At 35.1% G+C, this 144,179-nt stretch overlaps 1 pseudogene; it reads right to left on the reverse strand.

Annotated features, from left to right (window-relative positions):
• Nucleotides 1-47,489: 47,489 nt before the first annotated feature.
• LOC112128821 (ubiquitin-ribosomal protein eS31 fusion protein-like) lies at nucleotides 47,490-94,412 on the reverse strand (annotated as a pseudogene).
• Nucleotides 94,413-144,179: the final 49,767 nt, after the last annotated feature.

Below are 144,179 nucleotides of genomic sequence, written 5' to 3' on the forward strand. Positions count from 1 at the left end.
AGGAACATATGTGGAATATTCACCATTTCCAATTGAAAGTTAAAATTTGAAAGAACACATATTTATGAGAAGTGAACAGATGGCTGTGGAAAAGTTAAAAATAGGATTTTAAAATTCTCATTGCCAAAGACATTAGATCTTGCAGTACTCAGAATAATGCAGTCAACAAAACATTCTTATATGAGCAAAATAATTTTAAACTGAATTATCAGAGACAGGAATTCTCAAACAAAACACAGACTAGATTTTGTAAAAGAAAGAGGTATGTCATGTAAAGACTTATTGTGGAAAGAATGCACTCAAAGTGCTTATAGAGATATAGAGATGTTGATATATAGAACTGTAGTGACTATATACCAAAATTATGCAAATGAACTAAGGATCTGGTATTTTTACAAAAATAGATATTTTCTCATTATTATCACTGGAAATTCAATGGGATAGTACTTATAATTGGAATATGGCTGTTAAACAATTCTAGTCAAAGGGGTTGGATGTAAGTATATAGGTGCAAAATAGTCCACAAACCAGGCAGAGACAATTTTGCTCATCAAATACCCCATTTGTATTTCAAGTCTTGCAATTAGGCAGGGGTATGTGCCTGGTTCTGGGCTATGGACCATGGGCAGAGTGATGTGTAGCACTTCTGAGACAGAGCATAGAAGAGATCCACATGATTTTCTAGCTGGCACACAGTGAATTGTGACATTCCAGGTAATACAGTTTCTATCAGCATAGGTCCTTGGAAACTAGGTAGAACAGAAGACTCTTACCACTACCAAAGCCTAGATGAATATATATCATGAGCAGTATGTTGTTGCTTTTAAGCAATTTAGATATTATGGCTAATTTATTGCTGTAGCATAACTACCCAATCAAGATAAATACCTAAGTGAACTTAGTGATGATTATTAGGATGACAGTAAACACCATCTAGCTAAATTGTGTCAGTGAAAGAACATATACACGTGAAATGAAAAAATCTAATCCATGCTTTGCCTGGAAATTTTATCAAAGTAAAACAGAAAGAATTGATCTTTTTAGTACATCTCTTGCTGAAAAGTCAAAAGTTTATAGATCTAATCTGGTTTATTCCTGAAAAATTACTAAAAGATACTAAAAGGTAGCTTATAAAAAATTACTAAATGATATAAAGAGATCATGATTAACAATAGACAAATAGGATATTAATCTTCACCGTCAGATATGTGGACTTCAGTGTCGCCAGTGGAGGGTGTGCAGGTTCTTGGCATCATGAACAAAAATTGGACAAAATGCGCAAGCAAAGCAAGGAAGGGATGAAGAGATTTATTGAAAATGAAAGTACATTCCACATTGTGGGAGCAGGCCTGAGCATAGGGGCTCAAGGGCCCAGTTACAGAATTTTGGGGAGTTTAAATACCCTCTTGGAGATTCCATTGGTTACTTGGGGTATGCCCTATGTAAATGAAGAGGATGAAGTAAAGTTACAAGGTCATTTACTTGGCGTATGCCCTGTGGAGAGGATATTTCTTGACATAGCTAAATTATTTATGGACCTTAAGTTCCTTGCCTCCAGACCCTATTTTCCTGCCCATTCCCCACTGAGAGATGTCATTCCCATAAATCTTTATGGGAGGCAGAGGGGCCGGTAGTCTTTTTTCTGTAACTGCTTCATGCTGGCTTCGGGCGTAGTCCCTTCCTATTAGGGATCACGAAACTCTCACCCTGCTCTGTCTGGCGGAGGCAGGTTAGCTTCTTGATGGCCAGGGGTGGTGTCTTCATCTGGAACTGGCTGGAATCTTTGTTGCATGATCATCTGAATCTTGATGGTCTCTAGGCAAGAGGAAATAAATTTGGTTAAAAGATATAATGGGAACTTCAGTGGGTAGATACCTATGCTGTCAGGAATGTTCGTTATGGAGATTTGCAGGAGAAAAAACAAAAGCTGTTCTGTTCTAAGATCTATGTGTTTCCTTAAAGTCTTAGCACAAAGGACTCCATTTTGGTTTGGTTTGGTCTGTTGGGACCTAGTACATGAGCTTAGTCCAAAACAATGGCCTCCCAGAATTTTGTTAAAAAAAATTCCCCTTTTTTGGTCAGGTTCTCATTACGGTGAGAGTGTGACCAAAACTTAGGGCCTTAGCACCACTCAGTTATCATCATTTTGGGTTTCCAGTTTTAGTACATCATTTATAGGTTATGGTGTCCTTATGGTTGCACATTTCTTTCAGCTCATTATTCCAGTTGAAGAGACACCATATGACATTCTAGAGATGGTTGTATGCAAGCATTTAAAACCTTTGAGAGAATACAGCACACCAGGGAGACTATTATTATGACTATTGGAAGGATAATACCAAGAGTTTGGAGTATGCCTCTTACACGAGGTCCCCATAAGCCAAACCTCCTAAAGTCAAATAGATCAAAGAATAAATTAGATAAAGAGTCTACTCACTTAAGTAAGCAGTCTCATTGTTGATCCCCTCTCACTGAATTTCTATAATCTTCATTTGATGAATTTTTCCATAGGCCACAAGTGCCAGCAGCTGCACAGATACTTCTTTGTTCAGTCAATTCTATCATAACTTTCTCAAGAGAATTTAAAATCTGTTGTGTAACTAGCCTTTACAGCAGAATTTTCTACAGAGCCTATCATGGGGGATACATTTCTATTCATTGCTTCTTTACTCTAAACCATGGAAAAAGGACTTAACAAATGATGCCCTTCTAAAAGAGTGAAGGCCTCCTGGCAATGTTTTCTTTAACCCATGGTGTGGGTTAAGAGGAGTGAACCAACGTTTTGTTTTTCACTGATTATGAGTCAATGTATGTACCATTAAAGTTTCTTACCTACATTGGACCTTCGTCTTTTGTCTATCAAAGTGTAAGCTTATCCATGTATGAGGCTGGCTGCAAAGTTCTTCACAAATAAAAGTACACCCCATAAGTGCACATAACAGACCTCTTTTCCACTTCTCTTTGTCCTAGAGGCCTAAGCAAGAGAAAATATTCAAAGATAAGAGTTTCATGATAATAGAAATCTTAATCTGTGAACTTGGGAGAAGATATTCACATCAAGGATGCCATCTTCTTCTTGGGAAAATTTTCCCTAGTTAGTTTTACCCTAAGGGTTCCAATGGGTGTACAGTTCCAAGAGTGTGGAGGAACTCTTCTCACTTGTGAGATTATGAACCCAAAGTTCAAGGTCCTGAAGTTTTGTTGTAGTGTGGATGGCAAAAACAGTCTTTCTCTGATGTTCTCACAAGATTCAAAACATAAAAAGCTTATTTATCTGTTGAAAATACACTGTAGCATAATAATCTACTGTTATAACATCAGCCCTCTTGCATGGGAAAGCTTTTATACAACCAGAATACATGCATTGAAAATAACAATTGAATGAAATCCCTTTACAAAATGTTTAAATGGCCCTCCAGGTGACCAAATGTACCTGAAGCTTTAATTGTTTTCCCAGGACTATGGGATTAAACATTGGTTATAAACTATATTAGTAATTTGTAAGTCATCACACCAATGTATTCAATTTGGATTATTTTATATTTTCCATGATGAGTCATGAAACGCAAAACTTTTAATAATAAAACCTTTAAGTCTCAGGAAAGAAAAAATGGCCATCCTGGTTCTCCATGAGTCCATGTTTAATCAACATTACACTTATATCCTCTTGAATACCACTTGTTTTTTCAAATTAGGTGCATAGCACTGATAACTGATGAGTTATTTGACAAAGTATTTTCCTGGTATTTAATGAATTTTTGTTCTACTTGTGTTAGTAGCTTTATACAAGCAAAGTCAGTTATTTCTGGTGTTTACAATAACAACATAATAACCGTAATTATAATTGGTAGCATATACTTAAACATTCAAATTTTAAAAAATCCCATATGATTTTGGAACATATATTAGTATTATTCACAAAAATATAACCTAAAGATTGAACATCATTTTGGCAATCCCACATACCTAAATATGTCAAATAATTCTGTTTACCCCTTTTCTGGATGGTTTCAGGGACACTCTGATTTACCCAAAAAGCCAGGCATTAGGAAAGACAATTTTTAAACTAAAGTTTGATTTTGGAAATCCAGATTACCATAAATTATTTATTTTGTCAAAATAATGAGTAAGAAATTTTAAAGAAGCAAAAACATTCTATAACCTTTTACAAAACACACACACACACACACACACACACACACACACACACACACACACACATTCTACTGTTCTTCCACACCTTACATGTAAAATTATTTCTAGTAGCCTTAATTGCATGTTATAATGGCGGCTCTTAGCAATTTTAATTTTAACGTAAAACCTGGTACGTTATGTTCTGATAAGATTTGACTGTTTCTAGCATAGCTAGGATTGTGGGCATCTCCATATGTCCCCAGGCCTTACCTAGCTGGAAAGTAAGCAAGTTAAATAATTTTCAAAAGCCAAAGAAGCAGTTTATGACCTTAAAACACTAGAAAACCTAATATTTGAACACAATTTAGACCACAGGTTTATATTTTGAAGACAATTGTATTGTGCCAATAACCTTTAAAACTGTTTATTTCCCAAAGATTACTAAAGTCGTGTGAACTAAAAGGCATTACACTTTTTACTTTTCTGACAAAATATTTCATTTAAGCTTTCATTATTATTAAATTAATTAATTTAAAACTTTACAAAAGAGATAAGCATTGACTTTTACTTTTCATTTAATCAGTTTGCATAGAGAGAAAGAAGACAAAGACTGACTAGTAAGAAATTCTTACCCTTTTGCCAGCATGCCAGGTTTCTGTGTTCTCTCTCCCTGAGCAGCCCTAATGACCCTGCTTGACTCTATGCAAACAAACACATTGTCATAAATTAGGAATATTCACAAATAGTTTATAAATTCTGGAGAAATTAGGCAGAGACAGAAATATGACACAAATTCTCTTTACGAGAGTATACTCAACACACTTAAAGTATCACAAAGCCTAAAATCCAAAAAGTTAGTTTAAGGATAGAAAGCTGATGTACTTCATTAATTCCTCCTGGCCCAACAAAGGTAGCTTAGGAATTCTAGATAAATGGGATGAATGCTTACTTGTCAGAAATGCATAGGATACAAAATAACTATTCACAGAACCAAATAAAAGCCTTCCACTAGGAACTAGAAAATATCATGATTTTATATATACACATACACAAGCAAAGCCAGAAGAGAATAAACAACAAACATATGAAAACTTGAAGCAAGCATGAAAAAACAAATAAACAGAAAGCTAACCCTAAATTTCCCTGCTCAATTTACCCTGGAGGCTACAGTGTTACCTAGGACCCAAAAAACCCACATAATGAATATTTTGTTCCTGTTACACAATTAATAGCCTTAAGTTCACCAATATCACCATGCATCCTGTGCAACCAAGAAATTCACTTCAGGCAAATGATCAATAAGAACTCTAGCACTGTCCATGCAAAACAGTAAACATAGTGTGCAGCAATGCAAGCATGTATATGAAATTTTGCTCCACACTAAATCCAGCTTCATTCTTAATCATATTAAAAAAAAAAAGAATTGCCAAACTGCTGATGCATTTCTTTACAATACTTTTTTTATTTTACTTTAATCAAGAGTAAGGGCTTTAACTATGAAAATGTTAATTAGCCAAATGTCTCCAATTCTCATTCAGGTTTTAAAGAATATCTTATTATTTAAACTCTTTCCACATATTTCTTCCCTACTTAATGATTCCTTACCACATTGTTTCATAAATAACCTTTTCAAACTTGTAATTTGAAATAACTATTAGATAACTCCACAATTAGATAAAATTATTCTTTTTTTCACTAATATCATAACCCTTTCTGGCGTATTTTGTATACAGAATTATGTGTTAACTAGAATTTTTATTCTTAGAAACATAAAACTGTAGTGAAACCCTAAAAAGCAAGAAATGCTCAACTATCAGATACAGGCATTTATAGATAAGAACAATTCCACAATTTTAGAAAAATATTTCCCCATATCACAACCCTTTCTTAACTGGAAATGACCCAGTTATTAAATGAGCATCAAAAATAACTTTAAGATTTTAATTTACACAAAAAGTTTACTGATAACATTTATACTCATTTCTTTCACTTTTAATAAGGGAGACATGCGACATCAATTAACATATATAAAATGAACGTTGGTTTAGTCTGAAAAGGCAGGACAGCTTGAAGTCGGGAGGAAGGTTGGGGCTTCCAGGTCACAGGTAGGTGTGAGACAGTTGCATTCTTTTGATTTACTAATTAGCCTTTCCGAAGGTAATAATTAGATATCCATTCATCTCAGTGAGCAGAGGAGCAACTTTGAATAGAATGGGAGGCAGGTTTGTCCCCAGCATTCCCGGCTTGAATTTTCCCTTCACCTTAGTGATTTTCGGGGGCCAAAAATATTTTCATTTCATAAATTCTATAGTTTCATTATTTGCCAAAAGAAAGCATGCGAACCAAGATTATTTTGTCTTGGCTGGGTTTGTAGTTTTCTAACCTTCCATGCCAAACACTGACATCTCAAAATATTTAGCAAAGACAAACATAAAATCCAGACAAAATGTATGTTGACAATGCTGAAAACATTTCTATTTTTATTCCACCAACAATTTTAAAGCTAGCTTGTTTAGTAAAGTTTTGCTTAAGTCACGTGAACTTGAAAATTGCTTAGACTTATTTACTTAATTTATGAGTGTTCTTTAATTTATAAGCCAGTTTGGTAGATACAACATATAACAATAAGTGTACATACAAATAAATGCATCTGGAAATGTATACACACACAAACAAAGATCCAATCACTTGGAACCTTAGCCATGAGACAGCAATACAAGCTTGTCGGTTTTACTTTTTTTGCCCCAGTAGATAATCCAATGAAGGCCGTGAAACAAAATTTCGGGTAAAGCAGTCTCCATGGCAGTTTGATTTTTAAAGACCAAACCTCCCCAGACTCCAATAAGCACTGGGGCCAAACAGCACCAAAGGAGAGTGTCACATGTTAACTGGGCTCCCTGCTGAGAACCGCAGCACAAAAGCCTGGATACGTGCAATGCCATTCCACTTTCCCATTAGTCCGTAAATTCCACATTCCAAACAATGTTGGGGCCAAACAGTATTGCAATTCCAAGAGAAAATTCTAAGGAGGGCCTAATACAAGACCTCAGAACTTGTGCCAAGAGTGTCCTCTTTGGAGAGGTTGAGGTCTGGTGGATCCCCCAGAGCGTTGTTAAATACAGTTTGAGTTCTAAGTTTCTCTTCAAAGAATCAGTATGTCAGTATGTTCAGTTCTTTGTTTCCCATTTTAAAGTTTAACTTCCTTGTTCTCCTCAGTAAACAGCCTTGCCGCCAATTCTTTCTTTCTTTTATTTTGAGATGGAGTCTTGTACTGTCGCCCAGGCTGGAGTGCAGTGGCGCGATCTCAGCTCACTGCAAACTCTGCCTCCTGGGTTCACACCATTCTCCTGCCTCAGCCTCCCGAGTAGCAGGGACTATAGGCACCCGCCACCAAGTCCGGTTAATTTTTTGTATTTTTAGTAGAGACGGGGTTTCACCGTGTTAGCCAGGATGGTCTCGATCTACTGACCTCGTAATCTTCCTGCCTCAGCCTCCCAAAGTGCTGGGATTACAGGTGTGAGCCACCGCGCCTGGCGCCCCACCAGTTCTAGTTAGTAATTCACATCTCTTCCCCTGGTCATATATGCTCTGTCCTGAGTCACTCATGGTCACCTGCTCTGTCCTGAGTCACCCGGTCACCTGCTCTGACCTAAGTCACCTTTAGTCACCTGTTCCATAACCATCTTTCCTGCAGAAACAGGTCACCCCACCTCTCTGGCTCGTACCCCTGCTCTCTTTAAAATAGCCAATCGGAATTAGCTTAGACGGTGCGGTCCAACTCTAGCCAATAGGGGAACAACACAGCAGTAGGGGCTACCCACGTCAGGGTAAGAACCCGTTCCCCTCCCTTTTTCAGGTGTGCTCTCAGCATCGCTCCATCTGTGAGATGCACCATTCTATAGAAGTAAAATTGCCTTGCTGAGAAAATTCATGTTCGAGTGCTATTTCTTTTGCAGCACCAAAAATTTATTTCTAACAGTGTCCTCCTGTGGGGACCAATCTTAGAGTGTCAGATGTCTCTGACCTTAGGTGGGCACCAGTGCCATATGTTGGTTTCCCTCCAGTGCCTACTATGAGCTTTATAAGAATAGCCATGAACTCTAATGAGAAGAGCTGGAAGCCAGGTGGGCTTTTTTGTCCTTAGCCACTTGAATATAATAAGGGAAGAATTTAGCATAAGAAAAGAAGTTTTAAGTTACCTGAAACATGTGTAGTTTGCTCTGAGCTGCCCTGCGGGTAGGGATCAAGGATCATGCAGAAAAGATTTTTTAAAAAGTCCTTCCCCTTTCTGGGCGGGGCAATTATTCCCATTCATTCCTAGACCTTCATGCAATACCTGGGAGTGACCCCAGCCAATTGTCCTCAATTTCCAATGAGCTACCAGGAAACAGAGTCTGAAAGACTGAAAAAAAGAGACGGAAAAAAATGAAAAAGGCCCACGTCCCGTAAGCAAACCAGGCAGTGGCAGTCAGGCTTCTCCACGTGGAAACCCCTTAGTTTCACTGGCCATGCCCAGAAACCTGCAGTTGTCTCCATGTTTAGCCACTGCCCACCAAAGGTCCCGAGTTGGAAAGGAAAAGAGAGAGAGAGAGAGTGATTCCCTGTATGGAGCAGAAAGGAAAAAGAGAAAATGGAAAAATCAATTGCAAACTTTGGGCTTAGCTCTTCCTTCTGGCTGGCTCACCAAAATATGTCACCGGTGGAGGGTGTCCAGGTTCTTGTCATCTTGGACAAAGAATTGGACAAAACGCACAAACAAAGCTGGGAAGGAATGAAGAGATTTATTGAAAATGAAAGTACATTTCACAATGTGGGAGAGGGCTCAAGTGTAGAGGCTTAAGGGCCCCGCTACAGAAATTTTGGGAGTTTAAATACCCTCTAGAAGATTCCATTGGTTACTTGGGGTATGCCCTATGTAAGTGAAGAGGATGAAGTAAAGTTATGAACTCATTTATTTGGCATATGCCCTTTGGAGAGGATATTTCCTGTCATAGCCGAAGTGTCAATCGACCTTCAGTTCCCTGCCGCCAGACCCTATTTTCCTGTCTCAGTCAGGAAATATGTTAAGCACTTTGCAGAAAAAAAATAGGCATCACACCATAGATTGAAATAATAATAGAGAAACAGACTGAAGATAAGCAATTGTTTGTATAAGCCAGTCAAAAATAGAAAAATGTCAATAGATCTATTAAAATAAAAAGACAGATAAAAATTACGTTAACCATGTAGACTGCTATTTTATCTGTTTTTTTTTTTTTTTTTTTTTTTTTGAGACGGAGTCTCGCTCTGTCCCCCAGGCTGGAGTGCAGTGGCGCGATCTCGGCTCACTGTAAGCTCCGCCTCCCGAGTTCACGCCATTCTCCTGCCTCAGCTTCCTGAGTAGCTGGGACTACAGACGACCGCCAACGCGCCCGGCGAATTTTTTGTATTTTTTAGTAGAAAAGGGGTTTTATCCCCCCACCCCACAACAGTCCCCAGAGTGTGATGTTCCCTTTCCTGTTGTGGGGTGGGGGAGGGGGGAGGGATAGCATTAGGAGATATACCTAATGCTAAATGGCGAGTTAATGGGTGCAGCACACCAGCCATGGCACATGTACACATATGTAACTAACCTGCACGTTGTGCACATGTACCCTAAAACTTAAAGTATAATAATAATAATAATAATAAAAGAAGAAAATGAAAAGGAGAAAGTCAAAAAATAAAGTAAAAAGCAATTTCTAGGAAAGTGAGGCTAGATCTTTAAATTACTGGTAGTCTCTCTGTGTGTATATTTTTGGGGGAAGAACTAATAGTAGTTCCATCTTTTTTATTTCCACAAACTTCTGCAAGAAAATGTTGATAGGTTGATAGACTGCAACATTAAAGGAAAAAATAAGACGTAATCCATTTTTCTTATATATAAATAAAACTTCCTTTGACTTAGCAATAAAAATGAGATGGAACTAAAATAAAAAAAAAAAGAAACGGGGTTTTATCTGTTAAGATTTTAAAAAGAGGAACAGGCCGGGTGCGGTGGTTCATACCTGTAATTGCAGCACTTTGGGAGGCTGAGGCAGATGGATTACCTCGGCAGGTGGCATAATCTTGGCTCACTGCAACCTCTACCTCCCTGGTTCAAGCGATTCTCCTGCCTTGGCCTCCCAAGTAGCTGGGAATACAGGTCCCTTGCTCCCAGGCCCAGATAATTTTTTTATTTTTAGTATAGATGGGATTTCACTATGTTGGCCAGGCTGGTCTCAAACTCCTGATGTGTATATATGTATAATATAGAAGATTTTATATATATATATATATAAAATATATAGGTTATATATAAAATATATAATATACGTTATATATATGTTATATATTATATATATAACATATATAGAGAGGTACAATTAAAAGAAAACGACTTTAATGAATAGATAAATTCAAGTGATTCAAGTGGATTCTGAGCTCTTTGACAAATACTATTGAGAAGATAACAAATAGATATTTATTGCTTCATTGTTCTACAGTTGGCCCCTTCAACATTTTTGTTATGATTTTGAAGGAGCATGGAAAAGCATGTTTATATAATTTGATAATGATACATCTCAAAAATCATGCTAATGAACTGAAATACTGAATTCTTCATATAAATAAATTTTGAATGGCTGCAGTGAAATTAAGTAAGGATAAATCCAAGTTTTTGGTTTTTTCAGGTAACTCAAAATTCAAACTGTATAATAGAAGCATATTGAGCATATATATGGGATATTTAATTCTACTCTGCTTGACATAAGCTGCAGCTGAAGAAGGTGTCATTTACCCAGCAAATATTTGTTAACTGCCTACTATGCACCAGGAACTTTGTCTACTAAAAATCTGTCAAAAAAAATAATAACAAGAAATCTTAAGTCTACAGAAGGAAGAAATCTATACGAAATTTCAAATATTTCAGTAGCTGTCATTCAGAAGAGAGATTATACTATTCTGTTTACTGCTACAAGAGCCAGTGGATGAAGGCACAAAAAGCATTTGATATAAAGGTATACTTTCTATTTATTAAAACTGCTCATCAACAGAGTGGATACTTGGTGAGGTTTCGGCCCCACCTCCTCATCAAAGAGATCAGATTCTTATCTGGTGTGGATGTTGATTTGGTGTGGATACTGATCTAGTGTGGAAGATGCTGCTTGAGATTTTGACAAGATGATATTTATTATTCCTTCCTAGATTCTATAGTTTCATTATTCTTAACAGGCATGTACTGAAATGTATAGCATGAATGTTTTCACTGCTTTAAAAATATTGGCTCAAGTCTAGTAGAAAATTGGAGACACAGTGTAACTTAGATGAATATAGCAAGTTTAAGGAACTTGGGTTTCAATTTTTTTTAAAAAGGAGTGAGAAATAAAGCAAGCAGTTGCATAAGAGTATTAAAATTGGCATAGCATTATACAACACTGAAGTGTCATTGTCATGTTTTGTTTTTGCTTTAAGATGTGCATTTAAAGAATGACACATATTAGACTAGGCTCAAGGTACAAGATTTTCAATTTATACATTTTCTCAGGAAAATACTGTATGTCTGCCTGTGAGTCTGTGGGGGTATGAATAAGTTGCTTTAGTTAAGAAAGAAATCTGCCATACGAATTGAGTTAGATGTATGATTTTGATTCCCTGCAGGATAGAAAAGTTTATATCATTAGTAATAAAAACCCATCAACACCCAGCATGTTGCTGAGGCTGTGGTTGGAAATGCTAAGTGATACTGACACACAAATACTTTTGGGGTCATTTGCAGAAAGATTGTAGTCAGAACTAGATAGTTTTAGACTTACTAAACAGAAAAAGAATTAAGCAAAACAAAATAGTTCAGTTTACATGCGTTTACAGAGGTATAGTCCCATTTGAAGGTCATATATAGTCACAGAATTAACACTAACCCTACCCTTGCACCCCCTGCCCTGTCATCCCACACACAAACAGTACAGAAGAGACATAATGTATGTTAGCTGTTTATTCTTCTAGAAGTTTAGCCAATTGAGTCCATAGAGATTTTGGCTTAAAGGGTTATGTGAACCTTGCTTCTCTAATTCTTATCTCTCAAAGTGACCTAATCTGGAAAACTAGTGTAAAAAAAGCAATATTGGAAGAGAGAGCATAGAAAATTTGAGCAATAATTCCACTTTAATTAGGAAAGTTTATATTTGAAACAGAAAATCCAATGGGAGAATGCAATTCAGTCTATAGCAGTTTATTTTATTTTTAAGACCATACATTAAAGTTGTAACTCCTTTACAAAACATACCGATAGTGACTTAATTAATTTAATCCTAGATCTTTTAAAGGTAAGATTCTTAGAACAACATTTTGGATATTTTAACATAATTTGTTAACATCTTATCTCTATACTTTCCTTCCCAATTTTCCAGATCCCAAACTGCCTGTATCTCTCCTTGTTATGCCTCATTCATAAAAAGATTAGGGGAGCTAAATGGAGCACATTTTTGAAATCACTAACTGCCAACACCAATAAATAGTACTTATTACCAAAAAAATGCAGAATAACAACTTCCTTACTTGTGTTCATTTATTTGGAGACAAGAATAGCAAGTACTTGCCAAGCAACTTAATGTCTTTAAAGTTTGGAATTGAGGATTTATGACTGTACTTCTTAAGTTTCAAGCCGTAAATACTATTTATTTTGAAAATCAAAAACTTTACAAATAAAAGGAATAAAGAAAAGCTCTAAATAGCTTAGCAGTAAATTCATCAGCTTAGCTTCTCATCCCAAAGAGACTTAGACTCCCACACAATAATAATGGGAGACTTTAACACCACACTGTCAACATTAGACAGATCAACGAGACAGAAAGTTAACAAGGATATCCAGGAATTGAACTCAGCTCTGCACCAAGCAGACCTAATAGACATCTACAGAACTCTCCACCCCAAATCAACAGAATATACATTCTTCTCAGCACCACATCACACTTATTCCAAAATTGACTACATAGTTGGACGTAAAGCACTCCTCAGCAAATGTAAAAGAACAGAAATTATAGCAAACTGTCTCTCAGACCACAGTGCAATCAAACTAGAACTCAGGATTAAGAAACTCAAAACTGCTCAACTACATGGAAACTGAAGAACCTCCTCCTGAATGACTACTGGGTACTTCACAAAATGAAGGCAGAAATAAAGATGTTCTTTGAAACCAGTGAGAACAAAGACACAACATACCAGAATCTCTGGGACACATTTAAAGCAGTGTGTAGAGGGAAATTTATAGCACTAAATGCCCACAAGAGAAAGCAGAAAAGATCTAAAATTGACACCCTAACATCACAATTAAAAGAACTAGAGAAGCAAGAGCAAACACATTCAAAAGCTAGCAGAAGGCAAGGAATAACTAAGATCAGAGCAGAACTGAAGGAAATAGAGACACAAAAACCCTTCAAAAAAATGAATGAATCCAGGAGCTAGTTTTTGAAAAGATCAACAAAATTGATAACCACTAGCAAGACTAATAAAGAAGAAAAGAGAGAAGAATCAAATAGATGCAATAAAAAATGATAAAGGGGATAGATATCACCACCGATCCCACAGAAATACAAACTACCATCAGAGAATACTATAAACACCTCTACACAAATGAACTAGAAGATCTAGAAGAAATGGATAAATTCCTCGACACATACACCCTCCCAAGAGTAAACCAGGAAGAAGTTGAATCCCTGAATACACCAATAACAGGCTCTGAAATTGAGGCAATAATTAATAGCCTATCAATCAAAGTCCAGGACCAGACGGCTTCACAGCCGAAATCTACCCGAGGTACAAGGAGGAGCTGGTACCATGCCTTCTGAAACTATTCCAATCAATAGAAAAAGAGGGAATCCTCCCTAACTCATTTTATGAGGCCAGAATCATCCTGATCTGAGTCTCTTCCACTCTAAGCTAAGCCAGTAGCACCACAGTTGCCACATTCTAAATGAAGAGAATAAAGAAAAAGACAAGCTAAAATGACTATATGAGATATATGCATATATTCCGATTTCTGTCTTCTGTTTCTTCTGTTGTCTAAAGAAGTGTTTTTTTCTCAGTCATAAATGTGCATAGGAATCACCTGGGGATTCTGTTAAAAGATAGATTCTGATTCAGTAAGTCTAGGTGGGGGCCTGGAAACTGCGTTTCTAATTAATTCCCATGTTATGCGGATGTTGCTGGGCCCAGGCTATACTTTTAATTATAAGAATCTGCAGTCTCAATTTCTTTACTTTTCTCTTGATGTCTTTCTAATATCATAGTTTAAGTTGTTTTCATTTGAGACTCTCACAATTGGACAGTTTATCTTGCTAATTCCACATTAGATAGATTTAGATAGATTTATTTATCTTATTGTAAAAAGTGATCAAAAATTAAAATTTTTGATGCTCTAATTATAGTATTGATTGAGTGTGGCAGAGAGTATGATAGAAGATGATGGTTATTGTGAGTAAAACCTGTAAGTGGGTGGATCATAAAGATTGAAGGAAGTTCTGCAGTAGACTGTGAAAGTGAGGGATGCTGATGAGTTTCAGCTCTTTTCCTCTTTTGGGTATCAGTTCAATATAAATAGCTCTGGATTATGTTTGTTGAGCAATTACTCTTCCTCATATTCTAGAATAACACTTTTAAGAATATTTGCTTTTAAATATTTTTATTAACATAAAAGTTTATGATACTCATTGTACAGTTAAAAAAAGATCATTAACCCCATTTAAAAGATGAGTATTAAATGAGTCTGTAAAAGGTTAAATACTTTGCAACTCAATTTTTGAGCTTGTCCTTATTCTAATAATAAAACCAGATAAAAGGGAGCAGAAAAACATAAGGCCAATGTCTTTCATAAACCTAGATACAAACATGATCAACAAAACATTAGCAAATCAAATCCAGTAGTGTATAGAAGAAATAATACACTGGAATGGAGTGAAATTTATTCCAGGTATGCAAGACTGGTATAACATGTGAAAATCAATAAATATAGTCAACCATATCAATGGGATAAAGAAGAAAATTGCATAATTATATCAACTGATTAAGAAAAAGCATTTGACACAAACAAATGCTATTAATATAAAAACTAGCAGCAAACCAGGAATAGAGGGAAACTTTCTGAACTTGATAAAGACATCTACAAACAAAGCGTACAGCTCACACCTTACTTGATGGTGAAAGACTGAATGCCTTCTCTCTAATATTGTTAAAACTACAAGGATGGCCATGCTCACTATTCTTATTCATCACAGTACCGAAAGTTCTAGCATGTACAATAAGCCAAGGAAATGAAATAAAATTATACAGATTGGAAAGAAAAAAAAAAACTGTTCCTATTTGCAGATGACATGATTTTCTACGTTGAAACTCTCAAGGAATATACTCTTCTGAAACACTTAAAAAGACCAACACTGTTTTTCTAACTCTGATTTTATGCCATTAATATTGCAAAGGCCTTTCTCTGGCTTAATTTCAGTTACTTTTCATTTGAGAATGCCAAAGTTGGTTCTTCCTCACCAAGTAATTTTTTTCCCCCAAATTAGTAGTTCTGTGGGTTTTTCCCCTTATTTTCTCTGTTTTAGGCGTATAGAATCCCATCTGCTTAACTCAGGGATTGTTGAGATTTCATGGGGATTTGGGGAGTAGGAGGCATCTTGGCATGGAGATCATTATTACTTTTTGATCCGCCTCCGGTAAGCATTTTGACAATTCCTCCTACACCTTTTACTAAAAGTTTTCTCCTCAGGCTAATTGACTGTTAAAGGAAGATAAGTAAGGCTTTTAAACATCCACATCTTCTCAGTATACATGATTTATGTCACCCTCTTAAAAAACAGAATTTAAGCAGCAGTTGTCCTGTTTTTTTCCTCTGTCACATCTGAAAGTGGGTTTGTAGAGTGGATTGGGAAACAGATGGAATTTTTTACTTGAGTTCTTTGAGACTCAGTAGTAAACTGCTAAAGCTGAAGATATGGAAATAGAAGGAGGGCTAGTTTTATATGTAACTAATGTATACTTTGATTTTATTTGAAAACATATTATTTTTTATTTTAAAACTGAGTATTAACAGCATAAATATTATTTTTCTGTAAATTTTATTTGTGGATTAAGAGCTTGGTAGATTAGGAGTCTACAGGCATAACATCTAATCTCTGAAACAGCTTTTGAGGCATCTTCAACACAACAATTTTAAGGTCATAAATTACACCCTTTAGATTTCCTTGCTGAATAAATAAATGAATAATGGTAAGTTCATCTAATTAGATTTCTTCCAAATTTGCTCTGGAAATAGCTAGTCATTATTTAGAAATGAAGCAGAATCTGTAGAGTAGAATGTGTTATGTCTGTATTGTTTTACACAGTTCTGTCCCATGGTGGTTGTTACAAGATGAACCAAGAAGGGAATGAGTGGCTCCCAGAAGGAAAAGCATTGTGCGCTCATGGTTATCTGAGCCAGTTGTTTGAAAACAAACATTTTATGAATATAAATAATTTAGTTAGTTCCAGGGAACACCCATTATCATGTAAAGTCTCTCAAAGATGTTCTTTCTGTTAAGTTACACTGATTACTGTTACTGTTTAAGCATCAGTGGTCTTTTACAATGACATTCAAATGCTTTTCCTAATTTCTCAAAATGCTGGTTATAGTCTTCATCATCCCAAGAGCTGATTTTCTCAAACACAGACCTGACTATGTTATCCCCTTTAAAAATGACTCATTATGTTTCAGCATCAGTGACTGTGCCATGGATTACATTTGCACTTTGGATTGCTCACTTATTCGGCAACATATGAACTGTGTATCAAACCAGGGCAATTGTACCTATTCCAGAAATGGCAATTTCACTTAAGGACTGGGTAAACTTTTTAAATAAAATACTGATTTATTATAGAATAGCATAGAATGCCACATGAATTTTACAATAAAACATGAAACATCAAAGCCATATCATGCTTATAAAATCAATCATCTTTGGATTTTGAGTTCAAACACCTTATCATACCATATAATTATCTTCACAACTGGACACCAGCTAACATGATATCCTGTAACTCCTTGGTACTTACATTCTTATGAGATATCTCTTATGGACTACTAGTAGCATTTCCCAAACAGTCATAATTTTCATGCATCTCTAACTTCTCTCATGTTGTCCTCTCTGCCTAGAATATCATTTCCCAACCTTTCTGAATTCTGAATTGCTATACACTCTTAAAGTTTACAAATTCATCCAAACCACATACATGTATTATTTCTTCCTCTGTATCTAAAATATTTAATATATCTGAGTATATTTTATATTGTATTAGGCTTATTTATGTATTTACTTTTTACTAGTTATGAAATGCTGGAAGTAAAATGATGTGTCCTATTCATGTTTTGTCCCTCCAGTGTTAAAAAATATGGCCACGAATCAAATACTTTGACAATTCTCCCCCCAAAGAGTGAGCTTAGATCCCCTTCCCTCGAGTGTGCGATGTGCTTTATGAGCATCTTCTAACAAATAGAAAGTTCTGAAAATGACAGATGTAAATTCCAATAATCAGTCATAATACAAATTTTAGTACCTGGACGTGGTTTGCTGTGTTGCCATGACAGAAATGTAAACTCTGGAGCCACTTTGGAATTAGACAATGGACAAAAACTAGTAGATCTTTGCAAATAAAATAAAATTAATAAAGGCGTTAAGAACCTTAAGGAAACTCTATATAAAAGACTGATGGAAATTTAGAAGGCTATGCATGAGGGCTGAAAATAAAGTTATCAAAATCTTATGGGATCATGGAAGTAAGGGATTCTTTGATGTAGTAGCAAAAAGTTTAGCAACAATGATGCATGCAAAAAGTTAAGAAGTAGAAATTATACCTAGTTAACTGAGATCTATAGCCATGGTGCTTTCCAGACCAAATGGTGAATATGCCACTTGGTTTCTTCTTGATGCTTGTATTAAAATGTGAGGAAAAAAACAATAAAGTAAGTGTCCTTAAACACAAAGGAGCAATGACTTAATTGCTTTGAAAATTCTCAACCTTTACAGATGGCAAACATTGCCAGGACAACATGCTACAAGGATGAAATCAAATTTGGGACTCTAAAATCTTTGCCACCACCTCATAAAGATCTATGGTGGTGTCTCAGAGCACCATCCAGTAGGAAAAAAATAAAAATAAAACTTTTCTAAAGATTTTAAGGGTGTTTCTCATAATTCTCCTAAATAAAATAGTAGAGTTACTGAGAAGTTTGAGGAAACTACCTCCTAACAAAAGTCTAAAGTACCAAAGGGCATATATTAAAGAGATTTGTTGGTGTTACTTTTAGCACATAGACGGTTAACAGGAAAGCCAGATTAAAAACAATTATATTAATGGAGACAATGCCAGCTTGAACCGAAATGGGCAATCTAAATGACGGTATTTTTGCTAATGTAATTTTCACCCTCAAAGTTCTTGCTTGCTTTGGATAAGCTACTAGCACATTGTAAAGACATTCCCATTACTATATGAAGTTCACGTTTTGAGGAATCGAGACTGCCTAAAAATAGCCACTGAGGAACTGAAGCCTCCAGCCACCAACTATGTGATTGAGCCAATCTGGTAATAGATCATCTAGTCCAGGTAAGCTTCAGTGTTATTACTGAAACTCCAGCTAGCATTTTGACTTCATGAAAGACTCAAACCAGAACCACCCAGTTATCAGTTATCAGCAAATATCAGTTGCTTTGATATTTATGACTTTGAGAAACAGTGCTATAAAAAAATTGTTATTTTATGCCATTAAGTTTAAGTTAATTTGTTACACAGCAAGAGATAACAAATACAATTCCTCTTGTCATCTACTATGCTGTTCGGTACATTGTTATCACTTACTAAATATCTGTTGGCAGAAAAAAGTTGAAGAGACAGTAGGTGGAAGGCAGAAATGAAACTATGTGTAAAGAAATTACATTTTAACTACTTCAAAATTTTATTGATGAAAACGCATCAATTCTATTTTAAAATTCATTTGGTTTGAAATGTAAAAATGTTTGAATTTACGTGGCATGTTAAGACAAAGGTGATGGGCACTAACATTTATCGACTATTTCTACATATCACGTAGACACTCTACTATGACCTTATCAAATTCTGTTATTTAATATTAACAAAAATTCTGAAAGTTTGATATCCCCAATTTACATATAAGAAAACAGCTTTAATGATATAAAATAACTTGCCAACATTTACTTATCCAGTATATGGCAGAGTCAGAATCTCATTCCACATCTATCTGATTCTAATGTTTCTGTGCATGGGGCTCACCATCACACATGTTCTAAGCCACAGTTCAGTAGGCTTAGAACTCAGTATTATGAATATCCCCATCAGAAACAGCATAGTAAGTCATTGTCCCTGATGTTAAAACTAGACATTTCTAACTTTCCCTATCTTCAAACTTCAGATGGCTTTTCAACTTTGCTTTTTTCTTTTTTCTTCTTTCTTTTTTTTTACAAAATATAAATTAATTATCTCTAGAATATTTTATACTTCAGTAATATATTCTGTGTACAAATAATAAGTGGAAAAGGAAAAATCAGATCATTTATTGACTAGAATTTGAAGATTCTTTATTGAAAATAACACTCACTGTTTGATATGGTTTGGCAGTGTCCCCACCCAAATCTCATCTTGAGTTGTAGCTCCCATAATTCCCATATGTTGTGAGAGAGACCTGGTGGGAGATAATTGAATCATGGAGGTGGGTCTTTCCCATGCTAGTCTCATGATAGTGAATAAGTCTCATGAGATCTGATGGTTTTATAAAGGGGAGTTTCTCTGCACAAACTCTCTTCTCTCATCTGTTGCCATGTGAGATGTACCTTTTGCCTTCTGCCATGATTATGAGGCCTCCTCAGCCACGTGGAACTGTGAGTCCATTAAACCTCTTTCTTTTGTAAATTGCTCAGTCTCAGGTATGTCTTTGTCAGCAGTATGAAAACAGACTAATACACTGTTATTTATGATGTTAGTACTGAGAATAAGCGTGTTGAGTTTGTTGTATTGCACATAGGAAGCAATCTGAGAATAATTCAAAGTAGCACGGAAGACAGAGGAAATCAGAATAAATAGGCTATCTATCACTGTGGGTATGCTGGACAGTTTATGAAGATCATAAAATACTTATATTCAAACTGAAAAATAAAAGATCATTCTGAAACCAAGAAGGCATTAAAAACAAAAGTCAGGATAGGGCAGTTAGCAGATTTGTTAACTACAAAAGAACATCATGTTGAAGAGATATGAGGTAAAAGGGATGTGGTAACCAAGATCCTTTCAACAGGTTAATTAGGTGCCAAGATTAACTCAGCACTACCTATGATTTGCAAAAGGCAGACTGTAACTACAGGCTTCACTTAGGATCTCGTGGCAGCATTCCAGTAAAGAAGACTGAGAACCCAAATTAGGGAGTTTTTGTTGAGAAACCAAAGAAATGGTGAATCTCACCAATATTGGGAAGGTAACAATAGAGAACCTGTATAAATAAATTCAGAAACAAAAAATAACATCAAAATATATAGCTTAAGTAGATCACTAAATCAGACCACTCATAACAATATTTGGCAAGTGGAATGAGAAATCGTTTTAGCAATAATATTAGTATTATATAAAACAGACTGTCATCAAAATTCAAAAAATCTCAGTGTCTTTTTAAAGAAGCTTATTTTTACAGATCTACAGTGTAATATGAATGTTCCTAGTCTGGCATCTCTCCAGAGCTGCTGTGCTTTATGTGGTGTCTCAGGAATCCAGGTTTCTTTGCTATCTAGTCTACATTGAGACTCAGTAGTCTGTGTATTTTGTCATGTGACTACTCCGTATGGTAAGGCCTTGAGGTCCTTTCCTTCCAGCTGCATGGGTGGGTAAAAAGTGACATTAGGGTTTCTGTGAGAAAATTTAGGGTCAGGTCCCCATATGGCATAAATCACTTTCACTCCTCTTGCACTGGCCAATCAGGAGACAAGAAAATAGGAAGTGAATTAGAAAATTCCAACTTCATAACTACATGCATAGGAACTGGGAAATGTAGTTATGCCCAGGAAGAAGAGGAAACAAGATATTGATGAATATGAGCAGTCTTTGTTAGAGATACCAAATATAAAAGTTTAAGAGAGATACAGATAAGAGCAGACGTCTATAATTCAGAGACTGCAAACAGATTAGCCACATTAAAACAATTCTTCTTTGTCATAGATTATATTTGCAAATATTTGTACTTGTAGGTCTCCTTAGAACTTAATGAATATAACCAGGCATGGTGGCTCACGCCTGTAATCCCAGCATTTTGGGAGGCTGAGGTAGGCTGATCACCTGAGGTCAGGAGTTTGAGACCAGCCTGGCCAATATGGTGAAACCCCATTTCTATTAAAAATACAAAAATTAGCCAGGCATGGTGGTGGGCACCTGTAATCCCAGCTACTTGGGAGTCTGAGCCAGGAGGATCACTCCAATCTGGGAGGCAGAGGGTGCAGTGAGCCAAGATGGAGCCATTGCACTCCAGCCTGGGCGACCAAGTGAGACTCCGTCTCAAAAAAAAAAAAAAAAAAAGGAACTTAATGAACATGTTATGGACTGAAGTTAATATAGAGAACCACTCAATTTGTGACCACACGTCGTTAACAATGATTGTTCTGGTCCAATTGCTAATCCAGTGTTAATCCATTTCTTACTTTGCCCTGATATTATTCACTAACTTAAATATTGGCGTTTTTTTGGATTTATTATTTTCTTCTTACTTGATTAGAGTTTCTCCTATGTTTAGTCCTTCATTGTATAGCACAAAATTAGTATTAGATGAAATTATTTTTTCTATATTCCTATATACTTGCAGAGTCTCTAAACAATTATGGAGTTTCTCTCTAGCATTTACAATTTTGTACTTTAAATGTCAGCCTCAGGAACTTTGTACACATTTGCTCATTCACTGAAAAGCATAATCATTTTACTTTTTGAACCTGTATTAAAGTCACAGTTGTGGGGTTTTGGTGGGTATGTGTTTTTTATGTAGTTTTTATAAATATATTTCCTAAGTTTGAAAAGTTGTCTTAGGTCATCCAATTGAATTCTGATGATGTGATTACTAATTATGTGATTCTGGCCAGTGAAATTGTGAAAGCATGTTGATGATGCTGAAACAGGAAAAATAATCACTTCTATTCCTAAAGCCCTGAGATTGTTACTTTGTCCTTCTCCTGACTGTTATGACTCCATGATTTGCACTTGAGCTGTTCTCACTGTGGAGAGATTTCTAGATTCCCTTAAGTCTAATAAAGTCCAATTAAGGACTGCTAGTTCTTGAGCTGCATACCCTAAGGACACATGTTAATGATGAGTTTCAAATGGTGTCCTATTACAGGCTTATAAAGTGCCAGCCACCTTAGCACTTCATTTTAAAAATGAGTGATAATTGGTAAGACTTTAGTTTTTCTATTTAAAAGGTAAGGAAGTACAGATTCAGGGAACTTCAGGGACTTTATCAAGGTTATGGAGACAAGCCATACTTAAAACTTCTTAGATTCTGAACAGATTAAATCATTGAAAAAAGAGCTAGAACCCATTTCAGCATGGCCCAACTTATTTGGAGAGATATATATATATATATGTATATATATATTCTTACTTGATTAGACAAATATCTCATACATACACATATATACATATGTATGTATACATACACATATATACATATATATGTGTATGTATGAGATATTTGGATTTGGATTTAGGGAAGAGTATACTTCAAGTTTTAGCTTCATTAATAAAGACTGAGAATTGTCCAGATTTTTATGGAATGAAAGTCACAAAAATACAGACAGAAATTAACTTTATGTAATGGAAGAGTGTATCAAAATTTGGGGCCTGGTGCTATGATTTGTAGTGATCATACTTGTTTTTTAAGAATCTTAAATTGTAAGGTTCTCCAGGAGAAAGAGTAAAACTATGTGGTCACCATCATCCCATTCTTGGAAATGAAACTTGCAGCTTGTACATCTGACACCTCACGCCCTTCTACCACACCCTGCCTCTAAGGGTCTTTTTTCATGTGTGCAGTAATACATGAATGTGCTCAACGTTACAACAGCCAACCTCTTCTATGTCCCAAGTGACTAAATCCTCCTTTAGCACAATTCTTGTTTAAGCATAGGAGGAAAATGTCCTGGTGATTACTTTTTTCTTATACAGTCTAAAGCTGCTTATCACTTATATAGGCATCATAAGTTTATATAGAAAAACATGGAAATGTTACAGGAAGATTTTCAGACTCAAAATACTCAGGGATAGAAAGGGGCCTTAAAATATATCCCACAAAATGACTAACATATGTACATAGTTTTTATGTAAAATAGAGTTAGCTAGATGCCTATTTTTTGAAAAAGAGAAACTTCTAAAAAACACAATATATTCAAATAAAAACATCATAAGGAATAGTGTAATTTTTATGTGGAAAAGTTGGAAGGAGTGTATGTCTGATGATAATATGCTAATTAGAAGAGGAACTCTCCAAATAAACTAACCCATGGATAGTGTAGAAACATTGACATAATGAGAAATGAAACAGTACGGCAGAGATTAGACAAAGCTATTAACTCCTAAACACACACACACACACACACACACACACACCCCACATGCATGCATACACACACAGTAATGGAGCTTAGTCAAGAATCATCAATGTGAAAGTACCTACTGGTGATCTCATAAGTATATTATTTATGCACAAATTTTACTTTTTTCCCTAGGATGGTAAGTATGTGTTATCTGCATCCCACAATTCACACAGTATCAAATCCAGCTGTGTTTAGGAGTAAAATAGACACTTAGGCACTTCCTGATGTACCCTTCCTGGTAGACCAAGTTCCTTCAGCTTTTTTTGAAGTTTCAGAACAGTAATGGTAGACCCTCAGAATCACTTATGCCACATCAAGATAAATAATAGATGATGTAAGTTAAAAGCTTAAAGAATGAATTTGCCCTACTATACAATTTTAGGGACATCTTAAGATGGTTTGGAACTCTTAATTATTTCTGTGATAATTCAACTTTTCCAACTGGTATTTTCCATATACAACTGGAGTAGATATATTTTAACAAAAGCTAAATGGGTAAGACATTAAATAAATTTGTGGTTTATTTTTATATATTTTTTCACACCAAAATTTCAGTTTGTCTTAAATGTATAGTTTGTTGAGGTTTTTTCTTTTTATTCAACCCTTTTAGGCAATATTTCCTAATACAGTAATATTTTTAAAGATATTTCTTTTGCTATCTTTATGTTACTTTATGTAAGACAGATTATTTGTTAAAATAGAAAATTTGAATTATTAGAATTTCACCCTGGAAAGTATTTTGTGAGATATTAATAATTTAAACTATAAAATTCTGTTTTTAGAACAAGTATTCCTTATGGTTCGTTTACATGGTACTAGAAGAAAAAGTATCCTCTGCTAGACAAAATATATATGACTTATTCCAATTTAGAAGCTTTAGGACCTTCTACAATTTATTGACCACAGTGAATTCGTAGTGATCAGTGTACAGAGGACATCAATACTAAAATTAAGCAATTTATCTGTTAATAAAAGTTAAGGAAAAAATGACACTTAGGATGGCTCTAAGGTAGCATGAGTACTGCTTGAATCTTTGAAAATTAAGCAATACTGAGAAAGTAAATACAGTTAGGGGATTAAATGAGAAATTTTAAAATATAAAAAAAACAGGGGTGTGAAAAAATTTTCTTTGCCTTACTCTATTGTTGGCTCTTAAACTTTGGTTCCTGTTTTATGCTGTGCAGTTTACCATAACAGTCAGTGAACAGGATTCATATATTTTAAATTTTTCTGTTTGTATTCAACAGAACTGGGAAGTGCTTCAGGAAGTGGATGCATATGATTTTATCTTGGTGAATGCTATTGTACTAACATAATATCTAGTATGGCAAAGCATGTTTATCAAGACGTACTGCAATGCCCATAATTAAATTCATGCCAGAGAGAAGCAGATTTGTTTATCCTGAAATTTATTTGCTCGTGTCAAATTTCTCTACATCTTTTCCAGTTTGGTCCTAGATGGCTACATATTTTTTTTCTTTGCTACAGTGAAGTCAGTTTCAATAGTTGACATGAAGTAAACAGAGTTTGAATATTTAGTAATTATGAGAATTCCCACAAGATCGTTCTCCACTTACTTCACCTCTTCGTCTTGGGTTTTTGTTTGTTGCCTAAATTCTTTGCATGGCATTTTTTCCAATTGACAATGTCAGAACAGAATCATTCCTTGCTCTCTCTTATTCTCCTGAGTGTGAGTCACAATATAACAGAACTAGTAATACATTACCTTGTATTAAACAATTAAAAAAAACAAAACTCTATTAAGTCTCCATCCTTCTGTGCCCCACTCCCTCCCTTCCTCACCAAAGATCTATTACAGCAATTGTAAGGAACAGTTTGTCTCCTTGAAAGCAGAGGACAAACACGGATACTAGCTGCCATGTTCCTTTTAGCTTACAACTGGATAGGTATGAAGTAATAAAGATGAACAAAAGCAATGAACATGTGTGTACAGCCTAATATAAAAATAACATTTTACCAAATTATAAAAGTTCCTTTTTTCTGAATAGGTCAATTTGTTTTTATATGAATTTTTATACATATTTGTAGTTACATCAGCCTTTAGAGGTAACAAAAGATAATATTATTTGCACTCCTTTGCTCACAGGAGGAAACAAAGGCACCAACTGATAAGGAATTCCCTCAGGATTATGCACCATGATAGTCACAAAAGAGACGTTTAAACCACTGGACTTCCAGCCTGGTTGGCTGGACACTAAGCCACTTTGCTTCCTAATATATATTTTTTCTCAACCAGGAAAACAAACAATGTCTTCAGTGAGCTGGTACTTTAAGAAGGTAATAAAGCTCTAAAGAGGCTAAACTTCCATAGAGGCACAGAACAGAATATCTAATTTAACCTTTTGTTGGCATATTTCCAAAGGCAGAGAAATGCTTTATAAACTAAAATAACTGTGCATACAAAGAAATGACTTTAATTTGTCTCACTCACTGCAGATAGAAATATAATCTGCTCCTATTTCCCTATCTGCATTTTCTCCTTAGTTACAAACTCAGCTTTAAAATCATATCATAGTTAAATATTAAAATATATCAAGACTATATGAGATACTTATATTTGACTATCAATGAAATGGTCATCATTTAAGTGTTGGAATTAATGCACATGAATCTCTTCTAAGAAAAGCGTGAGGATCTATTTAGAGCTATTTAATATAAAATTGTACACCTGGAGGCAAACTTAGAGATCTACTTCAAATAGTTAATTTTACAGATGAAAATAACAAGGTCCTGAAAGGTGAAGTGAGTTTCCCAAGGTTATATCACATCCTCATATCTATCTATCTATCATAAAAATAATTAATAATAAAAATTAGTTGTCTTTCCTCTGTATTATAAAGTTAAGTTTGAACATAAGATAATAATATATTTTTAATTCTATGGGCTTCTGAGAAGACCTGATAGACAGTGGTGTGATAATTTCCCATTTAATACTATGTTTTGGAGGAAATTTCTTTTAGAAAATGTTTTCATTTATTAGTAGCAGGAAAATCAGGGCTTTTAATCTCTTTTTCTTTGTAAGGATGAGTGTATATATGTGTGTCTATATATATATAGCACATATTTTAGAATCTTAGAGATTATAGGTATATTGCTTTAAAGGAAAAAAAATTTAATTAAGTATTGAGGAATTAATTAATTATTCATAAAGTATTGAGAAATAAATAAATTATTGTACTCCAGGTATAATAAAGAAGAGAAGAAATATGAACATGAAACAGTAACATAGGCAAATCTTATAAAAACACCAGTTCAGTCATTGTATTTAAAACAAAAGGTTGTCATTTGCATAGATATAACTAACAGACGATCAAGTTGAAGATGTTTAAAGACAGATAAGGAAAGGTCTTTTTTGAGAAGCAGTAGATTCGACACTATAGCTAGCAGTGTCTTTGAAACTACAGTTTTAGTGTCTTTAAGCAGAGGAGAGAGGTAGATTTTTTAAAAAATTGTTCTGGCAACAGATAGAGGCAGATAGGGGAAAGTCCGGAAAAGAGAAATATTGACACCAGGTAGTCTAAAATGTAAATTGTAATGATTCAAGCAAGAAATGATGAGAATCTGAACAAAGATTGTAGTGGTGGGAATAGAGGGAAGAAATATGAAATAACATATGTTTTAGTGGGTGAATATATAAGAATTTTTGATGCTGGAATATGGTCTGTGAAGAACATAAGAGGCATCAGGAATGAAACTGAGATGTCTAGCTGAATGGATACTAATATTGAGATAATACAGGAGAGATACATTGGAATGAATATATATGTACACATATTATATATATAGACATATTATACATATGTATATAATGAGTAAAATACGTGATATATTAAGTTTTAGTTGCAAGTGGTTTATTGAATTAGAAGTATTCAAATAGTGGCTGGTTTGGAACTCAGGAGAGAGAACAAAAGAATAGAAAAATATTTCAGGATCACGAGTTATTTGTTGGTAGAAGCAACTCTTATGAAATTATTTATGTGTGAATAAAGAAATGCAAGAGGGGCAAGGACAAAACTTCAGAGAATATTAAAATGTGTTAATACATGTTGAAAGTGGCATCAAAAAATGAGACAAAAACAGTATTTTCAGGTAGACGGGAGGTAAACTAAACAAACATGATTTCCTGGGAATTCATGGCATGAGAGTTTTAAAAAGTTAAAATAGTAAACAAGAACAATGTGTTAACAAGAATCAAATAGATGGATGATTAAATAGCATTAAATCTGGCAATTTGGAGAACATTATAAATTTAATAAAAGCATTTCTAGAGGAATGAAGGATGGAAAACAGTTACTATCTTAGTCTGTTTTCTGTTGCTATAAAAACTACTCGAGACTGGTTAATTTATAAAGAAAATAAATTTATATCTTATAGTTCTAGAAGCTGAAAAGTCCAGTATCAAGGGGCTGGTATCTAGTGAAGGCCTTTTGCTGTGACATCCCATGGCAAAAGAGAGCATGCCAGTTCAGGCCTCTTTTCCTCTCCTTTCAGGGCCATGCAGTTTGAAGGCAGATAGCCTACCTTTTATACCTTTATATCCCAGGCTAGATTTTGTACATTGTTATGTATATACCATACAAGAAATACCATGCTTCTTGTGCATCATGATAGAGATCATCACATGGGATAGAAGAAAAGTGTCACAGCTCAAGTCTTTCTCTTCTTTTAAAACCACAGAACAGAGGCCTCAGAAATAACGCCACACATCTACAACTATCTGATCTTTGACAAACCTGACAAAAACAAGAAATGGGGAAAGGATTCCCTGTTTAATAAATGGTGCTGGAAAAACTGGCTAGCCATATGTAGAAAGCTGAAACTGGATCCCTTCCTTACACCTTATACAAAAATTAATTCAAGATGGATTAAAAACTTAAATGTTAGACCTAAAACCATAAAAACCCTAGAAGAAAACCTAGGCAATACCATTCAGGACATAGGCATGGGCAAGGACTTCATGACTAAAACACCAAAAGTAATGGCAACAAAAGCCAAAATTGACAAATGGGATCTAATTAAACTAAAGAGCTTCTGCACAGCAAAAGAAACCACCATCAGAGTGAACAGGCAACTTACAGAATGGGAGAAAATTTTTGCAATCTACTCATCTGACAAAGGGCTAATATCCAGAATCTACAAAGAACTCAAACAAATTTACAAGAAAAAAACAAACAACCCCATCAACAAGTGGGCGAAGGACATGAACAGACACTTCTCAAAAGAAGACATTTATGCAGCCAAAAGGCACATGAAAAAAAATGCTCATCATCACTGGCCATCAGAGAAATGCAAATCAAAACCACAATGAGATACCATCTCACACCAGTTAGAATAGCGATCATTAAAAAGTCAGAAAACAACAGGTGCTAGAGAAGTTGTGGAGAAATAGGAACACTTTTACACTGTTGGTGGGACTGTAAACTAGTTCAACCACTGTGGAAGTCAGTGTGGCGATTCCTCAGGGATCTAGAATTAGAAATACCATTTGACCCAGCCATCCCATTACTGGGTATATACCCAAAGGACTATAAATCATGCTGCTATAAAGACATATGCACACGTATGTTTATTGCGGCATTATTCACAATAGCAAAGACTTGGAACCAATCCAAATGTCCAACAATGATAGACTGGATTAAGAAAATGTGGCACATATATACCATGGAACACTATGTAGCCTTGAAAAATGATGAGTTCATGTCCTTTGCAGGGACATGGATGAAGCTGGAAACCATCATTCTCAGTAAACTATCGCAAGGACAAAAAACCAAACACCGCGTGTTCTCACTCATAGGTAGGAATTGAACAATGAGAACACATGGACACAGGAAGGGGAACATCACACACTGGGGCCTGTTGTGGGGTGGGGGGGAGGGGGGAGGGATAGCATTAGGAGATATACCTAATGTAAATGATGAGTTAATGGGTGCAGCACACCAACATGGCACGTGTACACATATGTAACAAACCTGCACGTTGTGAGCATGTACCCTAAAACTTAAAGTATAAAAAATAAAAAAAAATAAAAAAACTACCAGTCTTATTATGGGGGCCTCATGCTGATGACCTTATCTAACCCTAATTACTTCTCAAAGCCCCCACCTCCAAATTCCATCAATATATGAATTTGGGCATTAAATTTCCAAAACATGAAATCTGGGAGACACCTTGAAACTATAGCAGTTATTTTAAAAATGTATTTCCACAAATTATTTTTATATACAGAGTTGGCTATACCAAGTTAAAATTAGCTGACAACATTGTTGATAGGATGTAAACCTGAATAGTATGTCAAAAATAGAGTACAGCATTAAAGTTATCAAAAAAAGTCAGCAAAGAGTTATCTTTAGGGAGAAGGTGATAATTGTTTCTAATGGTCTGTAAATGAAGTGACATTTCTTTAGAAAGAACATAAAAGCAGTCTTTTCAATTCACTCAGTCATTTTGCTTCATTTGTATTTTTTGAGTTCTGTGTGTTTCTTGTGCACTCTAAGAAAAGTAAAGATCTAGATTTATGTGAATGAGACGGAGAGACTTGGGTAGTTTATCCTGAATGAACTTTGGCACAGGAGCACAAGTCAGACAGCTGGCCCAATAGACAGTTAATGCTGCACACTTGAGGTAGAATCAATGTTTTTCTGTCGTATTTTCCTTTGCACCTGTGCCTAGGTTTTCCACTTCAAGAAGGCCTTTAGCAAATTTGAATCTGTATTTGTATACATCCAGTTTATGAGGGAATGTACTGAAGAGTCTACAGTAGATGGCATATAAAATCACAAGGCTGAATAAAACTGAAGTCTGTAGTTACTAGCTTTTCTCCTTTTCCAATTTCCTCTTCTTACATCTTCATTCATACACCAGGTTTTCGCTGGGCAACTGGTATATACGTAGCACTGTACAAAATCTAGTTAGAGGCAGGCTGCTGGCCTTCAAACTGCATGCAATCTAGGTGGGATAATGAGGCACCCTCAGGCTAAATCAGACAAGACAGAATATGATTTTGTGCAAATGGGTGTGGCAGGTGATGAATATTATGACGAAATATAGGTTAGTCTCACTTACTCTACTTATGATTTCTTGAACTAAGGAGATTGACCAAACCACAATGAGCCATATTATTTTCAATTTATGAACCTTTGTCACAGTAGGACATTGACAACAAAGCATTCCATATTCTTAAGAGTGCGAATTTGTTGGAAGACTACATCATATCGTTGAGGACACTAGATAATGATTAAGGAATACGGACTCTAGTCCGAGTTCTGTTAAAACTCAGAAAAGCCAGGTGATTCCTTAATGTATTAAGGATTTAGTTTTCTTTTCATTAAAAGTTTATGACTCAATCATATGTAAGAATCTCTCCAACTCAAAGCTTACTCAAATTACAAAAGCTAGGCCAGAAGTTATTATTTTCTAAAGGAAATAGTATTAGACTAGGTTAATTAGTTGTTGTTGCTGTTGTTAATGAAATTTCCTGGAGTGTAACATAAAATAAAATTCTCACATTATAAATATTCAGTTTGGTGAGTTTTTGCAAATGTTTACATACATGTAGCCAGCACTGAGTCAAGCTATAAAACATTTCCAGCACTCCAGAAAGCTTCTTTTCCCTCCTTACAATAAAAATTTCCTGCCTACCTTACACCCTGCTTCAGACATCATGAATCTGATGTATATCTAATCATTATCTAAAAATAAAAAGTTAAAAAATAAATGAACCTACCATTATGTCCAAAAACAATAAAATACTACGGAAGTTTTTCTACCCTAAGCCAGAATTCCATCTCCCAGCAATGCTTGACCTCTAGTGTATTTGTTTTGTTCTCAACCTTGTAACAACACTTTCCAGCAACTATTTTATAGTCTCATTCCATGTGTTCATAGCCCAGTCCACAGCCAAGCATTCCCAGGAGACCTATTCACATGAATTTCTGTGGTTCCAACACTGTAACTTCCTTCTTACCCAGAAAGAAAGCCTGAGCTACTGTGATGCTCACTTGAGTCTCCTTTCAGGGATCAGAGTGTTCCTCGCCTTGCAATCCCATGTCTGAAAACAATGGGCTCATTTATATATATTTTTCAGCTTTATGTTTGTTTACTGTAAAAGTAGCAGTCTAATACCAGTTATCAATTACAGGTTGCAGCAGAAAATTCTGAGTTAGCTTTTAAAGCATTTGCTAGCACCATTGAATGCCATTAGCTTGAATACATCACCTGAAACTCAGTTTCCTAATTTATAAAATGACGCAAAATTCTCCATATTAAATCCATTATATTATCTAAATGAGCTACCTTTTCTACCACATATTACCCTTTCAACATACATCTGTGAGAGCAACATTTGATAGAAGATGTATCAACTATGTTTAGGATTTAATTGTGCAATTGTAAAACTGAGGTTAAACTAGAGTATACGTGAGTCATAATACATCCATATTTTCAAAATGTGTCATGAACTTGTCTAATGCATAGATTTATTCTCTTAATAGCAATAATGTTTTACAAAGTTATGTTGTCATTGAGGAAACTTAAAACATCACCACATATTATAATATTATGCTTTAACAAAAAGAACGATGAAGTCCTACATTATCCTGACACATCTGACAGAAGCTGCAGTTTGATATGAATCATCCCACCAACATAAAAGAAGTACGATAAACAAAAATTAACACACTTGTTCTTCTGTGAAATTAATACAAATTTGAAAGAAAATTATTAGTTTGCTCTGACAGTCTAAATACATATTTCTCCAGTCAAAAAAAAAAATTGAGGCTTAACCAATGCTTTCCTCAAATCAAATTTATTTCAAATATAATTATTCAACTAGAATTATTTGGGATCATTAAATTCCCACTTCAAAGTTACAAGATCACAAAGAAAAAAATAAAAAAACAACTCAGAGACAAAAAAATCTAACTTAAAGATTGCCAGGTAGTGAAACTTTATATTTTATTTTCGCAGAGATAGGGTCTTGCTCTGTCACTCAGACTGTAGTGTAGTGGTATGATTATAGCTCACTGTAGCCTTGAACTCAAGTTCTTAAGATCTCCCAGCCTCAGCCTCCTGAGTAGCTGGGACTACAGGCACTAACCACTAGTTAGCTAATTTTTTGGGCTAGCTAATTTTTTTTTTTTTTTTTTTTTTTTTAGAGACAAGGTTTCCCTTTGTTGCCCAGGCTGGTCTCAAACTCCTGGCCTCAAGCAGTCCTCCCACCTCAGCCCTCTCAAAGTGCTGGAATTACAGGCATGAGCCACCATGCCCAGTGTAAAACTTTATATATTGAATCTTACTGTGATGAAAATGCTTCCTTCTTAGTTGACTGAGGTATAAGTTATCTTGATTTTGTGATATCTGGTGGGTGTGCTGTTCTAAGCAATGTGGTAGATACAAGAGGTATAATAATTAGTACCTGTCCTTAGCTATTTATAATTTTATTAATGACATCAAAAAGGATTTGCTTACTTTAAAATCTGCATATTAGATGGCAGATATCTTAGGTAAATAACACGCTTAATGTCAAGTATGTAGTAGAGGCAACAGGTATTATATCTTCAACATTCATATCTACACCTGTTAACTGTGACTCTCATTCCTCTTCAACTCAGTCGTTTAGCAGCAGATTCAAATTGGTAGCATAACAACAATAAAAACTCTCTAACCTGCAAAATTTTGAATTTGCAATGTTGTCTTTCGAATTTTTTAAATCACAACTTTACTCTCTACCTAACTGGTCTACCTCTTCCTGGCTACATGCATTTCTGTATTGTTGCTGCATGTCACAGTCAGTAAATATGTCTATCCAAAGGCCAATTTTCTAGTTACTGGTGAGGGGCCAGAAATAGATTATTTTTATTCTATCTGAGTTAACTATTATTTAAAAAAATAGACTTGCAAACTATGGCTAAGCTGCAATATAGGCCCTCAGAACCTAGGCTGCTCAAATAGGGGTCACCAGCACATTAAATATCAAATTAGAAGCCAATGGCACATAGCACTGAGGCTTAAAGGCAAATAACTTTATCATAGTTGCATTATAGTGTTTTTAATGTCTAAGACCTATAGACTTCAACTATTTTAGAAGACAGCCTTAAGACAAAGGGGAAAAAAACTTACTTTTAAGCAGTATTAGCTGAGAAGCCTTAGACAACAAAAACAAGATTGTTTCATAATCTTCTTACCAGTTTAATCAAGTGTCTTAATCATTTAGTTATTCAACAAAAATTATTTGTCCTGTCACTATGTAAAACACACAGAATTTGAAAGCTACAAAGCCCCAAGTCAATTTGGTGTTGTTCATTGCATAGTTGAAAAATCACAGACAGATTTAGAAGGGACTTACTCCTCTAGAATCAAAATAGACATGTCAAACCTCATTCCTGGATAATATTTTTTAAAATCTGCCTATACATCAGCTTCTTCATCTCTATGTGGTGATAATAATTTTATCTACCTCATAATACTGCAAAGATAAAATGAGAACATGTATACTAAGTTATTATGAGAGTCCCATATATACTAAATTATTATGAGAGAGTACTATATAAAGTATGTAATGTATTTTGGCTATTGTTATTGTCACTATCATTATTCTAGTAAAATATTGCAATAATACTAATAATTTAGTAGATAAAAGGAGTTATAAACAAATGTATTCCTAAGTCAGATAACTTTCATAGAGAACATAGCACTTGAACTGAGACTTAAAGGATATATAGAAGCTTTTCAGATAGATGAATAGAGAGGAAACAAGAACAGGCCAGAAGAGCAGTTAGGAACTTGTCACAACATTTGTAGGGAAATGATGATGCATGTCTAAAATAAGAGAGAAGGAGATAAACTAGAGATATATTTATAATGGCGAATACTGACACAGGTAAGGTTGATAAGATGTTGCAGGAAATAAACAGGAAGAACCTCCAAGACTCTTGGTTTTTGGCTTATGTAATATGGATAATTTTTTATTGAAATTGGTCATATAAGTAAGGAAGTTACAGATTAAAAATTTGGAAGGTGACTAATATAGTCTGGATCATATTGAATTTACATGTCTGCAGGCTGTTTTGTTTGACATATCTAATTGAATGCTTATGAGGTCAGGCAGGTAGCGTAAATGAAGGAAAAGCCATGGTCTGACTGTGCCAAATTGAACAATACGTTTTCCTCTAAAGGGCACAAATATGACTCAGCTCTAATGGATGGTTGCCATGCTAGAATATGGGGCCATTTTTGCTATATCTTCCCATTGGTTTTCAAGAAAATTTATAATCTAAGTTTAAAGGTAGAATTCCCAGACTAAATATAGTATATTTTTAATTGGATCTACAACACCCCCCACCCACATAAAATGCCAGTACTTCACATTCATCCCTAACGTTTCTAGATTGTGACTTCTCATGTAGATCCACCCATTCATCCATCCATCCATCCATCCATCCATTGATTATTCAGAACATACTAATTAAATGCCTCCTCATCTCCAAAAACTGTTGTGGGTGATAGGTAGATATGGATGAGTAATTGAGGATATGTGGAGTTAACATTGTGGAAGTTGAAAATATTGCCTAAGAAAATTGCATAAAGAAAGAAATAAATGATTTGAGTAGGTACCTGGGGAAACACCAATGGGAAAACTAAGTAGTGCTCATAAAAAGCATAGAAAGAGAATCAGGAGGAATTTGCAGGATAGAAAATGATAAAATAATTTTCAGAAAGATATAGTGGTGAATACAAGCAAACTATAAAAAGATGAGAATAATTGGAATAAAAAAGTATAGTTGGTTTGATAATAAGTGTGTCAATGGAGCCCTTAGAGAAAACAGCTTCGGAGAAGTAACCCAGACGGAAGCCATATTTTAGGAATTGGAGAATGAATGGAAGGTGGAGAAGTAGACATGATGAACATAGGTTATTTTTCCTAAGGCTTGACTATGAAGGAAAGGAGAGAAATAGTGTAGGTAGTGTATGTAGTTGAAAATGTAGGGTTAAAGGAAGAATACTTTCTCAAGATTTGTAAAACTTGAGCATATTTTTATACAGAGTCAGTGACAAGCATGGGATAATGATACACAAATTGAGGGCGAGGGGTGGCGGGAACTTATAAACTAGGGCTGCAGAAGAGGACCTACTTTCTAGCAGCAAAGAGAGTGTTTTCCCTTAATCTTTTGTTATAATCACCAAATTTTAGCTCACTAGGTGACTTACACCATTCTTACTCTTACTTATTTATCTGGGACTACTCAATTTCACTCAAGAAAGTTGAAAACTTATATACGTGAAAAAAAAAACGAGTATCTGAAGAGATTTGAATTGTCTATTTGGTACCACTTAAATGTGTAATTTGGATGCACATTTTCACCTTTGACTGCAACGTCTTTACTCTACCAATCTGTTGTTTTTCTTTGCATCTCCAACATTCTCAGAATAGGTTGTTCCTGATTTCAGGTAGGTTGCTCAACCTCTGTTTCTTTATAAAATATCCACAATCATAGCTATCTTCTAGAGACTTATACATGATTTCTTGTTTTTTTGTTTGTTTCTTTGTTTTGTTTTGTTTTTTGAAATGAGATATCACATGTAAAGTACAACAGTTAATAACTAGACCCAGAAACTAAATATTATTATTTTATCTGAAGTTGATCATAATTGAGGAGTACTAACTTTTAATAATCAAATTTACAATAAACTGTGTCATAAACCAGATGTTGATTTATGAGCTATTATCTGACTGAGAGAGATAAGTACAGAACCACCAGGTCATGTTCAGCCAGACTTATCTCTCAGTAAACCAATAATTCACAAAACAGTGTCTGCTTTAGAACTCAATTTATTTTAGGTTTAATTATTAGAAGTTAGTACTCTTCAATTATAATCAATGTCAGATAAAATGATAATATTGAGTTCCTGGGTCTAGTTATTAACAGTTGTACTTTATATGTACTTTATATGTAATATTTCATTTCAAAAACAAAGACAGAACAAAATAGGAAATCACAGTTAAATCACCAGGAGATAGATATGCTTATGGATATTTCATAGATAAGGAAACAGAAGTTAAGCAACCTACCCCCAGTCATAAGCTAATCAGAGATCTACTGGAAGACACAAACAGGTTTACACATTTTTATCTAAGTTAATTTTTTAAATTATACCTTAAGTTCTGAGATACACGTGCAGAATGTTCAGGTTTGTTATATAGGTACACATGTGCCATGGTGGTTTGCTGCACCCATCAACTCATCATCTAATTAGGTATTTCTCCTAATGCTATCCCTCCCCTAGCCCTGCAACCCCTGACGGGCCCCAGTGTGTGATGTTCCCCTCCCTGTGTTAATGTGTTCTCATTGTTCAACTCCCACTTATGAGTGAGAGCATGTAGTGTTTGGTTTTCTGTTCCTGTGTTAGTTTGCTGAGAATGATTGTTTCCAGGTTCATCCATTCCCTGCAAAGGACATGAACTCATCCTTTTTTATGGCTGTGTAGTATTTCATGGTGTATATGTGCCACATTTTCTTTATCCAGTCTACCATTGATGGGCATTTGGGTTGGTTCCAAGTCTTTGCTATTCTCAATAGTGCTGCAATAAAAATATGTGTCCATATGTCTTTATAGTAGAATGATTTCTAATCTTTGGGCATATTTCCAGTAATGAGATTGCTGGGTCAAATGGTATTTCTGGTTTAGATCCTTGAGGAATCACCACACTGTGTGCCACAATAGTTGAACTCATTTACACTCCCACCAACAGTGTAATAGCGTTCCTATTTCTCCATATCCTCTCCAGCACCTGTTGTTTCCTGACTTTTTAATGATTGCCGTTCTAACTGGTGTGAAATGCTATCTCATTGTGGTTTTGATTTGCATTCCTGTAATGACCAGTGAGGACTTCATCTGTTTGTGGGCTCCATAAATGTCTTCTTTTCAGAAGTGTCTGTTCATATCCTTTGCCCATTTTTTGATGGGGTTTTTTGTTTTTTCTTGTAAATTTGTTTACGTTCCTTGTAGATTCTGGATATTAGCCCTTGTCAGATGGATAGATTACAAAAATTTCTCCCATTCTGTAGGTTGCCTGTTCACTCTGGTGGTAGTTTCTTTTGCTGTGCAGAAGTTCTTTAGTTTAATTAGATCCCATTTGTCTATTTTCGCTTTTATTGCCATTGCTTTTGGTGTTTTAGTCATGAAGACTTTGCCCATGCCTATGTCCTGAATGGTATTGCCTATGTTTTCTTCTAGGGTTTTTATGGTTTTAAGTCTTAATGTTTAAGTCTTTAATCCATCATGAGTTAATATTTGTATAAGGTGTAAGGAAGGGGTCCAGTTTCAGTTTTCTGCATATGGCTAGCCAGTTTTCCCAATACCATTTATTAAATGGGGAATCCTTTCCCCATTGCTTGTTTTTGTCAGGTTTGTCAAAGATCAGATAGTTGTAGATGTGTGGCATTATTTCTGAGGCCTTTGTTCCGTTCCGTTGGTCTATATATCTGTTTTTGTACCAGTATGATGCTGTTTTTGTTACTGTAGCCTTGTAGTGTAATTTGAAATAGAGACACCACCATCCAGACAATTAAAGAAGCAAGGAGAGAAGAACCAAATAAACACAATAAAAACTGATAAAGAGGATATCACCACTGATCCCACATAAATATAAACTACCATCAGAGTATACTATAAACACCTCTACACAAATAAACTAGAAAATCTAGAAGAAATGGATAAATTCCTGGACAATACACCCTCCCAAGACTAAACCAGGAAGAAATCAAATCCCTGAATAGACCAATAACAAGTTCTGAAATTGAGTCAGTAATTAATAGCCTGCTAACCAAAAAAAAAGCCCAGGACCAAACAGATTCACACCCGATTCTACCAGAGGTACAAAGAGGAGATGGTACCATTCCTTCTGAAACTATTCCAAAAAATAGAAAGAGAGGGACTCCTCCTTAACTTATTTTATGAGGCCAGCATCATCCTGATACAAAAACCTGGCAGAGACACACCAAAAGAGAAAATTTCAGGCCAGTATCCCTGAAGGACATCAATACGAAAATCCTCAGTGAAATACTGGCAAACCGAATCCAGCAGCACATCAAAAAGCTTATCTACCATGATCAAGTTGGCTTCATCCCTGGGATACAAGACTGTTTCAATATACGCAAATAAATAAACATAATCCATCACATAAACAGCGTAAAAGTTATATTCCATTTTTATATTCCAAACTTACAAAAATTACTAGTGCACATGACAAAAATTACATGATTATCTCAATAGATGCAGAAAAAGCCTTCAATAAAATTCAACACCCCTTCATGCTAAAAACTCTCAATAAACTAGATATTGATGGAACATATCTCAAAATAATAAGAGCTATTTATGACAAACCCACAGCCAATATCATATTGAATGGGCAAAATCTGGAAGCATTCCATTTGAAAACCGGCACAAGACAAGGATGCCCTCTCTCACCTCTCCTATTGGACATAGTATTGGAAGTTCTGGCCAGGGCAGTCAGGCAAGGGAAAGAAGTAAAGCGTGTTCAAATAGGAAGAGAGGAAGTCAAAATGTCTCTGTTTGCAGATGACATGATTGTACATTTAGAAAACCCCATCATCTCAGCCCAAAATCTCCTTAAGCTGATAAGCCACTTCAGCAAAGTCTCAGGATACAAAATCAATGTGCAAAAATCACAAGCATTTCTATATACCAATAATAGACAAACAGAGAGCCAAATCATGAGTGAACTCCCATTCACAATTGCTACAAACAGAATAAAATATACCTAGGAATACAACCTACAAGGGATGTGAAGGACCTCTTCAAGAAGAACTACAAACCACTGCTCAAGGAAATAAGAGAGGACACAAACAGACCAAAAAACATTCCATGCTCATGGATAGGAAGAATCAATATTGTGAAAATGGTGATACCACCCAAAGTAATTTATAGATTCAAAGCTATCCCCATCAAGCTACCATTGACTTTCTTCACAGAATTAGAAAAAAAAAACTACTTTAAATTTCATATGAAAGCAAAAAAGAACCCGTATAGCCAAGACAATCCTAAGCATAAAGAACAAAGCTGGAGGCATCATGCTACCTGATTTCAAACTATATTATCTAAGTTTTTAACCATCAAATTAGAAGTGCAGTTCAGAGTCTGTATGTGGTGACAGTGCAAAGAAGAGATCAATTGTCTGGTGTCTGAGAAGCTAGCTGTAGTTTCTCAGTCTGTCATCCATCTATCTATCCATTCATTCATTTGTCCATAGAAAAAAACATTTTTGTATGATTTTCTCTGCTTGACTCTAAGTTACAACGTGATTGAGCAAAGGCACTTCTAGGATCTGTCTGCAATACGTTGCATTGACAGCACAGCCAAAAACCCCATTTCCCCAGAATTGGGAACTCTCCTAGGGTAAGAATCATATCTTACTTGTATTTCTGTATACATTCCCTTGTACAGAGTAGGCCCTAAGTAAAAAATTTATATATATATATGATCTGGTTCCTTTCTTCCTCTCCAACTTTTTCTTGCCGCTCTGACTTTTAATCACTAATCTTCAGCTCCGTGGATTTCCATTCTGTTTCTGGGACTTGCCAAGCCTTATCCTAGTACGTTAGCAATTTTTCTTCCCCTTAGTTCCAATATTCTTTCTCTAGAAATGTTTAGTTTGCTAACTCTTGTTCGTCACTTCTTAGCTACAACATGAAACCCTCAGAAAGGCCTTTCTTTTCCCTATCTAAAAGGAGACACTCTTCTACTTTCTAAGACATCACTCTGCTTATTCCTTTATAGATTCCTGTAAAATTACAGTCTCACCCTGTAGAGCTCTCCTAGCTATCAATGCATTTCCAGAATCTGCCTATCATTGTTTAATTCTAGAGTTTTACAGTACATGTTTTGTTCTGTTTTGTTTAATTCCATCCTGAGTTTATGGTCGCTATCTGCAGAAAGGTTGCTATGCTGGAAGGTTATTACAAAAATGTTTTGATATTTAAAAATTCTGAACAAATTCTGTATCACTAGAACAGTACATGTTTCTTTAGGTATTTTCTTAAAAATAGAGGGCTAAAAGTATACATTTTCAATAATTATAATCTTCATATTTAAAATATTGAAGTCTATTTTCTACTATTAATATTTCCTTTGTAATACTCTGCTCCTAAGCTGCTGCCTTTCTTTTTTTTTGTACAAACTGTTATTTGTGGGTCACTTGAACTAACAAAAACCTTAAATATGGCTAAGAAACTTACAGCATGGCCAGGTGCAAGGGCTCACCCCTGTAACCCCAGCACTTTGGGAAGCTAAGGCAGGAGGAACGCTTCAGCCTAGGAGTTCGAGACCAGCCTGGTCAATATAGTGAGACCCTGTCTCTGTAATTTTTTTTCAGGTAGGTAGACATGGTGGCATGTGCCTATAGTCCCAGCTACTCAGGAGGCTGAGGTGGGAGCATCGCTTGAGCAAGGGAGGTCAAGGCTACAGTGGCTGAGACACCACTACTACACTCCAGCCTAGGTGACAGATACTGTCTCATTAAAAAATAAAATTAAAAAAGAACAAAGAAAAAGAAAAAAAATTACAGGGAAAGTCTTAAGCATTAAGAGTATCTGAGTCAGTGACTAAAAGACTGCACAGACTGTGATAGCAACACAGATCCTATATTTCCAGAAAACATTTGAGTTAAAAACTCACTGATATATTCTGAATCAAGAAAATCATCCTGTCTATAACCCATTTTTCTTTTCCTTAATTACATTTTTATATTCCAAACTTACAAAAATGATTAGTGCACATTATGAGCAAATTACTTTCCAACTTCATTTTAATTAACGATGCTATTTTTGGAGATACCAGAGCAGTGACACACATAACTCAAATAGCTTTGATATTTATATTTTTGTTACTCTCTTTTTATGTTAAAATGACTATTTTATTCTCTTAGAATTTATCAAAATCATGACTCTCCTGAGCTCCAAGTTAGTATGCTAAGCTTTATTTTAGAGCAAATTTTTGTAATTGAGAACATTAGGGGTTTATAACGGCTAAGTCAGCAGACCTTTAACTATAGTTATAATAAAGGGCATCTCAAGCAGAGATCATGCTCCCAGAAAAACCTCCACAGTAACATCTTCAAGCTAAAGAGGAACAAGAGCCCCTGATTGGCACTTTGTTACTTGAATGATCCCCCACTGATGAGGCAGAAAGGACATTAAGGATGATTTTAGCACAATCTGAAATCTCGCTGATGCCAAACTTAAAGCAGTGAAAGCCGTAATGCCATTTCTAAAATATGCTCTGGAATCATGAAAGCTTTGCTTTCCAGGACACCCAGGACATATTCTTCTTCCTACTTATTACTTGTAAAAGACTCTCTTTATCATTATGTCTCCTGTCTTCCACTGCTCAAGAAAAATAGGGAATCATCTTCATTTATATGCAGCACATCCTTTCTACCATTGATGCCACAATATAAATGAGTTTTATTAAAAATTAAAAATATTGGTTTTACCTTCCATCAGAATAAAAAGTGAAGTCTCATTCCCATTTTCAGTCTTGTTTTCTCACTCCCGTTTTTCTTGTATTGTACTTCAGGACACTGCTATTAACAGATAGGCCACATTCTCAGAGACTTTAAATTGTGTCAGCCTTTCCTGAACTCTCAGTCATGAGACAATAACAGAAGGCAAAGGACTTTTCAAAAAAATAGGTGAGGAGATGCTATGCTCCACTGGGAATAAACCTTTTTCTTGATCTTGTGTCAGAATGATGCTGAGAAAAATATATGTGGTGTCTTATCATTACAGCACATGGCTCTTAAAAGTCAAAAAGGCTTTTATACATTGAGGAAAGTTACAGGCCTAGAGAATTACTCCACTGTATCCAACTCTGTTTAACATATAAAATAACCAGGCATATCCTGCATGGCGTTCCCATGGATGTTTGTCGGCTACAAGGCATGATTGTTTCTCTTTGTAATGCTAACTTTCAGGCTTTTGTTAGTATTTTTGGAAAGTAGAGAAGCATGTATTCTTAGTTGCCAAAATTGGCTCCACAGAGCAGCATGCTTTGGAATGTGAAGGTTAAATTCCTTTCAAAGAGACTTGTTGGAGCTGCTCTTCTCACTCCTATTAACTAGTGGAACTGTCTGACCTTTATAAGTGCAAGTCAATATTCACACTGTCAGAGGAGTATCAGTGGGAGTAATCTTTTCAGTCCTAGAGAGAAACAGTTTGCCACAGGCAGATCATGACTAGAGAAGGGGAGTGGTGAACAGTGACATAAAACACTTTTAAGTGAATTCAAACAATGTCTTTGACACAGCTTGGAATTTTATCCAATTTTAGTTATAACAGTGCCTACTGGTCCCTCTAAACTGCAAAGATGTCATTTTGATATAATAAAGAGATAGAATTTAAAATGAAGCCTGTTAAGTTGACTCATTCCTTTTTTTTCTACCCGGGTTTTCCCCCAAATATATGCATTTCTGAAGGGCACTCAGAAATGAACATTATTATTTTTAATGGTTGCCAGTAATTCTCTTCTCCCTCCATGAAAAATCTGATACTGTGATGAAATTTTAATAATCTTGGGAGAGGGAATTCTAATTTTTTGCCTTTTGCACCACAAGTTGCCATAGGGTTTAAGTCCAAAATAATTCTTTCAAGTAAGTTATTTTCCAAGGTGATGTTCACAAAAGAAAGATAAGGAAGGGGACACTATAATGTTGGTTTACATTCTGATTGGCTTTCTCTTGAATAATAAAACATTATAATTGCATTTGTGATTACCTATAGTATAGGTCTTATTTTAATTAAAAAATCTATTAGTAGGCTTATTTTGAAGATTGAGTGAACTGTTTGGTTACTATTTCTATCAATAGGTAGACTATATTTTTAAAACAAAAGAAATCTTGAGTGTTACTTAACATGTGTTTTTGGTAGTGGTATTAGTGCAGTAAGTTTGAAACTAGTTTGATCATGTATAATAGAATTGAGCAAATGATTTAATATGTTGATATTGTTGGGAATTAGGTTTCTCACCATGAAAAAACAAAGACTTGAAAAACTTAAAGGAGCTCTCTTTGGACAAATTTAGGACACACTAAGTGTCAAAATAAACAATAATAGAAATACATTAAAAAAATGGCATCATTATTCACAATAGCCAATTTATGGATACAACTTAGTGTTCATTGATGCATGAATTGATAAAGAAATGTGTGTGTGTGTGTGTGTGTGTGTGTGTGTGTGTATTATTCAGCCTTATAAAACAAGGAAAGTCTGCCCTTTGCGGCAGGTAGACGAAATTGAAGGACATATGCTTTGAGAAATAAGCCAGACACAGAAAGACAAATATTGCATGAGATCACCTTTATGTGGAATCTAAAATAATCAAACAGAGTGAAACAGAGAGTAGAATGGTTGTGGCCAGAGTCTGAGAGGTGTCGGGGAAATGGGGAGATATTGGCCAAAGTGGGAAGATGTTGATCAAAGAGTACAAAATTTAAACTGTAAGTTCTAGAGATCTAACATATAACATAATAACTATAACTTATAATAATATATTTTAGACCTGAAGTTTGCTTAAGGAGTAGATCTTAAGTGTTTCCACTATACATGAAAAAAGTAACCATATTAGGTAATGCATATACTATTTAGCTTGATTGTGAAAATCATTTTATACGAGGTACACTTATATAAAAATACCATGTTGCACATGTTAAATCTGCACATCTCTTATTTGTGAATCATACATCAATAAAGCTGGAAAAATATATTTATCTCAGTCCATTTGGGATGCTATTACAAACTACCTTGGACTGGGTGATTTATAAATATCAGAAATTTATTGCTCATAGTTTGGAAGTTGGGAAGTCTAAGATTAAGGTGCCAGCAGATTCAGTATCTGGTGAGAGCTCTGCCTAAAATATGGTGCCTGTTGCTAGCCTCATATGGCAGAATGGGCAAACAGGCTGTCTTCCTTCAAGACTCTTTGGTGAGGGCATTGATCCCATTTATGTAGTCAGAGCCCTCATGATCAAATCACTTCCTAAAGACTCTACCTCTGAATACAACCACATTGAGTATTAGGTTACAAGGTATGAATTTTGGGGGAACACAAAAATTCAGACCATATCAATATTGAATTAAAGATCAATCAATGAAGGCATACCAATAATTATTTAAAAAAAATAAAAATAAAGATTTGGAGACAAGCATATTTTTTATAAAAGTACATAAGGCTTGCCAGGCATGGTGGCTCATGCCCGTTATCCCAGCACTTTGGGAAGCTGAGGCAGGAGGATTGCTTGAACCCAGGAGTTCAAGACCAGCCTGGGCAACATAGTGAGACCCCATGTCTACAAAAAATTAAAAATTGGCTGGGAATGGCTTTTTGGTGCAATCGTGTAGTCCTAACCACTCAGGAGGTTGAAGTAGGAGGATTGTTTGAGCCTAGGCATTTGAGGTTGCCATGAGCCATCTGGGTGACAGAGTAAACCTCACATCTACAAAAAATTAAAAACTAGTTTTTGGTAAACTCCTGCAGTCCCAGCTACTCAGGAGGTTAAAGTAGGAAGATCGCTTGAGCCCAGGCATTTGAGGTTGCAATGAGTCATAATCACACCACTGCACTCCAGTCTGGGTGACAGAGTAAGACCATGTCTTAAAAAAAAAAAAAAAAAAAAGGCCAAATAAACTATTAAATATAGAAGAAATTAAAGCGATAGCAAATCACCATTTCATAATCACCATAGCAATAATAGACTCAGAAAAAAGTTTTCAGTAGATGAAAAAACAGTGAATAAAATATATTTGAAAAACAAGATATGCATGTAGGCTCAATGCACTATTTAACAAATTACTTATTAACTACAAAGGGAAAAAGTGATTTTTAGATAAATTTGGTGAAGAATATTTTAAGTGAGTTAACTTAATATTACCTGTAATATTAAACATTGATGTCACGTGCTTTGCAATGTGATGAACTAATCGCCCAAGTACCATTTGCACCTGAAATTCTTAACCAGAATTTAGAATTTAAGAAATAATAAGACAATTTAAATTAGAACAAATTCTGCAAACAAACAAACATACAAACTAGAATGGACTCTTTTATAATATCAGTATCTGTAATATTTATAAAAGAGAAAAGTTTGTGGGCAGTTTATAGTTTAAAGAAAACTAAAGAATATATGAGAACTAAATAAAATGCACAAACTCTATTTAGATTCTATATTTTTTAAAAGTTCATAACATATATCATTGGCTTAATTGATAGCGGGTAGAATTTAATATAGGCTGTATGTTAGATAATGTCATTGTATCAATGTTAAATATCCTTGGTAGGGCAATTTTATAGTGGTTATGTAAGAGAATGTTCTTCTTCTTAGATGATTAATGTTTCATGCTGAATTAATTAGGGTGAAGTGTCACAATATTTGCAACTAATCCTAAAATGGTTTATTAATAGAATAGAAAAGAGAGGGAAAAAAATGTGATAATATATTAACAACTGACATATATAGTCAAAGGATATATGTGGTTCCCCTTTTGATATAAAATTTGTGAAAAATTCAAACGTTCAGTAATTTGTTTACTATGTTCTCTATTCCCTATGAAAGAATAAAATAATTTTATCAACTTTATCATATAATCTGTGGATTACTTGCATTAAGATAGTTAACAACAAATTCCCAATAATGCAACCATTTACATAGACAATTAAAATAATCATAGAAATTTAGAGGTGCAAGGGTTTTGAGAGTTAGAAGACATAGAATCATAAATTCTCACTCTTTACATTAGTCTTTTGATCATTCTTTGTCTTTCCTGCATTGTAAATCTCTATCCATTTCTTTTCAATCAGGATTCAATAAGCTCTAGTTTCCCTTAACATAAAAATAAAAAATAAACTCCTTTCTTCAACTTAAAGCCTGTCTGCTTATCCTACTCTCCTCTGTCCAACTAAACCTCTGTTCACTCTCCTCAGCTGATTCTTCTTCTACACATGGCACCTACCACTCCAGGGAATCAACTCTTGTCAAGGACACTGATGTCCCCATTGTTGATCCTATAGGTACCTTCCAGTCCTCTTCCTTTTCTTGTGTACCCCCTAAGGCTTATTTAATAAGGTTAACCACTTCTTTCTTCAGGAGGGGGGAGAAAAGAGAGGGAACAAATAAAACAACTTCACTTAGTTTTCACAATTCTCTCATTATTTTCTTTCTGCTTATTTTAGATATTTTCTTATCAGTGTTCTTATCAGATTCTATTGCTTCCTGGTTCTTCAAATGGTTGGGTTTGTCAGATGTCTGTCCTAGCTGTCTTTTCTTCTCCTAGGGTCCATGGGAACTTTTACGTGACTTATATTTTCAAAAATCATCTATATGCAGGTGCCCACAAAATCTTGTCAAAATAAATATCTGTACTAATTATTCCAGTTTACTATAATGCACCTTCTTTTGATACCTTGCAGAGATTCGAAATTAAACACGTCTGGCATTTTATACTTTCATTAATGTTTCCTATGTTAATGGAAATATTTTAATTAAAAATATTTATAAAGCGCCTAGTATAGTTCAGCTATTTTCCAAGGAACTAGGAGTACATCAGTCAACAAGGAGATAGATTTTGTGTTTTTTTAAGTTCACACTTTTTATTAACTCATACACAATTACTTGTCTTCTGGTTTGCTGAAGCAGTAAGTCAGACCACATTTGCCACAATAATGTCTATTAAAGTGACTGGCCATGAAAACTTCAGTACTGCATTCATCTGAAGGGCATTGAAGGTGATTAATTTTGCCATTCTTATCTACCTTATACTATTTCAGGACAGCCAGCCTAACCTTTCTCTTATGCTTATTCTACTTGGAAGTGGTACAAGGCTTCTTCCTTTTCTTGGCACCACCAAGAAGTCTCAGCACAAGATGAAGAGCAGACTTATTTTTAATGTCCTAGTCAAAGTGCCCCCATCTTCCAGTTGCTTACCAGTAAAGATCAGTCTTGGCTGATCAGGAGGAATTCCTTCCTCATGCTAGATCTTGGCCTTTACATTTTCTATTGTATTGGAGGGTTCAACCTTACAGGTCCTCCCTGTAAGGATTTTTATGAAAATTTTACATTTTTGGTGGTAGTTGCACTGTAGATGGCAAATCAAAAAAGGAAGAACAAAAGAGATAGATTCTTAACATGACAGATCTCACATGAAGTCACACAAGCCAGAAACCTGAATCGCATGCTTAACATATTCCTCTTCTTTACCACCCCATTAAATCAGCATATACCCTGAATTCACTTTTTATTTGCTCATTTCTCTCCAAGAATAAAACATTCCTATTCTTTTTTGTCCATAATATTAGGTAATCACCAGAAAAACTTTTAAACTCATGCCAATAAATTTGAATCCATGCCAATTGATCAATTACAACTTCATATTAGTAACTATGATTCTGAAAGCCAGTCAATTAGCAGCAGCCAATTACCAATAGCCATGCTCCACACACGCTCACTTTTGGAAGTCTGCCAATTCCTGAGCATTTAATATTATTTCCTTTGTTTCACTTTGCTTCTGTATAAAATCAGCAATTTGTTTGGTTCAGAGATACTATATCCCTACATGCACAGCTCTCCCTTGAATAGCAGGAAGTAATTCAGTTTTTAAAGAAATATCTTTATATTAAATATTGGCTTTTTCTTTACACATTTCTATTCTCATTATTATTACTTTAAAGCATATCCACCTGAGTTATTGCAACAGTCCCTTCATTGGTCTACGGGCGCTATCATTTTCTCTTTAATCCATTCTTCAAATCTCAAACAATTCACAATATGAGATGAGTATTACCCTGATAATAAAATCAGACAGAAGCATCATAAGAAAATAAAATTACAAACCAATATGCCTTATGAATGTACCTATAGAAGTCCTCAACAAAATATAAGCAAACTGAATCCAACAACATTTAAAAAGATTAGACACCATGACCAAATGCGGTATAACCCAGGAATGATGCACTGGTTTAACATATGAAAATCAGTCAATGTACTTCATATTAATGAAATAAAGGGAAAAAATGGTCATCTCAATTGATGCACAAAAGGCATTTGACAAAATCCAATACTCATTCGTGATTAAAAACCCATGATAATACTAGAAATAGAATACAGTTTCCTCAGTCTTATAAAGGCATTTATAAGTTAACATCATGTTTAATATGAAAGAACAAATACTTTCCCCCTAAGATCAGAAATGAGAAAAGGATCCCTACTCTTGACACTTACATTTAACATTGTATTGGGGTTCTAGTGAGGACAGTCAAGAAGAAATAAACAGAATGAAAATTATGAAGAAAAAGTAAAACTATTACTATTTTTGTGTCATGAATGGCATGATTTGTATGGTTGTCCCTCTGTATCCCTGGGGGACTGGTTCTAAGAACACTGTGGATACCAAAATTGGCACATGCTTAAGTGCATTATATAAAATAACATAGTAATTGCATATGATCTACATTCTCCCTCATACTTTAAATCATCTCTAGATTACTTATAATATCGAATAGTATGCAAATATTATGTAAAATAGTTATGCTATATTTTAATTGGTATTTTTATTGTATCTTTTTCTCAGCAATAATTCAATTTTTGATTGTTTTTAGTTGAATCCATGAAAGTGGAAGCTCTGAATACAGAGGGATGACTGTGTATGGAAAATCCAGGGTAATCCACAAAAACAAACATCTTTTAGAACCAATAAATCAGCTTGTCAAGGCTCCAAGATATAAAATCAATAGAGAAAGTCCATTGTATTTCTATACACTGGCAATGAGAAGTCTAGAAATAATATTAATAAAACAATTCCATTTACAATAACACCCAAATAATAACAAGGAATATATTTAACAACAGAAGTGTAATACCTGTACAATCAAAACTATAAAATATTATTGAAAGAAGTTAATGAAGACCTAAGTAAATGGGAATATATCATAAGGTCATAAATTGGGAGATTTATTATCATTCAGATAGCAATATACCACAGATTGACTTACAAATTTTTTGCAGTCCTTATAAAACCTCAATTATTTGCTATTACAGAAATTGACATTCTAATACTATAGCCAAATCCATCTTGAAAAAGAACAAAGTTGGAGGACTCACATTTTCTGATTTCAAAACTTACTACAAAGCTATGGTGATCAAAACAGTGTGGTACAAACATAAGGATAGACATATAGAACAATAAAATCTAATTGAGATCCCCCCAAAAAAACCCATGCATTATGGTCAATTGATCTTTAAAAAGGGTTCTATGACAACTTAATGGGGGAAATCATGGGCTCTTCAACAAATGATACCGGAACAATTGGATATCCACACGCCAAATAATGAAGTTATACCTGTTTACCTCATTCTGTATACAAAACTAAATTCAAATGAATAAATGGTCTACATTTAAGACTTAAAACTATAAAACTCTTAGAAGAAAACATAGGGTAAAATCTTTGTGACCTTTGATATAGTTTTTTACAGGTGATAACAAAAGAATAAGTGATAAAAAATATGAATGCATTGGGCTTTATAAAAATTAAAAAGTTGTGTTCGTCAAAGGACACAATCAAGAAAGTGAAAACACATGACAGTTATATCCAGAATACATAAATAAATCTTACGTTTCAACAATAAAAGCACAAATTAACCCAATTAAAACATACAAAAGGACTTGACATTTTTCCATAGAGAATATAGAAGTATCCAACAAACCCACAAAAGATGTTCAACTCCATTTATCACATGGGAAATTCATGTCAAAACCACGATGAGAAGCCACTTCCTACCCATTAGAATGGGTAAAATTTCAGAAAAGATAGACCACAGCAAAGAATATCATGCCTGCAGAGGAAATAGTATCCCTCATACACTGTTGGTGGGCACAGAAAATGGTATAGTCACTTTGAAAAATGTTTGGAAGTTCCTCAAAATGTTAAACCTAGAGTTACCATATAAGCCAGCAAATACACTCATAGTTATGTACCCAAGTGAAATGAAAACACGTATCTGTACAAAATCTTGTCCAAGAATGTTCATCATGGCATTATTCAAAATAGCCAAAAAACGGAAACAACACAAATGGTCCATCAGCTGATGAATGGATAAACAAATGTGTATAGTCATACAATGGAGTAGTATTCAGTTATAAAATCGAATGAAGTACTGATACATGCTACAACATGGGTGAGCTTTGAAAACATTATTCTAAATTAAATAATCCTGTAATAAATAAAAACTAACTCAGAGTAACATATCTAAAATGAAAACTAACCTTATTAATCTTATCTTGTTTAACACTTTTCAACAGCCTCCCCTTATCAGCTTCTGATAACCCCTACTACAACAATCCAGACTATTCTCACTAAGTGGTTTAATGAGGGACTCTCAGCAGTTGGTCACTGCTTGCCCTGTCCCAAACTGAATCAGTCCACGAAATGTTTGTCTCTCTGTCTCTTTAACTTACTTCTTCCCTTCTCATTTGTCTAACAAATCCACTGATCTTTCTGTACCTTTATTCAATGAGTTACCTTAGAGTCTTTTTCCTACTCTTAGAAGCACACTTACCTGACACAAGGCAAAAAAGGGTAAAAATTAATAGTATAAGTTACTGAATGTTTGCTGAGGAATTCTCTATATAAACTCATTTCCAAATCGCTCTTAATGCCAAGAGAACACATAAACAATACAAGTAGTCAGGCTCACGTGGATAGCAAGAACAACCTGAAATTGTATATTGTCACACAATAACTCCCTGTCTCAAGTCAGCCTGGTCCTAGAGAAAGAAAGAAATGTATGGGATGGCCACAGCTTAGAATAAAAGGAATCAAGAGTACAGTAATGAAGCTCCACATAAGATTACGAAGGCCCTGCTCTTAGTAATGCCAGTGTTTAGCTTCCAATCCTTGTTCAGACTCAGACTGAATTATGACATCTTGAGCATCGTATCCAAACTCCTTGGGATCTGGACATACTATTTTTATCTAATCTTAAATATTACTTCTACTTTTGTAATCCAAGAAAATATAGGTACTTTTCATTTTACTCTAGGATATCCTGTGCTTCTTGGCTCCTTTATATGTGCTAGCTCTGCTCTTTCTGTCTAGCTGACCCTTTAATTGATATTACTTGCTCACATTTTTCATTTTTTATTCAGTCTGACATCTTACATCCTGCCTTAAAACATGACCAAATTGTTTTTGTCCTAAAATAAATATATATTGAATGCTGGTCTTTCTCTAAACCATTTTCCTACGTTTATTCATGCAAAACATCGCATTATTGCCAGCAAGACAGTTGACTAGATATTCTAGCAAAAAATTTCTCCCACTGTAGACATCCTAAAAAATGCTAAGGAAAATATAACCACAAATTTTGTGTTCTCAAGAAAATGAGATAATTCTACAGGTGGTGAGAGTGATGAAATAGAATACAATTTTGTTGTGAGGATCCTGAAACCACAGGTGTCTTGAGGCTGTTTACAGATCTTCTTAACCTTGAATCTTGGGAAAACAAAATCTTTCCTGAGATTTCACATGTACAGGTCTTTCTTTCTCCACTGGCAATTGAAATTTAGTATTTATATTACTGATATGTTCCAGGAATGTTAAAACATTTACTTAAAAGTTGTTATTGCCTAGTGCTGCCTGGAAGACACAAATGCAAATATTATCTTAAGGAATTCAACCTCAATTCAGAACCCGTAAGATTCCCCCATGTAAAACCTACCATAGTTCAACTCACTATAGAAAATTTCCAAAAGGAGAAATAGACAAGTCACCACAATTAAGAATTAACACAAACAGGCCAGGCGCAGTGGCTCACGCCTGTAATCTCAGCATTTTGGGAGGCCAAGGCAGGCAGATCATGAGGTCAGGAGTTTGAGACCAGCCTGACCAACACAGTGAAACCCCGTCTCTACTAAAAATACAAAAATTAGCTAGGTGTGGTGGCACGTTCCTGTAATCCCAGCTACTCGGGAGGCTGAGGCAGGAGAATCATTTGAACCCGGCAGGCAGAGCTTGCGGTGAGCTGAGATCTTGCCATTGCACTCTAGCCTGGGCGACAGAATGAGACTCCGTCTCAAAAAAAAAAAAAAAAAAAAGAATTAACGGAAATAAGAAGTAGCAAAATGAAATCTTTATCCAAAAACTTCAAATTTAAAAATTGGGAAAGAGAATATAAGCTAAGCATGTTCTAAAGATCTAACTAAATAAAATACTTGAAGAGATAAATTAAGATGCTTTGAAAACATATCTAATATGCAGAATTATTAAAGCAGATTCATGTAATTTCTGACTAAGCAAATCTGCAAAAAAAGTTGGTTTATATTAAATTATTTATTGAATGATTGCTAGTAATTGAGTGATATTATAAACAAATAAATATCAGTAATTAGAGGGCTAAACAGATAAATTAAAGTATATCCACAAAATAGATTACTATGCATCTAAACCTTGTGCTATGCATCAGGAAGCTTCTTATGTACTGATTGGACACTATAGTCATATATTATTAAGTGGAAGAGTAGTGTCTATTGTATGCTACCATTTGTGATAAACGAAAGGGTGAGGACACCTATTTTAATTGCCTTATAGGTATAAAAAGGTCTCTGGTATACAGTATTAACAAAAAGTTATTATCAATAGTGGGCAATGGGAATTGGATGAATGAAGTTCAGAAGAGAGTTTTCATAATATATTTTTGTACGGTTCAAGGTCATGTCATGAAAGATGTCAATCACGGTTTAACTGAAGATATACTTTTAACTAAGAGATTTTGGCCAAGTATCAGTAAAGTTGAATAAATTAACAAGGAATGTTGAGGAATCTGGAGATTAGTAACAGTGGAAAGCCATTATCATCCCTGCTATTGATGGAAAAAGGGAGAACATAATTTTGTAGGGACTCAGTGAGAGCTGCTGGAAGAAAGGATGACCTGATCAGATCTGTGATTGTAGTGGGGCAGCAACTGAATCCCAAAGCCAAAGTAGAGAGAAAAAGGGAAACAACATTCACATCTCTCTTCCCTTTAGCCCTCCAATTGTCTGGTGCCTTTCACTGGACAAACTCAATCAGAGGTCAGATAACAAGGAATCCTGGTAACGTAGACCATAAGGGTATGCCCTGGAGCAAAGAGCAGAAGAGAGAAAAAGAATATATGGAGAAATGGATGACAGATGGTAATACACAGCAAAACCCCTTTTAAAATGTTTTTGATGTTCAAATTATGTGACTTATTTACTACTTAACAACAATACATTTTATATAGAAGTACACATAGAAGAAATTATTTATTATCTGGGAGTATTATCTTTTTAAGTAAAGTATTGATAAATGCAATACCATCAAAATTTAAAACTTTTGTTCATCATAAAACACCATCACTAAGTTAAAAACAAAATCTTCATATTGAGAGGACAGATTTATAATGCACATAACTGACATCAGATTAGTAGCAAGGATATACAATGATGATCTTCTAATAACTGATTGAAAATTATAAACAACCCCAAACAAAAATGAGCAAATATTTTAAAATGCAATTTAAGGAAAATGAAATGAAAGTAATGAATAAGAAGATAAAAAGCATGCTCAAGCTTGCTATTAATTATGCAAATGCAAATTAAGATCAGAATTAGATACCACGCTGCATACAGATTTTTTTTTTTAATGAGAAGTCTGATGACTTTATATTAGCAAGACTTTGGCACAAAAGCAATTCTTATGCATGGCCAGTGAAAAACAGAACATTTGGAAAGCAATTTAGCAATATCTAGTTAAAGTTGAAGATTTACATTCCCTCTGAACCAGTAACTCCATCCTGAAATACATCACCCTAGGGAAACTCTCACTCATTTGCACCTGAAGACATTTGCAAGATTGTTCGCTGCAGCTTTGTTTGTAATGGCATAAATAATGGCAAATCACTTGAATATTTATTAATAGGACAGTGGAATTTTTTGCCATATTCATACAACAGAAGAATAGGCAGCAGTGAAAACGAATGAATTAGAGCTGCATTATCAAACTTAAGTGTCACGCAAAAAGGACAAACTGCTGATGATATGATGTATATAAAGTTGAACTGTATGCAAAATAATATTATATATTGTTTTGGTATAATAGTAAGGGTAATGCCATATTTAGGATAGAGATTAAGGCATGGCAGATGAATACACGAAAGATTTCACTGAAAAATTTTCCTTTTTTCTTAAACTAAGATGAGTATGATAATGTTCATTTTATCTCTATAAGTACTTAGGTATATCTGAAATATAACTACTAGTAGATAATTTTATTATGCTTTGACATACATTGTCAGTTAATATCTGCAACTACTCTATGAATGTCATATTAGTCACAGCTATTTTAGTAGCAATGACTGATAATAATATCAAAGATAATGTAGATTAACAAAAAGAAAAAATCATCTCAACTAATAATGAAATACAAAGAGGAACATAGAGCTAATGACATGTAAAAATATGTGTAAACGCAAATCTTTCTGATTATACACTTTCTATTGATTCTCAAATCCTGCATATAATTTCCAGCTCTACATTCCATTGACACCTCATACCTGCCTTTCCATTTTCTTTACTGCCTTTCATATTCTCTTTGCCATCTTCTGGGTCACTCAAGCATAAAACCTTTATATTATTTCTACTTTTTCTTGCTCTCCACAGGCAGTAAGTAATTTTCATAATCCCCTAGCATTCATTGCCATCTTCCTTTTCCTGTTGGCATCACTTCTTGTAAGGCTGTTGAAGTAATATTTTAACTAGATCTTTTGTTTCCAGTCCCCTTCCTCCAGTAGCTTAATTACCAAAGTAATCTTCCTAGAGCCTAAGTACAATCCTATGTAGTTCCTGATCTAACATTTCTATTGCTAGTCCAATATATTTCCAATGCCCCCAAGGAAAATTTATTTCAAGGCCCTGTCACAGTTCCTCAACTGCATCACCAATCCACTGTGATCGTCCATCTATGGTTTCAAACAAGTTCCTGCTTTGCTTCTTGATGGCCTTCCATTTCCATTTGTGAATGCTATTTTGTCCTAGTTAAATAATGTAATTGATTTGTAATTTATTGTGAAACAGTCTAATTTCTGTCTTCAAGTATCTGTGTATTAATAGATTTTTGGTTTGTTGCCAGTCACCTATTTTTAACATCTCTTGAGTCATGGAATACTTTTTCTACTTGTTTTAGCCACCTGATTATTTGAGGGTGATTCAACAATTGATTTTGGGTTTCATTACATGTAGTCAGCAATACTAGGTCCTTTATAAAACAGATATAATTACATTTTAATATTGTCTCCCACTTACATATACTATTTCATGCCTTTTTGTATTACAGGAGACTATAATTTTATTTATATGGACTAATATCATAAATGAAAGCAGATTTAGACAATTTAGGTGCACATTTTGACACACAGGTAATTCATTCAAGGCATGCACATTAGTTGCTGAAGCTCACCAGTTAGAAAGACTTTTTACTATACAGATTAAACATTCCAAATCTGAAAAGCCAAAATCTAAAGTGCTCCAAATTTTGTAGCTTTTTGAGTATTGGCTTGATGCTCACAGGGAATGCTCATTGGAACATTTTGGATTTGCAATTTCAGATTTGGGCTGCTCAGCCTGTAAATATAATGAAAATATTCCAAAATCTGAAAAAAAAACTGAAATTTGAAGCACTTCTGGTCTCAAGCATTTTGAATAAGGAATACTCAACCTGTGTTATATATTTGGTTATTGAATGCTATAGATAATAGTTCAACTTAAAAAATAAAAGAAAAAAGTCAACAAAAGCAATATTTTTAATATTTGTGGCATTTGTCACAGGCTTAGCAATGTTAATTGATGAATTACCAACATTAATTGATCCTAAGCTTGTGAGTACAGGAAGAATGCCACTGTCACTTAACAATTCATTGTCAAGGGGATTATTCCTTTATACAATTTTTTTCTTCATTGTAAGATGCCAACGATTATAAGACATTCCAACTCTTTAATTATAGCAGGTTGGCAAAACATTTCTAAAAGTTACATTAAGTGCACTATTGCTGTATAATACCGCTCAATTTCAGAAATATTTAAATAAAAAGTTATGTCGATTGTATAGTCAAGAATATGCAGAGCTTAGGAATTAGCCATTTATTTAAGAGTTTATTTAAGGGTGATTATATTTTGTACTTCTTTGTTTCTAGGTAGCATTTTCCGGTAGACAAAAGTTTTTAATTTGCTTCTTTCTAAGTAACAAGTGTAGAAGGGTGTTAACAAAGTGAAAGTTAAAGTAGGTCTCCAAGTAGGTATACTTATCTGTTAAAAAGCCATGCAGGAAATACCCAAGGATATAGGACAGGAAAAGATTCCTTTCCAATCCTGGTACATACAATTGCCCCTTTTGTACATATGTGGTCTCCATTAGAAAGAATTGGAATTTCATGTGTGTGCTCCTGTACCAGCACTGAGGCCCCAGTTGTAAGATAGGTTCATTGTCTGCATATTATATGTACATTATCATGTAGAGTTTCAACGTTTTTAATACTATTAGTGGCAAACATCGATTTTCTTTACTTCTGGGGCCCTGCTAGGGTTGCATCACTATGAATTCCAGATGAAGAAGGACTATTTTCAAGCTCATGAATGGAAGCCCGCCAAAGTTTAAACTAATATTCGTTGGGAGTGAGGAAGACCTCGGCAGTCTCCTGGAGGATTTGAAAAATATGTTTACACCTCCTGCTTTGCCAACAGTGACAGCAAAACAAATAATTGCTCCCTTCACATAGCAAAATGAAAACATATTTAACTGAGGGGAAGTTAAAAACAAAACTGCTCAGATTACCTCAGAACAAGGCATTTTAAGAAGGCTCTTCATTTTTATCTGTTAATTTTTCAGAGATAACAGAATATTCTTCACCACATTTTTTACTTCTCCCCCATGCTATTGTAAACAATATACCGAGCTCATAAAAATCTCTTCCCTAATTCCTTTTCTCCAGTCTTTCTAAAAAAGTAAAGTTAGAGTTTACAATTCCATAGCAAAGATACAATTGACATGTTGTAATTAGCAAAAGGATGAAGACATGAAGCTGGATTCAGTAATGTGTTTAGCTCTTACTCCAATGTTAACAAGAGGCAGTACTGAGTTCATGGAGAGATTATTGGTAAAAGTCATAATAACCAGCCTGTTTTCCCTGTTCTTGTTCATTCAGTTCCTCGGTATAGGAAGGTAAGAGATGTGCTGAGATTTCAGGAAAACATTTCATGCATTTTATCTCATCTTTCCTCTTCTTCTACCCACTCAAGTGTATGTTTATGCAACATGTCACGTTGCATTTCATGTTGCAAATTTGCCAGTCTGAACTATGAATTTCTCAGAAGTCCAATCCACAGTGTGGTTTTTAATCCATATTGAATTTAATCAGTCCTGTAGACAATTGTAAGATTGCAAGTACAAGATAGAGCATAGGGGACACTCATAATAAGCCTTACAATGTACTTACAACTGTGGATGCAATATTAAACCCAAGTCTGTGTAAGTAAAAACCTATGCTCCATTTATGCAGTCACCTTTGATTTAAATTGTGTCATAAAACTATGCCAATACATATCTCTGTGAGAATTATTTAGCCTTCTGAATGGAAGAGCCCTTAGCAATCTCATACTTTTGTTACTGTCAAATTGTTTTTCAAAATAAGAGACTTAGGCCTCTTAAATTGCTTAAGTTCAAAAAATGGCAGATAATCAAAATCAAGTTTTGATAATGGCAAATTCACTAGCAGTTCAAAATTACATTGGTGAATTCTTTCTAGCAATTAGTGATAGAGAGACAACTCACGAAGTTACAAAGAGAATAGACTGCCGAAGGCCATCAAGAAAAAAAATAAGGTCTTTTGTAAACATACACTTACATTACCTCTGAATACTCACTCCTCTATTGATCTTACAGATTGTATAGCATTCCATCCCTCTTTCCTCTGCACCCTCAGGTTGTATGCTGACTGTAGATTGTTTTCTCATTAAAGAGCATCCTTGATTTTCATTTAATTTTTAGGCTCAAAAAATTGTTGTAGTCCACAAAATACACCTTAATTAAAGGAAATGTCCAGTATTTAACTAAATAGTCAGATATGTCCAATAGTGCTACTTGTCTGTCTATAAAGAAAAATGCACATTAAATATAACAAGAAAATATTAAATGTGAGTTACTATGGGCCTTTAATCACTGTGTTTAGTAATTATGTGAGTCACATATGTAATCCTCTATTTGCTCAGAAATACCAAAGAATTTTATAAAAAGTTCTAAAACCCAAAAAGGCAAAATAATTAAAGATATTAATGCAATGTTTTAAAAAAGTTAGAACCAGATGTATACAGGGCAAATGACTTTAGAATCCTAAGAAAAAGGTTAGGCACAGTGGCTCCTACCTGTACTCTCAACACTTTGGGAGGGTGAGGTGGGAAGATTGCTTGAGGCCAAGAGGTCAGGACTAGCCTGGGAAGCATAGTGAGACTTCATCTCTAAAAATAATTTTAAAATTAGCCAGGCATAGTGTCATGTACCTGTAGTTCTAGCTGCTTGAGAGGCTGAGGCTGGAGGATTGCTTGAGCCCAGAAGTGTGAGGCTAGAGTGAAATATGATTGTGCCACTGAACTTCAGTCTGGGTGACACAACAAGACCCAGTCTTTAATAATAATAATAATAATAATAATAATAATAATCTAAAAGAGATCATTTCATTATTTCCATTTGACAAGGAGGAAAGCTGATAAGAAATCTGATGGCATACTATTGAACACTCAAAAAAAGAGCTCTAAGTGTCTTTGGAAGTGCAAGTAAAGGTGATGCCAAAATAAAAAGTTTGTTGAAAGATTAAATATTTAAACAAGAATTATTTCCCTCTTCTGTGAGCCATTACTCAGCTGTCAATGTCATTTACATATTTATGAATCTTATATAGGGAACATCGATATAACCTAAATGACAATCACAATACAACTATATTGGGAGGATATAGGTTTAGGAAGTGTATGTGAGTGTGTGGGGTTTTGGGGAGGGATATAAAGGTGATCTAGAGCCTCATCTTCCACGTAAGTATGCCAGTAGAAAATCCTTAGAAGTCAAAGACCAAAAAGTAGTAATATAAGTATTTATTTAGACATATTATCAAAAGAATTCATTTTAAAAGTTGAAAGAGGTTGCCTCTGGGGAGTGATAAACTTAAGTGGGAATTAAGAAATTGTTGATATAGTATCATTTGATCCTTTAAACAATCTGTAACTATTACTTAGATAAAAATAAAAAAACAAATTAAAAGAAATAGCATCAAATTCCCATAAATTTGACATTACATTCCCAGAAGAGTACTTGGAGTGCTGATATTTCATATTGCATTTTAATTGTAAACACATATCCTTAATAATCAAGTGAGCTGAAGGTACATTTTTGCCTTTGTTTGAATCTCCTTGGCTTCACCAACTATAAAATAAATACTATGAAGGGCAGTCTTATCTTCTCTGAATGAATATTTTGAGGAGAGTGGACATACTATAAGATAGCAATGTAATCTATTTAGATCAACTGCAAGTAATTAAATTATAAAGATTATTTAGTCAATCTTTAGAAAAGAAATAAATGAGTCCCTCAGAGATTAATGATTCGCCTGAGGAATTTCTATTGGGGAATAATAATCATAATAAGAGGGTCCTTAGCAGTCTCATTTTCTTAACATATGCATCTGGTTATAATATTTATATTCTCTTATTCATATCAAATAAAAATAGGGGCTACACATAAATTTTAATTCAGATTGCTTTCACAGAAATTTGAAAAGTATTTTTATAGAAATATCCTGGGATGTTTCATAAACACATCATATTGCATGATAGTTCCATTAAATTAATTTGAAAAAGTGTCAGCATGACAACTCTTTGATTCATGAAAGTTTTGAAAATACATCTCATGTATTTTTTTGTTTGTTTTATTTTGTTTTGACAAGTCATTGTTATATTAGTCTGCCACAACTTAGTCTAGATGATTGCTGTGAGCAGAGCCAACTAGCCAAGGATCATCCTTGATCTTCCTGCACACGTGCTGCAGAACCCTTTCTTCATCATCAGCTCTAGAAAATGCCATTTATCAAAGCCCCTCAAGCAAAGCATTCCTAGGGTATTGTGAAACACAGACTCAACTTTAAGAATATAGGAAAAATCTGGTTGAAATAAATATGAGGGAAAGATTCAAAGGGAGAAATACATCACAAAAAGGATGATGTATAAAATGGGGGAATATAAGGGACTTAAAGAGCTCTTTTTCATACCTCAGGTCCTTTTTGTTTTTCACTAATTTCAGAGAGAAATTTAAATATCTCTAATCCCTCTACTCATATATATATAAATTATATAAATTATTGGTAAGAAGTATTATTACTTTAGTCATATGCAAAATTTATTTTTGACAGTTAGGTTACTGTGAAACCTCAGTATTTCATGGGACGATTAAATCATCCCATGAAATATTAACTAATTAGTGCTTATTATTAGGGGTAAAGATTTGTTTAGATCAGGTGTTATAAACCTCTTTTAATAAATGTCAAGATAATAAATATTTTAAGCTTTATAGGACATACAGTGTCTGTGGTAAGTACTTTGCCATTGTATCATGGAAACAGCCAGAAACAATGCAAAACTGAATAAGCAGAGCTATGTTCTAATAAACATTTATCTACAAAATAGACAGCCAGTTGAATTTGGTTCATGGGCTATGATTTTCCAGCCGCACGGCTTAGATGATATTATAGTCATGGAATCAGGGGTGACAAAATCTTTTCATAGATATCATAGCTATGACTTCCCAGGAAGTCTCCAAGAAGAATATTTGCAGTAGGAGTCAAATGAAAAACTAAATACCAGTTTAGGAGGGTAGAAGATGGGAAACTTTTAATGCAGAGACATGGCTCTACTTATCTGGTTGAATTAAATGAATAAGACTGTAGGCCAGAATGAGGTTTTCTTTTTTATCTATACTGAAACAAAATCTTATGCTTGAGATAGTATTGATCTCCTGGTGGTCACATGCCACAGGAATGAGAAACAGTGGCAATCATGAATAGAGAAAGAACATAGTCATGACTCCTGAAGACAGGTGGGCACCCACTAAGCCAACAATGATGAATGCAATAGAGATGGATGGGATAAAGCAGCTCCATCCACAGAACTGGCCATAGTTTAATTTAGTCACACAGCTTGATGCCCAAATAAAGTACAAGAGAGGTCATTCATGGATTTGTATGAATTCCTCTGATTTTTAGAACACAGTGATCATGATAAGTAATAAATATACTACAATAGATAATGTGTTTTGATCATCCAGATAATTAGTTCTCTTCCCTGCAGGGAAAGCCAATAAGTGGAATAAACAGAGCTGAAACTCCACCGGACAGATACAGATAGAGAGAGGGAGGAAAGAGAGAAAGGAAAGTTTAAATAAGATCAACACAAAGAATCTTTCAAAATGTTTCCTAGCACTTGATAGTGCCTCATTATATGTTATGTATACGTCTCCCTGAGATAGATCTTGCCCTTTCACAGATTTGCTGCACATCTAACAATTTATAAACGTTCCTAAGCCTCAGTTTTATTATCTGAAAGACATAAAAATATTAAATCAATCTTACCCAAAACCTATTCCTTGACACACTAGTTAAAAAATTTAATGAATTAAAAACAAAACAAACAAATAAGGATAAGTCAAATAAGTTTGAAAACTCTTTTTTTGCAGTCATATTTTAAAATGAATTCATTAACTCTTACCTAGAATAATGTCATAACCTCCTTATTTCTCTAAGTTAAATCTCTACTTACCCCTCCTCTGACATTCTTCCAAGCCAGTCATCTTTTCAAAAGACAAGTATAATTTTGAAAATCCATTGCTCTAAGTAGATCCATGCCTTTTCTATTAGCTTCAAGTCCAGTTGCTGTATCGTGCTGCCTCTACCTATTCTCCAACTCTAAACTTCCATTGTTGTGTTTTTGCTCTGCTGCAGGTACTGTTCCTTGATAACTGTGTGTTCTTTACACCAATACCATCTTTCTTGAGCATGCAATTCCAACTCACTCAAATGATTTCTCTTTTGAGAAATCAGCACCCCCACTGATGTTCAACTAATTAAACTTTCCACACTCTTTGAATCTCAGAAAAGCCTGAACTGATCTCCTCCTGACTTGGAGAAATCAAACTAATATACATTTTTATAGTACTATCTACTATAGTAACATGAATCTCTGTTTTATTATCACACAGTTATCAGAGTGTCATTTTATATTCATTTATGTAATTCTCTGGTTATCAGCTATCTCCCCACTAAATCACAGGGTCTATTTGGGTAGACACATTATTCACTTTTGTGAACATATTGTCACCCTCTTGTACGGTTCCTGGAACTCTTTTCTAGTAGTAATTTCAAGTTATATATACCCGGAAAAAAATTATCAAGGATATTGCGAAGTTTTCATCCATGCATTCAATCATTCTTGTATTCATTTGTTGTGAAGCCACTTCCCACTTTATGGCCATTCATTGTGATGGGTCCTGTTGATACAGGCAAAGAATGGCAGAAAGGGTCACTATCTCATGGAAATAGAGTCAAGAGCAGGAAACAGAGTACATGTCAATATACACAGACTTATTCACGTGGTTTTAAAAAAGTCTTTAAACAAAAAATACAGGGCGATGTAAGCATATACAATTAGCAGTCTTGACCTAGTTTGGGAGTGGGATAAGAAGGCTTTGAATAAGAAGTGACATTTGAGTTTATACTTGAAAGATGATAGCTAGGTGAGAAGACATTAAACATTAGACAGACAGGTAGATTTCTCTCTCTCTCTCTCTCTGTCTCTCTCATACACACACACACACAGACACAAACACAACACAATGTATAATAAGTGCACATTTAAAGTATGATAACTGTAGTTTAGAAAAGACAATATCAGGATGTCCAGAAATGGTCTAGTATTAGAATTGAGCCATGACTTGTCTCAGATAAAGACAAAAAGTTAATGTCTGAATTTTGTCCCAGTAAGAAAGGCAATATAGTTTAGCTATTTCTCTATACTATGTATATATGTATGCAGAGATATCCACATGCACAGTTACCACAATACTGTGTGAAAAATCTAACATGCTATAAGAAAAATAGAATTCTTCAGATAATTTAAAATTTTGCTGATATAAAATAATTTATTCATAGTCAGATGATTTTAATTTTTTCAATACCCTATTTTACAACCATTATTTTCTGAGACCTGATTCTCCACATTATATTTTCTCTGAATTTTAATAAGGAATAATTTAAGACACAAGTTTTCTCCTTTGTCTACCTAGGTTTTTGCAGGGATGATTAAAGTAAATGTGGTACAATCAAGAAAGAATATTAGCTTCAAACCAAGAGTTTCTAAAATGGAAAAAAAATCTGAGTACTTTAGACTAATGAAAGAGAAGGCCAGTCTAACTTGTAAACTATTTTATAATACAAGTATTCCACTTTTTAAAAACTACATTCAGTAACTAAAACTGGACTCCAGGACTGTATGTTGAAAATTGCTTTAAGAAATAGATAAAATGATGTATTGGTAGACATATTGATAAAATAAAAATATTTTTAAATACTGTAGAGTTCTTAAAAAAGAGTTTATTACTGATATTGATTGAAATATTCAATCCACAATTAGTATCATTAGTTCTTCCTACAGGAAAATTTTTCTTCATAATTAATGGTAAGATCGGTGTTAACTCAGACATTTACTGAATCATCTGAAATTATTACAAAGTAATGAGGATTCTTCTTTTTCTTTGTATTCTTACCATGATATTATAAATCCTTGGTATTGCTCTAGGAGTTCTACAATGTTTAGCGTGTACAAAAATGAAAAAAAAAGCAATTTTTAATGCATGTACAATTCTCACCAAATCTAGTAAATAAAGCTCAACTGTAGTTAGCAATTTTCTTGTTTTGCTTAACTCTTCTGCAAACATGTAGATTATTTGATTGCAAAAATGGTCAGATGTGGGTTTTTCCCCTTTGAAACAAGTGGGGAGTGACTGAACAAGGGATAACATTTTACACTATTTTAAAGCAGCCTTTTGTGGGTTTTAGAAACAAACCTTGGGGAGAGTAAGAAGCCCTTGGGTGCTGAGTTGTCAATCCAGAGATAACAATGACACGTTTTCAGAACACTGCTGGTTCAGAAATGTTATAATGTGTCAGGAGTAAACAGCCTCACTCATTCTGTTAGTTCTGTTGCTTCTGGCATGTTATGATTAGAGATGTGTGTGGCTTTAAAACCAAAAGATTGAACTGCTTAACATGTTATGAACTGGAAAGCCTGGGCCAAATGGAAGCCTAATCAGCATTTTTCTTCTTTCTAAATGTAAATAGTATGATGCAGTGTCCTGTAAATGATGCTGTTTATCATATACTGTCAGAAGATGCTGCTGAAAATGCATTTCCATTTGTTTCCTTACTTGGGTTTGATTTGTAAAATCAGATTTAAACCGTGTATGAAATTGAATCTAAATTTCAAGGATAGACAACCTAATGATATTTATCATAACTAGGACAAAGTCTAAAAACAGTTATTCTAACACCAGCTTTCAGGATTTGAAAGAAAAATGTGCCTTTATTTTTAAATTTAAAATAGCTTAAATGTAATGAATTTCAGACTAATTATAGGCATTAATGTAGAAAAACCTAATCTCAGCCAAAATGCTTATGTGTAAACTGCAATTGGCATACTGAGTTACTACTGTCATCTTTTCTCTTGCACCTTCACGGCATACAAATAATTTAAAAATAAAGTGTGGTAAATATATTGCTTTGATTTATTAGTATTTTTATAATTATTATAAGCATTACATTAATTCCTCACTTGCTTGGAGAGAAGAAGACAGCTTATGAATACAGATCTTTTTGGCAGATTATCATGTGCCCACAAAGATTCAAAAACACAATTTGCCTTGTCTAGGTTCTCAGCTGATTATATCCAGTCTGAAATCAGTGTGAACCACATACACATTGCCAAAAGTCTGAAATTTTTAAGACTTCATTATGACTATTGTTACAATGACAATATTTCAAGATTGCCAATTTTAGAAATTAGGGCAGTACCATTCTCAGATGCAGGCATTAGTAGTAACACTCTTCGGAGATCCACTGCAAGTCACCAACACTCAAACACAATGGCGCTTTTCTTTTTTTCCTGTTATGCCCTCATGGGATATTTTTGAATGTTTGTTAACAAATTGCAATTATGTTAACGAGTCATTCAAATCAAGCTGATATAGTCTGTCCAGAGAATGAGAGATTGTGAGTTTTCAAATGTTTTAAAGGAAAGAAGAAAATTAGAGCTTTTCTCCTGGGAAACCCATGAGAGTGGTTGCTTCTGTTAAAAGTTGATTTCTCTAAGACATGCAAAGTGTCTGCCTGGTCTCTGCTACTTTATTCTTGGTTGAGGTAGTTATGGAGGCAGTCTAAACTGTTTTGAAAATGCTGTCAGAGAAGTGAAGCTGGTGGATAGGACCCAGTTCACCCTGGTTCATTATGAAGCTTAATCAAATCAGTTGACATTTGGAGTGGGTGTAGGTGCAGCCACTGTCCCAGAATGTTGGCACCAGCATCACCAGTGTATAAAGATACACTGCTCTGCACAGGCTTCCTCCATGCAGTACCTAACGCCCTTGAAAGTCATATCCTTTAGCCTCCAGATGTTAAGAGGGATCCATGCTGAATGGACTGGAAGCCCTGGTTAAAGGTGCAGACCAGGTCAGAGGGGATAGTTGGATTTGTACATAAACTCTTGGAATATGCATCTTATTTGTACTTTGGCACCAGGTGTCAGAATTATTAGAAGTGGTCCTGAAACAGGAAATGTTCTTGGTATTATATTAAGACAGCATTGGATTATTTTAAAAAAATCACTCACTCCATATGTTGATGCTGACTTGGGGAAGCCTCTTTTTGTCTTAATCTCTTCACATTTACAATAAAATATTGAAAATGCTTTATTCTTCCAGGCTCTGACATTGTATGGTTATTTTCCTTTATTTTGAATACTAATCCATATAACAATAATAATATACACTTTCCATGTAGAATCCTACATTGCTAAACTCTACATGGTAGATATTTTTAAGGCTTTGGGAAACAACAGAGATTTAGATTCAATACCACTTGCTTGGAAAACAATAGCAATGTAATCAATAATTTATACAAACACATCTTATTAATAAAATTTTCAACATAGTGGGAAATGTACTTAAAATTGGAAAAATGTAGAAATATTACTTTTTGTTAGTACTTTTTTCTTTCATTAAATCTATTTTTGATGTTTTATACTTTTTTAAATTTACAGAAATCAAGGACTATAACATATTTACCTGATTTATTTTCATAAACCAATATATGCATGGTTTACATTATGCTTCTACATCCTATTTAGAATAGAATATAGAAGGATATAGAATATTAAGGATACAAGATATATAAGGAAATATTTATATATGATATAAGTATATAGGATATTAAGCTTATAGATCCTATTTTAAAATAGGATATAGAAACATGATATAAATCTATTAACTTATGTAAATTCTATTTTAAAGTAAGGTATAGAAGCATAATAGATTAAAAATAGTGAAGAAAATTTTAAAAGTACAATTTATTCCACAAGCATGTATTCAGAAACTACAGTAATGGCAGACAACGTAATAAAAAACAAAAAAAAAGAACACTTGAGAAGATTTATTTTTTAGAACTTAGTATTTTTGGACAAGATATACATACAAAATTAGATAATTTTGCTACAAGGTGGTAAACAATACGTTGTTGAAAGGATAAAAAGAAGTTTGGGAATTTAGAGAAAAGTAATGACAAACTCTTCTGGGAAGAATCCAAAAAGAGATATTGTTTGCTTTCAGTGGAGCTAGGTGCCAGGGATAAATAGCAGTTTTCTGGGCTAAGAAAAGAGAAAGAACACTGCAAGAGCAAAGAATTGTAGCTACAAAGACTGTCAGGGAAAAATTAAGCAATTTCATTTATTTGGACATAGAGTTGGGGGATTGTGGGTAAAAGTTTGTTAGGCAGGTGCAAAATATAAAAAAGATGAAAATGGTGTTAAAAAAAATTTGGCCTAAAGCTGCCTCCATCATTTTCATTCCTACATAGTGATCTACAACCTAACTCAGTTTGAAAACAAACAGCAATCTAAATTAAGAGAACATTCTTATAACAAATAGTTGAATCTCACACAATCACAGGCTACCAATTGATCAGACCATGTCCATACAAGGCAAATGCTTCATCATACCATGCCCAAATAAGGCAAACTTTGAGCCGCAAACATTCAAGCTGTTTCTGTATATCACTTCCTTTTTCTATTGGTAAATACTGCCTGCCCATGTTGCTGCAAAGCTCTTTGAACCTCCCCTGGTTCTGAGTGCTGCCAGACTCATGAATCACTTTTTGTTCAAATAAACCTTGCTAAATTTAATTTGTTAAACTTTTATTTAACAGAAGCAGAATCTGAGGGAGGGCCCCAGTGACCCTCAGGAAGACTGAGTGACCATGCATAGCTACCTGTTGAGCCCAGTGTGCCCACTAATCTTTTGCAGCAATTGGGAGGTCATGAGTGTGTCTCCTGTCAGACTCAAGTTCTGTAAACTCTCCAGCTTTATTTGAACAACTTTTACTGAAAGGGTAGTCAGGATTGGATTAGATTTGATAATTAAATGTATTGTGATCCAGTTAAGAGGCCTCAGGTAGGTGACTTTTGAAAATGGATTCTTCTGAATCTAAGTAGTCTAAGACTCTAGAATTTGGGACACCAATTTATGAAACACTGGCAAGCTTTGTATACAAAAATTATGAGCTCGGGAGAGGAGCCAAGATGGCCGAATATGAACAGCTCCGGTCTACAGCTCCCAGCGTGAGGGACGCAGAAGACGGGTGATTTCTGCATTTCCATCTGAGGTACCAGGTTCATCTCACTAGGGAGTGCCAGAGAGTGGGCACAGGTCAGTGGGTGTGCGCACCGTGCACGAGCCGAAGAAGGGCGAGGCATTGCCTCACTTGGGAAGCACAAGGGGTCAGGGAGTTCCCTTTCCTAGTCAAAGAAAGGGGTGACAGACGGCACCTGGAAAATTGGGTCACTCCCACCCGAATACTGCGCTTTTCCGACAGGCTTAAAAAATGGCGCACCAGGAGATTATATCCCGCACCTGGCTCAGAGGGTCCTACGCCCACGGAGTCTCGCTGATTGCTAGCACAGCAGTCTGAGATCAAACTGCAAGGCAGCAGTGAGGCTGGGGGAGGGGCGCCCACCATTGCCCATGCTTGCTTAGGTAAACAAAGCAGCCGGGAAGCTCGAACTGGGTGGAGCCCACCACAGCTCAAGGAGGCCTGCCTGCCTCTGTAGGCTCCACCTCTGGGGGCAGGGCACAGACAAACAAAAAGACAGCAGTAACCTCTGCAGACTTAAATGTCCCTGTCTGACAGCTTTGAAGAGAGCAGTGGTTCTCCCAGCATGCAGCTGGAGATCTAAGAACAGGCAGACTGCCTCCTCAAGTGGGTCCCTGACCCCGACCCCCAAGCAGCCTAACTGGGAGGCACCCCCTAGCAAGGGCAGACTGACACCTCACACGGCCGGCTACTCCAACAGACCTGCAGCTGAGGGTCCTGTCTGTTAGAAGGAAAACTAACAAACAGAAAGGACATCCACACCAAAAACCCATATGTACATCACCATCATCAAAGACCAAAAGTAGATAAAACCACAAAGATGGGGGAAAAACAGAGCAGAAAAACTAGAAACTCTAAAAAGCAGAGCGCCTCTCCTCCTCCAAAGGAATGCAGTTCCTCACCAGCAATGGAATGAAGCTGGATGGAGAATGACTTTGACGAGCTGAAAGAAGAAGGCTTCAGATGATCAAATTACTCTGAGCTACGGGAGGATATTCAAACCAAAGGCAAAGAAGTTGAAAACTTTGAAAAAAATTTAGAAGAATGTATAACTAGAATAACCAATACAGAGAAGTGCTTAAAGGAGCTGATGGAGCTGAAAACCAAGGCTCGAGAACTACGTGAAGAATGCAGAAGCCTCAGGAGCCAATGCGATCAACTGGAAGAAAGGGTATCAGTGATGAAAGATGAAATGAATGAAATGAAGTGAGAAGGGAAGTTTAGAGAAAAAAGAACAAAAAGAAACGAGCAAAGCCTACAAGAAATATGGGACTATGTGAAAAGACCAAATCTACGTCTGATTGGTGTACCTGAAAGTGACGAGGAGAATGGAACCAAGTTGGAAAGCACTCTGCAGGATATTATCCAGGAGAACTTCCCCAATCTAGCAAGGCAGGTCAACACTCAGATTCAGGAAATACAGAGAATGCCACAAAGATACTCCTCAAGAAGAGCAACTCCAAGACACATAATTGTCAGATTCACCAAAGTTGACATGAAGGAAAAAATGTTAAGGGCAGCCAGAGAGAAAGGTTGGGTTACCCTCAAAGGGAAGCCCATCAGACTAACAGTGGCTCTCTGGGCAGAAACTCTACAAGCCAGAAGAGAGTGGGGGCCAATATTCAACATTCTTAAAGAAAAGAATTTTCAACCCAGAATTTCATATCCAGCCAAACTAAGCTTCATAAGTGAAGGAGAAATAAAATACCTTACAGACAAGCAAATGCTGAGAGATTTTGTCACCACCAGGCCTGCCCTAAAAGAGCTCCTGAAGGAAGCGCTAAACATGGAAAGGAACAACTGGTACCAGCCGCTGCAAAATCATGACAAAATGTAAAGACCGTCGAGACTAGGAAGAAACTGCATCAACTAACGAGCAAAATAACCAGCTAACATCATAATGACAGGATCAAATTCACACATAACAATATTAACTTTAAATGTAAATGGACTAAATGCTCCAATTAAAAGACACAGACTGGCAAATTGGATAAAGAGTCAAGACTCATCAGTGTGCTGTATTCAGGGAACCCATCTCGCGTGCCGAGACACACATAGGCTCAAAATAAAAGGATGGAGGAAGATGTACCAAGCAAATGGAAAGCAAAAAAAGGCAGAGGTTGCAATGCTAGTCTCTGATAAAATAGACTTTAAACCAACAAAGATCAAAGAGACAAAGAAGGCCATTACATAATGGTAAAGGGATCAATTCAACAAGAAGAGCTAACTATCCTAAATATATATGTACCCAATACAGGAGCACCCAGATTCATAAAGCAAGTCCTGAGTGACCTACAAAGAGACTTAGACCTGCAAAGCAAGTCCTGAGTGACCTACAAAGAGACTTAGACTTTAACACCCCACTGTCAACATTAGACAGATCAACGAGACAGAAAGTCAACAAGGATACCCAGCAATTGAACTCAGCTCTGCACCAAGCGGACCTAATAGACATCTACAGAGCGCTTCACCCCAAATCAACAGAATATACATTTTTTTCAGCACCACACCACATCTATTCCAAAATTGACCACATACTTGGAAGCAAAGCTCTCCTCAGCAAATGTAAAAGAACAGAAATTATAACAAACTATCTCTCAGATCACAGTGCAATCAAACTAGAACTCGGGATTAAGAATCTCACTCAAAACCACTCAACTACATGGAAACTGAACAACCTGCTCCTGAATGACTACTGGGTACATAACGAAATGAAGGCAGAAATAAAGATGTTCTTTGAAACCAACGAGAACAAAGACACAACATACCAGAATCTCTGGGATGCATTCAAAGCAGTGTGTAGACGGAAATTTATAGCACTAAATGCCCACAAGAGAAAGCAGGAAAGATCCAAAATTGACACCCTAACATCACAATTAAAAGAACTAGAAAAGCAAGAGCAAACACATTCAAAAGCTAGCAGAAGGCAAGAAATAACTAAAATCAGAGCAGAACTGAAGGAAATAGAGACACAAAAAACCCTTCAAAAAATTAATGAATCCAGGAGCTGTTTTTTTGAAAGGATCAACAAAATTGACAGACTGCTAACAAGACTAATAAAGAAAAAAAGAGAGAAGAATCAAATAGATGCAATAAAAAATGATAAAGGGGATATCACCACTGATCCCACAGAAATACAAACTGCCATCAGAGAATACTACAAACAACTCTACGCAAATAAACTAGAAAATCTAGAAGAAATGGATAAATTCCTGGACACATACACTCTCCCAAGACTAAACCAGGAAGAAGTTGACTCTCTAAATAGACCAATAACAGGAGCTGAAATTGTGGCAATAATCAATAGCTTACCAACCAAAAAGAGTCCAGGACCAGATGGATTCACAGCTGAATTCCACCAGAGGTACAAGGAGAAACTGGTACCATTCCTTCTGAAACTATTCCAATGAGTAGAAAAAGAGGGAATCCTCCCTAATTCATTTTATGAGGCCAGCATCATCCTGATACCAAAGCCGGGCAGAGACACAACAAAAAAAGAGAATTTTAGACCAATATCCTTGATGAACATTGATGCAAAAATCCTCAATAAAATTCTGGCAAACCAAATCCAGCAGCACATCAAAAAGCTTATCCACCATGATCAAGTGGGCTTCATCCCTGGGATGCAAGGCTGGTTCAATATACGCAAATCAATAAATGTAATCCAGCATATAAACAGAACCAAAGACAAAAACCACATGATTATCTCAATAGATGCAGAAAAGGCCTTTGACAAAATTCAACAACCCTTCATGCTAAAAATTCTCAATAAATTAGGTATTGATGGGACGTATCTCAAAATAATAAGAGTTATCTATGACAAACCCACAGCCAATATCATACTGAATGGGCAGAAACTGGAAGCATTCCCTTTGAAAACTGGCACAAGACAGGGATGCCCTCTCTCACCACTCTTATTCAACATAGTGTTGGAAGTTCTGGCCAGGGCAATTAGGCAGGAGAAGGAAATAAAGGATATTCAATTAGGAAAAGAGGAGGTCAAATTGTCCCTGTTTGCAGACGACATGATTGCATATCTAGAAAACCCCATTGTCTCAGCCCCAAATCTCCTTAAGCTGATAAGCAACTTCAGCAAAGTCTCAGGATACAAAATCAATGTACAAAAATCACAAGCATTCTTATACACCAATAACAGACAAACAGAGAGCCAAATCATGAGTGAACTCCCATTCACAATTGCTTCAAAGAGAATAAAATACCTAGGAATCCAACTTACAAGGGACGTGAAGGACCTCTTCAAGGAGAACTACAAACCACTGCTCAAGGAAATAAAAGAGGATACAAACAAATGGAAGAACATTCCATGCTCATGGATAGGAAGAATCAATATCGTGAAAATGGCCATACTGCCCAAGGTAATTTACAGATTCAATGCCATCCCCAACAAGCTACCAATGACTTTCTTCACAGAATTGGAAAAAACTATTTAAAGTTCATATGGAACCAAAAAAGAGCCCACATCGCCAAGTCAATCCTAAGCCAAAAGAACAAAGCTGGAGGCATCACACTACCTCACTTCAAACTGTACTACAAGTCTACAGTAACCAAAACAGCATGGTACTGGTACCAAAACAGAGATATAGATCAATGGAACAGAACAGAGCACTCATAAATAACACTGCATATCTGCAACTATCTGATCTTTGACAAACCTGAGAAAAACAAGCAATGGGGAAAGGATTCCCTATTTAATAAATGGTGCTGGGAAAACTGGCTAGCCATATGTAGAAAGCTGAAACTGAATCCCTTCCTTACACCTTATACAAAAATCAATTCAACATGGATTAAAAACTTAAATGTTAGACCTAAAACCATAAAAACCCAAGAAGAAAACCTAGGCATTACCATTCAGGACATAGGCATGGGCAAGGACTCCATGTCTAAAACACCAAAAGCAATGGCAACAAAAGCCAAAATTGACAAATGGGATCTAATTAAACTTAAGAGCTTCTGCACAGCAAAAGAAACTACCATCAGAGTGAACAGGAAACCTACAAAATGGGAGAAAATTTTTGCAGCCTACTCATCTGACAAAGGGCTAATATCCAGAATCTACAATGAACTCAAACAAATTTACAAGAAAAAAACAAACAACCCCATCAAAAAGTGGGCGAAGGACATGAACAGACACTTCTCAAAAGAAGACATTTATGCAGCCAAAAAACACATGAAAAAATGTTCACCATCACTGGCCATCAGAGAAATGCAAATCAAAACCACAATGAGATACCATCTCACACCAGTTAGAATGGCAGTCATTAAAATGTCAGGAAACCACAGGTGCTGGAGAGGATGTGGAGAAATAGGAACACTTTTACACTGTTGGTGGGACTGTAAACTAGTTCAACCATTGTGGAAGTCAGTGTAGCGACTCCTCAGGGATCTAGAACTAGAAATACCATTTGACCCAGCCATCCCATTACTGGGTATATACCCAAAGGACTATAAATCATGCTGCTATAAAGACACATGCACACGTATGTTTATTGCGGCATTATTCACAATAGCAAAGACTTGGAATCAACCCAAATGTCCAACAATGATAGACTGGATTAAGAAAATGTGGCACATATACACCATGGAATACTATGCAGCCATAAAAAATGATGAGTTCATGTCCTTTGTAGGGACACGGATGAAATTGGAAATCATCATTCTCAGTAAACTATCACAAGAACAAAAAACCAAACACCGCATATTCTCACTCATAGGTGGGAATTGAACAATGAGAACACATGGACACAGGAAGGGGAACATCGCACTCTGGGGACTGTTGTGGGGTGGAGGGAGGGGGGAGGGATAGCATTGGGAGATATACCTAATCCTGGATGACGGGTTGGTGGGTGCAGCACACCAGCATGGCACATGTATGCATATGTAACTAACCTGCACATTGCACACATGTACCCTAAAACCTAAAGTATAAATAATAATAAAATAAAATAAAATAAAAAACAAAAACAAAAATTATGAGCTCATAATCTGTGTATTTTTAGAAAAAAAATGAGTTAAACTTACAAAACATAACTTAGAATTAAAGTGGCCAGAGTGGGGAAATGTTAACCAGATTAAATTGTTCACTTGCAAATTACATTAGAAAATAAAGAATCTAAAATGCCACAAAACCAATGGTATGCATTTTTTATTTTTTATTTTTTGAGACAGATTCTTGCTCTGTTGCCCAGACTGAAGTGTGATGGCGTGATCTTGACTCATTGCAACCTCCGCCTCCTGGGTTCAAGCAATTCTGTCTCAGCCTCCTGAGTAGCTGGGATAACAGGAACCCACCACCATGCCTGGTAATTTTTTGTAGTTTTTGTAGAGATGGGGTTTCACCATGTTGGTCAGGCTATTCTTGAACTCCTGACTTCAGATGATCTACCCACCTCGGCCTCCCAAAGTACTGGGATTACAGGAATGCAGGGATTACAGGAATGCAGGGATTACTGGCCTTGCATTATTTAATCAGTACACAGGGGGTTAAAAATATTAAATGAGTCAAGATTGTCGCTTTAAAGGATTCCTTACAGATAGCAAATTTTAAAAATCCACAAATATAAGTCAAAAGTTTTAGCCATCTGGGAAGAAAATCTAGTTGTATTGGCCAAATAAAACAATTTGGATCTAAATTGTCTTCAATAAATTGGTGAGTTCTGTATTATTGTTTTTGGCATATGGCTAAATAATTTTAGAACGAAGCAGTAAGATCTGTTTTTGTCTATAGGTTATGTCCATCTGTATGCAATTTACATATGATATTTTCCTATATTCTTTTGATATTGCCAAAATAAAATTGTAAAGCAATTCTATTTAATTGGCTTACAAAAAAAGTGCTTATATGAATTAAGTTTTCTCTCAGAAAAAATAAGAACTTCTCCAAATTATTTTTAAGTTCATGTAACTTGGGTAATCTTTGTTAACTAAGAACATTGTTGGTGTGATTAAAATAGGCATATCATCAGAGTTGTCAACATTAAGTATAACACAGATGTAGAATCTTTTCTCCACAGGTTTATTAGTAAAATAAGTTCAGGTTATCTCTACATTATAAAATTTATTAACAAAAAATAAAACAACAATTTTTTTAGAATATTGTTCTGTTCTTAATAGAAAGCTATGAAAGATTCTTCTTTATCCTTTAGGAATTGGCCTAGAAAATTGAAATTCTAAATTTTACCAAGATAATTTCCCGTGCTTCACATTGTCTTTGTTAGGTTTTTTGTCACTTAAGAAAACTGAGACCATTCTATAAAAAGAGCTAAACTATTACTACCATTATGGAACTTTCCATATTTGCCTTTCAAGTCTTTAAATTATTACTGTGGTTAAATGAATGGCTATTCTTCATAGTGACCTGTTATCCTATTTAGATCAAACGTTTTAAGCCTTAGATGTTTTTTATAGATTTCTCAAAATCAAATTCTAAATTAAGTATTTTTCTTGACCTTAAATTATCTTTAAAATTTTACAGATGGGCCCTTGGTGAATCTCAAAAGGCTATCTCTTTTTATACAAAAGATATTAAATGAATCATATTTATTTCATATAATAAATTGAGAAGCATTCTCAAATAATAAGTAATACTAAACCTTCTTTGAGTTATACTTGTATGTATGTATTATTAATATGTATTCCAGAAATTGTATGAAATTCTTACATACTTGATCATACCACTAGACTGGGTAAGAATTCCTGAACTTTAATTAAGAGACTGATTGGTTTCATCAAACTTCTAACCCAACATCATAAGAAGAATTAATTGAATACCAAAATAATTCTTTGGCAGGTTTTTATTCTAATTCAGCCAGTACTAAAAGTGTTAAATTATGTGATTTGAATTAACTACCTTGATTGATCCAAGTCAAATTTTGAATTAACTACCTTTATTGATCCAAGTCAAATTTTCTGATCTAGTTTGGATGTTTGTCTGATCCAAATCTCATGTTAAAATGTGATCTCCAATGTTGGAGGTGGGACTTAGTGGGAGGTATTAGATCATGGAGGCAGATCCCCCATGATTGGCTTAGCACCATCCCCTTGGTGATTAGTGAGTTCTCACTCTGACAGTTCTCACAAGCCTGGTCATTGAAAAGAGTGTAGCACTTCTACTTCTCCCTCTCTTGCTCCTGCTGTTGCCATGTGATATGTCTGCTCCTCCTTCATCTTCTGCCTTGATTGAAAGCTTCCTGAGGCCTCACAGAAGCTGATGCCAGTGCCTGGCTTCTTGTACAGCCTGCAGAACCATGAGCCAATTAAACCTCTTTTCTTATAAATTACCCAGTCTCAGGTGTTTTTTTATAGTAATGCAAGAACTGACTAATACAGAAAATTGATACCGAGAGCGTAGTGTTGCTATACAATATTTGAAAATGTGAAAGCAGCTTTGGAACTGCATGAGAGGCAGAGAGGTAGGAAGACTTTGTCAGGCTCAGAAGACAGGAAGACAAGGGTAAGTATGGAACTTCTTAGAGAATGGTTAAATGATTGTGACCAAAATGCTGATAAAGATTTTGGACAGTGGAGACCAGGATGAAGAGGACTCAGATGGAAATAAGGACATTATTGGGAATTGAAATCAAGGTCATCTGTTTTACCCCCTAGCAAAGAACTTGGCTGCATTGTGTTCATGCCATAGGGATGTGTGGAAATTTGAACTTGAGTGATGATTTACTGTATCAAGCAGAAGAAATTTCTAAGCAGCAAAGCATTCAAGATGTGGCCTGTGTGCTTCTAATAGCTGAAATAAGATGTGGGAGCAAATAGATTACTTGAATTTGAAACTTATAACTAAACAGGAAAGAAAACACAAATATTTGAAAAATTTGCAACCTAACCATGTGACAGAGAAAGAAAAAGCATGTTTTGTGAGAGAAATACAAGAAGGCTGTGGAGTAATCACTCGCTAGAGAGATTAGCATGACCCAAAGTGGGCCAAGTGCTAATACCCAAGACAATGGGAAAAAGACCTTGAAAGCATTTCAGAAGTCTTTGGGACAGTCTCTCCAATCACAGGCCCAGAGGCCTAGGATGAAAGAATGGTTTGTGGGTCATGTTCTGAGTCCACCACTGTCCTATACTTCCCTAGGAACCTGCTCCTCCCATCCCAGCTGTACTGTGTCCAGCCTGGGTTTAAAGGACTCCAGGTATAGCTCAGGTTGCCACTCTGTAGAGTACAAGCTGCCATAGCCTTAGAAGCTTCCATGTAGTATTAAGCCTGGGCACACAAAGAATGTAAGAGTGAATGAGGCTTGGCAGCTTCCACCTAGATTTCAGAGGATGTATAAGAAAGCTTGAGTACCCAGGCAGAAGTCTGCCATGGGGTCAGAGGCCCTATAGAAATACTCTACTAGCTTAATGCCAAGGGGAAACATGAGACGGGAGCTCCCTTATAGAGTGTCCACTGGGGCATTGCCTGGTAGACCTGTGGGAAGGGAGATGTGGCCCTCCAGATCCCAGAATTGTAGAGCCACCAACAGCTTCTGTCCTGAGCATGGAGAAGCTGCAGGCACTCAACTCCAAACTGTGGAAGCAGCCACAAGACAATGAACCCTGCAAAGTCACAGTGAAGGAGCCATCCAAGGCCTTGGGAGCCCACTTTTCACACCAGGTTAGAGGACATGGAGTCAAGGATTATGTTGGAGCTTTAAGTTTTAAGGTCTGGCTTACAGGGATTTGGACTTGCTTGAGACCTTCTGACCACCCCCACCCCCATTTTTTTTAAGCCACTTTCTGCCTTTTTGAATGGAAATATTTACCCAATGTATGTACCAGGATTGTATCTTGGAAGTATATAACTTGTTTTGATTTTGATTTTATGGACTCATAGGTAGATGGTGATGCATCTTAGATAAAACCTGGAACCTTGGACTTGATGTTGGAATGAGTTAAGACTTTGGGGGACTGTTGAGAAGGGATGATTATATTTTATAATGTAAGAAGTTCATGAGATTTTGAGGCCAAGGGGAGAAATAATATAGTTTGGTTGTATTTTTCCCTTCTAATCTCAAGGTAAATGTAATCCCCAATGTTGAAGGTGGGACCTAGTGGAGGTATTGGATCATGAGGGCAGATCCCTTATGAATGGCTTAGCACAATCTTCTTGCTGATGAGTGAGATCTTGTCCTGCTGGTTCATATGAGATCTGGTAGTTTAAAAGTGTGTGGCACATACCCCCTCCCTCCTTTGTTTTTGTTTTGTTTTATTTATTTTTTTTAGACTGGATCTCACTCTGTCACTCACACATGGCATGATCATGGCTCACTGCACCTTCAAACTGCAGGGCTCAAGCAATCCTCCCACCTCTGCCTCCTCAGTAGCTTGGACCACAGGCATATACCTCCTTAGCCAGCTAATTTTTTAGTTATTTTTGGTAGAGACATGGTCTCATTATGTTGCTCTGGCTGGTCTTGAACTTCTGGGCCCAAGAAATCCTCCCATGTCAACCTCCCAAAGTGCTAGATTATAGGCATGAGCCACTGCAACCAGACTCTCTCTATCTTGCTCTCATTCTCACCATGTGACTTGCCTGCTCCCCCTTTGCCTTCTACCATGACTATAAGTTTCCTGAGCACTCACCAGAAGCAGATGTTGGAACCATGCTCCATGTACAGCCTGAAAAACCATGAGCCAATTAAAACTTTCTTCATTATAAATTACTCGGTCTTAGCTATTTCTTTATAGTGATCCAAGAACAGGCTAACATATTACATATGATAAGGAATTAAATAAACAGTGATATGCACCTGAATTGGAGAAACAAAATTTAAAAGAATGTAAACACAATATTAAGTGTAGGCTCATGGAGAGCTCAAATGGCCACCTGGCCCTTCCAGAGTATTTAGGGCTTCCAGTATTAAAACTTTGTACTCTGTGACTCATCATGGAGTATACAGAATTATAAGAATTATTTTAAAATATTAGTGGGGTGAAGTTTCTAAAATTTTTAAAATTATTTATAACCAATATTTGGTTTGTCAAACCCATAATCCTGGTAAGACAAAGAAAACACGTAATACAACCCTGGTACCTGCCTGATCATTTAAACACTTATAGATTTATTTTATTCAATTGCTACCTTCAATGCATGTTTCTTGTTATACAGAAGTTCTCTCATGTAGGAAAGCTGATGCTATAACAGTAGCTGAAATGTTATTAGAATATGTGTTATACTTATAGGATATTTCTGGAGAAATCTTCAATGGCAGAACTTGTTTCACAGGACATATTGTAAAATAGTTAAATAATATATTACAAATACAATGGCACTAGGTAAAGCTAATTTAATTGATTAAATTACCTTGGTAACAAGTATTACCCATTAATAGCAATCAGATCCACTCTCATTGGAAAATATAGTTTTATGAAATAGTTACTAGAAGTAACATGCCCTTAATACTAGAACTTCTTCTATCTCACACTCATAAACTCTGATATAAATTTGATGCATTATGCCAAAGGGTATTTTCACTAGATAGAAGAAGCCCTTTGTGATCCACCAACTGATGACAAACAGACTCTTCATGATCTAGAACCCAGAGATTGTGTCTTCTGGAAATTACTTCTGAAAAAGACTTACCTTGAGCCCCCTTAGAAGATACCATACAAATTACTTCTAACCACCCTCACTGCAGCAAAACTTCAATGCTTCAAGTGTTAGATCCACATGTTGGATCCATGCAAAAGGTCCCGTCCAGACTCTTGGGCCAATATACTCATTGAAGAATGTATTAGTCTATTCTCACACTGCCAGTAAAGGTATACCTGAGACTGGGTAATTTATAAAGGAGAGAGGTTTAATTGACACACAGTTCCACATGACTAGGGAGGCCACACAATCATGGCAGAAGGCAAATGAAGAGAAAAGTCATGTCTCAATGGTGGCAGGCAAGAGAACGTGTGCAGGGGAACTCCCCTTTATAAAACCATCATATCTCTTGAGACTTATTTACTTTCACAAGAACAGCATGGGGGAAACCACCCCCCATGATCCAATCGCTTCCCACCAGGTCCCTCATATGACACATGGAGATTATGGGAGCTACAATTCAAGATGAAATTTGGGTGGAGAAACAGCCAAATCATATCATTCCATCCCTGGCCCCTCCCAAATCTCATGTCCTCACATTTCAAAACCAATCATGCCTTGCCAACAGTCCCCTAAAGTCTCAACTCATTTCAGCATTAACTCAATAGTCCACAGTCCAAAGTCTTATCTGAGACAAGGCAAGTCCCTTTCGCCTATAAGTCTGTAAAATCCAAAGCAAATTAGTTACTTCTTAGATACAATGGGGGTACAGGCATTGGATAAATACAGCTGTTCCAAATGTGATAAATTGAACAAAATGAAGGGGCTACAGGCCCCTTGCAAGTCTGAAATCCAAAAGGGCAATAAAATTTTAAAGCTCCAAAATGAACTCCTTTCACTCCATGTCCTACATCCAGGTAATGCTGATGCAAGAGAGATGGGTTCCCATCATCATAGGCAGCTCTGCCCCTGTGGCTTTGCAGGGTACAGCCCCCCTCCTGGCTGCTTTTACAGGCTGGCATTGAGCATATGCAGCTTTTCCAGGCACAGGGTGCAAGCTGTTGGTGGATCGATCATTCTGGGGTTGAGGAGGACTGCAGGACAGTGGCCCTCTTCTCACAGCTCCACCAGGCAGTGACCCAGTGGGGCCTCTGTGTGGGGGCTCTTACTCCACATTCCCCTTCCACACTGTGCTAGCAGAGGTTCTGTATGAAGACCTCACCCCTGCAGCAAACTTCTGCCTGGACATCCAGGCATTTCCATACATCCTCTGAAACCTAGGTGGAGGCTCCCAACTCTAAATTCTTGATTTCTGTGCACCCACAGGCTCAAAACCATGTGGAAGCTGTCCAGGCTTGGGGCTTGCACCCTCTAAATCCATGGTGTGAGCTGTACCTTGGTCCCTTTTAGCCATGGCTGGAGCGACTGGGATGACTGGGACACAGGGTACCAAGTCCCTAGGCTGCACACAGCAAGAGGACCCGGGGCCTGGCCCAAGAAACCTTATTTAGCTCCTAGGCTTCTGGACCTGTGATGGAAGGGACTGCTGAGGTCTCTGACATGCCCTGGGTACATTTTCTCCATTGTCTTGGTGATTAACATTAGGCTCCCTGTTATTTATGCAAATTCTGAAAATTCCTGCAGCTGGGTTGAATTTCTTCCTAGAAAATGGGTTTTTTTTTTCTATTGCATAATCAGGCTACACATTTTCCAAACTTTTATGCTCTACTTCCTCTTCAACTCTTTGCTGCTTAGAAATTTCTTCCACCAAATACCCTAAATCATCTATCTCAAGTTCAAAATTTCACAGATCTCTAGGTCAGGGGCAAAATGCCACCAGTCTCTTTGCATAGGAAGAGTGACCTTTACTCCAGTTCCCAACAAGTTCCTCATCTCCATCTGAAACAACTTCAGCCGGATCTTATCGTCCCTATCACTATAAGCATTTCGTTCAAAGCCATTCAACAAGTCTCTAGGAAGTTCCAAATTTTCCCACATCTTCCTGTCTTCTTTTGAGCCCTCCAAACTGTTCCAACCTCTGCCTCTTACCCAGTTCCAAAGTCATTTCCACATTTGTGTGTATCTTTACAGCAGCACCCTAGTACCTGGTACCAATTTACTGTGCTAGTCTGTTGTAATGCTGCTAATAAAGACATACCTGAAACTGAGTAATTATAAGCGAAAACGGCTTAGTTGACTCACAGTTCCGTGTGGCTGGGGCAAGCCCTCACAATCATGGCAGAAGGCAAGTAATGAACAAAGTCACATCTTACATGACAGCAGGCAAGAGAGATTGTGCAGGGGAACTCTCCTTTATAAAGCCATCAAATCTTATGAGACTTATTCACTATCACAAGAACAGCACGGGAAAGACCCACCCCCATGATTCAATTACCTCCCACTGGGTCCTTCCCATGACATCTGGGAATTATGGGAGCCACAATTCAAGATGAGATTTGGATGGGGACACAGCCAAACCGTATCAAAGACCTCAAGGTGAAACTCATCAGGAAGGTTTTTCCTCAGAAACAGAAGACATCCTAAATATGGATAGTTTTCTCAGGATTACAGGTCAAGATTTCTTACCTCTGTCATTAGGAAACCTTTGTTCCCTTTCTTTTTTCCCGTTTTGTTGTTGTTGTTGTTATTGTTTATACATGGAAAGATAATGCAATAATTAAGACTTCATGATCTATAGTTTCAAGGATTCTCTGGCTTACCCTGTAACAAATTTCACTGATATTCCAAGTGCAATATTTGATTCTTTTTATAAAGTTAGGCTGTTATAGTCATAAATTTAGATTTTTTAAAATCTAATAGTAAGCAAAGTATATAGTGATATTTTTAACTTTAAATTATGCCAGAAAATGGATAAGAAAACCACAATTCAAAATATAAATTAAAAGTTTGTAGCCAAATTTATAACCCTAATCCTTTAATTATTGGTAGCCTCCGGCCATGAAATGATTCACTAATGAAGCCTTAGAGAACTATTACTAGAGCTTTCCTACTAGTGACACCTAACACACAAGGCATCTCACAGGGAACTGTCTGCTGTGCCCCTCTAGGATATATTGTTTGTCTGTGGAGCATTTAATGTTCAACGAAATATGTAGCCAAATACATGTCTTAATAACTGGAAGATAAGGGGCCAATGTGGATTAGGGATTCTGTCGGTACCACTGTCACCCCATGAACAATTGGAAGCTGAACACCTTTTAATTGTCACCATGGAATAAGGAACAATTTGCAAGCAATCATAAATCCCTGTAAATGGGCATCATTTTGTAGACACCTTCTTCCCTATTCTGTCATAAATCTAAATGGTATTATGATCAGAAATCTGTCTCAAACATTACTATAGCCACCTCTACTGCAATGGCTACAGTTGCCCAGAAAACATCTTTAAATTTTTGCTAAAGGTGTTTTAGATAACATGATTGCTTTGGACTGTCTGTTGGTTAAATAGAGGGAATCTGTGTAATAACTAAGACCTACTACTGCCCTTGGATAAATATACCTAGTATGATAGAAACTCAGAGGTAAGAAATCCACAAAAAAAACCTACTTTGTTAAAAAAAAATGTAGATTCATATTCTGGCTCAATTTTGATGTATTTGATTTTGAGCTGTTCAATTTGTGGGGATTCCTATAAGGAAGCATACTTTGGACTCTCAGCATTATCCTTTTGATAGCCATTATAATAGTCTCCCTGTTATACCATACACTCTTAAGGGTCTTAAGTGCTTGAACGCAGTCATCTGTTATATGTAAAATGATCTTATTACAGAAAAATCAAAAGAGAACATAAAGAAACATTCAACTGACCTGAAGCCATGAATTGTGAATTACACAGTGACACCAAACAAATTCATTATGATGGTGATGGCGAGTGGAATTAATGCCTAGGGTTTTGGTAAATCTCTCAAAATTGAGAGGCTGACAGAAATGAAAGAATTGTTAAATTAAACTAAATTTGGCCTGAGGTTGCATTTGTACTTTGAGTTCCTATGTAGTGAACTGCAACCTAACTTAGCATGTAAATAAATTGCAATCTAATTTAAGAGTATATTCTTATAACAGATAGCTGAGTCTCAACCAATCATAGTGTTACTGAAACACAAGGGGTTTGGTCTAGGTCCTGTTGCTCATGACACAGAGAGCCAATGACTGAGATGGCCAGTATCGCCATTGAAGAAAGCTTTAATTAGGTGTTGCAGCCGAGTAGATGGGAAGTGAGTCTCAAATCCATCTCCCTGACCAGCTAAAATTAGGCGTGTATATAGTAGGAAAAAAATGTAACAATGCATTGGAAAACAGGGGCTAGGGAGGTATAAGGAAACAAAATGAGGAGTCTAACATCTCATTGTGTGAATGCAGTTATCTAGTGAGTTTCAGTTCTTTCATACTTTTTGAGAGGCCTAGGTGTCCTTTCCTGAGGAAGGAACTCAGATAAAACAAATATAAGTTTCAAGCTTTAAGATCAGAAGGATCAATTTCTATGTTTTTATCCAAAGGAACTGTCTATGGGACTATTGGGTCAGTTTCAATAGTAGTCAAGTTTTGTCCAATCACAAGATGCCAATTGATCAGGCTATGTCCATATAAGGGAACTGTCTCATCACACCATTCTCAAATGCAGAAACATGGATGAATCTCATATGTATAACATTGATTGAGAAAGGCAAGAAACAAAAGAGTCATTATAGTCTTGTTTGTTTGTTTGTTTTTGAGATAGAGTCTTGCTCTGTCACCCAGGCTGGAGTGCAGTGGTGCGATCTCAGCTCACTGAAACCTTGGCCTCCCAGGTTCAAGCGATTCTCCTGCCTCAGCCTCCTGCGTAGCTGGGATTATAGGTGTGTGCCACCATGTCTGGCTAATTTTTGTATTTTTAGTAGAGACAGGGTTTCACCATATTGGCCAGGCTGGTCTCGAACCCCTGATCTCTTGATCCACCCATCTCGGCCTCCCAAAATGCTGGGATTACAGGTGTGAGCCACTGCTCCCGTCCTCATTATAGTCTTAAAGTATTATTCCAAGGTTGTCCCAGACTAACATATATCAATTAGGGATACATGCAAAGGTAAAGAAATGCAAATAAGCAACCATCATAAAGTAAGAATAGTAATTACCTACAAGGCAATGCAGAGATTTGGGATCAAAAATACCCTGTTGGCAATGTTTTAATTCTTTTTTAAAAAATGTATTTACTTTTTATAGAAATGGGGTCTCACTATGTTTCTCAGGCTGGCCTTGAATTACTGGCCTCAAGTGATCCTCCTGCCTCGGCCTCTCAGTATACTGGGATTAAAGCAGTGAGCCACTGTACCAGGTCTGATGTTTTAATTATTGATCTGAGGGTAAGATCAAATAGTATATGATGTTAAGTTGGGTTATGAATGGGGTAAAAATTATACCTTGCTCTCTATGTTAGGACATTTGTCATTGGAATCCAGTTACCATGGTGGAAGGATGCCCAATTAGCCCAAGACAAGAGACTGCATGAAGAAACCATAGTGGAGAGAAACTGAGGCCTCCAGGAAACAGCCAGTATTCATCACAAGACTAATGAGTGAATGAGCTTCCAAGCTTCCATTTGCAGCCAGACACAGTGGAGCAGAGAAGCCATATCTTCCTGCCCTGTCCAAATTCCTTGCTCACAGATTTCATAAGCATAATAAATAAATGTTTTATACTACTAAGTTTTGCTATAGTTTGTATGTTCTCATAATAAGCGGAGCAGGTGATCACTTTATAAAGACTTGTGAAATTGTACTTACAGGTGTGTGTACTTTTCTGAAAATATGATCTTTTTTCACAATAATTTTTTTTTAAATCTGTATTTTAATCATGTGCCTTTTTCCGATTTGATCTTACATGGTATTTGTTATACTGGTTTTTCTTTAATTTTCACAGCTGATGGATAGCAAAACTTGATTCAGAATCACACTGCTGGTTTACGGATTCAAAAGATTCAACTCTAAAAAGCTCTTACTTCCCATTTTCACTGCTCTCATCCTTATTATTTATTTATTTACACCTTGAACAGACACAGCCTTAATATATTTTGTATGCCCATTCCAATCCATTATTATGTTATTTTCCAAAACATAGCTCTGATCATGTCACTTCGCTGATTACAAAAGAAAACAAAGGTGTCAATTTAGGATTTAAAATGGTAGATAAGGGACATATGTTGATAATCTCTTCTATTTCAGGATACAATAAAAAAATTATAACAGTAAACTAACACACTTCACAAATAATGTCAAGCATTTGCACGTAATTTATTTCAGTTAAAATTATAAAATATTTTACTTTTAAATATATAAATAAAAATGAAATTTAAATACAATACAGAAATTGCATTATAAAAAGTCAGAGAAAATAAAATTTTAAAAATACTATGCATATTGTGTGTGTAACATACCAATAAGGATACAATGTATTTGAAAAAAAATACATTAAAATAAGAGTATACTAGAAAAGTATATTTTTCCATCAATAAAAGATATGTAATGAAAAATATGCATGAATAAGAATTTCTAAAAATTCTCAGGAAGACAAAAAATAAAATGAATGTACTGATAAAATAAAAACAAATTTGAAAAAAGCTTAGCAATAACAGAAGATACAATTGAATGCTTCTGAAGAATACAGAGTGATTCTGAACCAGGAATACAGTGATAGCAGAGGCAGCTATGTGAAATAGAGGGTGGTAAATAGAGGTGTTGAACACATGGAAGTGTAATGGTTCACTCACCTTTGCCCCACCATTTCTTGTCCATTTACAAAATAATACTACTACTACTAATAATAATGCAGATTTTTTTAAAAAAAGTCATCACTAAAGAAGTTGAGCCAAAAGTCTTTGGAGAAATGGGTTAATAGAATATCTGAGTATCTGTACCACACAAAGGAATCGCCACATAATTTTGATGATACAGGTTGGGGGATTCCCTACATAATAACTAAATTTCTCACAGGTTACTATTAACCACAGTTTACCTGCCTAAAAGTCACTGTGATTATTGAAAATAGGTGATTTTCAAAAACTAAAATACATGTAAAAAAGTCTTGCAAGACAAATAAGAAAATCAATTGCTGGCCCCAGATGAAAAGAATATTTGTAACATTGGAGAAGAAAAGTTATTTCTAATTGGTATCATTTTAAAAATTCTATATTTTGCATATATAAAAAAGAATGTGCTTCTATAACAAATAGGAAAAATGATACAAAAATTGAAAATGAATGATGTTTGAAAAAGTGAGAGATGAATTGAGAAAAAATCTAAAATTTAGAGCAATGCAATTAAAGTATTAAAAATTGGGGAAACATACTTATACTTCAGATAGTGAAACACACAAATAGTATGAGTTTCTGAAAAGAGAAAATATAAGATTGATGTCAAAAATAATAGCAAAAAATGTATTAATAAAAAATGATGTGAGACTTAAAATTATAGGCTCATTAAGTAGAAAGGCATTAAGCACATACAAATAGACTGACTAGCACACATTAACTTCAGCTAAACAACACACAGTTTTTCCACATACCAGAAAGGAAGAAAGTGACAAATAGCTAACAGAGCTAAAAGCCCAAAACAACACAAAACAGGAACGAAAATGAAAACAAAAGTGAATAAAAATTACAATGGCATCAGAGTTTGCATCAGCAAATTGCATGTTAAAAAACAATGGACAAAGGAAATGCCTGCAAATGTTTAAATGGAAGTGATTTTTCTCTTTGAGTTGTGTGCCTTCCAAATTCAAATCTTAAAATATTAATATATTATTAAAGATAGGAAATCGTACCTGCCACATATCCTTATCTGAAAAGTTACTTGCAGACATACACCAACAAATTGAAAGAGTAAATCAAGAAGAAAGAAGACAGAATATCCAAAGAAGTTTAAGTACAAGCTAGGAAGGCAATGAAAGGAAGGGAACGATGACAGTTACAAGCCTTTATATATATGCATATGTGTTATATGTATATATGTGTGTATATATGTGTGTGTATATATGTATATATATACATGTGCAAAATGTTAGGTTGCAGGTTTCATTTTGTTACCCCCAATTCAAACCTTTCTATGTTCCCCAATGCCTATCTTTTCCATTACAAACACTGAGCCTAATGTTTTTCTCATATTGTAGGTGTCTTTCAGAGCCTTCATCTCAATAATTACACAGTATTCTTTTGCACTTAGCAACTATTAATTAAAAGAATGATTTAACAATTAATGAAGTATTTTGGAATAGGAGATCTAAGCCTACCACCTTTCAGTTCAAGCAGTCATTGATATGCTGTGGAGAAGGCATCCGAAAGTTAAAGTTCTTTTTTCACTTATAAAAAAAATCCATAAAAGTGAAATAAAATCCCTGCCACCCTCACTCAGTAGGATACCACAAAGATTAATGAGGTAATGCAAAATAGTGCTTTGAGCTATTCATATGAATGGTGCTTTACAGAGGTACTTTATTGTAATTATTCTCTGCATTTACCTTTAATGCCATATCTAAAGAATTTGGGACTAGAAGGGAATGTAACTTTCCAGTACACAGAAGGTGTTTGAAAGTCATCTGTTCCAGTCTTAACTGTTAGCTATATTTTTCTTAAATTAATTAAAATCTGCATTTTATAATTCCTTTGTATTTTGGATTATTGCAATGAATTAAGGGAGGTAAGGGATTTAAAGTGTCTGGCTCTTGGTAGGACCTTATTAACTGTTTGTTTTGATAATGTTACTGTTTGCAGTCAAAACAGTTACACTAAAAATAGTTTTAGAATTTCTAACAAATCAGGTCACAGGAGTATCTGCAAAAAAAGGGCTAAACTGCCTTTAATGGGGAACCCTATTAAAGTTGGAAAGCTGACACTTAATAGACTATCCAGGGTAGAATAAATGAATGACGATCACATTCTTAGATGAAGTTTCTTTGTTTTCTTGTTTGTGAGTGATCTATTCTCCAATTATCTCAAATTGAACTTTCAACAATTGTTTCCAATGATGGCCAGTTGAAATAGTTAAATTTGTTTGAGAAACAACATTGGTAAGTGAATACCTTTATTGAGGCCTTCCTGGAGCACAGGAGGCATAGCCCAAAGACATACAGCTTTCATTATAGTAATAAATTATATCTGTTATAGCCAGTGTTAAATAAGTTATGGGTTGTTTAATGTCTTTAAAAAAGTCATGATCATAAACCTATGAAAAGATCATAGATGGTTGATATTCTGAACCCAGGCAAAGTACAGATACATTTTTACATCTGTGGAGACCTACTTACGTTGCAGGTATACTTGTAAAATGGTTCCAAGTGATCCACACCTCCTGGTACTCATGTCCTTGTAGAATCAATACTCAAGACTTGAGTGAGAGAGAGACATGTGACTTGCTTTTCACCAATAACATATGACAAAGCAGAAGGAAGTTACTTCAGTGATTGGGTTATAAAATATCAAGACTTCTATATTGCTTACAGACTTTATTACCTTTTTGGCTTACATAATCAATAAAGAGAAACTGCCATATGAGAGAGCACCCATGGCAACAAATTAAAGGATCCTTTGCCTAACAGCCAGTGAAGAACTAAGGTCCTCAGTCTAACAATCTTCAGGAACTGAATGCTATCAGTGATCACTGAATGAGCTTGCAGTTGAATCTTTCTTTAATTAAGCCATCGGAGGAGACCACAAACCCTGGCTAATGCCTTGATTGCAGCTTTGCGGTATACTTAGAAGCAGAGGACCATGCCCAGATGCCTGACCCACAGAAATTATGAGATAAAAGTCAGTGGTTTTTAGCCATTCGTTATTGGTGTGATTTGTTATGTGGCAACAGATAACTAATGTAACCTTTTAGATTAATAAATTTGCTTGTTTGGAACTTGGTTGTTTTTGTTTTTTCAATAAATGTGTGACAAGAATTTTGAAGGGCTTGTTTAAAAATTCATTGGAACCAAGCCAGTATCTATGAGTTTTAATATTAAAATTTCCTTTTTTCTAAGGTAAAAATGTTATGTTATTTGCAATGTTAAAAACTCAAAACCTGCGTAAATAGCAGTAAACTGGAACAAGGGCTTTCAAAGTTTTTCAAGACACACATAACAGTGTTTGTTTAAATTGTGAAAGAACTCTGAGATCTTAAATTCATTTTGATGTAAATTAACCTTAGAATGTTAGCAAAAATACTAACAAATACACAAAAATTTACTTTGATGGCCTGAGTACATTCAATATTTCTAAGGATAACTTTAAACAATAATATTCCTTCAAGGCAGATTTCCTTTCAGTGGATAAACCCAACTTGGACTGATGAATAATGATCCTTCGTGTCGAACTCCCTTGTATTTTCACAACATACATCCTACTTGAAATAGCCCATGTGCTTTGTATTAGTCCATTCTTGCACTCCTATTCAGAAATACCTGAGACTGGGTAATTTATAAGAAAAGAAAATTAATTGGTTCACAGTTCTGCAAGCAGTACAGAAAGCACAGTGCCATCTGCTTCTGGGGAGGGCTCTGGTGCTTTCAATCTTGGCAGAAGGTAAAGGGTGAGCAGATAAGTCACATAATGAGGATGGGAATGAGAGAGAGAGAGAATATGTGTATGGTCGGGGGGTGCCACACTTTATACAACCAGATCTTGTGAGGACAGTACAAAACCATGAGAAATTGCTCCCATGACCAAAAACACCTCCCGTGATGCCCCTCTTCCAACATTTCAACATGAAATTTGGTGGGGACATATACTCAAACTGTATCATTCTGCCCCAGCCCCCCAAACTCATGTCCTTCTTACATTGCCAAATACAATCATGCCTTCCCAACAGTCCCCCCAAATCTTAGCTCATTCTAGCATTAACTCAAAAGTCCAAAATCTTATCTGAGATAAGATTTCATCTATGAGCCTGTAAAATAAGATTAAAAAGTTACTGACTTCCAGGATACAATGGGGATACAGGCATTAGGTAAACATTCCCATTCCAAAAGATGGAAATGGGCCAAATGAAGGGGACTCAGGCCCCACACAAATCTGAAACCCAGCAGGGCAGTCATTAAATCTTAAAGCTCCAGAATAATATACTTTGGCTCCCTCTCCCACATCCAGGACAAACTGGTGCAGGGCTCCCAAAGCCTTGGGCAGCTCTGCCCCTGTGCCTTTGCAAGGTGCAGTCCCTGAGGTTATTCTCATGGGCTAGAGTTGTAGGCCTGCAGCTTTTCCAGGTTCACAGTGCGTGCTGCCAGTGGTTCTACCATTCTTGCATTTGGAGGATGGTGGCCTTCTTCCCACAACTCCACTAGTGAGTTTTCCAGTGGGGATTCTTTGTGGGGCCTCCAAACCCACATTTTTCCTCTGCAGTGCCCTAGTACAGGTTCTCTGTGATTAGTCAGCTCCTGCAGCAGGCTTCTGCCTGGACACACAGGCTTTTCCAACATCCTCTGAAACCTAGGTGGAAGCTGCCAGTAATCTACCACTCTTGCACTCTGTGCACCTGTAGGCTTAATACCACGTGGAAGCTTCCAAGGCTTATTTATGGCTTATGTTCTCCAAAGTAGCAGTCCAAGCTGTACCTGGGTCCCTTTTAGCCATGGCTGTAGCTGGTGCAGCTGAGATGTGGGAAGCATTGTCCCAAAGCTTTGCAGGCAGTGGGGACCTGGGCCTGGCATCCAAAGCCATTTGTTCCTCCTAGCCCCAGGACTTGTGATGGGAGGGGCTGCCGTGAAGGTGTCTGAAATGGCTTTGAGGCCTTTTCCCCATTGTCTTGGATATTAGCACTTGGATCCCTTTCACCTATGCAAATATCTCTAGCAAGTAATTGCTCTACAGCCTGCTTGTATTCGTCTCTCCAGAAATCTTTTTCTTTCTTTGCCACAGGGCTAGACTGCAAATTTTCCAAATCTTTATGCTCTGCTTCCTGTTTAAATATAAGTTCCAAATTTCAGTCTTTTTTTTTTTTTTTGGCTTTTGCATCTGAACATAGGTTGTTAGAAGCAGCCAGGCCACATCTTGAATGTTCTGCTGCTTAGAAATTTCTTCTGCCAGATACCCTACGTCATCAATCTCAAATTCAAACTTCTGCAGATCCCTAGGGTATAAACAGAATGCAGACAAATTATTTACCAAGGCATAACACACATGACTTTTGCTCCAGTTCCTAGTAAGATTTTCATGTCCATCTGAGTCCTCGTTAGCCTGGATTTCACTGTTTATATCGCTATCAGCATTTTGGTCACAACCATTTAATCAGTCTCAAAGAAGCTGCAAACTTTCTCTCATGTTCCTACCTTCTTTTCAGACTTCCAAACTCTTCCAAACACTCCCTGTTATCCAGTCCCAAAGCTGCTTCCACATTTTCATGTATCTTTGTAGCAACACTTCACTCCTCAGTACAAGTTTTCTGTATTAGGCCATTCTTGCATGGCTATATAAATACCTGAGACTGAATCATTTATAAGAAGAGAGATTCATTTGGCTCATGGTTCTGCAGGCTTTACAGAAAGCATAGTGGCATCTGATTATAGGGAGGCCTCAGGAAGCTTCCAATCATGGCAGAAGGCAAAGAGAGATCAGGCACATTATATGGTAAGACTAGGAGCATGAGACTGAGTAGGGAGGGAGGCACTACACTTTACAACGACCAGATCTTGTGAGATAACTCACTCACTATTGTGAGGACAGCACCCAGACATAACAGATCAACCCCACGACCCAAACACCTTTCACCAGGCCCCACTTTCAACAACGGGGATTACATTTTAACATGAGATTTGGGGGAGACATATATTCAAACCATATAATTTATATTTGACCCAACTTCTATCTGTGCTGAACAGCAGAGTGAATTCTATATGTTTTGCTACTGGCATTTTCACATTTAATAGAATTGCTTTCTGTCCTTCTGCCATATATGGAATTCACAAATTTCTTATCCCCCAATTGATCTTGTTATCAAATTAGATCTTTTCATAATTCATGTGGTAACAACTTCAAATTCCAGTCACACAATTAGTTGTCCTCCACACTTCTAATGAATTATGCCACCAGCCTACTATTTCAGCCACATTATCTTATGACCACAACCTACACATTTGCATTGCTGCTAAGTGGTCTGCCTCAGATATTTTAATAAGCTACCAACTGACATCAAATTTCAGGATGCGGCAATCATTTCTTCCCATTAAACTTATTATTGTTTTATTTTAATCTTCAGTTACTTTTCCACTTCATTTTATTCTAACCCATAAACTACCATTATATCACACATCTTTCCTTTTCAGTGTGATACATTGTATTCTTTTCAATTATTTACTCCCTTCCTAAAAGATCTTTATATTTCTTATGTTTGCCAATCCTCAGTGTAGAAGATGAGACCCTATGTCTTGGTCAAGTCTGATCATGTGAAATTGCTTCCTTTGGCCAATGCAATGTCAGTAGACATGACCAATGCCAATTTAGAGAAAATTTTTAAAAAAAGACAGGAGAAGTAAAACAGAGCCAAATACAGTTAATGCCGACCTGCATATCTGTCAGCAAAGAATAAAGCCTGTTGCCATTAGACACTGAGATTTTAGGGTTGTTGCCAAAAGAAAAGCCAACTCATATACCCGTGACTGAGTATCTCTTACTATCATCCTCTTTCCCAACCCCCTTGTTTTTTCTGCCTCACAAGCAAAATATGCATATATCCTTCAGAAGGCCTCTTTCCTAAAACATGCTTGTTCCCAAACTGGAATCAGTTCATGTTCTAAGAGCTTCTGATAACAATTACATAAAATTTATACTTTGTTGCCATTATACATTCTCAATCTCCACATACCTGATCTCTCAAAGCAAAACATTAATCTGTTCCCTTATCCTTGATCAGCAACTTTATATCCTCAATTGCTATTTCAGATGTCCTTCCCTGAAGTCTCCTACCCAGTCAAGGGACTGTTCTTTCTCAGGAGATTGCTTTGTGTCCATCTTCGCATATATGTTAGCTATCACTTAGGCGTATATTTACATCTGCATTTATTCTTTTCCTCTTTCTTCCCGTCTCTGGATTTCAAATCACTTTTCCAGCTCAAGAGTAATATAACTGTTCATGTTTTATCTAGTTACTACCTCGTTGTATCTCTTCTTGGATTTTGATAAAACTGTTATCCTCTCTGTCTCTCAAATTATAACTAGTTCATCCTTATACCTAATCTGTCCATCCTAACACACCCAACATTTTGAGAGTGTGATATGTCCTTGTTCCTCCCTTCTCAATGACACCTCAACCCCCTTCACTCTGATTTTATCTCCTAACTTTCACTGAAGTCATTTTGATAAATAGTGATTAGTTCAAACTTTTAACTTTCTGAACATGACAGTTTTATTTTTATTTATTCAAATTCAGGGTTCTTCCGTTGGTTATTTAATTTATGTATGATTAATAAATGAATGGATTTTTATAATTTATTGGATTACTAATACAGATGTATCTCATGATTATTAAGTAGGTTTAGTTAGACTTTCTTAGGAAGCTCTAAAATTTCCAAAACTCTTTGTAAGCCCTATTTGACTAGGAATAAGTAATTTTACTTTAAACCATTAGAAAAATTTTCCTAAGAACAAAATGCCTGTAATGAGACTTGAAGGATAAAAAAAAGTGGACACACAAAGAAAAGGTCATTTCATGCAAAGAGAAAAACATGGGTTAAATTGTACCCAATAATGGTGGGGAGTTCAAAGTGTCTAGAGCACCCAGGGGAGATAGTAAGGGAAGTGGCAAATTAGGAGTTAAGATAATATTTGGTCACCATAGATTTCATTACTAAAGAGCTTGCCAAAGTTTTAGCTGATGATGGCCTGTAGTAAATTGGAAGTCATTGTAAGAGATTTTTGAAGGTATATTTCATGAATGGTTTATTTTTTAGCAGTGGTCCTCTGTAGATGAAGCATGCAGGCTTGATTATAGAGAAAAAAGCTTGATAGAAGTGAGGATGCAGGATGTTTGGTACAATACTGTGGAAAGATCCCTTAAAGAAGAAGTAAGGTGTGATAAGAGAGACAGACCATATATGAGGAATGATAGTTGGTGCTCAGGGCTCTTTTGCTTTGAAGGATGCTTTGAAGGATGGAAATTTGCTTTACTTTGAAGGATGGAAATAATGCAATGAAGATCACATGTGTGTGTGTATGCGTGTGTGTGTATAAAACATATTATATTATGTAATATTATATAGTATTAGGAATGTCAGCAAAGGGAAAATCCCAATGCAATAAAAAGTTTTACAAATGTGCCTCATAAAAAAATGCCTAAAATTTTTTTCTGAGAATATCCTATTGTATTCTTTCCTTGAGTCTAGAACTGAAATAAACTAATATTTATTCCTGTATTACACAATGCTGAGATTGGTTACATTTTCCTTTTCCTATGCTAAATAATACTGAGAATAGCAAAAACAATAATAATAACAATAAGAAAACCTACTTGCTCCATAAAATGAATGCTCCTAGAAAACTATGAAGCAAATAAAATAACTTACTAAAAAATACAACCAAGCATTTCAAGTCTTGAATCTTCCTGTTTAATACAAAGCCATTATGTCATATACTTTGACCAAAGCCAAACATTTTCCTGACTTAGAAGATCCACCCATAATCACTCAGGGCAGGTTTTGAGACACTACTAAATCTTGGTCAAGATGGTGTTCTAGGCTGGGCAAGGTGGCTCATGCCTGTAATCCTAGCACTTTGGGAAGCTGAAGCAGGAGGATTGCTTGAGCTCAGGAGTTTGAGACAAGTCTAGGCAACATAGTAAGACCCTGTCTCTATGAAAAATATGTAAAAAATTAACCAGGCATGATGGTGTGTCCCTGTAGTCCCAGCCACTCAGAAGGCTGAGGTAGGAGTACCACCTGAGCCTGAGTGATAAAGACTGCAGTGAGCTGTGACTATGCCACTGCACTCCAGCCTGTGCTACAGAGCAAGACTCTATGTCAAAAAAAAAAAAAGAAAAAGAAAAAGAAAAAATGGAGTTTTACCTTACTCTAGTAAGTGTAATAAATGTAGATTTGCTTCATAGATACAATTTTCTGGAGGTCTTTTGGGAGTTGACAGTTGACTGAACTTCAGTTTATATATAGATGCCAGTAGTGTATTTAGGAGTACTATTATTATTGATTTATATTCAGTTAGCGTTGATAAACATTCACAAGATACATTATTTCAAGCAGAAACACACTAGCTTTGGAATAATCAATTTTTAGGACATTGGAAGCTAAATCATCAGAAAGAATATAGCTTTGAAGATGGTCTCCTTTCTCTGTCAATGGGATCTATGAGGAATGACTCTGTGTCTTTCATATTCACTGCATCTCTTATCTTGACTGGGACATGGTTGGGATTAAATAAATAATTGAATAAGAAAAATGAACCAATGAAGCCATTAGCATCCTAGTGAGTGACTTTAATACAGAATCCATAGACAATGTTCCTTTATATCTAAAGTTGTAAGAAAATTGATTTCAGGAGATAATTATATGATATGTAGTTAGGCATTTACCATGACAAATTGCTCAATGGTTACCTGGTTTTCATAGAGTTGGGGGAGGATTTGATCTTGGAAAGCTGTATTACATATAGGTAATATAATCTACCTATTGTAAAATAACCATACTCTTTCAATATATTAGTCATTATAAGCAGGCCTTTTTTATTTTTATATTTTGTAGAGATGGAGTCTCGCTCTGTCACCCAGGCTGTACTACAGTGGTGCGATCTCTGCTCACTGTAACCTCCGCTTCTCTGGTTCAAGCAATTCTCCTGCCTCAGCGTCCTGAGTAGCTAGGACTACAGGTGCACGCCATCATGCCTGGCTAATTTTATATTTTTGTATAAATTTTGTATAAATTTTTATACATTTAAATTTTTGTATTTCAGTAGAATCAGGATTTCACTGTGTTGCCCAGGCTGGTCTCGAACTCCTGAGCTCAGGCAATCCACCCGCCTCTGCCTCCCAAAGTGCTGGGATTACAGGCGTGAGGCACCACACCCAGCCATAAGCAGGCCTTTTTAAAGTAAGCTGTTATAACAGAGAATAGTAAACATTGTCTCAAGGTCCAGCTATATAAGTACTTATAGTATTGACAACTAGAAAAATAATTTACCTTGAAGGATAGTAGTTTTTATTGAGAAATTTCTTTGATGGAGAGTAAGGGACATTGGCGGAGCCTAAATGGAGAGGGGAAATTAAGGAGGACTACATTTCTCTGCATCAGAAATAGAACATTTCATTTGCTTCTGTAATTTTTTTTTCACTATAAAAAAGGAAGAGAGAAAAAGGAAGAAAAAACAACCAAAAAGATGTCATGAGGACGGACACTATTTGAGCAGGCATGACAAGTAAGTAATTGTCAGTGAAGACTTGGAGAAAACCCAACTACTTTTAGAATAACAAATTCTGTTATTCAGTATTAAGTAGATTCTATTTTGGGAATAATTACCATTTTCTAAAATGTTCAATAAACTATGCAGAACACACAAATGCCACAAGTTTGTATGTGTGTGATATGAACAGGCAGCTTTACATCCAAGTGTGTATATAGTGGAAAACATGGGTGGTATACGAAATTGATCCACCAAGTGAATGTATTTCGTGGAAGGAGAAATTCTGAGCAACAGATAATTATGAGGACGTAAGCCACAAAGTTGTTTACCCTAATCTTGAGGCAGAGGTGGGTGGACGTATGATATTGTCATATAATTTTTGTGCCATATAGAATGTGGGTTTAAGTCAATATCATGGATAACTTAAGAGTAGGGTGACATTAGATAACAGCTGAGCTAAAATTAAAATGAAAACAAAATTACGAAATTAAAAAAAACTACAAAATATCTCCACATATAGAACATGCTAAAAACAGTATTACCATACAGTATTTGTAGGTAATATATAAAAATATTTCCTCATCCTATACAAACTTAGTCAAAATTAGAGAATTGAATAAAGTATAGTCCATATATAGCATATTAGTGATTATTTATGATAATTTCATATTATAAAACATAGTATCTACTAATTCAATTTCATGTTTACCTGCTGACAATTTGTGGGTTTTTGCACATGTAAAATGTCTTTTAAGATGCAGATTTCATGGAAGAATGCAAAATGAAGAATTATACATTGAAATCCCCATATTCCAGCAAGCTATGATCTTTATATATTTTGCTATCTTGAAACATATGACTCCACCATTAAACATGAAATTCTACACCATCAAATAATATTTGTTGAATACTCTCATTTTCTTATGTGCTTAGGCTCTTCAGTAAATATTTCATTCACTTCAATCCATTTGTAAATCTAAATGTTTAAAATCTATTTTCACAGCCAGTAGGCTATACCAAAGCAAGAAGAATAACATGTTAATTTATTTTTAAAGGATGACAGAGAAAATGGGGTATAAAGAAAGAAAGAGAAGAGAATAAAGAGAGTAAGAGAGAAAGAAGGAGAGAAGGTCTTGGTGTTGAAGACCAGATATGTGAGGGGATTAGACACATTTTGGATATATGATTACATTAATTTCAGTTATAAATTCTTAAAATAACACCTCTCAGTTTCTCTTTGTAGTAGGTTGAAATTTCCATGTCATCAATTTGTAAGCCTCAGAATGGATTACTTATGAGTCTGAAATGGCCAATAATAATTTTTCCAATTTAAAGCCAGCTATTTATCCATATTTTGGAAATAGAAATGAGTAAAAACAAACAAAAAGCTACAATTTTTAAATCGTAACATTTTGGATTAAAATCCAAATGAATAACCCTTGATTTAGTCACAATGAGAGCATTGTTTTTTTAGTACTTTGTTTTGAACGTTTTTCCTCTAGAAGACTAAGCTACTCTTTCCATGGCAGAACACTACATGACATGATTCTTTAAATTGAATGCATCCTCAGGATCACTGGGCAGTCCCATCCAATGCCACTAAGAACAAGATTCCTTGATAAGAGATTTTGGGACATAACCCTTCCCTACATTTCGCAGCAGCTTGAAAGCAAGGTAGGAATCAGTCTAATTTACAAAATATTTGTAAATATTATACATGTTTTTAAGTTACATTAAATTTCAAGGAGAATCTTTTAAGAAATCTGCACACACCTTGTCCTTAATTATGGAAAATATGACTTCAAAATTATAAAAAGTGAAAAAAATGATATCTGTGTATTCTTATTTACTTTTTATGTGATAAAAGGAAGAAAAAACTACAGTTAATGATATTAAAAGACAAGAAACTTTTCATTATTAATATAACATATATATGGGATAATATTGAAACAAAGAGTTTATAGACAATAAAAATGTATTTGAATTAGTGAATGGGAAGATTACCTGTAGTTATTTTAGCTGGGGATAAAATAGTTAAAGGCTATATGTTGACATCTAAAAATTAGATGCTTACCCGGGGAAAACTTGCTATTTTGCTTATTATAAGTAAATGCATTTTCGTAAACTAAAAGAAATTTTTTTTTAGGTTCTAAAATTAGAAATAATGACCTGTGACTATCCTCCTATCTGAAAATTCAAGTGTTTCTATCTTGATAAAAGTCTTATTCCTTACACTAATGTTACACAATGAAATGAATTATAATCACTTTTAACCTTGGCCTACATTCACCAAATGGTAAACCTGGGGGTAAAATGTTCTATATCCCATTTCCGATACTTCCAGCTGGAATCATCTAATGAACTAATCCATTTTTCTCTTTAAAATGTCCCAAAAGATATAAAATGTTCTTGTGCTTATAGTAATTTAAATTGTATTTTAAGGAATCAAAAGAAATTTGCTCTGTGAGCAGGTTTTAAAATTTGGCTTGAGGCCTCTTCTTCAGGGAACAAGCAGTCTCTTTCCAACTCTCTTTTACTGGAGTGATTTTCCCTTTCAACCTGTGCCTTTTGGCCCAATACAAATCAATGAACTCAAGACCCAATATACCATGTCTTAAAAATCTATTTAGAAAACAATTGCTCCATTCAAAGTTCATCTCCTTCCTTTATCAGAAATTGCTGGAAATGTAATTTTGCAGCAAGCATTTCATTTCTTGTCTTGAAATAGATTGACGTAAATGTAAAGTCAATGATTAGATAAATGTAATGTCTTGGGTTGATGCCACAATGCAATATTCGATGGTGTGGTCAGTACTGATGGATGTTTTGTATAGTTACTCAGCTGTATAATGGGATAAATTCCCATGACTCTATTTAAAATACCATGTGGCTCCTTTCAATTAATATTACCAAAAGTACTTTAGCATAAATACAAAAGCATGAGGGATTCCTGCTGAGCATGCAAGTGTAGTAATCTTTGCTCTGTACAGAGATTCTTCTTTTTACAATAAACTGTATCTGCGTACAATTTATTTACTGAGCCAGAGTGCATGGAATAAATAACACTTTCAAGATTATTCTTCCTTCAGAAATCACTTTTATTGTGTTATAAATAGAAAGCCTGTGCAGAGTAATCTCTTATCGTATAGTTAAGAATTCAACCCTGATCAAGTAAATGCATGCACGCATACACACACACACACACACACATACACACACACAATCCACAGAAACATGTTTGTTGTCTATTTTAATGGCAATTAAATATATTTCTCTTTTCTATTCCCTACTATAAAGGTGCACATCATTCACTATGAAGTGGGGCATATCTTCCTCTAAGAGATAGCTTCCTCTAAGAAGTGAGGCAAGAAAACAGGGTCTGGAGGCAGGAAACATAAAGCTGATTCACACTTCAGCTACGACAGGAAATGTTCTCTCCATAGTAAATGACTTTGTAACTTTACTTCATCCTCCTCATTTACATAGGGCATACCCCAAGTAACCAATGGAAACCTCTAGAGGGTATTTAAACTCGCCAAAATTCTGTAACGGGGCCGTTGACTCCCTATGCTTGGGCCTGCTCCCACGCAGTGGAGGGTACTTTCATTTTCAATAAAACCCTTCATTTCTTCCTTGCTTTGTTGGTGCGTTTTGTCCAATTCTTTGTTCACAACACCAAAAACCTGGACACCGTCCATGGGTGACAGCCAGGAGGAAAAGGTAAGCCCAAAGATTGAGATTTATTTTTCTCCTTTCTCCTTTTCCTTTCTGCTCTATACAGAGGAATCCCTCTCTCTCTCTCTCTCTGTCTCTCTCTGTCTCTCTCTCTCTTTCTCTCTCTGTCTCTCTCTCTCTCTCTCTTTTCCTTTTCAACCCAGAACCCTTGGTGGGCAGAGCCTAAACATGGAAGCAACTACAGGTTTCTGGCTGTGGCCGGTGAAACTAAGGGGTTTCCATGTGGAGAAGCCTGACTGCCACTGCCCGGTTTGCTTAAGGGACCTGGGTCTTTTTCATTTCTTTTTCAGCGTTTCAGCGGCTATTTATAATTGCCCTGCTCCGAAGGGAGAAAGACTTCTTTTGCGTGTGTGTGTGTGTGTGTTTTCCATGCATGGTCCCTGATCCCTACATGCGGCACAGCAAAGAGCACACTCGCACATGTTTCAGAGGACTTAAACCTTTTCTTATGCTAAATTCTTCCCTTAAGGTTCTCAACTGGCTAAGGACAAAGAGGCCCACCTGGCATCCAGTTCTTATTATAGTACATGGCTATTCTTATAAAGCTCATAGTAGACTCTGGGAGGGAAAACCTGCATGTGACGCCTGTGCCCATCTAAGGTCAGAGACGTCTGACACTCTAAGATTGGACCCCCACAGAAGGTTGCTCTGGGGGTCTTGCAGATTTCAACCTGCCCAAAGGGGATGCTCTTGGCAGAGGTTCTGAGGTCCGGTACTAAGGCCTCCTTAGAATGTTCTCTCACAGTTGCAATGCTGTTTGGCCCCAACATTGTTTGGAATCTGGAGTTTACTGTTGAATGGGAAAGTGGAATGGTGTTGCGTGTATCCAGGCTTTCGTGCTGCGATTCTAAGCAGGGCGTCTGGTTAACGTGTGATGCCCTCCTTTGATACTGTTTGGCCCCAGTGCTCCTTGGAGTCAGGGGAGATTTGGCCTTTAAAACTCAAACTGCCGTGGACACTACTTTACCTGAAATTTTGGTTCACAGCCTTCATTGGATTATCAATTGGGGCAAAGTAAAACCGACAAGCTTATATTGCTACCTCATGGCTAAGGTTCCAAGCTATTGGATCTTCGTTTATGTGTGTGTGTACATGTCTGGATGTGTTTATTTGTATGTACACTTGTTGTATGTTGTGTCTACCAAACTGGCTTATAAATAAAAGAGCGCTCATAAATTATGTAAATAAGTCTAAGCAATTTTCAACTTCACGTGACTTATAACTTTACTAAACAAGCTAGCTTTAAAATTCTTGGTGGAATAAAAACAAAAATGCCTTCAGAATTGTCAGCGTACCTTTTGTCTGAATGTTATGTTTGTCTTTCCTAGATATTTTAAAATGTCAGTGTTAATTCAAGCTGGGAGCTTCTTGGGGCAAGCCTGCCTTCCATTCTTTTCAAAGTCTCACTGAGATAAATGCGTATCTGATTGCTTCCTTTGGAAAGGCTAATCAGAAACTCAAAGTAATGCAACCATTTGTCTCCAGCCTACCTATGATCTGAAAGCCCTCAATCCTGCTCCTCACCTCAAGGCGTCCTGCCTTTCTGGATGAAACCAATGTTCATTTTACATATGTTGGTTGATGTCTCATGTCTCCTTTATTAAAAGTAAAAATAAAGTACAGTGAATGGGATTAATGTTTTAGGTAAACTTTTTGTGTAAAATAAAATCTTAAAGTTACTTTTGATGCTCATTTATTATCTGGGTCATTTCCAGTTAAGAAGGGGTTGTGATATGGGGAAATATTTTTCTAAAATTGTGGAATTGTTCTTATCTATAAATGTCCATAGGTGATAGTTCAGGATTTCTTGCTTTTTGGGGTTTCACAAGTTTTAGGTTACTAAGGATAAGAATTCTAGTTAACACATAATTCTGTATACAACATGTGCCAGGAAGGGTTATGTTACTAGTGAAAAAAAGAATAATTTTGTCTAATTATGGAGTTACCTAAAAGTTAGTTCAAATTATAGATTTGAAAAGGTTATTTATGAAACAATGTAGTAAGGAACCATTAAGTAGGGGAGAAAGATATGGAAAAAGTTTAAATAATAAAATATTCTTAAAATCTTGATAAAGAATTGGAGACATTTGGCTTCTTAACATTTTCATAGTTAAAGCTCTTAGTCTTAATTAAAGTAAAATAAGAAGTGTTGTAAAAAATGCATTGGCAGTTTGACAATTCTTTTTTAAATATAGTTAAGCCTGAAGCTGGATTTTGTGTAAAGCCAAATTTCACATACATTCTTGCATTGCTTCATACCATGTTTACTGTTTTGCATGTATAGAGCTAAAGTACTTATTGCTAATGTGCCTAAAATGAATTTCTTAATTGCACAGGATATATAATAATATTGGTGAACTTAAGGATATTAAATTGTGTATCAGGAATAAAATATTCATTATGTGGGTTTTGGGGGACCACGGTAATACTGTGGGCTCCAGGGTAAATTAAGTAAGAAAATTTAGGGTTGGTTTCCTGTTTATTTGTTTTGCTTCTAGTTTTTGTTCATTTGCTGTTTATTCTCTTCTGGCTTTGCTTGTGTATGCATATATGGATAAAACCATGATTTTTTTATTTTCTGGTGGAAGACTTTTATTTGGTTCTGTGAATACTTATTTTGTTTCCTATGTATTTCTAGCAGTCATCATTCATTCCATTCATCTAGAATTCCTAAGCTATCTGTATTGGGACAGCAGGAATTAATGGAGCACACCAGCTTTCTATCTTTAAACTAACTTTTTGAATTTTAGGCTTCCTTATACTTTAAGTGTGTTGAGCTTACTTTCATAAATAGAATTGGAGTCATGTTTCTCTCTCTGCCTAGTTTCTCTAAAATTTGTAAACTATTTTTGAATATTCTTAATTAATGCAATGTGTTTGTTTGTATACTGTCAAGCAGGGTCTCCAGGGCTGCTCAGGGGGAGAGAACCCAGAAACCTGGCATGCTGGCAAAAAGGTAAGAATTTCTTACCACTCAGTCTTTCTCTCTGTGCAACTGGTTAAATACAAAGTAAAAATCACTGTCTATCTCCTCTGCAAAGTTTTACATTAATTGGTTTAAATAAGAAGAAGAGCTTACATTAAATATTTTGTCAGAAAAGTGAGAAATGTAATGCCTTTTATTTAGTTCATGTGACTTGAGTAATTTGTGGGAAATAGACGGCTTTATAGATTATTGGTAAAATACATATGTCTTCAAAATGTAAACATGTGGTCTAAATTACGTTTAAATATTAGGTTTCCTTAATGCATTAAGGTCATAAACTGCTTCTTTGGGTTTTGAAAATTGTTTAACCTGCCTGCTTTCCTGCTAGGTAAGGCCTGGGGACATGCAGTGTTGGCCATACACCTAGCTGTGCTGGAAACAGTCAAACCTTATCAGAACAAAACTTACCAGGTTTTATGTTAAAATTTGTCATATATCATGCAATTAAGACTACTAGAAACAGTTTTACATGCAAGGTGTTTAAGAACAGTAGAATTAGTGGGGTTGTTTTTGGTAAAAGATTATACAAAGTTTTTTCTTCTTTAAAATTTCTGAGTCATCATTTTGGTAAAATAAATAATTTATGGTGATCTGGATTTCCAAAATCAAATTTCAGTTTCAGAATTGTCTTTCCTAGTGCCTGGCTTTTTAGGTGGATCAGAGGGCACCTGAAAACAACCAGAAGGGAGGTAAGTGGGATTATTTGACATGTTTGGGTACGTGGGATTGCCAAAATGACATTCAATCTTCTTTAGGTTATATTTTTGTAAATAATACTAATGTATTTTCTAGGATGATATGGCATTTCTAAAATTCTAATGTCTAAGTATGATTATTATGTTAAGTTATTGTAGACCACAGAAATAACCAAATTTCCTTGTATGAAGCTACTAACCCAAATAGAAAAAAAAAATTAATTGAATGCCGGGAAAATACTTTGTCAGATTTTCATGTTAAATCAGCTGATATTGAAATTGTTTGAAACAGTTTATAACCAGTGCTTGATCCCATATTCCTGGAAAAACAATTACAGCATCACATACATTTGGTCATCTGGTGGTCCATTTAAACATTCGATAAACAGAATTCATTCAATTGTTATTTTCAATGCATATTTTCTAGTTGTATGAAGGCTTTCCCATACAAGAGGCTGATGTTGTAATAGTGGATTGTTATGCTATTGTGTGTTTTCACCAGATGGGGAAAACTTTTTATGGTTTGGGTCTTCTCGAGGCATCAGACAGGGACTGTCCTTGCCATCCACACTGCAACAAGACTTTGAGACCTTGGGCTTTGGGTTCGTGGTCTCACAACTGAGAGGGGTCACTCCACAGTCTTGGAACTGTACACCCATGGGAACCCTTGGGGTAGAACTTACCAGGGAGGTTTCTCCCAGGAGAAGGATGCCATCCTTGATGTGAATATCTTTTTCCAGGTTCATGGATTAAGACTTCTACTCTCATGAAACTCTTATCCTTGAATATTTTTTCTTGCTTGTGCCTCTATGAACAAAAGAAGTGGAAAGGAGGTCTCTTATGTGCACTAATTGGGTGTACTTTTATTTGTGAAGGAGTGTGCAGCCAGCCATATACATGGATAACCTTATACTTTGATGGATAAAACATGAAGGCCCAATGTATGTAAGAAACTTTAGCGGTGCATACGTTGCCTCAGAATCAGTCAAAAACAAAACATTGGTTCACTCCTCTTAGCCCACATCATGGGTTAAGGAGAGCATTGCCTAGAGACCTGCAGCATTCTAGAAGGGCATCATTTGTTGCATCCTTTTTCCATGGTTTAAAGTAAAGGAAGCAATGACTGGAAGTGTGTCACTCATGATAGCCTCTATAGCAGATTCTACTCTGCTATCGGTGCTATCGGTGCACAACAGACTTTGCCTTCTCTTATGAAAGTTGTGCTAAATAATAGAATTGGCTAAACAGAAGATTACTTGTGCAGCTGCGGACACTGTGGCCTATGAGAAATACATCAAATGTAGATTATAAAAATTCAGTTGTAGGGGATTAATGAAAAAAACACTTAGTCAAGCGAGTAGACTCTTCATCTAACTCCTTTTTTAATCTATTAAATTTTGAGTGGTTTTGTTTGTGGGGACCCTGGTTGGGGAGAATGCTCCAAGCTCTTGGTGTTGTCCTCCTGATGGCCATGGTGGTGGTCACCCTGGTGCACTGCATTCTCTCAGAGGTTTTGAACGTTTGCATGCAGCCATCTCTGGAACATCAAATGGTCTCTCTTCAACTAGAATGACAAGAGCTGAGGGAGATGTGCAACCATGAGGCCACCATAACCTATGAGTGACATGCTGAGACCGGAGGCACAAAGTGGTGATAGCTGAGTGTGGCTGTAAGGCCCTAAGTTTTGGTCACGACCTAATGTGTTTGTTTGCATACTGTCACACTCTCATCTAAGTGGTCACACTCTCACCTAAGTGAGAACCTGACCAAAAATGGGGAATTTTTTTAAACAAACTACTGGAGGCCATTGTTTTGGACTAAGCTCATGCACTAGGCCCCAACAGACCAAACCAAACCAAACCAAAATGGAGTTGTTTGTGCTAAGACTTTAAGGAAACACATAGATCCTAGAATAGACCGGGTGTTGTTTTGTCTCCTGCAAGTCTCTATAAGAAACATTTTTGACTGAATAGGTATCCACCCCATGAAGTTCTCATTAAATCTTTTAACCAAATTCATTTCCTCTTGCCTAGAGACCATCAAGCTTCAGATGATCATGCAACAAAGGTTCCAGCCAGTTCCAGGTGAAGACACCACCCCTGGGTATCAAGAAGCTAACCCGTCTCCACTAGACAGAGCAGGGCGAAAGTTCCATGATCCCCTATAGTAAGGACTGTGCCCCAAGCCAGCATGAAGCAGTTACAGAAAAAAGACCATTGGTCCGTCTGCCTCCCATAAAGATTTACGTGGATCACATCTCTCAGGGGGAAGATGAGGCAGGAAAACAGGGTCTAGAGGCAGGGAACTTCAGGCCAATTCACACTTCAGCTATGACAGGAAATATCCTCTCCATAGTAAATGACTTTGTAACTTTACTTCATTCTCCTCATTTACGTAGGGCATACCCCAAGTAACCAATGGAATCCTCTAGAGGGTATTTAAACTCCCCAAAATTCTGTAACTGGACCCTTGAGCCCCTATACTTGGGTCTGCTCCCACACTGTGGAGGGTACTTCCATTTTCAATAAATCCCTTCATTCCTTCCTCGCTTCATTTGTGCATTTTGTCCAATTCTTTGTTCACGACATCAAAAACCTGGACACAGCCAGGCGCGGTGCCTCATGCCTGTAATCCTAGCACTTTGGAAGGCTGAGGTGGACCAATCACCTAAGGTTAAGAGACCAGCCAGGCCAACATGGTGAAACCCTGTATCTACTAAAAAATGTGAAAATTAGCCGGGCATGGTGGTGCACAGCTGTAATCCCAGCTACCTGGGAGGCTGAGACAGGAGAATCGCTTGAACCTGGGAGGCAGAGTTTGCAGTGAGCCGAGATCACACCGTTGTACTCCAGCCTGAGAGACAGAGTGAGACTTTGTCTCAAAAACAATAACAACAACAACAACAACAAAATTTTGGACACCCTCCACCAGTGACAGAAGGAAGAAAAACTCAGAATAAAGGTAGCCTTTAAATCATATTTTTGAGAAACGTTTCTTTTGGGAAACGAATTGGAAAGCACAATTCATGCCTTGATTAGGAGTCAATATCATGCTAGTATATCTCTTCAGAAAATAGTTCAGGCTAATTTCAGATGTGCTAGAATTAACCCTCACAGCATGGAAGCTTTCCCTAAACAAAAGTGTGGAACAAAAATACTGACTGAAACTCTGGATACATGTGCATGGCACATAGTCTGGTAGGCTTTCCTTTAAAGACTAGTGAACACGCCTTTTCATTGGAAAGAAAAACAAATGGAAATTTGGAGAATTTTATTATTTGAGACTATTCGTATTTCATATACTTAGAGAAGGTTATCCCAGTCTCATCCCTGGTTACATTAGCCTGTCTCTGTGTTTTCAGTAGAGGACAAGGGAAGAGGTTTGGAAACTCTCCCTGCACAGTGTGCAGGTTTTACTTCATTACCCTATTTTCAACCTGTCACTTTGTTGCTTTTGCCTCTTGTTTAGGTGAAGCTCAGTTTGGCTCTCTCTAGTTCATGTATTTAGATCAATACCAGCAAACATTTTTTCCTCTAAAGAACCAGATAGTACATGATTTTGGCTTTGCGGAACATATAGTTTTTGTGGAACTACTCAAGTCTACCCCAAAGCCTCCATAGACAATATGTAAAGGAAAGGGTGTGGCTATGTTCCATTCACATTGTCTCTACAAAGTCAGGTGTCAGGGTGGCTTTGATCAGAAAAACTTGAGTTTTCTGCTTGGTGAAAGATAAATAGTTGCAATGTGGAGAGAAACTTAACTGTTTTACACATACTACTCAAAATTCAAATTTTAACTTCACAGCTCATTACCACTTTCTGTAGTTTCTGGTTCCCACACTTCCTGAGTGTCTCTGGGATTCTGTAAAAATATTTATTTATCTCTTATTAATTTATGCCCATCTAGAAATTCTCAAGTACTGTAAGAGGTTCCTTGTTTTGCAAAGTCAGTAACTTCCCATATGCCTGTTTTCAGTCTTGCCAAAGGCCAAAGGCCAAAAAAAAAAAAAAAAGACAACCTTTCTTGACTATTTTAATCTTTCTTTCGCTTTTACCGTTTGGATTTTGCACTTTACATCTGTACTGTATTTTATTAGAGTATCAGTAAGAAGAAGGAGTAAAGGCATGTCTTTAACTGCTTGTCTTCTGTCAGAAGCTGACCTCTTCTTTTTAATTTCAGATTTCTACTAGTTAACTTCCTTAATGTTTGTAACTTTTTATTATACTCATAGCTACTTATTGATTATGGATTTAATCTCTTTATGAAGTCTGTCTGCCCTCCCTCCCTCACTCACTCCCTCCCTCCCTCCCTTCCTTCCCTCCTTCCTTCCTTCCCTCCCTTCCTTCCCTCCTTCCTTCCTTCCTTCCTTTATTTTTTCCTTCTTCTTTTCTCTCTCTCTCTTGCTTGCTTTTTTTTGGGTGTATGTAACCGCCGTGAATACATAGTGAGCATGACAGTCTACCAGTAGTTATTTGAACTATAACTAAATCATGAATATGAAATTTGTCTTAATCTTTTCTTCTTTTAGAATGAGATAGATGTAACAAACATGAAAACAACCAGAGATTTGGGCCTGTGTGGCTTTTTCCCTACCTAGTTAAAGAAGGTAAATTAATATGGCTACACTAGATTTCACCAAGGTGTGTGTTAATAATTAACCCAATTTGGTTCAATTTAATAACTGTGGCTATAATGAATAACAAATATTTTGATTGACTTAATGTTTACTTTTAAAAATGTTGGTGCTATTTGCACTATGATACACTTGACTTAATTGTTCAAATCAAATATTTAATATTATTCATGTTAGATATCATATGGATATAATATATATTGAAAGTTGTATATAACAAATTTTCTAATTCTGCTGTAATAAACTATTTAATTTTTAAAATTATTTGCCACTGATATTTTTGCCAATAGACACTTTACTTCCAGAGAATACCTACAAAGGAATAAGACAAATGAGAAAGGCATTTGTTTTCACTTTCCTCTAATAAAAAGAGTGAGAGGATATTTTAGAATATTAACCATTACCAAAGTTAAACTGTTCAGAGTAATTTCTGCATATCTTGAGGTTTTATTTCATCTTAGAGTACTAAGATTAATTAATATAAATTAAATTTGATCCAATCTATGGCCCACCTTTACTGATACATACTAATGTGGCAAAATATATATATAGTTTTATTACATTCATTTTATTTAGTTATACAGGACAGGAAACAGCATACTTGTATTAAGGCATGTTTATGATCTAAAGGAAACTTTTCCATCTCAGCAAGCTGTGGGGACTGATAAGTTCTTGAGCTACTCACCCATAAACCACTGTGCAATGACAAGTTTCTCTCAGTGAGATATTCTCTAGTATTCTACACAGAAACCAGCATGCTATAGATAGAACTGAGAAATAGTGTGCTCAGTCTGAGACCAATTGATCTCACGGTAAGAATTTGAGTAGATACCCTAAAACTAAAATCACTGAATTTTTATCTTGCTGGCACACACATGCATGGACAGATGATTCACTGGCCTGCAGTATTAACTAGACGTTCCACCATATTTGTATTATTTTTATGGAGAACTTAGTTCCTAGTAAATTTCTTGTTTCATTGCATACATTTTTAAGAAATATGTTCAATGTTTTCTATAAAACTTGGTCTGAAATATAAGCAGAAACTCATGGTACCCCTTACAGTATTACTACCAAGAAAGTTAGGAATTTTATAGAAAAATTAGCAATGCAATTGAAATGGAAGTCTCTAAGCTTAAGATATTTTACCACCATATGCCCTATCAGGCAGAAATTGCTGACCCCACAGAATGGTGGATTGCTCTATTAAGACTTTATTAAAATGCCTACTAAAAGTGGAGGGATATCCTACAAAATGCCATATATTCTTTGAGCCTGCAACCAATAAATGGTTTTTCCCCCGCCACTATACCTGGAAAACATGAGTCCAGGAAGCAAGGCTAAATGTGGAAGTGGTTTTCACCTATTGATTCTATTGACCCAGTCACAAAATATTGCTTCCCAACTCCAGATAATTAAATTTTGTTGCTTTAAAAATATTCATATTCAAATAATGTTTTCACTAAAATAACCAACATTTTCATCAATCTACTTGCTAAGACTACCACCCAATTCTTTATGCCATTGAACCAATAGGGATGTTAATATAATTCAGTACTCTTGTCATGACATGAGTGATTAACCTTAGTTATTTTAGAACATATCTTCATTTTCCCCTCCTGATCTATTTTTCACCACCTCCACTCAATTTTTTCCTGGGATGCTAACTTGCATAAATGATATAAAAAAATCTCTGCTTTGTTGTTGGTTTCAGCTAATGGAGGAGTCCTGGCAAAAGACCTGAAGGAGAGAGTGAAGTCAGAATATTTGTATTCCAGGGCTCTCCCTTTAAGGTTGCTTCATGCTAAATATTCACCTGCACTTAAGGCCACTGCTTCCCTGAAGACAGGTCATTACATAGAACCTTTGCTGTTTCATATTTACTTCATTGCATTGTCCTTTTAGGCATGAGCGTTTCAACAGCTCAGTTGCAACAGAACCACTGGTTATGCACTGTCCATTGTGCTTTCCACCACCCACACCTTTGTAAACAGGAAGCTTTGTAAATAAAACTCTCCTATTCCAAGTGTGCACCTATTTCCTTTTAAGACACTAATAACATTTTAAAGGAATTTCTGGTAAACAGTGAAACTAAGAAAGGCTATATTTAAAATCCAAGACAGTCTCTTATGCCTCTTAGCAATTCCATGGCCAATGGTAAATTTTAAGGGACAACTGCAGTTACCCAATACAGGCAGAGTCACTAATATGTTTGTGCCTTTAGAATGGAAGGTTTGTGTCCAACAGGTAAAAAACACAACCCATCGACGACAAAGTAAAATATGATTAGTGAAAGGAGGACTTATAAATACCAAGTCTAGCCTATTGATCATTTGCAGAAATGAGCATTTATAGTAGCTATGCTAAATGTATATACATATATTTAAACATACACACATATATACACACACATATACCTATTAATACATATACATATATACACACACACATTTGAATCCAATAACAGGTATAATTTCTACTCATACCTTTACTTACTATTTTGTATAAAGTTTGTTCAGATCATTTAACTTGAAATTTTAACTTTAAAATTTTTGGATCACATGAAGGAATTAGAATTGAAATAAAAGAGGAAAAATATCACTCAGAAGTGGATAGGTTTCCATTTTAGGATTGTCAAGGGTAAGCATGTCTGCACTTGTTTAAAATGGTTGCATTTTGATAGTCAAGAATAATGAAGTTGTGATTGTTAATTGGGATGTAATTTTGGATGGAAAGAGCAATAGGGATGCTTATAGCCAAGGTGGTGGAATGTGCCTGGTTGCCTTTGACAGTGCAGCAGTACTTTCTTCTCTTTTGTACTCTCTGCAATATCACAAGGAATGCAAGATTGAACATTATGTTTTCAGAATCCTTGCTAGCAAGACTCTAGGTTAGATCCTGCCAGGTATTCATTTAGGATTTGGAAGGCAGAAAAGAAGCGGAGCCATATTAATGTACCTCCAGCAGTGGCAGACATGCTCATGGGTCTTGATAAACAAGCATCCTGGAGGAGTTTATTGAAGAGAGCTGCCTTAGTTATGCAGGCATCTTTGATCTTACTGGTGGTTTTCCTGTGATTCCCAAACTATCTAGTTTGATCATAATTAGCTGGATCTACCTTTCTGATCTTCATATTTCTGGCTCTCCAACACTTTTGGGAGCATCTAACTCCCTCAGCAAAATCTTTTCCGTGTGAAAGGTATAGAGTGGTTGCAGTTTGCCTGAGCAATTCTGATTAGCACTATTGGTATGTATCTTCTTTCAATAAATATTGATATGAAGTCAATGGCATTATCATTTTTGCCGTAGATATCAAAGATTTCCAAGTGAAAGTCTGCACTCACATTTGTTATTTTGTTACTAGGCTTCCCTAACATTTAATATTTCACTAATTTAGCCAAAATCATTTTAATAGTATTTCTAGATTTGATTGTAAATTATATCAATAAGTTATATACATATATAAAGTAATCTGTAGTCTGGTGAGAATATCGATCTATTGGAAACATCCTGTAATAGATAATTAAATTAAAAACGTTAGATATTTAATTTAATCAGCCTTTATTACTCTATTCTTGGTGTGCTGTAAATAGAAAAATAAATTATAATGCCATACTACAAGTATGCCTAGGTTCTGGGGCTGGCAAGAAGATGAGACCAGTTAGATTACTCCGGTTTAGAGTATTAGAGATGGCTTATCCCAGGTGATTTTTAGCTCAGTCCTAATGCATGACCGCAAATTAATAACACGAATTTAACCAAGCCAAAGAGAGTCTCGGTGAAGGAACACCATGAGAAATCTGGCAACGGAGTAAGAAAGAACCAGGTGTGTGTGAGAACTTCAGGCATTTTAATATTGCAGGTACCTAGCATGTACATTTCAGAGTGGTGGGAGGTGACACTGGGACAAGGTAATGTGGAGATTTATTGCCATCTTAAAGCCTTTGGACTTTGTCCTAAATGCCATGTGAAACTAAAACTAAAAGTTTACTGGCTAGAAATGGAATAAATGGATTTGAGGCTCATGAATTAAACAACATCATCAAGGGTTTGTGTTACAAGCATGTCAGCAAATTTTATCTTGCTTTTTTTTAAAATAAAAAGCACTAACTACAGGACACATTGAATGTCCCTTAAAATATTGCAGATTAGTTTTATATGAGTAAAGTTTTGTATGGGCTTCTTCCCATAACTATACAATAAATTAGGAATGGACTGTAGTCATGAAATATGATGACAGGACTTAGACCTTTCATTGGCTAATTAAATTTAAGTTCTATTTTTGAACTTTTGCTCTAGTTGGTCATTTATCACAATTATAGCAAAACATTCAGATGGGAAGCAGTTCTAACTAGAAAGCTCTTATAAGATTCTTAGTTACATTTTTAGAGAGTGTAGTTTGATTGTACATAAAATCATTGTGAATATATTCTTATTATTTAACTATTTATATACCATAAATAACAAACACAACTACTTGATTTTTCTTCCCTTGGCTATGCAAACAATAAATATATATTAAGTATTGCCTACAAAATATCTAGGAGGTAAAATAAAATATTTTTAAAGCTTTAATTTTTGTAAAAAAACATTTGTACATGATTAGGTAGGAACATATCCTGAATTTTTCATTAATTCTTGTAAGTTGAATAAACACATAGGTTCAAAGGGTGAATATTTAAAATTAACACAAGAAAAAAGTGTTGTAAAACCAAACCCTAAAAGTACATTTTCACATTGAAACTTATCTAAAAATGACAAGGTATTGTTATTCAGTTGTATAAAAAATGATCTATCAGTATTTAATACATAATATTTATTCCAGTTTTACTAAGTAGCTGTTAGTAAAACTTCATGCTTCCAGAAAAATGTTTATAACTCAGAATTACACAAAATTATTCTGATCATTTTAATCCTTGGTTGAGGAGGTTTTTATTATGTTTTACTTAGTTTTCTGTCATAACCAAGTGTAACTCATTAAATCTATTCATTTGGATAGCTGGTTCAGGGTGTGAGCAGAAAACATATGGGAGGCATTTGACACCTAGTATCATGTGTGAGAGACTGTTGATTAAGTTATGTCAAAACTACAAACATGATTATAATTTTACAAGTGTCTAGTGTCATGCTTTCCTTGAAATCAAAGCATGCATTAACCAACTAGAAAAATAATTACATTTTGCAGATTAAGGGACTGAAGCAAAATAGTCCATATGAGAATATTTTCAGAATGAGCATTACAATTCTTCTATTTGAAAACATAAAGAGAAGGCGAAAAATTCTGGCCATAATTCTGATAGTATTCCTCACTGTAATTTATAGCTCTGTCAAGGTCAGTAAATTGAGTAAGTAGATGTCAATATGTCTAGTAAAATGGAGTCAGCATTTAAAACACTGTTACATTAAGGACACTATTTTCAAAATTAAATTTCATAAACTCTTTCTTGGCAAGCTCTTAACTTTTCTTGGAAGCAGTCAAAAGTGGTTACATATTAATGTGAGAGCAAAATTGTAATGCAGATGTGAAGGTCTTTTCAAAGAACAATCAATAGAAATGAGGTAACTGAATGAAAATCACAGGCTTAAGCTGTCAATTTATCAGTAGATTTCCTTTGGTAATAATCAAATTTAAAGTTGTGACCTTCAGTGGAAATAGATGTTCTGGCAAGCTCTTCAAAATTGAGAGTTAAAATCTGAGACCCTAAAAGAAAAAAGTCTATTATTCCTCCTCTGTGTATTTTAAAACAAACACATATACAAACTAAAAAAATACTAAATAATCCAGTTACATGACTTGGATATTATGTGTAGTTTTGACCTGATTAATTAAAGGGCCAAAAATAGTTATTGAGATAGGGAAAAACACAAATCACATTTTAGATTTGTTTTGATATGGAGTAATAATATAATTTTCTTGGACTTTCAACCCAGTACAATATCATCTTTAACTTTTACTAAGAAAATATTTGCTTTTCTATTATTGAGTCAAACTACTTCAATTTACTGTACATATCTTATCTCACGTTATTTATAGAGCATCCTTGGAGGAGTTTCTCTAATTAAATTAAAATAAATTTGCTTGGGGGCATAGGCTTTTTCTTCTTCCTGAAAGCACTGTGTTTACTGAAATATTTCAAATATCTAATGCGACTCTGATCTGTGTGGTGAAATATAGGATTATATTTCTCCCACACAAATATTTTTCTAATCTAAGATACTCAGATCACAGTTCTAACATTCTAAAGATTTGGCAAGAACAATTCAATATCTGCAAACTATGATTAATTAAATGTCCACATTATTATGTTTCGCACATTTTAAACTCTTTTTGTTGAGGTGTTAGAGACAAGGCTATGAAAAAAATATTGCTAATGGGATTCCTAGTAGATGGCAAATCAGATCTATGTGCCAGTTCTGGCTCAGGAAGCGGCACCACCTGATGGTGCTCTCTTTCTTGATTCCACGGCCCAACTGAGAAATAAGTGGAGATAAAAAAAAGCTATGTCATAAAATTAGCCATGAATTATGCAGTCAATAGTGTTAAGCATTACATTATAGAAAATGTTATTATGATTAAGACTCAGTTAAACATTAGAAATTTTGAGATCTAAATGTGGTCTTATTACTCAACATGCTATTCTGATATTTTTGAAGGTAAGGACAAAAACACTAAGAATTTAGTGGAAAATAAAGACAGCAACATTTTGAAGATGATAATATTAATATAATATTTCTTGTAAAAGAGGCTTTCACGTGACAAGCCTGGAATATCATCCTAAGGAAAATTCTGTAAAATATAATGAAATGTAATTGTAAGTTAAATTCTTTAAAAGTTTGATGGCTAAAACTATAATACAAAATAATAATATACATATAAAACATACCCATGATTATATTTAAAAACTACAAGTGATATATAGATAGATTCTGATATGAATTTCTAGGTTTCTGTCCTTTTATATAAATTATTTAAAACACTAACACAGGAGTAGCACATATATGGAATTTCTTCAGGTTGGGTCTTCTGTGTTCTGCTCATTGACTTCTATGAGTCCTGAATTATTGTGTATGCTCTTCATGAAGATAGAGCCATACTGGTCTGGTTTATTGTTGAGTCCCCAGGTCTAATATAAAACATAGAATACAGAACTCACTTAGTAAATATGGTTGAGTAAACAATCCATATTTGGAAATGGCTGCCACCTTTTACATAAAGGGTAGAGCCATAATTAAATCCATAATTTCTAAAAATTTATTAAGTAACATAGTTTTGGTATTTGATATTCCTAAGAAATTATATCAGGTAATCCTTCTTTAAATGATTTTTAGTTTAATTCTTTGGAGTCTGAGAGCAAACATATTCTTTTAAATTATTTTATGTGTGTATTGTTGCTCATAATGTGGCCTTTTTGAGGGGGTGTTTCATAAGAACTTGAGAAGAATGTGAATCCTGCTGTTGTTGGGTAGTATGTAGATGTTGATTTTACCCAGTTGATTGTTGGTGTTTTGTTCAACTATGTCATCACTTATTTTCTACCTGCTGGATTTGCCCATTTTCCATTTTTGATAGTGGGGTGTCAAAGTCCCCAACTGTCACAGTGGATTCATTTCTTTCTTCTCACAGTTTTGTTAGTTTTTGCCTCACATAGTTTGATGCTTTTTTTCATTGTCTACATATTAAGGATTGTTATGTCTTTTTAGATAATTGATTCCTTTCTCATTATATAATGCCTTTTTTATCCACAATAATTTTGCTTGCTTTGAAGTTTACACTATTCAGAATAATATAGCTACTCCTACTTTCTTTTGATAAGTGTTTGTATGGTTTATTTTTCTCCATTGATTTACTTTCAATATATATGTGCCTTTATATTTAAAGTGAGGTTCATTTGTAGACAACTTATAGTTGAGTATTATTTTCAGATCTATTCTGACAATCTCTGTCTTTTAATAGGTACATTTAGGAAATTGAAAATAATCAGTTCCAACTGACTATTGATACAGTTAGATTAATAACTATCATATTTGTTTACTCATTTTTTATTTGCTGCACTTGTTCTTTGTTCCATTTTTTTCTTTGACTCTTTTTCTGTCTTTCTTGACTTTAATTGAACATTTTATATGATTTAATTTTTTTCCTTTCTTAGCATATCAATTATACTTATTTAAATACTTTTTTAAATGGTTGTTTTAGAGTTTGCAATATACATTTCCAATGAATCAAAGTCCACTTTGAAATAACACTGTATCCCTTCTTAGGTAGTGCATGTGCCTAATAATAACCTAATAATCCTAATTCCTTTACACTGTCCTTTGTATCATTGCTATCATTCATTTTATTTATAAATAAATATATGTAACCCACAGTCTTTGGATACTCCACTCCATTTTACTCAGCCTGTGTTCTCTTTCTTTCTAGTTTCCAAGGTTTCTGTTGCTAAATTCTCAAGCTCATAGATTTTGTCTTCAGCCATGTTGAGTCTACTCATAAGTTCATCAACAACATTCTTCATTTCTACTACAGTATTTTTTTTTATCTCTATCACTTCTTTTTGGTATTCAGATTTCCATCTCTCTTCTGACATTTCTTATCTGGTTTTGTATGCTGTCTACTTTATCCATTAAGCACTTGGCATATCAATCATAGTTGTTTTAGATTCCTGGTGTTATAATCCCAGCATTTCTATCATGTCTGGTTCTGATTCTGGCTCTGTATCTTCAAATTGTCATGTTTTGCCTTTCAATGTGCCTCGTAATTTTTTCTTGATTGTGAGACATGATGTACTGGGTAAGAGGAAATGCTATAAGTAGGCTCTTAGTACTGTGACAGTAAAGTGTCGGGGGAATGGAAGCATTTCACAATCCTATAGTCTCAGTCTTGTAGTGAGCCTGAGCCTCAGAACTATGAACTTCACACGTGTTTCCCCATTTTGTTTTGTTTTTTTCATCTTTCTCAGCAAGGGCAGGATAGCTAGAGTGGGCTGGAGTTGGGTCTTTCCCTTCCTCCAGATCAATTAGACTCTGATAATACCCCAACAGGTTAGGATGAGGTAGACTAGTTTCTTCTGAGAGCAGGCCTTTCTAAGAACAGAGTGTTTTGGCGTACTTCAGTATCGCTCATTTTTCCCTCCCCCTGCCGGTAGCACCAGGAGATTTTTCTCCAATATTTACTCTGGAAACCTGGTTGAACTCCTAGAGGTAAATCTCACACTGTTGTGGGAGACCCTCGTATGACTGGATTCATCTAGAGTTTTTAACTGTCAGACTTATCCACACTAAGCCCCCAACAATGGATCAATTACAGTACATATTTTGCTAACCCACCATGGCACTGGTCCCCATGGCGGTTTCTGCCCCAGTAAGCCATTCTTCCCTCTATTCACTTGTCTATCACTTCCATCTTGAGGGCAGCAATTTGCCCTGTGTCCTCACTGCTCTTAGGCAACCAAAAAGTGTTTTTAATTTTTCGGTCTGTTTGGTTTTTACTTGTTGTTAGGTTGGAGTGGCAATATCTAAGCCCCTTATATACAGAACTGGAAAGTGGAAGTTCTTTGCAAACGTATTTGTTGTTGCTTTTTACTGACTGACCTGAGCATGCTGGGTCCTATTTTTCTGCACATTGATGCAGCAATGGAGAATTTTGTTGTTGTTGTTGTTGTTTTGTTTGCTTTAATAAAAATAAATAACTTCCTGAATGAAGTCTGAGTAGAAAATTGATATTCAGTAAAAACATGTATTCTGTGATATTATAAGACTTTCTTTTGCTCATTTAAGTCTTTTTTTGTTTTGTTTTTGCTTCTGATTTTCAGGATGAAAATGGTTTCTGTGGCTTTGTACTGAACAACTGATGCATTAACTCACACCAGCAGTGGGTGTCTTGTGCAGAATAAAAGGTTACCTCTCCAGAAAGGGATTCTTACAGTAACCAATTTTTCATGTCGTGGCTTCACTGACCAATTCATTCTCTAGCAGAACTATAGTGCTGGTCACAGAGTAGCAGTCCACATTACAACCTTTTGGTCACTTTGAAATACTCTTATCTGCTTCAGATAAATTAGTTTGGGTTCTATTTGGAGGGAAAAAATGGAGTTTATGGAATCTCAAGCTCATTCCCATTTTGTCATTCCATGATAAATCATGTTGGTTACAAAGCCAATTGTCCTTTAGGGGCAAATATAAAATTGCTCTACAAATGTATCAGAGCCATACATCTATTGCTCCTGGTAAATGTTTGCTTTTTAAACTCAGTCTCAATGTAGATACATTTCAGATATGTAAAACAACTTGGATGCTGGTGATAGCTAAAAATTAAAAAATACTATCCTTTATTCCTTTAATTATAGACGTTAAGTGGTATTACTAGAGAATGAAAAAAAAAAAAAACCTTTATATTGTTTTGTAAACTCAAAAAACCCTCTTATTGTTTTGTAAACCCAGCCCCAAGTCTCAGTCATCATATATGTAAGTGGACTGGATATTTTAACTGAAGTCTTTTGTTTATCCTAAAACTTATTTGAAAAAGAATGAGACTATTTACTGACAACCACTTTACCGAATCAAACATAAAAAGCTCTCAGGTTTTGATTCTCTTTAGCTAAATAAGAATACAGATTAGTAACTTATATGGCTCAGGTTATATGGTATGTTTATTGTGCTATAAAATGCTATAATTGGAGTTAAAGGTATATAATTCTATAAACAAAAATAGGAATGTTTTTACCTATGCCAGTTTTCTGACATCTAGGTAGGCTTTGCCCATGTTTGGTAATGAAAGAGATCTATATTTGTAGCCCGTCTCCAATACATTAGCTGTAAGAATCATAGTATGTTCTGTGAAAATTAACTAAGATAAAATACTTGAAATTGCAGAGCATACTGCTTTTATATTGTAGTTTTAAAAATTGTAGGTTTATTTTGTTTTGTTTTGCAATTATTCAATTCACTGTCTTTCACCTTAGCCACAATGAGATCAGCAAGAGAGTGCTAAGATACCATGTTTTCTATTTTCACTGTGGAGGACCTTTGGCTATGAATAATACTTGTGAAATATAAAGAACAGTACCCACTTTCAATAAAGCTATAATCTCATCATGACACAAATAAATGTCTGTATGCCCAGTGACACAGGAAATAATCAGCATGAGAATTAAGAGAAGCAAATGAACCACTGTGGGCCACAAGAGTAAAATAATTATAATAGCTAATATTGAAGACTATCTATTATGTCACCTAAAACAAAGACCCAAAGAAATGGATCTGAAGTATTAATAGTCATTTTACGACAGTGGAAATCAAGGTTTAGAAATGGTGTCTTGGCTGAATATGGTGGTTTACGCCTGTAATATCAGCCCTTTGGGAGGTCGAGGTGGGAGGACTGCCTGATGCCAGGGTTTGAAACTAGCCTCGTCAACATATCAAGACCCCCGTCTCTACAAAAGGGGAAAAAAATTAGCTGGGTGTGGCAGCATGCATCTGTACTTCCAGCTACTCAGGAAGCTGAAGCAAAAGGATTGCTTGAGCCTGGGAGTTTGAGGCTGCAGTGAACCACCATCACGCCACTGTACCCCAGCCTGGGTGACAGAGCAATATGGTATCTGGAAAAAAGAAAAGAAACAAAAGAAAGGAAAAGAAGAGAGGAGAAGAGAGGAGAGTAGAGGAGAGGGGAGGAGAGGAGAGGAGAGGAGAAAAGCCATCTTGTCTATAGTCACTGAGTGGTACAGCAAGATTTGGAATGTAGGAAGTCTGACACAAGAGTTTGTGCTTAATAATCACAAAATAAAATTTTCTTTTGGTTAAATATTTTTAGGCAACAAAGGAGGCATCAAGTTAATCTATATAAACCACAGAGCCAGAGCAAAGCAAAAGGTACCGACTCATTCAAAATGTGGTACTGTGGGAGCAGCCAAAGTCTTGTCCTATTATAGGGGAGGGTTTAGATTGAAATATTCAAAATGGGAAATGTAGAAATGAAAGAAGAAACCTTTGAATTCACATAATAGATAAATTAATTCAACCTTCATCTAAAAATATGCATGCAAACATATACCTTTTCAAAAATTATGACCACAAGTGTGCAGAATTATTTTGCAATTCTAATTCTTTAACATCTTTCTTTGCTTCAAAATTAGCTGGGAACTTCCAGAATCAACTGTCATTGATGGAATGTTATAACAGTAGTGCTATGGCTTACTGCATAGCGTACCTCAATTCAGTGAAAACTGGCCCACTATACTGATAACTCATTATCATTATGGTTACTCTGAGGCAAAGCAATGTAATAAATTTCTACTTGAACCTGCAGAAAAAAATTTAGTACAATTTAGGAATGTGCTATTTATTTTGAAAGTTTGTTTTTCATTGCTATATTACATAAGATTTGTACTAATAATTTTAAATTCATATTCTAAAAGTACCATTTCCAGATATATTAGCTATAGTTTTTTGTTGTTGTTGGAAAGATGAGACCTGTTTGAGTGAGGAAGGAAAGCTTTTTCATATTACTATTAATATCTTAACATCATACAGCACAGAAGGCTGTGTCCATGTAAATAGTATAGATGTAAAAAGTTCATAGAGATTTTCAAAGAAATAATAACTTTGAATAAGACTCTAGCTGTCCCCCAGATTAATATTAGCTCACGTAATCCGAACATATTCCATTAACTCTATGGTGATTTCATTTTCATGAGCTATTCTTATATTGACTTTAATGTATACCATCAATGATGAAATTCAGTCATCCATGCACTCAGTTAATCTGTTGTGCAGGCAAAACAAACAAACAAGAAAACAAACAAACAAAAATTATTCTCTTTCTCTCTTTGGAGACTAGCTGCATGCATTAATAAACGCTAGGAAACTTAAACATACATTCAAAGGGAAACAAAAATCTATTTGAATAAGGCCGCATCCTATGACAGTTTCTTTCTCTCTAGATATATTTTTCTATATATCTACATATATATTCCTCTCTGTGTATATATGTATGTATGTGTATATATATATAGAGAGAGAGAGCAAGAGAGAGAGGGAGAAAAGAGAGAAAGGACTTTCAGAGGATACAGTCTTATCTAAATAATTGTTCTCTCTTTTTTGAATATATGCTTATCAAGCACCCTGGTGCTTTATTAATGCCTACAGTTTTATTCTGTCATATACTCTTCACTTTTAAATGATAAATTGATGAAATTCAATAAAGCTTCCTTAGAGTTCTTTTATTCAGCACCTGTTATTTTTGGCACTCACGAAGAATTTTGTATTTAGTATAAATTATCAAACCAAATTACATAAACACATCTGCTCATCTAAGATACTTCATAAACAATAAAAGATGGTTACAATAGGCTGGCTAATTTCTCAACAACATTAATTGTGAAAATTCTCTGTTTTTAGAGTACAAAGGCAAGATTATACTTTTCAGTAGGTAAGAAGTTGAAAGTATTTGCACAACACCTTTACTCTGTTTCACTCTTTTAACAGCAGCGTATTAGATTATAACTGTTTGATTCTGAAGGCAAAAGCAAAATATGAAAATCTAATTACACATAAAAGCAAAGATAAGATGGGAAGAGACTTTGAAAGACCAAATTAGTCATTTTATTTATAACTAGAACATATTTGTGCTTATAATACCTGATGATATGCATACTTTTATAAAAAGATAGTGATTATACGAGATCTTGAGTTTGTTTTCCTTCCTGTAAGGAGCTTTCTCTCATTGGCTTTATGTTATTTTCATTAATGAAGGAAGACTTCATTGATGTCCCTCAGAAAAACTTTCTTCAAAATCAACCACTGGAAACTTGAAATCTATCTAATCAAAATATTCCACTTTAGGAGCAATACCCACTCATTTTATTACTATAAGCTTCATGGTTTCAGAGGAATAGCATTTAATATTCTCTTTGAATCTGATTTTTCAAAATCAATTAATGCTTAATTCTAATTTCAGTTCTTCTGGGCCATTGATTCTTTTCCTCATTAGGTTCTTTTAATCACTTGACTTCCTCAAAAAGCTACAGTTCAAGTTTCTAACAGAAAATTTTATTATGAAAAAAATTAAATAAATATAAATGTAACTACCTAAATATGCCTTCACTATTAAATTTTTCCCCTGCATTTGTATAGTGTAAAGAACTGTATACCGGACAAAACAAAATATTAGCAATTCTTTTTGCGTGTATCTCTTCAACCTTCAAGAGCAACTTTAGTGCAATTTGGGACTTTATAAAAATAGTAAATAGTAAATACAACGTTAATTGTGACCAAGTCCTGTCATAAGGAGGACTTTTATTCAAGGTATTGAGACAGACTAAAAATATCACTTTATACACTGTCAAATACATGAATACCTATTTTCTTAAATGGTGATAGTCCTTCACTTAATTTGGATTATGTGCATGTGTGTAAATTTTGTTGTCATCTCTATGGAAGGTATACTCATCCTTTTTATTTTGCTTAATGTCTCAAAAATATATCTTCATAAATGTTTCCATTTTGAGAACATTGTTTTACAAGGTCATTTCTAGAACTAATCTCCATATTCTGTCAAATCAATTCAACAGTCTGTAAGATCCATAAACTACCAGAGATTTAAAGGCAAATAATTATTGATCAGGCTTAGGGAGACTGACAAAGTCAGTGGTGATTGACTTAAAACACTCATTTAGTCATTGATTTATTCTTTCAACAGCTTGAACACCTTCTATGAACGTAGCAAATGGCTGAGATGTTTGCATGGTCTTATGAAGTCTATTATCTCATGTTATGACATTAAGAATCTGGAGCAGCAAAAATAACATATCTCTTCTCATCATTCTTTTCTGTCCCCTTGCCTGCCTCACACAAACACATTTTTTCTTATTTTATTAGTTCATGAAAAGAGATGAAAATTTACTTGATGAGAAATTATTCCTTTAATTGATGAATGTCATTGTGAATCATTACTTCTTTTTTCATAGCTCATTGCTAGTATACCTATTAAAATTACTTTCATATGTCTTTATTTTCTTATCAATTTTATCACAAATTAATTTATATTCATCCTCTTCTACCAATCGTCACAAAAGTTCCCAGAAGGCGAGGTATTTTTCAAATCTAAAAAACTTTCCCTACATAGCACCACACAACGGTCTCAGATGGAATGGAAGTTTGTCAAAGAAGAGCCAAGAGCTTAATAAGAATAAATAATATTCAAATTATCAAGTCATCTGGAGAGCACTTTCTTTCTAAGACATGTTTCTATAGATCTATTTTCAAGAACAAAGATAACTCTTGCTTTTTCTAAGTCATTTATCTACCTTACTGCCATTTAATGTCTGTTCTCTAAAAAGCTCATGGCCAAATGTTTTTCCATATATATATGGAAAAGAATATATATATATATGAAAATATATTTTTATATATATTTATATATATTTATATATTTTTTATATATATTTTATATATATTTATATATTTTATACATATATTTATATATTTATATATTTTATATATATTTATATATTTATATATTATATATATTTATATATTTATATATTTAAATATATTTATTTTTTTATATGTTTATATATTTATATATATTTTTATATATTTTATATATATTTATATATATTTTATATACATTTTTATATATTTTTATATATTTATATATATTTACATATATTTATATATTTATATGTATTTTATATATTTTTATATATTTATATATTTTTATATATTTATATATTTATATATTTTTATATATTTATATATTTATATATTTATATATATTTATATATATTTATATATTTATATACATTTATATATATTGATATATATTTATATATTTATATACATATACATTTATATATATTTATATATATTTATACACATATATTTATATATATTTATATACATATATATTTATACATATTTATATATATTATATACATATATATTTATATATATTATATACATATATATTTATATATATTATATACATATATATTTATATATATTTATACACATATATTTATATATATTTATATACATATATTTATATATATTTATATACATATATTTATATATATTTATATACATATATTTATATATTTATATACATATATTTATATATATTTATATATATTTATATGCATATATATTTATATATATTTATATACATTTATTTATATATATTTATATATATTTATATACATATATTTATATATTTATATACATATATATTTATATATATGTATATACATATATTTATATATATTTATATATTTATATACATATATTATATATACATATATTTATATACATATATTTATATATATTTATATACATATACATTTATATATATTTATATACATATATATTTTTATATATTTATATATAGTTATATATAGTTATATATATTTATATATATGTATTTATATATTTATATATATTTATATATATTTATACATATTTATACATATATTTATATATATTTATATATATTTATACATATATTTATATATATTTATATATATTTATACATATATTTATATATATTTATATATATTTATACATATATTTATATATATTTATATATATTTATACATATATTTATATATATTTATATATATTTATATATTTATATATTTATATATATTCATGTATATTCATATATATTTATATATATATTTATGTATATTTATATATATTTACATATATTTATGTATATTTATATATGTATATATATTTATGTATATTTATATATTTATGTATATTTATATATTTATATATATTTATACACACACACGCACACATATACATATATATTGCTCATAGAATTCTGAAGAGAACAGGAAGGCACTGCTGGAAGGAAATACAGTCTTGATGGAGAATAGTGTGTTACCATTCTGTATATAATGTGTTACCAACTGTATATGAAATTCAAACAGGAAGCACAACCTCAACCAAAAGAACAGGCCTTCAATTTTGGAAGTTCCAGCATAGGAAAACTACTGTGAGATGTATTCTTGAGACATCATGCAGCTTCCGCACTCCTGATATTTTATCAAAGTACCTAATTTTGTCAAGCAACTTTAAGATAGTTTGATTCGGTCTCACAAAAATTCTTTCATATAATCCTAGAGCAACACTGTAAGAAGGGTATTACCTCAAGTTTCCAGAAGAGGAAAGTAGCATCAAGGAGACTAAGAAATTACCTCAGGCCACACAGTGGGTAAGTGGAGGACTGATATTGGAACATAAATTTATTTGATTCAAAATCTGTGTTTTTCCACTGATATATATGTTTACTAGATTCAGACAATTACTAAAAATGAGTTAGGTGTTATTACAGAAATAAAGATGAGTCAGCTGGTGTTTTCACCTCTATTATTATTACTTAATGTTATTATTTATTATAGAACATATGTACTGTAAAACTATTTTCCTAAAATTTTGACATATATTTATCCAAAAGCAAGCAAACATTTCAGACTATAACTGTACTCCATAGTGGTTCTTAACCTTCAGTATGAACCGGAGTCACAAGAACTTAAAAAATCTAGATGCCCAAGATCAAATGAAACATTGTGATTTAATTAATGTGAATTGAGAGGTTGATATAAAAACTAATGTGAATGACATATATATGAATATATATATATGCACATGTACATATATATTTCCCAGGATTGAGAATCACAGAACCACCATATTTGTAATGCAAATGTGCACAGTATATGATGCAGAAAGAGCCCTTTAATAATGATTTTTGATGTGCCCTATTTCTAGAGTAGATTTTTGAAAATATCGATTTTTTGATTATCTGTGAACATCATAAGTATGAACAGTATATGGTGAGTCTCCCTTTTTTAGTAAAGCACAGACGGAATAGGTTAGGGTATTCTACAACAGCAAACAGCCCCAACATCTGAGCAGCTGAACATAATGGTTCATTTATCATAGGTGGTAAATCCATGGTGATTCCTACTACCTATTCAGGACCTCAAAATAAGATGGAATTATGCTAATTGCTTCTATCTTGTGATCTCCTTGATTACTGTGATGAGGTAAGAAATTACACAAAGAGCTCATCTCCACTATTTGTCAGAATATGTGTGTGCCAATCATAGCCTATTGATTTGAAATATTCACAAGTCATCACGTAACTACAGGTAGGTTAGGTAATGCAGTAAAAAACATGGAATATGTGATTGACATGACAGTACTATCTCTGCCACAATAACTGAACTAAAGGGACACTTTCATTTACATTTAATTAGAGAGATGATATAGATGACAGATAGAGATATAGACAGAGATATATAGATGATAGATAGGTAAATGGAAGATAGAAAGGAGATAGATGGACATATGTTGAGGTGCTGAAAAGCTGTGAATAACAGTACAACTAACAGAATTCTGAAATGATGTCCCACAATAGCTGCACTGACCTGAAGGTCCAGGATTTTAGAAAATGTGGAATGGTTTGTTTTGTTTTGTCTTCCTGAATGAACTGCTATTTTTGTTCCTGTTTTCTTTCTTGAAAAATTATCCCTTGCTATTGATAGGATTTTATCTGTATTTTAGGGTGAAATTAAAGCAACCAGCTTACTCTTTATAGCTCAACAAATACACGGTCTGTCAAATGGCAAAAATAGTGCAAATCAACAAATGGTTATGAAACTCAGGTGATTTACTGAACAGTATTCCACTGTGATTGGTTGATGATGATAGAGATGAGTTAAAGTTGGATCTCCAATTAGTTCCCCTTAGATGAAAATAATAATCTTGCAATAAGGGATTACAAGGCATGAAACATTTATATACTTCCCATCCTGGTAATTGTGGGACATGCCTGTAAGTTATGGAAGCACATACTTCATTTAGATAATTTGTTTAGAGTAGCCAACTCTAGCTACTCTCTGGTATATACTTTCTAATGACTTTCTAAATTTAACCGAGAGTTAAATATGGAAAATATTTGGCTAGCAAAAAGAATCACTATTTTGAGCAACAAGCATAGGCATATTATTTTTTCAGTGTCAGATGCTCAAAATCAGTGTTTTATCAATTAGCAATTGGATTTTTCTGCTAATGTTAGATATATTTTAGGGAATGCTGTGTACTAGAGGTTTTCCTCTTTTGAAAAACCTTACCTTACATCCATTCCTTATTCTGTTATTATTTAGCTTTCTATTAAAAAAACAATTCTAATTTTCTATCCGATTGCTCAGTCTGATTCTCAATAAATTATTTCATCTGGATAGTTTTTGAGTTATACAAAGCTGAACCAGAAAGAGCTCCTCACTTCAATAGTTAACAATCAACTGATGAAGAAAGCCAACATGATTACTATAATGTAAAACATATGAACATCATGTATAGTAGTATGTAGGCTTAGAAAAAAAGTATTTGATAAAAGAAATGGTGGGATGGTGGCATTTAAGCTGAACTGTAAGGGTCAGGCAAAATGACTAGAGCAGTATCAATGTAAGTAATTGGATAGATATGGAGAGATGTATAAGGTGTTGGGAAGATTAAGTGATTCAACTTAAGTCAACAAAGTCTGCATGAGCAGGAAAGTATATGTTACAGCTTGATTAAGAAGTATATACTATTTTGTTTTTAAGGTTTAAGCTCATTCTATAAGCAAAGTTTCTTGAGCTATGGTTGATATGATTGTGTCAGTCTTTTAAGAAGTTAATAAAATATGGAAAAGATGTGTAACAAGAAAAACTTCTAAGAGGTTATTGAAGTGTCTTGTAATAAACGATGAGAGGTGAAACTAAATCAATACCATAAAAGAAAGGAGATGAATGCCAAATACATTTGTGGGTAGAAGCCCTTATCTATTTATCATGGAAGAGAGTGAGAAATTTAAAAAATAGGTTGTGGATTTAAGCATGGGTGATCGTGTGTTAAATCAGTCCCTTTATCAAAGACAAGATAATTTAAAATACAGACTATATTGTGTGGATGAATACAATGAATTCAACTTTATATATTTCAGAATACGGGTTTGGAAAAGAGAATTGCTTTAATTCAGCAGTCAGGACTTTCCTTACCCTGATTAGTCAAATTCAGTGAATCCTATTCCAGCAAGATACAGTGAAAATTCTGTACCTCTCTGAGGTCAGATTTGACTTAAACCAAAAGTCCTCAAATCTCTTATGTGCTGTATCTGATTTTCTTGTCCAAAACCTTATCTGAGTTTGACTAAATTGATCCCCAGCATGAGCATACTTCCCGATGTCTGACTGCTAGACTGTTTCTGAACAACATTTCCTTCTTGACCTCTACATTTTTCAAACTTCTTTATCTTTATCTGTACCATCACACCAGCTTGCTATTTATTACTTTTGTTAGTACCTCTTTCTTATATCTACTTCGATTCCCCTGGACCTGGATATCACTATTTTATTCTTAACACTGTCTTTGACCCAGACACAGGGCTTTCACCTCACTCTTAGATTATATAATACATAACAAAGAAACATCACGGTAGAAATTTAAGATAGAAACAGACCACCTTGAGAAGCCTATGAGGCCAATTCACTACCTTAGTAACTTTTTTATCTAATTGGAGGCCATAAATAACATCTTAGGATAGAATTGACCAAAAATAAGGGCCTCATTTAGATGCCTGGTAAGCATGAGCATTTGAAAAAACTTAAGTTATTTAAAAGTATTTTAAATAACAATTTTAGTTCTCTTTCATACCCTAGTCAGACATTGAAAACAACTAGTATTAATTGGCAAGGGCATTTAAAAGCATCAATTTATACAATTCTTGTAAATCAGTATGTTCCAGGATACATAAACTCATGTATGAAAGTTGCAATGATCCTTACATGCTAATTCTGTAATTTATTTGAGGATAGGATGGCCACTTTTACTTTTTCAGTTCTGCTGTATGTATCTACTGCTCTAAAAACAATAAACACTAAATGATGGGTTTATAAGTGGGACTTATATCAATAAAATACATACATTATCTTAGCCTGAATTTCAGGCTATTTTTTCATGTGCTTACTTTTCTGATGAATCATAAAACAAACAGAATCATTTGAAATATAGCAATGCTCTCCGTAAAGCACATATAACTCCCAGAGGATGGGATTTATGTTTCTTTGAATGACAGTCAACGCTGTAAAAATTTAGTTAGAAGAATTGCAGGTCAGAGATCTTGGATATGAGTGACATTGGCAACATAAAGAAATGATCAGGGAATAAGTTTTTTTGAACTTTGTCAGTCAATTTTTTTGAAGTCAGAAGTCTTATAAAGAAACATAAAGGAATAATTTGTCAAATGCAGTTATATCCTAGAAAAATGGAAACAATATAAAATAATTAAAACAGAAAACAAAAGACATAAGCTGAGTGTGAGCTCACAATTAGTGATAAAAAGAATATTTTTCACCTTTTATTTCGATACGACTTTTGACTTACTGAAGAGTTGCAAAGATAGTACAGAGTTCCCATGTGCTCTGCTTCTAGCTATTCCTAAGGTTAACAGCTCACATAATCTGGTGTGTTTATCAAAACTCAGAAATTAACTTTAGTAAAATGTATTAATTACAAACTTCTTTTTGTATTCAACAAATTCGGTCACAAATTTTTTTTTGCTGGTCTAGGATTCAGTACAGGATATCATGATTCACTCAGCCATCAGGTCTTCTTAGTCTCCTTTAATTTGTGATACTTTCTCAGTCTTTCCTTGCTCTTGTTTTGGTTTGGCTTGTTTCCGTTTTTGTTTTCGTTTTTTATCTTGGCATTCATTTTTTATGCCTACCAGTAGAGTAAAATGTATTTCAGTTGAATTTCTCTAATGCTTTCTTAAAGAATGTGGTTATGGTTTTGGGGTAAGAATGATAGATGAAGTGCTTTCTTTTCTTACATTGTATCAGGGGAGAGTTTCGTGATAGTAACATGAATGTTACTGGTGATTTTAGCCTTAATCACTTGGGTAAGGTGGTATTTTCCTGGTTCTTTCCTGTAGAGTTTTGATTTGTCCCTTCCCATATTTTATTTATTAAAGAAGCAAACCACTAAATCCAGCCACCACTTAAGGAGGAAGAATTAAGCTCCTCCACCTCCTTGAGGGAAGAATATTAAATAATTTGTGGAGATATTTTAAAACCACTAGAGTAATTATTAAATATTTTGAGCAAGATCCCTTGAGACCGTACACATCTTATTCTCTTTAAAGTTTTGCTCACTCATTTTAACATTCATCAGTAGATCTTGCCTCAAAGTTGACATTTCCTTTCTTTCTATTACTGCAGTACATTCCAAGATGAGCTTGTATTTTCTGTCCTAGCTTCAGACTCAGTCATTTCTCCAAGAATCTTCTATAACAGTTTATCAGAGAATAGTATTTAGAAGCCAAGATATATGTGGGTGTTAGCTGTGATAATTTCTACTGAAATTTCATTGTTTCTAGGCCATCTTAGCACACAGAGCTAGGACATACATGTATATATACTAAATGTATGTATGCAAATAAATGTATAGAAACATTTCTTTAAGTATCCATCTGTACCTCTCTCTCTGTCTTCTAGGGCTTATTCTAGCTTTCTCCCTCATTATTTGTGACTTCTACCTCTTTCCATAGTCACCTAGTTTCTATTTTCTACAATTTACTTATTTATTTGCTCAACTCTAGTATACAAGTAATTTCAGAATTATCAACTAGGGTACAATGTTTATGGACATTTCTTTTTGTATTTAGCTCTACGTTATTGGATGAGGATGGGTTAGGGTAAGACCCTGCTTAGAGCCTTTAACTTTTCTAACTCTTTTGTACTATATGTCTAATCTTAAATTTATTTAAAAATTATATATAGGTAAAAAATTGAAAATGCAAAATCACAAATTAAATCTCTTTTACTGAAACTGCCATTTCCCAATTATGTTATATTTATCTCAAGCCAGAAGAGGAGGATATGAAAAGATCATTTTCTATGCACTGTGCTCTCTAGGGATTTGCAATATAATATGTATTTATTTTTCCTGTACTTATATGATTGCAAGCCTTTAATAACAAAAGTCTAGTGAAAAACACTTCATGGGCCTGAGATAAAGGTACTTCCTTGGGACATGTAAGGACCACGACTTTTAAGGACTTGAATCTCAAAAGCCTTGAGTAATATAATTACAATGGGGTTATTGGATTGTTTGCTGAATGCAGTTCGGTTCTAATAAAAACTACAAGCACAACAAACTCTACCCAGATACCTAAAAGATAAAATTAGACCACACTCATGCTTAGAAATAACCTCTACTTTTGGGACACATTTTCTCCATAATACTTTCATTTATTTGATTGGCATTGGATTTGGTGGCTAAATCAGGAAAATGTTTTATTTCAATTTAGAAGATTCTTAAAAGAGGGCTCACATTCTAGAGCCTTAAGTCAAGCTAGATTTTTCATTCATACTACTCACATTTAAGTCTTTTAAAAAATGAATTGTATGTCCAAAGCTTTTGCTAAAATGCATAAGGTAAACGTTTACAGATATATCTGGTCTGGAATTAAATTTCCTCGACAATAAGTATCAGGTTAACTGGTCAAACTATTGCATTCTCTTTGATGCCAAAGTTTAATATCTTGCTGCTTCCATTAATCCTCTTTTTTCCTCATGAAACAATTTTCATTTATTTACTCATTTCAACATTTTTATTTGTATGTGAGACAGTAACTTTGACCAGGAATTGCTAGAAAGAAGAGACTGGACCCAACTCACCCCTCATATGTCCTAAAACTCAATCTGTGCATTACCTTGTGGCACTGTTTGACAATATCTATTTCCAAATTCTGCAGTTTAGCCCACCAAATGTCATATTATTAGTTAACTGTAGATTTTGAATTTTCTTACAGCAGTCTATCCTCATCACTTCTGTTGCATTAGATCCTTAACGTAAATTATATTCATAGAAAGTTCATTGGTAGAGTGGAGAGGAACGTCCCAACCTGTCTTTAAAGGATTGTTCTAAAGGTCCTTATTGAGTGACATTGAGCTGGCTCATTATTTATGTTCCCTGAAAATATAAATTGAGGTATCTAATTTAGAGAGTTTCATGAGTGTCAAATGTGATAATAAATGAGGTTTATATCATACAAACCTACCACAATCTCAATTTAAATGAAATTTCAGTGATTGCTCCTCATACAAATGCTTATCTACCTTTCAACACTGAAAAATCATGTGAAATCTAAATAGTGGACAGTGGCCTTTCTGAAATTCTCTATACTAAAATTACTTCTACTATACAATGTAATGAAATATTTGGTAAGACATTGGAAAATTCAAGTTCAGGGAAAGAAGGGCTCAGTAAATTATGCAATACTCCCTATTTTTTCTGCTTTACATTTCTGTGTTTTAATTAGTATTCTCTATTTGATTATTTTCTATTTGTTTTATACATTATATTTGAAAGTAATTGAAGAAAAAAATTAATAGTTTCTAAAAGTAACTGAAGAATCCATTTCAAAAGCTACCATATGGCATATTTTCAACATGATTAAGGCTTTTTTCATTTGCATGCTAATTTATGCATGTAGATACAATTCTATGTAGGTAAAATTCAAATTTTTAAAATGTTGATATTAAGATTTTGTGCCTATATATTTTCATTAATAATCCTGATTTTTTGCTTTTCTTTTCTTTCTTTTATTTAATATTAAGAAGATGTTTAAGATTGATATGGTTTGGCTATGAGTCCTCACCCAAATCTCACCTTGAATTGTAATAATCCCCATGTGTTGGGGGAGGAACCTGGTGGGAGGTAATTGAATCATGGGGTTTGGTCTTTCTTGTGCTCTTCTTGTCATAGTGAATAAGCCTCATGATATCTGATGGTTTTATAAAGCAGAGCTCCCCTGCTCATGTCCTCTTGTCAGATGCCATGTAAGATATGATTTTGCTTTTCATTCGCATTCTGCCATGATTTTGAGGCATCCTCAGCCATGTGGAGCTGTGAGTCTATTAAACTTTTTTCCTTACATGTGCACATATATTTATTGCAGCACTAGTCACAATAGCAAAGACATAGAATTAACTCAAATGCCCATCAATGATAGACTAGATAAAGAAATGTGGTACATATATACCATGGAATACTATGCAGCCATAAAAAGGAAAAAGATCATGTTGATTGCAGGGACATGGACTAAGCTGGAAGCCATTATCCTCAGCAAACTAACACAGGAAGAGAAAAACAAACAATGCATGTTCTCACTTATAAGTGGGAGGTGAACAATAAGAACACATGGACACAGGGAGGAGAACAACTCAGTGGGGCCTGTCAAGGGGTAGGGTTGGGGAGAGAGAGCATTAGAAAAAATACCTAATGCATGCTGGGCTTAATACCTAGATGATGGGTTGATAAGTGCAGCAAACCTCCATGGCACATTCTTACCTGTGTAACAAACCTGCACATCCTGCACATGTACCCTGGAACTCAAAATAAAAATAATAAATAATAAATAAATAACTCTGCCTTGGGTATGTCTTTTTAGCAGCATGAGAATGGATTAATACACTAAATTGGTACCAGTAGAGTGGGGCATTGCTGTAAATGTACCTGAAAACATGGAAATAACTTTGGAACTGGGTAACAGGCAGAGGTTGGAACAGTTTGGAGGGCTCAGAAGAAGATAGGAAAATGTGGAAAAGTTTGGAACTTCCTAGAGATTTGCTGAATGACTTTGGCCAAAATGCTGATAGGAATATGGACAATGAAGTCCATGTTGAGGTAGTCTGAGATGGAGATGAGAAACTTGTTGGGGAGTGGAGTAAAAGTCACTCTCGCTATGCAAAGAGACTGGTGGCATTTTGCTCCTGCCTATAGATCTGTGGAACTTTGAACTTGAGAGAGCTGATTTAGCGTAATTTGTGGAACAAATTTCTAAGCAGCAAAGTGTTCAGGAGGAAGCAGAGCATAAAAGTTTGAAAAATTTGCCCCTGACTATGCAGTAGAAAAGAAAATCCCATTTTCTGGGGAGATATTCAAGCTTGCTACAGAAATTTGTATAAATAAGTAACAAGGATCCAAATGCTAATCATCAAGACCGTGGGGAAAATGTCTTCAGGGCATGTCAGAGACCTTCATGGCAGCCTGTCCCATCACATGCCTGGAGGCCTAGGAGGGAAAAATTGTTTCCTGGGCCAGGGTCTGCTGTGTACAGTCTAGGGACTTGGTGCCCTGCATCCCAGATGCTCCAGCCCTGGCTAAAAGGGGCCAAGCAAGGTACAGCTTGTGCCTTCACTTCAGAGGGTGCAAGTACCAAGCATTGGGAGCTTCCACATGGTGATGAGCCTGCAGGTGCACAGAAGTCAAGAATTGAGGTTTGAGAACCTCCCCCTAGATTTCAGAGGATGTAAGAAAACGCTTGGATGTCCAGGCAGAGGTATGTTGCAGGGGCAGAGCCCTCATAGAGAACCTCTGCTAGGGCAATGCAGAAGGGAAATGTGAGGTGTGAGCCCCCACACAGAGTCCCCACTGATTCACTGCCTAGTGGAGCTATGAGAAGAGCGCCACCATCCTCCAGACCACAGAATGGTAGATCCACTGACATCTTGCACCCCACATCTGGAAAAGCTGCATACACTCAATGCCAGCCAGTGAAAGCAGCCAGGAGGTAGGCTGTACCCTGCAAAGCTACAGGGGCGGAGCTGTCCAAGGGTGTGGGAGTCCACCTCTTGCATCAACATGTCCTGGATATGAGACAGGGAGTGAAAGGAGATAATTTTGGAGCTTTTATATTTGACTGCCCTGTTGGATTTTGGAGATGCACGGGGCCTGTAGCCCCTACATGTTGGCCAATTCCTCCTGTTTGGAACAGTTGTATTTACCCAATGCCTGTACTCCCATTGTATCTAGGAAGTAACTAACTTGCTTTTGATTTTATAAGCTCATAGGCAGAAGGGATTTGCTTTGTCTCAGATGAAACTTTGGACTGTGGACTTTTGAGTTAATGCTGAAATGAGTTAAGACTTTGGAGGATTGTTGGGAAGGCATTATTCATTTTGAAATGTGAGGACATGAGATTTGGGAGGGACCAGCAGCAGAATTATATGGTTTGGCTCTGTGTCCCCAGCCAAATCTCACCTTGAATTTTAATAATCCCCACATGTTGTAGGAGGGATCTGGTGGGAGGTAATTGAATCATTGTGGAAGGTTTTTTTTTTCCATGTTGTTCTTGTGATAGGGAATAAGTCTCACAAGATATGATTGTTTTATAAAGGGGAGTTCCCCTGCACATGCTCTTTTGCCTGCCACCATGTAAGAAGTGACTTTGCTTTTCCTTCACCTTCTGCCATGATTGTGAGGCCTCCTCAGCCATATGAAACTGTGAGACCATTAAACTTATTTCTTTTATAAATTACCCAACTTCAGGTATGTGTTTATTAGCAGCATGAGAATGGACTATTACAAGAAGTTACGGAGAAACTACCAATTTTATTTAGAATTTTTTTTTCTAATGCTTGTTTCTGGTTAATTCTCAATGCTAAACTAGACAGATTAAAATAAGACAATTTAGTGTTCTATAAAAAAACCACAATGTATTAATAATTCCCCCTACTTTACTGAGCTGGCATTATCAAAGTTTTTATATTATTTTGATACTTGAGAAAATTATTTGTTTCCATGAAAAAAGGAATACAATGCCCAATGATAGTTTATATTCTCATGGTGATTAATTCAATACAATATTTGTGGAGTATTTGCCACATGCAAAGTGGGTTACTTGGTGCTGTGGATGTAGCAAGGAACAAAGGAGATCTGGCTCCTGCCTGTGTGAAATTTACAGTCTATCTATTCTACTGAGGCAATCAAATACTTAGTAATTATGAGTGACTTAGGTTGATCTCTGGAAGGTGACTTGATGGAAACTGTGGATGGGTTGTTCAGCCAACATTCCATCATCCTTATGGAGAACCAGCTTCACAGACTTTATTAGAATAGTTTTAAATGCAAATTTGGTTCTACCAATAAAACAGAATCATATGAGATTTGGAAGGTCTTTTATTTTCCACTCTTCGGCTCTTGATGGTCAAAAGTCATTTGTGTGATTGCAATGTCTTGATTCTGGATTACTGACACCTAACTAGTTTAAGAACTATACTAATAAATAATAATTCTTAAGGAGCAACTCATGCTCCCCTTTTCAGGTAGTTTCTCAGAGGTAGTAGTATCCCTGATTCATTGATTCTGTTTTGTTTTGGGAGGTTTTCCTCCATGCCCACCCAATATTCTAAAAAGACCCACTTTTGCTGATACAATCCCTTCTTCATGTAGATAGCTAAAGAGGTTCCTGTTATCATCAATAAGCCTTGGGAGCTATGGTTGACTAACAATTAACAGTCAACTTAGTAGACAGAATTTTAGGCAGTGAAAACATTAAGTGCAAAGGCTGAGAGACAAAAAGGCACACAGACTGTGTTAGCAAAGGAAGGGTGCTTATGTGGCTGGGCTGCAGAGAGGCCAGTTAAGTATGCCATTCCAGGAGAAAGATGCAGATCGCTTTTATGGATCCAGGATTTTGTGTGTTGATCCCCACACAAAGGGCAGTGTCAGACATAAAAGTTGTTGAGCCTAGAAATAATATGATAAGTTATTTTTTAAAGGTCATTTTAACTCAGGATAAAAATGAATTTAAATGACTTTAGAATAGTGCTGGGAAATGGGTTATGGATTTTTTACAAATAAACAATGTAGAGATAATGGTTACATGGACTAGGATGGTGGCAATCGAGTTAAAGAAAACTCCATGAATTAAAGAAATACTTAGATATGAAGTTCATAGGATTGTTATTTGAATAGCCATGGAAGTTAAATGTAAATGAGGTATCAAAGATGATGTCAGGTTTCTGATTTGTAAAACTGAGTTGAAGGTAGTGACTTTTGCTAAGACATGGATCACAGAATACCAAGATTCTTGAAAAAGATTAAATGTTCAGATCGGGACAAGTTGAATTTGAATTGCCTGTGGAAAATCAGAGAAAGAAAATACATATTTAAACATTTATACATTAGTAGTCAAGACTGGTTAAATGGTGAAACAGCATAAACATAAGCATAAAATGATGGTGTCACCTTAAATATTAATCACAAACAGTAAAAGCAAATTAATAAATTATTATAATTTTAAAATCTATATTTTAGATTATTGGAAGGTAAAAAAATAAGCAAAATAAATAATTAAATCATAATTTTAAATTAATGAATGAGATGTCATCTAATTTTTATTGTCTCCAAGGAAATAGTTCAGGTTTATACATGAGTATTAGACTAGGAATATTTGTGTCCTAAAAAAAATCAACATAGAGTTAAAAAGTGCCTTAAATAAAACAAAACTAATATAACATGTTTTTAGATTTATGACTAGGCACAAAGTGATGTTGTTCATTTGTATTATTAGGTAGACAGACAGGAGAAAATAGATATTTGGCTGTTTACAAATTAAAAAAACAAGTCTATTGTAAAAATCAAAACTCCATCTTAGTACAAAAATCATGTGATTATTCTAAAGTCAAACATTTAAACTACTAAAAGGAATAAAGATAAAATATAAATTAATTTTTAAAGAGACACCAAGATAATTTCCTTTCATTCATTTGCTCACATTTTGTCTTTTTATGTCTTTCACTCTCTTGGCAGAGCAATAAAACGCTTTGACATCTTCTTGGCCTAATAAGATGTATACATCAAAACCCACACTGCCAGTAACATTTCTCATATTTCAGAATGTAACATTTTAATCATAAAGAAATAATAGAATGAAGAAAGATATAATCTTACATAGGATGTGATGACATTAATTCTCACACTAATAATTTGTATAAATCAAGGTGAAAGAATATAAACTACGTAAAATACTTGAGAGGTTTAAGAAAATTTACGGTAACTTACTTGGTATCTAATGAATTTTTAATTCATGCAAGTTTTAATAGAAGGCATATAGCAAGCCATTTCAAAATTTATGTTGAGATACACTCAATTACAATTAATTCACTGCACCACTGAAGCAGAAAACAGTTGACTTTATGAATATTAGGAATAGTGTCTGATTGCATGGTGCCATGTCCATTACATTTGACTTCTGGTACATTGTGTAGCACCATGGAAATAAAATTGAATTGAGATCAACATAAAGTAACTGCGACTATATACACAATGGCTGTTTTGATGTAATTTAATAAAATTAAGTGCTGCATTTTTTTAAGATAACTTAATTTGTATTTTTTTGTTTTGTGCTAACATGCATTTGAATAAAAATAAGATAATTGTATACTTAAGCATAAGCATGAATTTAAAACTACAAAAATATTTTTCTTAAGAAATTAATTGCTATTAGTTTGGATGTTTTAAATAGCTGCTATTTTGATAATGAGCATTTTAACGTATCTATTGAAGGTGATTTTGATATTTTTCATACGTATTAAAACAGATCATTTTGAAGTTTAAATATGTCATTAAATATACTTCAATGACATTTATCGAATTGATTGTTGCCATAGATGTGAAATAAATTTTGCAAAAAATCAATTACTAATGATAGATAATTTTTATAAAAGTTATTTTATAACTTTTGCATCATTGTTTGGGATGTAATGATGTAGAGATTCTTGCTTCTACTTTTTTTTCCTTCACATTTTATTTTAGATTTACAGGGTACACCTGCAGATTTGTTACATGAGTATATTGCATGATGCTGAGGTTTGGACCCTGTCACCCAAGTAGTGAGCATAGTACCCAGTAGAATAGTACCCAATAGGTAGTTTTTAGAGCCTCTACCTCCTCTCTTCCTCCTCCATCTAGTAGTCTCCAGTGTCTATTGTTTCCTTCTTTATGCTCATGTATATTCAATGTTTAGATTGCGCTTATAAGTGAAAACCTGCAGTATTTGGTTTTCTGTTCCTGTGTCAATTCGCTTAGAATAGTGATCTCTAGCTGCATCCATGTCGCTGCAAAGGACATGATTTCATTTTGTATTATGGCTGTATAGTATTTGATGGTGTATATGTATAATATTTTATTTATCCAATCCACCATTGATAGGCACCTATATTGATTGCATGTCTTTGTTATTATGAATATTATTGCAATGAACATACAGACGCATATGCCTTTTCGGGGAAAGGATTTATTTTCCTTTGGGTAAATACCTAGTAATGGGATTGCTGTGTTGAATGGCAGCTCTGTTTTAAGTTATTTGAGAAATCTCCAAACTGCTTTCCACAGTGGCTGAACTAATTTACATTCCCACCAACAGTGTACAAGAGTTCCCTTTTCTCTGTAGCCTCACCAGCATCGATTATTTTCTGACTTTTTAATAATAGCTGTTCTGACTGGTGTGAGAAGGTATCTTACTGTGGTTTTGATTTGCATTTCTCTGAAGATTACTGACGACAAGCATTTTTTTTATGATTTTGTTGACTGCTTGTATGCCTTCTTTGGAGACGAGTAGGTTTATTTCCTTTGCCTATTTTAATGGGGCTACCTTGTTTTTTTCTTGTTGATATGTTTAAACTACTTATAGATTTTGGTTATTAGATCTTTGTTAGATGCATAGTTTGCAAATATTTTCTCTTATTCTGTAGGTTGTCTGTTGACTCTGTTGATAATATCTTTTGCTGTGCAGAAGCACTTTAGTTTAACTAGGTCTCATTTGTAAATTAACTAATTAATTTGTTTTTGAGATGGAGTCTCACTCTGTCACCTAGGCTAGAGTGCAATGGTGTGATCTCAGCTCACTGCAACCTTTGCCTCCTGGGTTTAGCGATTCTCCTGACTCAGCCTCCCGAGTAGCTGGGATTATAGGCGTGTGGCACCACACCTGGCTAATTATTTGTATTTTTAGTAGAGACATGGTTTCACTATGTTGGCCAGGCTGGTCTCAAACTCCTGACCACAAGTAATCCACCCACCTCGGCCTCCCAAAGTGCTAGGGTTACGGGTGTGAACCACCGTGCCTAGCCCCTATTTGTAAATTTTAATTTTTGTTCCTTGCTTCTACTTTTGAGGAAAATTGCATAAATGCAGTTGTTTTTCAGATGTTCTAAAGGAAATAGATAAGATCACGCTTATATGTGGAATCTAAAATAGTTGAACTCATAAATGTACAGAGTACTATGGTGGCTATCAGATGCTGGGGCCATGGCAGAGACGTTGGTTAAAGAATACAAAAGTTAAGTTAGATAAGACAAATACGTTCAAAAGATCTATTGTACAACATGGTGACTACAGTTAATAACACCATTGTATTCTTAAAAATTGCTAAGAGAGTAGATTTTAAGTTTTCTTAATATGTGAACAAAACAGTAATAAGTATGTGAGGCAACATATATGTTAATAAGCTCAATTTAGTCATTTTGCAATGTATACATATTTCAAAATATGTAAATGACAAATATATACAGTTTTATACATTCCACAATGTGTATATACTTCATAACAATATCCTGTACATAGTAAATACATACAATTTTATCTGTCCATTAGAAATATATATAAAATAAATATTAAAAAGTACACTCAGTAAAAAAGTAAAATGTATTTCTTCCTCTTTTCCTTAATATTGGCAATCATTTCTTCCCATCTATGTACACATATACTATGATCATCATTAATAACATGGTAAAAGATAGTGATTAAATACCTAGTATGTTCTTGCCACTCATTTAGGCAATGTAATGATTAGAAAATTATTAGGAAAATATTTACATGCTCATATAAACTCAGTTTAGTGTGAATATTTATTGCCTTATCCATTCATTGTGTGCTGCCTGAATAAGCAGGTTCGAACCAAACATTGAGATAAGTGCTGGAAAAAGTTTATACATTTCCTTTTCACATACATTTATTTTATTTATTAGATCTTCCTCTATCAAAGCCTACAGTTTCCTCCTAGTATTTAATGGTTTATATCCAATATCTTTAGTGTTCTCAATGTCACTACATATTTGCCCCATTAGATTTACCCATTCAAGATAATTTTGAATGCTTTCCTAAATCCGCATACTTTTTAAATCAAAATTTGTGATGTTGCGTTGCTTATGTTTAGAATATTCCTCCATAGACAATAGTCCTGAGTCCTTTAAGATCTGTATTCTGAAATTACCCTCCCATTCAGAAATCAGCACCTCCCTCTCTGAATTGCTTGAATTCTGCCATGGTCACATCCTAAAATGCTTGAATTATAATTATTTATGCACAAAGACTTACAGAGAATTCGAGTTGAGAGGAATATCGGAGCCCCTTACTCCGCAGATGTGAAAACTTGCATTCTTGGGAGTGAAGTGACTTTGAAATAACAGATTAGAAGTTCACTTTATCTAAACATCCATATAAATAATAAAATCTTCTCTGAGTTCAAGGTGAGATTACTGACAGTCCTTAATATATATTAGTGACAAAGGCCTTCACAACTGTAAAGACAGCCCCAGGTCACAAACACAACAGTGGAGCCACATCCTCTCAGTCTCAGTTAATGTTTGCATTTTCTTCTACCACAATGAAGTTTTATATTTTAATCAATTGGAAAAAGATCTCTCACTTCCTTTGCAAACTGGAAAGGTAGCATTACATTTTCCTCAAAGCCAAATAAAAATGTATTATTCTATTACTCTATTTTTTTCTTTTTCTTTTTTTTTTTGAGATGGAGTCTCGGTTTGTTGCCCAGGCTGGAGTGCAGTGGTGCGATCTCGGCTCACTGCAAGCTCCACCTCCCGGGTTCATGCCATTCTACTGCCTTAGCCTTCCGAGTAGCTGGGAATACAGGCGCCGCCACTGCGCCCGGCTAATTTTTTGTGTCTTTAGTAGAGACGGGTTTTCACCGTGTTAGCCAGGATGGTCTCTATCTCCTGACTTCGTGATCTGCCCGCCTCGGCCTCCCAAAGTGCTGGGATTACAGGCGTGAGCCACCGCGCCCAGCTAATCTATTTTTTTCTAAATTCTAAAAGCATGACTTTTATGGATAAAAACATCATTCCTTTTTTACACCAGGTGCTTTTAAGGCACTGCCAATATGGCATTACTCTCTTGTACAACCTAGTTATGCTGTGCTTAAAAACTATGGGCCAGGCTCGGTGGCTCCTGTCTGTAATCCCAGCACTTTGGGGGGCCCAGGTAGGTGGATCACTTGAGCCCAGGGATTCTAGATCAGCCTGGGCAACATAGGGAGACCCCATCTCTACCAAAGAAAACTGAAAATTAGGCATGACAGTGCATACCTGTAGTCCCAGCTGCTCAGGAGGCTTAGGCAGGAGGATCGCTTGAGCCGGAAGGTGGAGGTTGCAGTGAGTTGAGTTCATGCCACTGCACTCCAGCCTGG

This window comes from Pongo abelii, chromosome 15 (assembly GCF_028885655.2).
Source record: "Pongo abelii isolate AG06213 chromosome 15, NHGRI_mPonAbe1-v2.0_pri, whole genome shotgun sequence".
NCBI classification, from domain to species: domain Eukaryota; kingdom Metazoa; phylum Chordata; class Mammalia; order Primates; family Hominidae; genus Pongo; species Pongo abelii.